This window comes from Ostrea edulis, chromosome 3, assembly GCF_947568905.1.
Source record: "Ostrea edulis chromosome 3, xbOstEdul1.1, whole genome shotgun sequence".
Lineage (NCBI taxonomy): Eukaryota > Metazoa > Mollusca > Bivalvia > Ostreida > Ostreidae > Ostrea > Ostrea edulis.
The window spans coordinates 28,556,893-28,677,866 of NC_079166.1; the positions used below are offsets into that span (position 1 = coordinate 28,556,893).

The 120,974-nt window shown below is 36.4% G+C and overlaps 3 protein-coding genes and 4 long non-coding RNA genes across 10 annotated transcripts in view; 4 read left to right on the top strand and 3 right to left on the bottom strand.

Moving 5' to 3' along the window:
• LOC125675767 (titin-like) overlaps positions 1–20,137 on the bottom strand; it is a 249,910-nt gene extending 229,773 nt beyond the window's left edge. The window contains exons 1-7 of the mRNA XM_056160392.1: positions 19,702–20,137; positions 19,103–19,402; positions 17,534–17,842; positions 15,256–15,426; positions 13,758–13,987; positions 12,396–12,543; positions 11,791–12,087 (exon numbers count right to left, since the gene is read on the bottom strand). Of these exons, the coding sequence (XP_056016367.1) occupies positions 11,791–12,087; positions 12,396–12,543; positions 13,758–13,987; positions 15,256–15,426; positions 17,534–17,842; positions 19,103–19,402; positions 19,702–20,029 (1,783 nt within the window). The 5' untranslated portion in view covers positions 20,030–20,137. The remainder of the gene's footprint in view (positions 1–11,790; positions 12,088–12,395; positions 12,544–13,757; positions 13,988–15,255; positions 15,427–17,533; positions 17,843–19,102; positions 19,403–19,701) is intronic.
• Positions 6,129–9,451, bottom strand: LOC130053326 (uncharacterized). Its single transcript, XR_008801882.1, has 2 exons — positions 8,791–9,451; positions 6,129–6,491 (listed from the first exon to the last, which is right to left on the bottom strand). It is a non-coding gene; the product is annotated as an uncharacterized LOC130053326 (long non-coding RNA).
• Positions 20,138–21,743: 1,606 nt separating the features above from the next.
• On the top strand, positions 21,744–22,922 carry LOC125677127 (complement C1q tumor necrosis factor-related protein 3-like). Its single transcript, XM_048915099.2, has 3 exons — positions 21,744–21,808; positions 22,188–22,330; positions 22,463–22,922. Exons 1-3 carry the CDS (start codon positions 21,801–21,803, stop codon positions 22,858–22,860), a joined length of 549 nt encoding a protein of 182 aa, XP_048771056.2. The 5' UTR covers positions 21,744–21,800; the 3' UTR covers positions 22,861–22,922.
• Positions 22,923–41,606: 18,684 nt separating this feature from the next.
• Positions 41,607–48,799, top strand: LOC125675311 (uncharacterized). Its single transcript, XR_008801885.1, has 3 exons — positions 41,607–42,006; positions 42,876–42,961; positions 43,069–48,799. It is a non-coding gene; the product is annotated as an uncharacterized LOC125675311 (long non-coding RNA).
• On the bottom strand, positions 48,229–69,808 carry LOC125674089 (inhibitor of apoptosis protein-like). 3 transcript variants are annotated; one of them, XM_056160394.1, is made up of 11 exons: positions 69,436–69,808; positions 69,284–69,339; positions 62,762–62,829; positions 60,226–61,490; positions 59,678–59,947; positions 59,185–59,223; positions 58,499–58,671; positions 57,433–57,604; positions 54,811–54,939; positions 52,164–52,250; positions 48,229–49,496 (listed from the first exon to the last, which is right to left on the bottom strand). In XM_056160394.1, the coding sequence occupies exons 1-11, from the start codon at positions 69,749–69,751 to the stop codon at positions 49,279–49,281; spliced, it is 2,793 nt and encodes a 930-aa protein (XP_056016369.1). In that variant the 5' UTR covers positions 69,752–69,808; the 3' UTR covers positions 48,229–49,278. The 3 variants fall into 3 exon arrangements, with proteins under 3 accessions (XP_056016369.1, XP_056016370.1, XP_056016371.1); XM_056160395.1 differs by lacking the exon at positions 48,229–49,496 and adding an exon at positions 53,357–53,405 and having other exon boundaries at positions 52,187–52,250; positions 69,436–69,751; XM_056160396.1 differs by lacking the exons at positions 48,229–49,496; positions 52,164–52,250; positions 54,811–54,939 and adding an exon at positions 55,700–56,339 and having other exon boundaries at positions 69,436–69,751.
• LOC130053329 (uncharacterized) lies at positions 69,807–118,961 on the top strand. Of its 2 annotated transcripts, none has more exons than XR_008801886.1 (2): positions 69,807–72,463; positions 118,733–118,961. It is a non-coding gene; the product is annotated as an uncharacterized LOC130053329 (long non-coding RNA). The 2 variants fall into 2 exon arrangements; XR_008801887.1 differs by lacking the exon at positions 69,807–72,463 and adding an exon at positions 97,986–98,050.
• LOC125647985 (uncharacterized) lies at positions 103,023–106,607 on the top strand. Its single transcript, XR_007360162.2, has 2 exons — positions 103,023–104,122; positions 106,211–106,607. It is a non-coding gene; the product is annotated as an uncharacterized LOC125647985 (long non-coding RNA).
• Positions 118,962–120,974: the final 2,013 nt, after the last annotated feature.

A 120,974-nucleotide genomic window follows, 5' to 3' on the forward strand; every position in this document is an offset into this window, starting at 1 on the left:
AGAATGATGTACAGAGTGTGTTTATAGGGAGAGAGAATTATGTACAATGGGTGTTTAGAGGGAGAGAAAATGATGTACAGAATGTGTTTATAATGGCAGAGAATGATATACAGAGTCTTTTCATGGTGAGAGAGAATAATGAACAGATTATTCATAAGGTACAGAGTGTGCTTATAGGGAGAGAGAATTATGTACAGTGAGTGTTTATAGGGAGAGAGAAAGATGAACAGTGTGTTTATAGTAAGAGAGAATGATGTTGAGTGCAATCATATAGAGAGAATGATGAACAGAGTTTGTTGATAGGGAGATATAATTATGAACAGTGTCTTTATAAGGAAAGGGAGTGATGTACAGAGTGTGTTTATAAGGAGAGAGCATGATGTACAGAGAGAGAATGGTGTATAGAGTATTTATAGAGAGAATTACGTACAGAGAGTGTTTATAAGGAAGAGAATCATGAAAATACAGTATTTATAAGAAGAGAGAATAATGAACAGAGTGTATTTATTGGGAGAGAGAATGATGAAGAGAGTCTTGTTGTAAGGAGAGAAAATGATGTACAGTGTGTGTTTACAGAGGAGGAGAATGATGTACAGAGTGGTTTTATGGGTGGAGAGAATATTGAACAGATTATTTATTGCAAGAGAGATTGATCACTGTTCATTATCTTAACCTTGCATTGATGTTGAGAGTGTATTTATAGGGAGAGAGAATGATATACAAAGTGTGTTTTTAGGGAAGGTGAGTGATGAACAGAGTGTGTTTATAGGGAGAGAATGATGAATAGAGTTTGTTTATAGGGAGATAGAATGATGGAGAGAGTCTATTTATAGGGAGAGCAAATGATGAACATAGTGTGTTTTGGGGTAGAAAGAATGATGTTCGATGTATTAACAGAGAGAGGATGATGTACGAAATGTTTTTATAGGGAGAGAGAATGATGAACAAATTGTGTTTATAAAGAGAGAGAATGATGTAGATAGTATGTTTATAGGGAGAGAGAATGGTGTACAGAGTGTTTTTATAGGGATATAGAATGATTTACAGAGTGTGTTTTTAGGATGAGAGAACAATGTACAGAGTGTGTTTATAGGGAGAGAGAATGATGTACAGAGTGTGTTGACAGGGAAAGAAAATGATGAACAGAATGTGTTTTATGGTAGAAAGAATGATATTCAATGCATTAACAGAGAGAAGATGATGTACGAAATGTGTTTATAGGGAGATAGAATGATGAACAAGTTGTGTTTATACGGAGAGAGAATGGTGTAGAGAGTGTTTTTAGAAGGAGAGAGATCAATATACAGAGTGTGTTTATAGGGAGGGGGAATGAAGTACAGAGTGTGTTTATAGGGAGAGAGAATGGTGTCCAGAGTGTGTTTATAGGGAGAGAGGATGATGTACGAAAAGTGTTTATAGGGAGAGAGAATGATGAACAAGTTGTGTTTATAAGGAGAGCGAACAATATACAGAGTTTATTTATAAGGAAAGAGAATGATATACAGAGTGTGTTTATAGTGAGCGAGAATGATGTACAAAGTGTGTGTATAGTGAGAGAGAACAATGTACAGAGTGTGTTTGTAGGAAGAGAGAATGATGTACAAAGTGTGTTTATAGGGAGAGACAACAATATACAGAGTGTCTTTATAGGGAAAGAAAATGATGTAAAGAGTGTGTTTATGGGGAGAGAGAATGGTGTACAGAGTTTGTTTATAGGGAGAGAGAATGGTGTACAGAGTGTGTTTATAGGGATAGAGAATGATGTACAGAGTGTGTTTATAAGAAGAGAGAATGATGAACAGAGAGTGTTTATAAGGAGTATAAGGAGAGAGGATTATGTAGAGAGTATTCATAGAGACAATTGCGTACACAGATAGTGTTTATAGGGGAGAGAGTCATGAAAATAGAGTATTTATAAGGAGAGAATGATGAACAGAGTGTATTTATAGGGAGAGAGAATGATGAACAGATTGTGTCGATATGCATAAAGAATGATGTTCAGTGCATTCATAGAGAAAGAATGATGTTCAGAGTTTCTTTATAGGGAGATAGAATCATGAGCAGAGTGTTTTTATAAGGAGAGAGAATGATGTACAGAGTGTGTTTATAAGGAAAGAAAATGGTGTAGAGAGTATTTATAGAGAGATAATTTGGAACAGAGTGTTTATAGGGGAAATAATGCTGAAAAGACAGTATTGACAGGGAGAGAGAATGATGAGCAGAGTGTTTTTATGGGGGGGGGAATAATGAACATATGATTTATTTGGAGAGAGAATGATGTTCAGAATGTATTTATAGGGATAGATAATGATGAACAGAGTGTTTATAGAGAGAAGATGATGAACAGAGTGTGTTTATAGGGAGAAAAAATGATGGAGAGAGTATATTTATAGGGAAAGAGAATGATGAACAGAGTGTGTTTATGGGTAGAAAGAATAATGTGCAGTGCATTAATAGAGAGAGTGTTATGTACGAAGTGTGTTTATATGGAGATAGAACAATGTATAGAGTGTGTTTATAGGGAGAGAGAATGATGTACAGAGTGTGTTTATAGGGAGAGAGAATGATGTACAGTGGTTGTTTATAGGGAGAGAAAATGATGTAGAGAGTGTATTTATAGGGAGTTAGCATGATATAGAGACCGTGTTTATAGACGGAGAGAATGATGTACAGAATGTGTTTATGGAGAGAGAGAATGATGAACAGAGTGTGTTTATAGGGGAGAGAGAGTGGTGTACAAAGTGTGTTTATAGGGTGAGAGAACAATGTATAGAGTGTGTTTATAGGGAGATAGAATGATGTACAGAGTGTGTTTTAGGGTGAGAGAAGAATGTACAGAGTGTGTTTATAGGGAGAAAGAATGATGTACAGAGTGTGTTTATAGGGAGAGAGAATGATGTACAGTGTTTGTTTATAGGGAGATATAATGATGTAGAGAGTGCATTTATAGGGAGTGAACATGATGTAGAGACAGTGTTTATAGGGAGAGAGAATGATGTACAGAATGTGTTTATGGTGAGAGAGAATGATGAACAGTGTTTTTAAAGGGGAGAGAAAGTGGTGTACAGAGTATGTTTATAGGAAGAGAGAATGATGTACAGAGTGTGTTTTTAGGGTGAGAGAACAATGTATAGAGTGTGTTTATAGGGAGTTAGAATGATGTACAGAGTGTGTTTATAGGGAGAGAGAATGACGAACAGCGTGTATCGATAGAGATAGAGAATGATGTTCAGTGCATTCATAAAGAATGATGTTCAGAGTTTCTTTATAGGGAGATAGAATCATGAACAGAGTGTTTTTATAAGGAGAGAGAATGATGTACAGAGTGTGTTTATAAGGAAAGAGAATGGCGTAGAGAGTATTTATAGAGAGATAATTGGGAACAGAGAGAGTGTTTATAGGGGAGAGAATGCTGAAAAGACAGTATTGACAGGGAGAGAGAAGGATGAGCAGAGTGTTTTTATGGGGGGTGGGGGAGAATAATGAACATATGATTTATTTGGAGAGAGAATGATGTTCAGAATGTATTTATAGGGAGGGTGAATGATATGCAAAGTGTGTTTATAGGGAGAGATAAGGATGAACAGAGTGTTTATAGAGAGAAGATGATGAACAGAGTATGTTTATAGGGAGAGAAAATGATGTACAGAGTGTGTTTGTAGGGAGAGAGAATGATGTACAGAGTGTGTTTATAGGGAGAGAAAATGATGTACAGAGTGTGTTCGTAGTGAGAGAGAATGATGTACAGAGTGTGTTTATAGGGAGAGAGAATGATGAACAGAGAATGTTTATAAGGAGAGAGGATTGTGTAGAGAGAATTACGTACAGAGAGAGTATTTATAGGGGAGAGAATAATGAACAGAGTGTATTTATAGGAAGAGAGAATGATGAAGAGAGTGTCATTATAAAGAGAGAAAATGATGTACGGTAATGATGAACAGAGTGTGTTTATGGGGAGAGAGAATGATGGAGAGAGTGTATTTATAGAGAGAGAGAATGATGGAGAGTTTGTTTATAGGGAAAGAGAATGATGAACAGAGTGTGTTTTTGGATAGAAAGAATTATGTTCAATGCATTAATAGAGAGAGGATGCTGTATGAAGTGTGTTCATAGGGAGAGAGAATGATGAACAGTGTATGTTTATAAGGAGAGAGAATGGTGTACAGAGTTTGTTTATAGGGAGGGAGAGTGATGTACAGAGTGTTTTTAGGGAGATAGAACAATATACAGAGTGTGTTTATAGGGAGAGAGAATGATGTACAGAGTGTGTTGATAGGGAGATAAAATGATGAACAGAGTGTGTCGATAGGGATAGAGAATGATGTTCAGTGCATTCATAGAGAAAGGATGATGTTCAGAGTTTCTTTATAGGGATATTCTAAAAATGATGAACAGAGTGTTTTGATAAGGAGAGAGAATGATGTACAGAGTGTGTTTATAAGGAAAGAGAATGGTGTAGAGAGTATTTATAGAGAGAGAATTGGGTACAGAGAGAGTGTTTATAGAGGAGAGAATGATGAAAAGACAGTATTTACAGGTAGAGAGAATGGTGAGCAGAGTGTTTTTATGGGGGGAGGAGAGAGAATAAAAAACAGATCATTTATTTGGAGAGAGAATGATGTTCAGAATGTATTTATAGGGAGGGTGAATGATATACAAAGTGTGCTTATATGGAGAGATAATGATGGATAGAGTGTTTATAGAGAGAAGATGATGAACAGAGTGTGTTTATAGGGAGAGGGAATGATGGAGAAAGTGTGTTTATAGGAAAAGAGAATGATGAACAGTGTGTATTTTGCGTAGAAAGAATGATATGCAGTGCATTACTAGAGAGAGAATGATGTATGAAGTGTGTTTATTGGAAGAGAGAATGATGTAGAGTGGATGTTTTTAGGGAGAGAGAATGATGTACAGAGTGTGTTTACAGGGGAAGAGAATGACGTACAGTTGGTGTTGATAGGGAGAGAGAGAATGATGTACACCGTGTGTTTATAGGAAGAGAGAACAATGTACAGAGTGTGTTTATAGGCAGAGAGAATGATGTACAGAGTGTGTTTATAGGGAGAGAGAATAATGTATAGAGTGTATTTATAGGGAGTGAGCATGATGTAGGGACAGTGTTTATAGGGAGAGAGAATGATGTACAGAGTGTGTTTATAGGGAGAGAGAATGATGTACAGAGTGTGTTTATAGGGTGAGAGAATGATGAACAGAGTGTGTTTGTAGGGAGAGAGAATTGATCACTGTTCGTTATCTTCACCTTACATATAGAGATTGTGTTTATAGGGAAAGAGAATAATGAACAGAGTGTGGTTATGGGTTAAAAAATGATGTTCAGTGCATTAATAGAGAGAGTATAATGTATAAAGTGTGTTTATTGGGAGAGAGAATGATTTAGAGTGGATGTTTATAGGAAGAGAGAATGATGTACAGAGTATGTTTATAGGGAGAGAGAATGGTGTACAGAGTGTGTTTATAGGGAGAGAGAATGATGTGCAGAGTGTGTTTATATGAAGAGAGAATGATGTGCAGAGTGTGTTTATAGGGAGAGAGAATGATGTACAGAGTGTGTTTATAAGGAGAGAGAATGATGTAGAAAGTGTGTTTATAGAGTGTCATTCGACAAACTTTGGCAGATCTCGGTACCCTGCATCTAACCTCGGATGTATGACGTGAATTGATATATAGCTATACCTAACATTTGTAATGGGGCCATCTATTTACCCTCCCAGAAAAATTGTCGCCTTTAGAAAGTAGTGTTTTTAAAATGTATTTATCGAGTTTGACTTAGAGAAACAAAACCCCATAATTCTCAAAGAAAAACAGTTACAAACATTGGCAGTGTTATATCATGGAAAAGACTGACGTCACTGTATATGTTGGCCGAGGTGATCCAAGTGAGATGGTATGTTTTTGGGGAGAGAACATGATATACTGAGTGTGTATATATAGAGAGAATGATGTAAGGAGAGTGATGTGAAGAATTTTAACAATGTACACACACAGACACACTCAGTGTATCACATTCACAATATACCCATACAATCAGTGCATCACTCTCAAAATTTACAGACACATTTTGTGCATCCCTCTCACAATACACACACATTGTAGCAAAGTAGCACAAATAGTTTTGATATGATTTAATTTGGTAGACATTAACATGTATAGCAATTATCATCAGTTCCAAAATTTAAGGAGTTTATTGTTTTAGTCGTTGAATTTGTTTGACTCCTGACTGACACACCGTCTTTGACGATAGCAGAAAGGTTCAACACATCTGTAGCCTCCCTGTTAGTGTGCAGAATCAGCAATGTGGTTCAGCGGCTGAACATATTTACCAAATGAATGTTCTTGGTTTCTCGAGGGATTTCCATAATCACAATTGATATCTTAGCGTTTTCGGATCTTTGGAGTGGCATTCTTCTAGTTGCTGAATCCCGTTAAAATGGAACTATTGGCACTTTTGGCAGACATAATCTTTGCTGTTGCTACAGTATGAAAGTGAATTTGAAATGAATAGTCAAATTAATGCATATTAACCACTACCCCTATAATTGAAAATTAAGTGTAAAATCATTCAAGACAAGTACAAATAATATTTAAAGTAAAGTAATTTTAACATAATCACGAGTTAATTCATATGCTCATGAATTGAAATTATATTTCCGATAAATGTATAATTAAATAAAGCACGCGTTTTCGTGGATTTTGTATGATAACCTCAGAGGTCGGGAAATGTTGCTTTGCAATAAAAAAGTCGAGGCGTTAAGTTTTTATATTCAATGAACATTTTGAGACAGAGGAAGTTATCCTTCATGTTCCCATGTAAACAAGTACATGTACTTTATTCCTATTTTACGACGACTCAGAAATATACAACTACGAATTAGATCACTTCTTCACGTCATGGCAATTTCCGAAACCGACTTGATTCTGACGAAAAAGATGAGATGGTAGAGTATACTAAATCTATTTTGAAAAAAAAAATAATTGAGTGTTTGTGATGTTGGCAGATTTTATCAACTGCTTTCCATACAAGGTCTAAGAAAAATATGCATACGTGGAGTACGTGGAAAAGGGTTAACTTGTTTGTGGGGTAGATGTTAAGTCACAGTTATTGTGAGGACTTCTATGAATACCTGTAATATATATATAGACTATGTTTATATATAACTTAAATTTATCCAATGACATTAAGTGTATAACGTTATGTAAGTTTCTGCACTCTCCATATACTGTTCCTGTATGTATTATATCTTTATATCTACTGTACTGCCTGTGTATATATATATATATCAGGCCCGTACCCAGACTTTTTCAATGGGGGGTGCATAAATTTACGGCGAGCGGTTTGGGGCCGCTTAAGGCCCCCAAGCGGGTCCAGGGCGAAGCCCGGTGGGGGATCCTGGGGGGCGAAGCCCCCCGGAAGCAGAAGCGAAATAGAGTAAAATCAGGGTAAAAATGCTCTATCCTGGATGCAATTTTTGCTTTTTATTTACTTATTTAATACTCATAAATATGAAAGGGGAAACATACTAAAATTGGTCATCGCATAGGCAATATGTATTGAATTTATTTCGTGATATTCCTTACTGTGAAAGTAAAAGCTAAGGATTTTAGAAAATATTTGACTTTAATAGTGCTTGATGATTTACACAGCCGACTTTAATAGTGCTTAATGGTTTTCACAGGGGGTGCGTTTGCACCCCCGCACCCCCCCCCCCCCCCCCCCCCCCACCCCCTCGGTACGGGCCTGTATATGTATGTGTATGTGAATTCAATGAGCTATATGGCTCACGGAAATAAAGAAACTGAAACTGCTTAATGTCAGATATACAGGTATCGAACCCTCCACAAACACAACTCTGTGCTTGAGTAGATATCTGTATACATGTAGGTATGCTGAATCACCACTTCTGGCAAAGATAAACGGATATTCGCCGCTCATATTCACAGCTCCAATAAACACAGATCGCCTTTAAAACATAAATTTCTAACCCGCATCTGTTTTGAGAAGAATTCTCCGCTCCTGTCTTGAGACCATGAACTATGTAATGATTTTATTCAAGTACATGTAAATGACAACTCTTTATTTATCTATTTATTTATTCATTTGATTTTTTTTTTCAATTCTAAGGTGGGTTTTTTTATCTATAGATTTATTTTGCAGATTGACGTAGGGTACTAAATACGTCCTCAGTTTAATTTACACATTATGGTTTTGTGTACTTTATATCCTTGAATTGAACGCATTTAAAAATCATCAAACCGTTTCAGACTTTAAGAAAATTAGAATTTCAAAATTTAGGTTTTTTATACAAAAGTCTACAAATATATCTTATCAACAGTTGAAAGAATACAACAATAAAACGATATTCGGTATAAACATGTACTGTATACACACGCACAAATATACATACAAAAATATCTAGGGCAAACCATAAATCTCGATTTCAAGAGTGCTGTTGGCGCTAGAGTCATTATTGACATGTATGAATTCGTACGATCAGTCTATGCTACTTATTGATGGAGAATATTCTTATTCGGTACTGACATCTTTTCTACATATGTATTCATAATGATCACAAGAACTCTAGGTTTTTGGATAGCGTATACATTGTGCTGTAAAATAATAACATTGATCGATATACATAAAATTTGGGTATTTTGAAACTGAATAGGATCGTTAGCGTTGTAAAAAAAAACGACTATGAAATCAACAAATGAGCAAAACAAGTAATTGATGAATTATCGTCACGATTATTTAGAACAGAATAGTCTACACACCGATTCTTGCATGTTGATTTGATATCTATATATATACTCCAAAACGAAAGTACGTCGGGGATTTCCACAGATGCGAGACAACTCTATATCTATATTTAGATCACCGTGAATATTTGAGTAAAATGCAAATCAAGATCTATAACTATTTTTTAAATTCAGAATAAAGGGTATTAGGATTCTTATTTGTTTCCCAAATATAAAACGACTGTTATTCACACAAATAATGCACTGACCTACATATTTTAGCAAATAGTCAAATAAGACTTGAAAAGTAATTTCCCTTTATAAAATATATACATTTTTGATGTCGACTTTGGCATCAAAAAGGATAAAGTCGACACTATATAAGAGGATAAAGTCGACACGACCCTCCAAATTTCTTAATTATATCTGCTATCATATTTTGTGTAAAAGATATGTCTTTATTTACGCTAATAAACATCAATCAAATCATTTCTCATACTATTTTAACTTGTATTTACTGGAAAATGCCTAAAATGTATCGTGTCGACATTAGTGTGGTGAAAATCGAGTGTCGACTTTACGTTGGATTTTCGAGTATATATATATATATATATATATATATATATATTAAATATTCTATACAATTGCATCGAGAGATCCACTCTCCTTATAAAATATCTTAAACACTGAATGACACAGCGACTGTGTGGGATTGCATCAATGTATATAGGCAGCGCTTTAGGTGCATAACAAAGCTTCCGTTTTAGGGAAGTCGTTGTGGCCGAGTGGACTTACGCACTGGTTTGACAATCTTGCTAGGCGGTGGGTGCCGTACGTCGCTGGTTCGACCCCGGGCTGGGGCGAAAATTTTCAGTACCTAGTTGTGATTATTTAGTGCTTTATATATATATATATATATATATATATACATATACATATACACACACACACATATATAAATATATATATATATATATATATATATATATATATAAAAGCACTGAAAAGGCCACGACACTGTTGGTTATTTAAAATTCAAATTTTCGACGCAACCCGCGTCTTTATCAAGAGACATATATTACATAAACAAATAACACGCAAAAACGACAAGTATCGATAAACTACATTGGTGACAAGAGTGATACACTGTTGTACTGAGTGATAAAAATGGTGGTGGTTTCGTTGTAAAGCGTGTTTACTGACGATGGTTTAGAGAGTTTGTACTATGGTCGGGTCGGGATGAAAATAGAATTATTCTTGATAATTACAGAAATCAAATAAATTTAGAGGGGAAACTTCCAAAACAATGTGATTATGAAATAAAATGGTAGGAAGATAATGATATGGAGTGATTAAGTTCAAAACAATATTTGGTAGTCCGTACCATTATGATTCGGATATGGTAAACAGCGAAAAATAAATATGATTGCCAGAAGAACACGATTAAACAACAAACAAGGTCAATCAAAAGACACAGATCTAACATTAAAACCAACAATCGAAGAGGTGAATGGGAGAGAAGTCTAAGGAAACAGATTCGGTATTATTTTTCAAGGTAATATATTTTTCAAGGTCAGACAATATTAAAGCCGCATTCTAGCTAGAGATATGCGAATCCGAAATTATGCTAATTTAGAATAATGTTTTACCATAGTTTAGAGGTCTTAAGATGATATATTAATGAAATACTAGTCTTCGAGGTCAATACATTATTTTCTTGTTATCACCCCCCCCCTTATTTTAAAATAAAAGCCGCAATGTCGAGACTAAAATATGAGAGAGAGAGAGAGAGAGAGAGAGAGAGAGAGAGAGAGAGAGAGAGAGAGCTATATAAATTCATAATTGTAATGATTTTTTATTATGTTCTAACATAATTGAGAAGTATTGAAGGTCAAACAATAATCGCAATTTTGGGAATCCTCGTTATTTTGGCTAAATAAAGGAACTCAAGATCAGAGCCTTGAAACGGAGGAAACGAATTGTATTGATATTAATCATACAAAATAAGATATCTTATCGGGTGAATTTTGGCGATTAGGCTATGGAAACTGAATTTAACTAAGGATTTATCCTGGATTCATGCGCGTGAAATCATTCCAATTACTCATTCCACCTGGACGGAATGATTTCAAACGGTGCATCCAGGATTCTTCTGTGCTCTTTCTCTCTGTATCGGTCCATATTGATCAATAACAACCACTTGCATGTCTTGCCAAATGTGACCTTCTTTGTTGAAATGTTCCCCTACGGGTTCGGTCACGCGTTTGGTTTTGATGGTTGATCGGTGGTTGTTGGTTCTAAGTCTGTGCTTTTATAATTCAGTGCTTTTATAAATTTCTTCACTGGCCTTGTATCTTCTCAGATCCGACACTTTAAGAAAGTAGGGTGTTGTTGGGATTTTGTGTTTATATATATATATATATATATATATATATATATATATATAATGTTGACACTGAAGTTATTGATTAACGACCCCGCATATTTCTGATTATTTGTTATAGCTCCATTAAGATTTTTCTTCTAAATGGAGACAGTTGTCACTCTGCACGAGAAGGAGACATCATGAATTGTCTCCCTTTACCTGACCAGTCCTCGACCAATGAAATTGACTGTATCATTCTAATGGAAAATATTTGAAATACAAATCAGAAAAAATATAATACCGTTGTTATGACGATGTAGCTAAGAAGTCGTTATTTAGACGACAGATAGTCGTTCTTATAACGAGGAGTGTCATCCGATTGTTATTGTTTGTACGTTCATATCAAAATCAGAAGAGCCGGGTTTCATGACGGAACTGCAAAGTTTCATTTGATATGGATCATGTTTACTTAGTCTCTCTCTCTCTCTCTCTCTCTCTCTCTCTCTCTCTCTCTCTCTCTCTCTCTGTGTGTCTCGATATAGGTAGGTAGGTAGGTAAGTAGGTAGGGTGGGTGGTTGATTGATTGATTGATTTATTTATTTATTGATAAATATATAGATAGTTTTAGTTTATCTCTATTGATACATTGGTTAGAAATTGCGTAGACGTACTTTCCTTAATTTTCAAAGCCAGAATGTTGCTTCTTGCTCGACCTGATTCATTTTCTACAAGCAGATGATATTCTCCAATGTCTTCGATGTTGATTCTTTGGATGACAAGTTTTGCCTCTGTTGATCCAATATTGCAATGGCTCTCACTGTACTTTTTTTCGGAAATATCAATTTCAATATTTTGCTTTTTCCAAACAATTCTTGAGATATTAGCTGGAGACTGGATGTTTCCTGTCAATTCGGCTCTTTTCAGGTATTTCACTGACTCTAGACCTTGTATTTCAACAATTGGGATATCTTCAAATCAAAAGCAAAAATGTTTGGTAACAAAGTAATCAATCCAAATTCGAATCAAAGACAAACTCTCTGATATCATCAATAGAAAAAAAAATGTTTCAAATGTTTCTGACTTAAAGACGAGATACTGTTTAAAGAAATACTTCATTGTGCAATATGTACATATTGGTTTTTCATGAAGTAAGAGAGATCTAGAAATCGTGATACGTTGACATTGGATGGAAGGTCCATACTGTTTGTTCACCACTTTCCTCACAAACTTTAACTTCCCACTTACTTTCTGTTTCCAATAATACACCAACGCTTACTTTTCCTTTCGAACTGTAAATCAAATTCCCTTTTTCTGTTTGATTCGAGCGCTTTCAAACTTTCGCCGATAGCAATTTTGTCTAACTTCAAATCTTTGATGTCCTCTATTTTGGGGTTCAGCACATTTGTGTTCAATCTTTGTATTGCCTAAGAAAATATAGGGATCACTATTGGTTCAACTGTGTGCAAATCTGTCCGCCTGTCTGTATGTCTAAAGTAAAATTGTTTATGTTTTACTCTTTTGAATCAAAAAAGGTTAATGAGAAACAAGTTGATGTTACAGGGATTTCAACAGTCTCGTTTAAAGTCAGCATTTTGCAAATTCTATGGTAGTTATAATGATCTAATTTACCAATACAACTGTCATCAGCTCAAATGTTTTCTGACGTGTTCCATACCGCTTGTTAAGACTTTCTTGGAACATTGATTTAGCCTACTGATTACTCCGTTTACCTGATCAAGATATAGGGATCACGGTGGGTGTGACCGGTCGACAGGGGATACTTATCCTCCCAGGCACCTGATCCTACCTCTGGTATATTTAGGGGTATGTGTGTGCCCAACTATTAAATTTGTATCTCTTATAGGAATTATGAGATTGATCATTGCTTGTTAATTATCTTTTCTTCTCCAGAACCACCGATCATGTCATTAACCAATCTACGAAAGGCGTAATTTAGTTTATTCACTTACGCATTCCTATCATGGGAATATCATTTTATATGAACCACCGTGTATAGGAAACAGGTCCAATAATCTTTATATTTATCTCAAGAACAACAACGTTATATGTTAATTATGCAAACATCCTCGTATTCTACTCAAACGGTACAGTCCTGATATCGGGTTGGATTGGGGTTTAAAATCAAATATACACAAATATCAACGTTTTCAAATGTAATCTTCTATGAAAAAAGGTTGTGAAAATGCATCTCCATGCGATTTAGTTTTTCAAGATCTACTTATCCACATGATTGTATGGGGGTAGGAACGGTTTCATTCTTGTTGTGAAAACAACGAACAGTGATCAATCTCATAAATTCCATAAGTAATACAATATAGATAGTTGGACAAACATATCGACAGGGTATGTTTACTTCTCCTAGGCACCGGATCCCACCTCTGGTGTGTCCAGGAGTCCGTGTTTGCTCAACTCTCTATTTTGTATTGCTTATAGAAGTTATGAGATTGACCACTGTTCATTATTTTCACCTTTCATCTATTGTATTGTGGTGCGTAATCCCTGAAATTAAGACGTCTTAAGATCTCTATTGTATTGTGGTCCGTCCTTTCTGACATGCTGACATACATGTAGCTTTTCGAGAATTTATCTTATTACGAATTTGGGGTGCGTCATTTACCTTAGAGAGTTCAGTCCATCTTTCTGTAAATGAAGTGGGCGATAATGAGGGGATATCTCCTTGTGCTATATATTCGTAATGTAATCGAATTCTTTCAATGTCATCTGCTGGTAAGATGTTGTCATCTTCGGGTGTGCTTCCCCATCCTTTAGAAGGTCTATCAAGGTTAGGCATATTTCTTAGAAGTGTATAGGTCACAGATATATCCATCTCTTTCAGGTTTTCTACACCTATCAACGACAAAGTACAATGGCTATTTACGAATTGATACGCTTGTAGGCATTCCAGTGGGCAAGAATGTGATCTTTTGTTAGCTGACCTGTTTTTATAATATTTTTATGAAGCAGGCTTTTTTTCAAAAGCTTCTACATGAGAAGAAAAAAAATCTTGTTGTGGCATTCAATTTGACATTTAGATATATCGTTGACGTTTTATATGTTAACAATGATAATTTTCATTCATATGTATATTCGATATATCCCTGTCAACTCAGATAAAAGACACCACATAGTGCTCCACATCTGCTTTGTACTTAGATATTTTATTGATTGATTGAAAATGTATTGAAAATGAATATGGTAAACTAAAAACTCAACTTTATGACAAACGGGTAATTTCAGCTTCTCTATCACCAACTTCCTGTATTTAAGTAGCAATATTCCATTATCACCTGCATGTGCTATTCATATCTCTCAAATGATTCGATACACCAGAGTTCTTAAATCGAAGCAGGCTATGGACAAACACGTGGATGTTACAGGGGTTTCAGTTGTCTCGTTTAAAGTAAGCATTTCACAAATTCTATGGTCGTTATAACGATCTAGTTTGCCATTCATACCGATTGTTAGACCGTTCTTCGCACACTAAATTTGAATACGGAATACTCTGATTACCTATTAAGACACAGTGCTCAGGGCAGCCGTGACTGGTCGACAAAGGATGCACAATCCTGGGCACCTGCACTCACCTCTCGTGAAAAGCTGAAGATAACGAACAGTGATCAATCTCATAACTCCTATAAAAGGTACAAAATTAAAAGTAGGACAAACATGGATCACTAGATATATCAAAGATGGGATCAGGTGTCTAGAAGGAATAACAATCCTCTGTCGACCGGTGACGCCCGCCATGACTCCAATATCTTGATCAGATAAACGGGGTAGTTCGTAGTCAAACTCAGTGTGCCAAGAACGACCTAGCAATTAAAATGAAACACGTCAGGCATCATTTGACCCAATGACCCAATGACGAATTGTATTGGTAAATCAGATCGTGATAATGATCATAGAATTTGCACATGTTTTGACTTGTACACAACACGTGGGCATTGGCAGTGAGAATTTGTTTTTCTATCAACGCCTACTCTGATACGAGACCTTTACTTCTAATGCCAAGCGTTCGACGAAAGACACAATCTTTTAGTCCCTAAGCAAGGAAACTAACTACTATATGCTACCTTGGCCAAATGAAAGCCTATTGGTATTAAAGAATTTAATACCTTTGAGAAGTTGGTCCATCTGTGATCTGGAACACAGAAAACTAATTTCTTCTGTGTTTTCTTCCAAATATTTCCTCAGTGACGGTTTTGCCTTCCTCTCAAGAATATATTTGAGTGCCTCTCCGCCCAAATGAATTAATCGGAAGTACCTGGTGATTCTTGTTGTATCATCTTCAAAAATATCAAAATTACATGTTTCCTTACAATAGATTAAGGTATCAGAATTTTCTTTTTACCGTCAGTAATATTCAGTTTGATTTCATCTATTGGAAAATGGCCTATTCATTTCGTACTAGCCTTTCTAATTATGTGACAAATCATTGTGACATTCAGCAACTTATATTCACAGACTGTTCTAGAATCACCCGGTGTATTTACTGTATCTAACACAAATAATAAGCAATATGTATATTTGGACGTTTCGATATAAATAGTTTAATGTGATTTAGTTCACCTTGGCGACGTGAGTATCTATATTCCGTCACTTTTGTAACATAGATAAGCACATGTATATGATTCATTTGAGGATCGAACATGGAACTTCTAGTACGACAATCCAATAAATGTTCAAAATTAACTCACTTGCCGGAGTAAGGGCATATATTTAACAACACTACGACATTGTTCCACTGCAAAGAGAGAGAGAACGAGGAAGAGAAAGGAGGAGAGAGAGAGGCGCCCCGACTGTTCCGAAGAGTCAGTGACTGTGATGCAAACCTCTGGAGGTAATTAATGTGTATGTGTGTGAGATGAAGATAACGAACAGTGATCAATCTCAAAACTCCTATAAACAATACAAAATAGATAGTTGGGCAAACACGGACCCCTGGACACACCAGTGGTGGGACCAGATTTCCCAGGAGGAGTAATCATCCCCTGTTGACCGGTCATACCCGCCGTGAGCCCTATATCCTGATCAGGTAAACAGAGTTATCCGCTGTCAAAATCAGTGTGACAAGAACGGTTTAACAATCGGTATGAAACACGTCAGACAGCATTTGATCCAATGCGAGGTTGTACTGACGAACTAGATCGTTATAACGACCATAGAATTTGCGAAATGTGTGTGTGTGTGTGTGTGTGTGTGTGTGTGTGTGTGTGTGTGTGTGTGTGTGTGTGTGTGTGTGTGTGTGTGTGTGTGTGTGTGTGTGCGTGCGTGCGTGCGTGCGTGCGTGCGTGCGTGTGTGTGTCTGTGCGTACGTGCGTGCGTGCATGTGTAAAGAACAAGCAACTCCAATATATGAAATATTCTATACTTTGCAGTGTCGTATAAATTCAACAATTACGTCATAGATTATTATTTATACAGTGTGTAATTGGACTGACGTGGGATTTATTTACCACGTATATTCAATATTATTCCAATTTCACGATTGCTTTTATTTGCATCGTAGGCCATCTAATATTAAGATATTGTTTCCAAACGGTATTTGTTCAAAATCTTTCGAGACTACTAACTTTATTTTTCATAAATTAGAAACTATTGCATTAGCAAGAAAGATAATTTAATAACAATAACAGAAAACACTATCTATGGGTGCCCAATGTTTTTCACAGGAAAGCTAGGATTACATGCATTTTCATGAATATTTCTTTTGTCCCTTGCATGATTTCATTTGCGACTTCTAACAACTGAGACGTCACACAAAAATGAAGTGAAAGACTGCGTAGCTGACGTATTTTCGTCCAATGTATTGCCCCAATTTAGTTTTAACCGTTTAATGTTTTTTCTGTGTTAGATTTCAGCTATATTGATGAACTGCCCGGAGTAGAGGTTAGGGATCTTTGTAACCGAGGTACACATGGCAAGGGAAATAACTCGTCTATTGACTCATGACTGCCACTGACGGTGTATAGAATTATGTGGTCTTCACGTGACATGCATGTAAGTACTACTTTGCAGGAGGTAAGATATAAGCTAAAGTATTTAACCTTCGGCTTCAATTTAGGAGTGCAGTGCTGAATTGTATTCTTCATAGCTGGGGAGGGGGCGCTCTCCCGAGAAATTTACATTTCTTGCCATAAAGTATGCGATTCTGAAACTTGGAATTCTTGTATGTCATTCAGTGTAAAGTGAGGGAAAGTGGAGTTTGATTAGAGGAAAACATATCTAAACACAATTTCGGTCATCATTATCCATTGTATCTCTGTTTTAATTCAAGTACTGGGAAAATTTCTAGGTTAAAACATTTAGCCTATATGGAATATGGTATGTACCACTGCCTTTGTGCAAGCTATATATTCCAGATGAAAAGACAGAAACTTATCTAATTCTAACCTTCGTTAAACTTAGCCTCGTGGTGTTTACTCTCTCCTCTTCCGACTGCGTTCTCAACGCGAAGCCAATACGAGCCTTCATCCCTGAAATTCAGTTTATTAATTCTCAACACCGGAGTACGTTTGATGTCAGTAGTACTTCCAGTGTACTTTTCCAGGCTGATGTCTATTACTCCCTTCTTCCCGTCGACAAGTTTCCAAAATGAAATTTTCTTTGCAGGTGGAGTAGAAATGACATGACCTTCCAGCTCCAAGGTACCTCCTAAAGACACGCATGTTGTTGATTCTCTTAGAAAGACGTCCGGAATTTCTAGAACATGAAAACACCCCTGTAAGCCATGCATCATAAAAAATGGTCACATGGAGATAACGAACAGTGATCAATCCCATAAATCCTATCGAAAATCAAACGAAAGAGAGGAAGTAACACGAACCCCACACCAGAGGTGGGATCAGGTGACTAGGAGGAGTAAACATCGCCTTTTGACTGGCCACACCCACCGTGTGCCCTATATCTTGATAAGGTATACGATCCAGTAATCCGTGGTAAAAATCCATATATGTGTAAAGAATAGTATAACAATTGGTATGAAACACGTTAGAAAATATTCGACCTCGTGATAACTTGCGTTAGGGAGATTTTGACTTTAGATGAGGCTTTTGGAACCCCTGTAATATTAACTTATTTGCCAGTACCCTACTTTGATTTGAAATTTGATTTTAAATAAAATCAATTGAGATACGTAATCACCATTTCGAGCGACATTGGGATACATGTATTGGAACACAAATATGAGAAATTGACGATGGAGAAGCTGAAGCCATCTTCTTTGCTATCAAGTTGTGTTGACAGTTTGCCGTTTACATATGAAAGGTGACAATAACCAACATTGATCCATCTCATTGCTCCTATAAGGAATATAAAATAGAGAGTTTGGATAAAAACGGACCCCTGGTGCCTACGAGAAGTGAGCATGTAGGTAGTATATTCAATAAAATAGCCAAAAACAAAGCAGATAATGGAAGATTGCGGTGTTGATTATTTCGAGAGTCCACTGGGATATATATATATATATATATATATATATATATATATATATATAAAGTACAGAAATAGCAATGAACTCTTAAATGAACATAACTGCCCTAAGTGAAGAAATAATTAATATAAAGCACAGAAAATTTCACTTTATATGGATACCCACTTCCGCCCCTACCCGGGGTTGAACTCACGACCTGCGGAACCAAATCTCCTAGCACCATGTATATATATATATATATATATATATATATATATATATATTTGCTATCATCACCTTCTCATCAAAATTTCGAATTGTAAATTCAATCAACACCCATTACCATCAAACCAGTTCTTTCAGTATTCCTCTATCGATGTATAGACCGTGCTTCCATCTCATTTGCTGTTCCTTTCATCGATAGAAACAATCCTAGTCTAATCACTATTTAGAATTTCTCCACGTGTTCATTATCTTCATCTTTCATATCTTTTTAAATTTACTGGAGATTTAGCATATTCTATCTTGTAAATGGTTTTAGTTAGAAATACCTCCTTTAACTTTTAGTGACAATTGATTGCTCAGTCTCTCCCCCGCTTTACTCGATACATAGTACAGCCCAGAGTCCTCAAATCGAGCTTCACTTATAACAAGTGTTGATATACGCTCCTCATTCGTGCTTTCAGAATAGTTTGTCAATCTGAGGTCCAGATTCCTTGTTGTCGACTCCGATTCTTTAACATGGCACCATTCAATATCTGAGGTTGTTAATCTTTCTGCAAGCATGGTTACTTTATCCCCATAAAAAGGATCCTTCGTTCGTGATTTAAATTCTATGATCACAGGGTAGTCTATAAAAGATTTGTTTTTTTTAAAAGCTGGTTATTTGACTGATATTATATCAAGTATATTAAGACTGCTTGACAGGTTTCGTGGAAAGAAAGTACACATTAATGAATCAGTTTTCACGTGACCTCATCTATTTATCGTTAAAAGTTCCCTGTCTTTGTCCCACGTTTATTAAAAATAATAGACCTTTAATTACTGATAAGGTATGTATAAAAATTTCAAATCCAAGAAGAACTTGCTAACAAGACTCTAAATTTTATATCGTTATTCAGCACCATACCAACTCTAGACAACAACATACCAAGTTTACTTTCTCCGTGATCTTTTGTCACCGCCTTGATTCTTTTTTCTGCTTTGTTTATTCTATCTCCAGCAGGTCCTATTTCAGTCAGAAGACTTCTGAGTTTATCGTATTTTCCAATCCCAATATGCTTTTTGTCTTCCAAATAATATAGGTCCCATAAAATTGGACACGCCCGATGATAAGGAGAGTCATTGATATTTCTGAATGCCAGCTTCCATTTTGTAAAATTTCTTTCCCTTTCTTCTTTCTTCGCTGAATCTAAGTATTCTGTAATGAGGTCACTTAGGAGTTCGTTGTGAATTTCAAACGGATCTGAATTTTCCATTTTGATGCCGTGATAGTTTCTTTCTTTATCAAGTGTACATTAATACCTCAGATATATTTGTCAGCTACGATGTCGTACACCACACTACGATGATCCTATACTCAACCCACTGAAAGAGGTACTATGACGTACACAATATGTATTTTTATTTATATACAAGAACTTTAAACTGTATCAGTAATTAACACGCTTCAGGTCGTTCATTCATAGGCAATCAAAAGGTGTTTGTAATTGGAATCCAGAACAAATCAGGGACTTTTAAAATCTCCCATAAACATTTTTTACCAATCCAACCATAAATAAGAGGTTGTGCGATTTCTCTTCACATTTAGATTGAAACTGTACAAAATCAGATGGGTATTCCAGGGTAATTTATTCTTTGTTTCGTAGTATCTGCAGACCCCAAAGTGCACTAGTACACCAGTGGAACGGTGAACGAACGCTGAACGGTTTGGAAAAGAACATATTTGACTATGGAACGAATGCTGGGTGGTTTGGAAGAGAAAGGTGTTATATAGTGGGACTTCCCCCATAGTGAGAATACACCCTGGAAGGCTGGTTATATAGAGAGACATTTTTTTAATTTCCACCAGACGTTTGGCTATGGCATTTCGTAAGTAATCCCCCTAAGAGGGATTGTTGTATACTCTAACTACTTGCAGTGAAACTTCCCCTACAATACACACACGTGGTTGGTTGCAATTTTATCAATATCTTTCATATATTAATTGAACAGGTATATGTAACTTCTTTCATCAGTCCTTCAGCTACTGAAATTGAATGAGTTTATCATTCTCTTCGATAAGAAGTATTCTCAAAGGAATTACCGAAGTGAATCAATTATATCATCTTTTTTTTTAATAAAGATTATTTCTTACCATTGATGAAATAATTATATCACATACTGAATATTGCTAGCCATATTTTAACCGGTGCCACCATTAATTAAATTCATGCACACTATACATGCAATTGATTGTATATTTTTTAAATCAATTTCTGATATCTTAATGTATAGAAGCGAATTTACTGAATGCTGTATTTTTTTTGTCACTGCCCATATCGCACACGATATTTTCAATATGTAAACGTTCTGTTTGTTCTCAGCTTTTGAATGCTAGCTTGCATTTTTAATTTCATTACTATCCAGATATTCTGTCGTCCTAAAGAGGGAACAGGTGGTCCGGAAATTTTGGCAATTTCATATTGTTCATGTCTTTGGTCATTTTTAGTGCTTTAAAAATAGCCTTATTTATTTGCTCTCTCTCTCTCTCTCTCTCTCTCTCTCTCTCTCTCTCTCTACATGTATATATAAAAGCACAAAAACCCAACAACACCCTACTTTCTTAAAGTGTCGGATCTGAGAAGATACAAGGCTAGTAAAGAAATTTATAAAAGCACTGAACCAACAGTGTCGTGGCCTTTTCAATGCTTATATATATATATATATATATATATATATATATATATATATATATACATTAGAAGAAAAGTAAAACATACTCAAAATGATAAATATGTTTGTTAAATCATATATGTTAAGTAAAATATAATATAAAGATCACATCGCCACATCCGCGTTTAAAAAAAGTATGTGCTTATATCGATTATCTTTACGTTTTGGTGTTCATCACGAAAACCACATATCATATGTCTTTTTAATGCAATACACAATGTATATATAAGAGCTAGCTTTTTCATCGTTTAGGTAGGGAATCTTAACCATTTCTATCCCTGGCTATTTGTTGAGATCATTTCAGTACGATCGAATATGTACAGGTATGTTGTAATAGCGTTATACTCAGTCATTTGTTTATACAACTTTCGATTTTCAAACCGCTAATATAATCTGAATAACTTGATTTATTCAATTTCATGAATTCCCAGAAACAATTAAACTAGAAAACATGCATCTGATGAACAATGTCGCCAGTACATTTATTTTAAAAAATACCCAGATCTATGCAAAATTCGAACGTCTATCGTATATTATTATTTTCACCATGGTCAAATGAATTAGGATTTGATACATTTTTATTACTGAATGTTGCGGTTTTAAAACCAAGCCACTTTTTAAAATCTCGCTATGTTAGGTTTTTGCATATCACGAACTGAAGTGACAATCATATGCCCTGACCACTCTATTCATTTATTACAGGTTTTTCCTATTATCACTATTTCTCGCCGTGCAGTTCATTGCTACACTATCTGACACACCACACCAAATCGTGACCAAATACAAAAACTATTACACAATATGCAGTGGACTGGGATACAAAGAAAAATCTTGTGCAAGCAGGGGTGAGTGAATCTAAATAGGTTTATTTTGTCTCGTATTTGATATCATTACGTTCTGGCATTTTAAGGACTCTGCTTTGTAAAGATACAAATGACTGATAATGGCGTATATTGTCCTCTCTGTCTCTGCTGTAGATGTTGTCGCCTTCCATGCCAAGCTTCGGGATTCTATTTCAAATCTTGGAAGTAAACAGCCAGTCAAATTTGACACAGTGATGCTAAATGAAGGATCAGGATATGACGTCAAAACGGGAAAATTTACTGCAACGGAGGATGGGGTGTACTCCTTTAGCTGGAATGTTCTGGTTTACTCGGGAAAAGAGTTTCATACAGAGATTGTGAAGAATGGGAACGCCATTGCTTATAATTACGCCAATGGTAGAATAGTGAAGAGTGGGTATTATCTGTCAAGCTCATCTACGGTCAACATCAAAATGAAGAAAGGAGAACAGGTGTGGGTCACAGCACACGGCAACCACGGGCGGTTCCTATATGGCGGAATTTGGCCTAATTTTTCTGGTTTTAAACTGTAATCATTAACTTCAATGTGGCAATAAAAGTATGCGTTTCCCTTGAAAATAAATAGCCTATTACTTGTTTGATCTATTTGTCTGGAAGACTCAAATTGAAAGATCTGATTTTGATTTCTAAACATAATGAAAGATGAAAGATTTATTTCCGTTATCTCCTTTGTAGATATCACACACGGTAGTATTGTTTCTATACGCTATTGAGGCGAAACACTCGGAATGGAAACAACATTTTTAAGAAATTCATATTTCCAAGCCTTATTGTCTCATTTAAAGTTTAAAGATTCTACAGTTGGTTTGAATAGGCGCATTGTGTGCATTCATACGAATTATTTTTCATTAATTCAGATGCATCAACATTTTTTACGAAATACCCCAAGGTATATTGTATTTTCAATTTATTCACCCATTCTTCTGTGTTTAAATATCCAGAAGTGAAAGACAAAATACGGGTGTTACTTAAAGAATATGTATCGGTTCAAACTGATAAAGCTCGTAACAACATTGTCTTCATCTATAAGGCCCGATCATTATTATAACTGCATTTTAAACGAACTTGGTTTTAGTTAGACTTTTGGTAATCCAACTAATACTCCAAATTTCATTTGAACAAACGAAATCATTTACTTTTAAACATATTTAATATACCAATGAATGGGATGAATCGCCTTACCTATACTAGATTCCAAAACGTTACAAAATACTAGCAAAGATACGTTGGAATATCCTGTAAATGTTCTACCAAGCCTCTGTCTTTACTCGTCACGAAAATATTAACCGCTGCGAAATGCATTGTACCACAAAATATGTGAGAAGTGGGGTAAATTATGTCAATTGTAAAAAAAAAAAAAATCAAGCATCAAAAAGCAAACATTGCTCTGATTCTAAGCTCAATTACCTGGAAATTGATATCATAAAGATGCTGAGGTTCCTTTTTGAAAATACATGTATCTATATACATGTAGTCTTTAGAAATAAAATATCCCAACAGTCAGTCTGAATAGCTATGGATACAAATAGTACTTCGTTATTAGCTGAACAATTTTTGTATTATCGTGAGGCAAATTCATTTAAAACCTTTTGGATAAGAAACATCTCTTCAAACAACAAGTATATGTTGGTAAACTTTTCTCGAGTAGCAAGAGCTTAATGCCGAGCGAAGCGAGGAACCAAATTCGAGTGGCGAGAGAAAAGTTTAACAACTGAAGGATGGTTTTGAAGAATCTTATATTTTAAAAGTGCAGTTTGAGTAAAAGTACGATTACCAAAAGTTGAATTAATGCCAAGTTCGTTTAAAATACAGTTGTAATAATGAGTCTTACAAATAAAGACGATGTTATTACTAGCTTTGTCAGCTGTAACCAAAACGTATTCTTCATGTAACTTATCTATGATCCTTTCATCACTTCTAGTTTACTAAACACAGAAGATAGATGGTACGTATGTTTGTTTTGATGCGGGATTTTAATTTTCCTCTTGTGCTTTTAACTCATTCTGACAATGTATCAAGTTCTTCTTTTTTATATTTATTTTTAAATCGAGGCAAGCTACTTACAAATAAGGTGATGGTACAGGGGTTTCAACAGTTTCGATTGAAGTCAGCATTTCGCAAATTCTATGGTCGTTATAACGATCTAGTTCGTCAATACAACCTATCATTGGGTCAAATGGTGCCTGACGTGTTTCGTATTGTTGAACCGTTCTTGACGCACTGATTTTGACTACGGATAACCTCGTTTACCTGATCAGGATATAGGGCTCACGGCTGGTGTGAACGGTCGACAGGGGATGTTTACTCCTCCTAGGCACCTGACCCCACCAGTGGATCCATGTTTGCCCAACTATCTATTTTGTATTGCTTATAGGAGTTATGAGATTGATCACTGTATATCACAATACACTATATATATATATATATATATATATATATATATATATATATATATATATAAACAAGATCACGCAGGTGGATTAAGTATAAGATGCTCAATATCTAGGCATTGCAAAGTTTGTTTATAATTAAAAAGTTTGGATGCAAAGGTAGAAGTATATATGTAGGAAATACTGGGTGTAGACTTGAACTTGAAATAAGTTGTAATACACGATTGAACTCTTTTATGACAAAGAATGTTGCTTATATTGACGGCATCTTTTCCTTTGTTGGTAAATCCGAGTTAAAAGAACTGGCGGCGTGATTTGGAAGGTATATCATCCATGACCCGTGGTGGCCTAGAGCTTGTGATTGGCAACATCCATAATCATAGAGTTCAGTCTATATTCAGTGTTTGAAAAATCCAAGTATAGACTAGCTTTGGCGTCTTGAAATAACGCATGTAAAACTCTTAATGGAACAGAGTAGAGTTTTGTGTGAATATGATGTGGACCTAATTGTCTGTTGACTTAAGGCAAATGTGAATCAAACGTGACATTATTTATACTTAGTCTTTTATATGAACGATGTCCATGACTGCGTTTCCGTCTTTGAATATTGGGAAAGACTCCCATCACATTCACGTTATTTCGTTGTTGACAAGTCTAATTTCCCAAATCATATACATTATCATTGCATCCATATGGAAATGCAGTACCTAGAGTCCTGATCCAGTGATCTTCTCCTTGTCTACGAAAAGGGGTACTTAATGTTGAACTGTTTGTGTGATGATAATTTTTGTCCAAAATGCTGACCTTCATGGACAAGATGAAATGGTCCAGTTTGTAAAGAAGTTGGTTACAACCATTATTGATTTGAAATCGTTGCCCCGATATTCTTTTACTAAGGGAACCCTTAGTTTCTCCTACATGAATTAAGTCACATAGGTTACACCCAATAGCGTTGACAACGTTAGAAGATGTACAAGTCAAATTATCAAAAGTTGTGGTACAGAAACTATGTCCGGTGAGATTACTACTCAATGAATTTCTAGTGATCAGTATATCACAAGTTTTACAATTTTTACGGAACATTTTGAGACCGAGCACATGAGATCTGAAAAGAAATCATCAAAAATATCTCTTAACGGAACATAACTATCTTTGATTTGGGTATATGAAAATTCATTTTTGTACCAGAGCTGATTATTATTTGACTGTACATAATGCTTTCATATCATATTAACATACAGTGTCGATGATTTTAAAAGTTTCTTACGGAAAGCGTTGGACACCACTTGCGACCCGCCCTGGTCGCCGAGGTTATATTCTAAACAAACTTAATATTCATTAAGTAAGGACGATGTCATACAAGTTTTTCTTTTCCGATTCAGTGAATATTGAGAGGATTTCAAAATGATATCACCCAATTTTCACTATTTCTTCACTATCTTTCCTTGAAACAGGGTTGGACATGGGGTATTTGAACAATTTTGCTTTCCTTTAACCCCAAGATGCTGTGTAGCAAGTATGATTGAAATTGACAAAATGGTTCTAGAGAAGGTCAAAAAGGTAACAACACAAGACATACCCGGAGACGGACAGATAAATGTTGATTTAAGAAGTTATTGCAGCCAATCTGCTGATTTCTCATAAATTCCTTGAACCATACTAATATCCTGTTTTCTGCAATTACATTAAGGTAGCGACGGATAGCAACCACGTGATCAGTAAAAATTGTGTATTTTCACGTGTTCATTTTCCGGAATTCCTTACTCCGTCATAAAATAGTCGAAAAACAAAAAGGGGTTCCGAAAGTGTTTTGTTGGGTTATGACTAGATGGTATCCCTCAAAAGCAGGTGACCCACGAGTTACTTGCCCCTGATCATAGATAGAAAGATAAGTCGTACGTCGAATAATATTTCGTATAGAAATATGTTTACGATGAAGAAGGCAAAGAAAATTGTTGGGACTTTTTACTAATTAAGATTACTAATTAAACCCTAATTAGCTGAACTATTAAAAATGTAAGAAATGAATAAAACAATGAAGGCAATATGGAGAGAAATAAGATTTGATAGAAATTGTACAGAGTATTAGCTAATTAATATAATTAATCAGATCCTAATTCTCTCAGATGTTAAAAACAGTAAGAAATTAGATATAAAAAACTGTAAGGGGCGATATCAAATGATTGATTTCGGATACAAATTTAAATTCAAATAGTTAAGAGCAGTCTTCTGTAAGTTTCTCTCATCCGACATCGATTAAACAGTCGAAAAAGGAAAAAAGACAATTGTAACATCTTTTCCCTCTTTTTCCTCACATGACGATATTACATTTTAATAAGCATTTGATAATTTCAATACACACTTTTTTTGTGAGTAAACAGTAGATATAATATACAGTGTTATCTATACTCGTTTGTTCTTACTTGTTAATCGATTAATTTTAACACTCATCATATCTATTTCAAGGGGAGGGGGTCGTAAACACTATGTGAATATAACTTTTAAGGGATACCTAGTTAATTATCAAGGCTCAACAAGCCCGTGTTCATGATGGATATATACAACTACTTTTGAAAGGTAACAGATACTCTTTGCCACCCAGCGAGCTCCATATCCGACCTGCCTTTCAGGGATACCGAGTTAATTATCAAGGCTCAACTAGACCCGAGTTCCCGGGCGCTACAGTCACCTACTTTTGAGGGATACCAGATAAGCTTTGCCACCCAGCGAGCCCTATATCAGACCTGCCTTTCAGGGATACCGAGTTAATTATCAAGGCTCAACTAGCCCAAGGTCCCGGGCGCTAAAGTCACCTACTTTTGAGGGATACCAGATAAGCTTTGCCACCCAGCGAGCCCTATATCTGACCTGCCTTTCAGGGATACCGAGTTAATTATCGACGCTCAACTAGCCCAAGTTCCCGGGCGCTACAGTCACCTACTTATGAAGGATACCAGATAAGCTTTGCCACCCAGCGAGCCCTATATCAGCCCTGTCTTTCAGGGATACCGACTTAATTATCGATGCTCAACTAGCCCAAGGTTCCGGGCGCTAAAGTCACCTACTTTTGAGGGATACCAGATAGGCTTTGCCACTGAGCGAGCCCTATATCTGACCTGCCTTTCAGGGATACCGACTTAATTATCGACGCTCAACTAGCCCAAGTTCCCGGGCGCTTAAGTCACCTACTTTTGAGGGATACCAGATAAGCTTTGCCACCCAACGAGCCCTATCTCAGACCAGCTTTTCAGGGATACCGACTTAATTATCGATGCTCAACTAGCCCAAGGTCCCAGGCGCTCAAGTCACCTACTTTTGAGGGATACCAGATAAGCTTTGTCACTCAACGAACCCTATATCTGACCTGCCTTTCAGGGATACCGACTTAATTATCGACGCTCAACTAGCCCAAGTTCCCGGGCGCTTAAGTCACCTACTTTTGAGGGATACCAGATAAGCTTTGCCACCCAGCGAGCCCTATGCTAAACCTGCGTTTCAGGGATAACAAGTTAATCAGCAACGCATAACGACGAGTGTGTTACGATTTTTAGGCTACGGTACTAATCTGCCTTTTAAGGATAGTATTTTTGATTTCCTATACAAAGATCGATTCATAAGATCTGCCTTTTAGAGATACGGAGTTAGTAATCCTTGGACAGCTAATCCAATTCCTATACTGTTCTCCATCTTTCTAACCTCTTTCCCTCTCCCTCCTCTGATTATCCTCTTTCTCTCCTGTCTATTTCCACAGCGCTCTCTCTATCTACCCTCTCTCTCCCCACTCCATGTCTCTCCCATCCTTTCTCTATCTCCTGTCTTCTTCCTCCTCTCTCTCTGTACCACCCTTCCCCTCTCTCCCTTCACTCTCTACCCTCTCCTCTTTATCTCTCTCCCCCTCATTCTCACCTCTTTATCTCTATCCACCCCTCTCTCTTTCCCTATCTTTTTCTCCCCCTCTCTCTCCGACTGTAGTGTAAAAGAAAGGTTCCCCATTTATTTTGATTTTGCAGTTTAATCAATAAGTCCATTGAGTGAAGGTAAGATAATAATAATATTTTTATCTGTATACAAATATATACTCAAGACTCATCATATTTTGGGCAAAAGCATGTACCATTGCATTGAGAGAGCTTGAGACATTGCAACTATATGTAATCAGAATTGTTACTGATATACCAACATTACCATAAAAAGAAATGATTTATTATAAATCTTGGGTGAAAAATCTAATTGAGAGTTACGCGTATAATTGATCCTTCTTTTCTGCAATATCGCATTCCTTGTAAGTATAAACAGCATTGATAGACGGGTCAAAGGTCAAGTGATGATGTAACAATATAAGCCATTAGCGCTATAACATAAAATGTCAATGACGTAGGATTAAGATGGACTCAATCGGATCACGCGCTCGCCTTTTTCCGTAACCGGTAAAAAGACTCGGACGTGGATCGGCGCAAGAATTGCATCAAATTGATGCATTTCTTCGCCGGAAGCGCGCCTGTTGATTAGGTTAAAAGGCCAAAACCGAATCCTTGTATAATGTATTATTTATATTTTGACCAGAGATTCAGTTTTGGTATCATTAACGTCTTATTCACTCCAATACATAAACATAAAAGTAAAACATAATAGTGGTAGAATACCTTAGACATGTATGATATCTTAAATGCATTTGAAAGCTCGCGTTTCATATTGTAACGTACGCCTGTGACGTCACAGTTGCATTTCTGTACACATGGTAACAGACTCTGATGGCGTCGATCCACATATGAGGTTCATTTGCGGTTGCGGAAATAGCCGAGTAGTTACGATTGGGATGAACTAGGTCGGGTATGATATGAAATGGTACCCTGTTGACCTCGCTTCTCTTGCAAATCAGCGGGCAACCAGTTTAGGGTATGATATAAAAATACAAGACACCTGTGACGTCAAGTCGGATATGACGTAACAATAGAAGTTGGGAGCGCTATGTTGTAAAAATTGAGAAAGCCAAGAGCGCTATGACGTAGCAATGACAAGGGAAAAATCGATAAAGTCGGCGTAGTGTTTAAATGTGTTCATAATAAGTGTGCCAGTGGTACCATGTATGTATAGGAGGTGATATAGGTGATTGTATGGGTGGTGGTATGTGGTGTATGTGGTGTACACCACCCATACACTATCAACTATAACCTATACACCACATACTATTACACTGCCCATACTCCACATACCACCACCCATACTACAAAATACCATTACACCTATATCACATATCACTGCAATTGTTACGTCATTGTGTTCTCTGCTATTTCAATTTTTCTAACGTTATTTTCCCGACGTAAAGCTAATAACTCCCATTGTTACGTCATGCTCGAATTAACGTCATATCGCTCTTCAAACTTCCGCCAGAGTTCGTTTGCTCACAAACCAAATTCTTCCAGTTAGGCATTATGGGATAACGATTGTATATTGTGTGACGTCACTGTAGAATGACGAAAAAAGAACCATAACGTCAAACAGAAATAGTTCAAATCAAGAACGTAAACAACAAGTTTAATATGATTACGATGTGACCGTTGGGGCGAGCGCAGCATATCTGAATACATTTTCAAAAAATTTATATTGAAAACAAGGAAAACTGATCTGGTTCACTGTCAATACGTAGGATTACTGTCTTGCTCTTCTCGCTAATGTAGGAACCAGTTTAGTGGGAAATGCAACGAGCGTGTTGTGACGTAGCCTGGTAGTTGTGACGTGACTGTTTACATTTCTTTAGACAATATTTTAAAAAGAAAAAGAAAGGGGGGAGAATATGATTGTCATCCTTTCCTTTCAAATAAAGGTTTGTAATACTTCAAAGATTTTTTTTATTATTATTTTACGAATCGAACCATCCGCCATTTTGTATGAGGGACTTCTGGGATTGGCGTCAAAAAAAATTCTTGTTAGAGGTTGAGATTTAGCTCGGATTATTTCCCGCGCTCTAGTCATTAGAGCTCGCAGTACGAGCCAGCGCTTCGCGCTGGCTCGCTGCGCTCGCTCTTACTTTACACTATAATTTGAACAGAGTCTCCCTTCTCTTTAATGATCTTTTGATCATTTTATATTTAAAATAAAATCCATACTTTTATATATATGCTCTTAATATCAATATTTTCAAGCTTTAACTACGAACTACTTCTTTAGTGTTATTTGCCCGCGTGATAATCGCGGTCTCACAATATACAAATCTGTATATTGTACTGCGTCACATAGGAGAGGTCTATACATAGGTGACGCAGTGAGGCCTCGACGGGGAGTTTGTACGCTCTTGCATTCCTACGTCATACCGCTCCCGGCTTCCATTGTTACGTCATACCCGACCTAGGGCTAGTCTCGTTCAACCAGACACTCGGCTGTCTCGGCAAATCTGCAACGAAAATCTCTGCTCGTCGGAGATTTCTGGAGACAGCCGAGCGTCTGGTTGCACGAGACTACCTTAGGTCCTAAACTGGTTCCCTACTGATTGGTGCTACACACGAGAGAAGCGAGATCAACAGGGTACCAGTTTACCTAGGTCCCAACCCAATCGGAACGCCTCGAATGTCTCATGCACTCGACATAGTGCGCCATTCTCTACCCAGTGTTCTGTGCGCTACTTTTAAAGGGAAAGGAAACGAGAATAATTGTTTATATCATGTGATTATATTATCACGTGATTCCAAACGTTGACAGAGGTATAAGCGACGCTTGCGTAACGCCTCCTCTGGTAAGAGAAGCTTGCGTAACGCCCCCTTTGTTGAGAGAATGATAGTGCGCGAGACATTCGAGGAATTCCGATTGGGTCCCAACCTAAACTGGTTCCCCGCTGATTGGTGCTACACCAATGGTTACTATACATAAGAAAAGCCCTACTCCGACATGACCCTTTTAAGAGGGTGATCCCAAACTATTGTGAGACCATTTAAGAACCTGCCCTTATAGGGGTCGTCCGAAGATCCTTCGTGGGGTCCAGGGTTAAAAACTGGGGTCCCTAGGTATTTCCGGTACCGAGATATGAGCCCTCAAAGAGAGCCCCCTTGGCCGATTTCGACCCTTTTTGCAAGTTTTGGGGCTCGAGAGTGGGTGGGGCTAGGGGACCCAAATTTGGGGAGGGGCCTTCGTGGTGAGCGCCTTGGAGCCCCATGGAACTTATTTGCCCCCGTGGGGCCAAAGTGGGTGACACCCTTTACTGGAGGACTTGTAGGTCTGGGGTCGATGGGGCTAGAGGAGCCCAATTTGGGATGGGGCCTAAAAGGGGTCCATTCATGTTCGCTTTGGGGCAAATCGGCTCTTTTGGGGTCAGGGGTCCTCAAAAGTGGGGCCAACATTTTTTGAATTCGACTGGGCCCAAGTTGATGGGGCCAGACCGGACTTTTCCCGAGTGGCAAAAGGACTGACCCCACTCTGTTGCCCCACGGGGTCCTAAGGGGCAAAAAACCTATCACGACCCTACCTTTCTAAAGTTGTCATGCCAATCCACTCTGACCCCCTCATGGGGCCTGGCCTTCGCAGAGTCATCAGAGGGCCCCATTTGGGGTCAGTTTTAGAGAAGATGGGGTCCCTAGGTACTTCCGGTACCGAATTATGGCCCATTGGAGAAATGAAGAATTTTACATTTTAAGGGCAATTTTGGTTACTTTTAAGGGCAGGTTTGGCTATCAGAATTATGGCTTTTTTCCAAGACCCGTCACTGCCAAATGGGTGGGACCAGAGGATTCAAGATTGGGGAGGGTCCTTCCGTGTTGTCTCTCTCGAGCCCCCTAGGGCCAGTTTGCCCCAACAAGGCAGGAATTTTAGAAAGGGTCACCCTTTACTGGAAAACTGGAGGACTTGTAGGTCTGGGGTAGATGGGGCTAGAGGGCCCCAATTTGGAATGGGGCATAAGAGGGGTCCGTTTTCGGCCCCTGTGGGGCAAATTGGCCCCCTTGGGGTCAGCAGTTCCCAGGGGTGGGCTAGAATTTTTTAACCAATGGTTGAGCCCCTCATGATGGGACCTAACCCTATTCATTTACAGAACTAGTGGGGCCGCATTCTGTGCCCACTTGGGTCGATTTGGGGCAAAGGGCTAAAAACCCTAGCCGGCATGACCCTTTGAAGAGGGTGACCCCAAAGTATTGTCGGCCCCTCTTGGGACCTGCCCTTCCGAGTGTCGACAGAAAACCCTTCGAGGGGTCAAGGGCCAAACAATGGGGTCCCTAGGTACTTTTAGTCCCGAGATATGAACCCTCCAACAGAGCTCCCTTTGCCGATTTCGATCCTTTTTGCAAGTTATGGGGCTCGAGAATGGTTGGGGCTAGGGGACCCAAATTTGGGCAGGGGCCTTCGAGGGGAACGACTTGGAGCCCCACGGGGCTCATTTAACCCCTTGGGGCCCAAGTGTTTAAGTATGATACTCTTTACTGGAGGACTTGTGGCTCTGGAGTCGATGGGGCTAAGGGACCCTAATTTAGGATGGAGCCTAAAAAGGGTCCGTTCTTGGCCCCTGTGTGGCAAATTTGCCCCCTAGAGGTCAGGGGTCTCCATAGGGGGATTCAGAACTTTTAGACTGCCTACTGAGCCCAACTTGATGGAGTCAGCCCCCAATTTTGGGAGGCTAATATTATGGGGCCCCACTATATGGCCCCATGGGGTCCATTTGGGGCAAAGGGCTAAAAAGCCTACCCCCAGCATGACCCTTTTAAGAGGGTAACCCTAAACTATTGTAAGCCCCTCTTTGGACCTGCCCTTCCGGGTGTCGACAGAAAGTCCTTCGAGGGGTACAGGGCCAAAAAATGGGTTCCCTAGGTACTTTTAGTCCCGAGATATGAACCTTCCACCAGAGCCCCCCTTTGCCGATTTCGACCCTTTTTGCAAGTTATGGGGCTCAAGAGTGGGTGGGGTTAGGGGACCCAAATTTGGGTTGAGGCCATCGAGGAGAGCGGCTTGGAGCCCCATGGGGCTCATTTGCCCCCTTGGGGCCCAAGTGTTTCAGGGTGACACCCTTTACTCGAGGACTTGTAGCTCTGAGGTCGATGGGGTTAGAGGACCCCAATTGGGTCTGGGGCATAATAGGGGTCCGTTCTCTGCTCCTGTGGGGCAAATTTGTCCCCTTGGGTCAGGGGTCCCCAAAGGGTGGTTAAGAATTTTTAGACTACTGACTGAGCCCCACTTGATGGGTCAGCCCCATATTTTTAAGAGCTAATATTATTGGGCCCCACTGTTTGGCCCCATGGGGTCGATTTCGGGGAAAGGGCTAAAAACCTTATCCCGGCATGACCCTTTGAAGAGGGTGACCCCAAACTATTGCCGGCCCCTTTAGGGACCTGTTCTTCCGGGGATCAACCAAGGGCCCTTCGAGGGACCCAGGGCTAAAAAATGGGGTCCCTAGGTACTTTCGATCCCGAGATATAACCAACCGAAAGTTGGGGATTTTTAACGTTTTTTTAAGGGCCAAAACGGCTACCGGAAGATCCGCAATCTGAAAAAATGGCTCACTCTCAAACTTCTGGGATTGTTTACGTTTTTGTTTAAGTGCCATCTTGGCTACCTTTTAGGACCATTTTGGCTACCTGAATAACAGCCTTTTTAAAAGAGGGGTCACTGCCAAACTTGTGGGGCCAGAAGACTCAAAGTTCGGGAGGGACCTTGAGAGGGGTCACTTTCGAGGGTTCTGGGGCCAGTTTGCTCCCTTCGGGCCGGAGTTGAAAAATGGGTGGCCCTTCACTGGTAGACGTGTAGCGCTGGGATCGATGGGGCTAGCGGACCCCAATTTGGGATGGGGCCTAAGAGGGGTCCGTTCTCGGCCTCTGTAGTGCAAATGGGTACCCTTGGGGTCGGCAGTCCCCACGGGTGGGGCTAGAATTTTTTAACCACTGGTGGAGCCCCTCATGATGGGGTCAGACCTAACCCTATTTGTTTGGAAGATTAGTGGGGCCCAACTCTGTGCCCACTTGTGGTCCATTTGGGGCTAAGGGCCATAAATATTACCTGACATGACCCTTTTAAGAGGGTGGCCCCAAACTATTGTGGGCCCCTTTAGGGACCTGCCTTTCCAGGGATCGTAAGAGAACCCCTCGAGAGGTCGGGGGAGGGCAAAAAATGTGGAAGACCTGTAGGTCCAGGGTCGATGAGGCTAGGATACCTCAATTTGGGAAAGGGTCATTGGAAGGGGGCGATCTCGATCTCTGTGGGGTCTCAGAGCCCAGTAGGTCAGGGGCCATCAGGGACGGGGCCAACATTTTTATAGTCAGGACTGAGACCTTCTGGGTGGGCCAGACCAGACCCCTTTCTGTGCGAGAAATGTTGGGGCCCCACTCTGTGGCCCCATGGGGTCGTGTTGGGGCTAGAGGGCTAAATACCCACCCTGACCACACCCTTCTAAAGGGGTAACCCCAATCCACTTTAGACCCTTGTTGGGAGTTGCCCTTCTAGGGGTCAACAGAGCTCCTCTCTGGGAGTTCCTGTGCGGAAAATGGGGTCCCTAGGTCCCGAGGTATAGTCACCGTGCTTCCTGGAAAGAGGGGTGATTTTTATAGGGCTACTTGGTTACTTTGATGGCAGAAATGGCTACTGGGTCCTGGAAAATTGTCTAAGTGTTTTTGGGTCAAAGTGGCTACCTGACAGAAGTGGGGCAAAGGGTCCCCAATTCGAAAGAGGGGCCCTCGGAAGGGGGCGATTCGAAATCCCCATGGGGTGACATGGCTTCTCCGGTCATTGGGAATCCCATGGGGAGTACTCCTTTTCTTTTAAGGTTTGGTACTCTGGAACGGATGGGGCAAGGGGCCCCCAATCGGTTCGAGGCCCCTTCCATGGGGTGCCCCTCGGACCCCATAGGGCCAATTTGCCCCATGCAAGCACTGTTCGCAGGAGTGATCTTCTTTTTTGAATAACTTTGGGGGGGGTGTTGGGGCTTCCGGGTCTAGCATGAGCTGAAGGGCCCTTCGGGGACACGACCCCAACCGGTCCGGGGTCAGTGAACCCCTTTTTTGAAAAGTCGGAATTTATCCCTTCCCGGTCATCACCTCAAAATCATTTTTTCGAGGGTCCAGAACTGATAGGGCTAGAGAGCTCAAATTACCGGAGGACCCTTAATAGGGATGGGAGTCGCCCTCATTGAGTCTGTTGGCCCCTTGGGGTCGAAGGGCCCATATAGTGACCTTCGAATTTTGGGTCATTTTGAGGGGGCGTAACTCTAAAATCAAGCGTGCGAGGAGACTGAGTGTTGGCCTCTTTTGAGCCCCATCTATGCTTTACTTAATCCTAGAAAGGCATTGTCTATCCTCAAAAGGTTTGGTGACAACAACTCCCCAATGGACCCCATGTTTTCCATTTTCGACTTTTTTTCTAAGAGTCGTTGCCCTAAGTTCGAGGGATTGGAGGGTTCCAATTTTCGCGAGGGACCTCTTAAGGGACCGCCCTCGACTCCCATGGGGGAAATTTGGCCCCTTGAAATCAGGGGTCAAGTGGGACCAGAGTCGATATTTTCCCTTTTTTCCACTTTTTTGAAGGGTCGGACGTCCTAGAAGCCTTAGTGCTAGGGAATCGACATTCACGTGACATAGGACTCTAAACCTCCCCTTTCAAATCTCAAAAGAACAGCTTTGAGTTGTACAGGGTAGCGGAGATATGGGGTCAGGACTGAAGTCCCCCAATGGCCAAAATGGCGAAAATGGGCCATTTTTGAAAGACGCTATCTCTAAGATCCTTTTAAAGATCTTATTGCCCTTTACAGCGAGAAACTATAAAGGATTGTGCAATTCGGGCCCCATAAATTAGGGGCCTGGGTCAAGGGCAAAGGGTCCGTCTGACCCCCACTCTTTTGGGGCGAGTCGGCGACTTTGATTCTTCACTGAGCCCAAGTCTTTGGAGCTGCCGAAGACCCCTTTGCACTCAAACATGACCTGACCCCACTCTATTGTCCCCATGTTGAAAATAGGGGCTAGGGGCCAAGACCACCCCCAAGGCCTCCGGGAAGTAACTGGAGTGTCACCAGTCGCCTTTGACTTCTTTTGTAATATCCTTTTAGGAGCCGACCTGAAATGTTGGGGGTCCTTTGGGGTCGAAAGAAGGGGTCTAACCCCCCTTTTCTAAAGGGGCACAACCCTGAAAAAACCCTTTTAGGGCGAGCCCTGCACTTTAAGGGATTTCAGGCGCGAAACTTGCCAGATCCGTAGGGCAGGGTGCACTCTTTATTACCCCACCCAGAAAAAATCTCTGAGCTCCCGGGGTGGGGGTTGAAAAAAAGGCTCTAACTGGCCACCGATATGAGATTTTAGGGCCAGTCTTGGCATAAAAAAATTTAAAGTCCATCCCCACCTCCCAAGTTGGGGGATCGGGCTGCAATTTTGGGAGGGTAGGTTTTCAACCATTGCCCCTTAGACCAAGGTAAAAATCCCAGTAAAAATCCAAGGATAAAGAAAAACATACTATTAACCCCCAAAAAATGAAGTACTTTTATACTTAGACATTATTATAGGGTAAGTTGGGTATACCCCTCAGACAATCCTCGTTCCTGGGTCCCTTGGAGCCATATTTCTAGGGGTGCTGGGCTATCCCTTCCCAGAGGGTTAGCCCTTAATTTTGACCCCCTATTCAACCCCTAATTCGTTTTATCTGATCCTTTATGGGAAATCAGAGTTTAAGAGCATTTTTCGCCTTCTTAGGGATTTTGCCATAACTTTGTCAAAAAAAAAACCTACCGTCTCGGGGGGTTAGGGCACGTTAAAACTTGACGATTTCCGGAGGATCTAACACCCACACCGTGCCCACACCTTAATTACTCTACCCACGGGACTTGATTCTTTAATTAGGCGGGCAATTAGGGTTAGGTTTAAGAACATCATAATTAGGGTTAGGGTTAGGGTTAGGGTTAAGGGTTAGGGTTAGGGTTAGGGTAAAGCTTATATGGTATCCCTCAAAAGTAGGTGTTTCGATTGCCCGGTTACCCGGGCTAGTTGCAGGTCTAGCATAGGGCTCGATGGGTGGTAAAGCTTATTTGGTATCTATCAAAAGTAGGTGTTTTGATCGCTCGGGAACCCGAGCTAGTTGAGCCCTATTTATGAACACGGTATCCCTGAAAGGCAGGTCCATAGCATAGGGCTTGCTGGGTGGTAAAGCTTATCTGGTATCCCTCAAAAGTAGGTGTTTAGGTCGCCCAGTTACCCGGGCTAGTTGAGCCTTGATAATTAACTTGGTATCCCTGAAAGGCAGGTCTGGTATAGGGCTCGCTAGGTGGTAAAGCTTATCTGGTATCCCTCAAAAGTAGGTGACTTTAGGGCCCGGGAACCCGGGCTACTTGAGCCTTGATAATTAACTTGGTATCCCTGAAAGGCAGGTCTAGCATAGGTCTCGATGAGTGGTAAAGCTTATCTGGTATCCCTCAAAAGTAGGTGTTTAGATCGCCCGGTTACCCGGGCTAGTTGAGCCTTGATAATTAACTCGGTATCCCTGAAAGGCAGGTCTAGCATAGGTCTCGCTGGGTGGTAAAGCTTATCTGGTATCCCTCAAAAGTAGGTGTTTAGATCGCCCGGGAACCTGGGCTAGTTGAGCCCTATTAATGAACTTGGTATCCCTGAAAGGCAGGTCTGGCATAGGGCTCGCTAGGTGGTAAAGCTTATCTGGTATCCCTCAAAAGTAGGTGATTTTAGGGCCCGGGAACCCGGGCTAGTTGAGTCTTGATAATTAACTCGGTATCCCTGAAAGGCAGTTCTATCATAGGTGTCGCTGGGTGGTAAAGCTTATCTGGTATCCCTCAAAAGTAGGTGTTTAGATCGCCCGGTTACCCGGGCTAGTTGAGCCTTGATAATTAACTCGGTATCCCTGAAAGACAGGTCTAGCATAGGACTCGCTGGGTGGTAAAGCTTATCTGGTTTCTCTCAAAAGTAGGTGAGTTTAGGGCCGAGGAACCCGGGCTAGTTGAGCCTTGATAATTAACTTGGTATCCCTGAAAGGCAGGTCTAGCATAGGGCTCAATGGGTGGTAAAGCTTATCTGGCATCCCTCAAAAGTAGATGAGTTTAGGGCCGAGGAACCCGAGCTAGTTGAGCCTTGATAATTAACTCGGTATCCCTGAAAGGCAGGTCTAGCATAGGTCTCGCTGGGTGGTAAAGCTTATCTGGTATCCCTCAAAAGTAGGTGACTTTAGGGCCCGGGAACCCGGGCTAGTTGATCCTTGATAATTAACTCGGTATCCCTGAAAGGCAGGTTCATCCTAGGTCTCGCTGGGTGGTAAAGCCTATCTGATATCCCTCAAAATCAGGTGAGTTTAGGGCCGAGGAACCCGGGCTAGTTGAGCCTTGATAATTAACTCGGTATCCCTGAAAGGCAGGTCTAGCATAGGGCTCGCTGGGTGGTAAAGCTTATCTGGTATCCCTCAAAAGTAGGTGTTTAGATCGCCCAGGAACCTGGGCTAGTTGAGCCCTATTAAGTAACTTGGTATCCCTGAAAGGCAGGTCTATAGCATAGGGCTCGCTGGGTGATAAAGCTTATCTGGTATCCCTCAAAAGTAGGTTTTTAGATCGCCCGGTTACCCGGGCTAGTTGAGCCTTGATAATTAACTTGGTATCCCTGAAAGGCAGGTCTATAGCATAGGTCTCGCTGGGTGGTAAAGCTTATCTGGTATCCCTCAAAAGTAGGTGTTTAGATCGCCCGGGAAACCGGACTAGTTGAGCCCTATCAATGAACTTGGTATCCCTGAAAGGCAGGTCTGGCATAGGGCTCAATGTGTGGTAAAGCTTTTCTGGTATCCCTCAAAAGTAGGTGACTTTAGGGCCCGGGAACCCGGGCTTGTTGAGCCTTGATAATTAACTCGGTATCCCTGAAAAGCAGGTCTAGCATAGGTCTAGCATGGTGGTAAAGCTTATCTGCTATCCCTCAAAGGTAGGTGACTTTAGGACCCAGGAACCCGGTCTAGTTGAGCCTTGATAATTAACTCGGTATCCCTGAAAGGCAGGTCTAACATAGGGTTCGCTGGATGTTAAAGCTTATCTGGTATCCTTGAAAAGTAGGTGTTTAGATCGCCCGGTTACCCGGGCTAGTTGAGCCTTGATAATCAACTCGGTATTCCTGAAAGGCAGGTCTAGCATAGGTCTCGCTGGGTGGTAAAGCTTATCTGGTATCCATCAAAAATAGGTGTTTAGGTCGCCCAGTTACTCAGGCTAGTTGAGCCTTGATAATTAACTCGGTATCCCTGAAAGGCAGGTCTAGCATAGGTCTCGCTGGGTGGTAAAGCTTATCTGGTATCCATCAAAAGTAGGTGACTTTAGGAGCCGGTTACCCGGGCTTGTTGAGCCTTGATAATTAACTCGGTATTCCTGAAAGGCAGGTCTAGCATAGGTCTCGCTGGGGGGTAAAGCTTATCTGGTATCCCTCAAAAGTAGGTGTTTAGGTCGCCCAGTTACTCGGGCTAGTTGAGCCTTGATAATTAACTCGGTATCCCTGAAAGGCAGGTCTAGCATAGGTCTCGATGGGTGGTAAAGCTTATCTGGTATCCCTCAAACGTAGGTGAGTTTAGGGCCGAGGAACCCGGGCTAGTTGAGCCTTGATAATTAACTCGGTATCCCTGAAAGGCAGGTCTATCATAGGGCTCGCTGGGTGGTAAAGTTTATCTGGTATCCCTCAAAAGTAGGTGACTTTAGGGCCCGGGAACCCGGGCTAGTTGAACCTTGATAATTAACTCGGTATCCCTGAAAGGCAGGTCTAGCATAGGTCTCGCTGGGTGGTAAAGCTTATCTGGTATCCCTCAAAAGTAGGTGTTTAGATTGCCTGGGAACCTGGGCTAGTTGAGCCCTATTAAGTAACTTGGTATCCCTGAAAGGCAGGTCTAGCATAGGCCTCGCTGGGTGGCAAAGCTTATCTGGTATCCCTCAAAAGTAGGTATTTATATCGCCCTGGATCTTGAGTTAGTTTGGTCTTAATAATTAACTCGATATCCAAAAAGAAGGTTTTGAGGAATGGTCTTTTTAGTGAGTTATAATGATGAATGAAAGTTTTGAGTTGATTTTGTGTACTGAATGAGGGGGGGGGGGGGTAATTAAAATAATTCCTATGATTAACTTTTGATCAAAAATACCCTTCTGTACTTTCAAAAATAATTTCTAAAGATATGTTACTTTGACCACCGCTAGATATCATCAGTTTTGCTTTTAATAAGACTTCTTATTAAATATTATTTTTTTCCATGTTGCATTCGCTGTTTTGTCTACTTCCTAGGGGCGAGATCGAAAGTTCAATGTCTGACAAAAAAAAACTAAATTCACATAGTTTTTACGCCCCCCCCCCCCCCCGCCCCCACAACGACCCCCTAAACTAGATATGATGAGTGTTTAAACTATAATCGATTAACAAGTAAGAACAAACGAGTACAAATAACTCTGTATACCCTATCTTCTGTTTATTCACAAATGAAAGTGTAGATTAAAACTATCAAATGTCCATTAAAATGTAATATCGTCGTGTAGTTTTAACAGTCACTTGTCTTTCTCCTTTTTCGACTTATGTGTAATCGATGTCGGATGAGAGAAACTTACAGAAGTTTTAACACCCCCCCCCCTCCTCACCCTAACTATTGAATTTAGATTTTTATCCGAAATCAATCTTTTGATCTCGCCCCTTACAGTTTTTTTTATATCAAATTTCTTACTGTTTTAACATCTGAGAGAATTAGGGTTTGATTAATTATGTTAATTAAATAATACTCTGTACACTTTCTATCAAATCGTATTTCTCTCCATATTGCGTTCATTGCTTTATCTATTTCTTACATTTTTAATAGTTCAGCTAATTAGGGTTTAATTAGTAATCTTAATTAGTTAAAAAAAATCCTAACAATTTTCTTTGCCTTCTTCATCGTAAACACATTTCTTTACGAAATATTATTTGACGTACGACTTATCTTTCCATCTATGATCAGGGACAAGTAACTCGTGGGTCACCTGCTTTTGAGGGATACCATTTAGTCATCACCGTTTTGTTGCTGTGACTGATTCGCCTACAGAAAATATGCACATACCACATAAGTATACGTCAATGTCTGTAATAATGGTAGATCAAATGTTTCATCTGTGTGAAACTTTTTGCTAATCGAAATGTTAAACCAACCACCAATCCATGTACATAGATGCGCTACGTAAACAAAGTTGTTGATTGATGCATCGTAATGTCCGAGTGCTGCATGATGAGATATTAAATACTGTTTATACAGTTATTGAGAGGCTAAACAAAGTTTCTTGCAAGAAGAGGAAGTTGGTGGATGCATTCAACTTGGACAACGAAATCATAGTTTCGTTTAGTGAGTGAAAAAAATGCCATAAATTTGTATTCAAAAGTTCAACTCACATTTCCTCTGCTATTTCACAACGCGATTTATAATAACATCTGTAAGTTTAAACACACGACGTACAGTAGATGTATTATTTTGTATGTATATATGTATTCCATATGTGCATAAAATATAACTCCCACCGGTGCATGTGATTGTAAACGAACGGATGTCATGTAAATGTATACCACATTTGTAAACATGGGCTCTCACATCTCTTTTATTAAGAAAATAATAATATCGTTATGAAAATAACCGTTACGAAAATAACATACCTTGAACTACATGTATAAAAGTAATGAAAAACAAATATCTGTATAGACCTACTATCTAGGGGTATGAGGGAACCGGATAAAAAGTGGAAGGGGGGGGGGGGGGATGTGTTGAATTATAATTCCCTAGACTATAGTATACATATACTATTACTTTGAAATTTCAGTCACCTAAGAAATATATCAAACCTGAAGTTTCGTGTTTCACACAAACATGTAGGTTGGCAAAACCTTTTTAAATAATGTAAATTAATCACAAGTCTGCATATGCCCTCTCATAGGCAAATGTATGCACTGTATGTATAAGTAAGATATGTATACTACACGTATGCCCTTCTCTTGACCCACATTTTGTAAACAGATATGATAAGTCTATGGGAGTTTATGAAAACATATATACATGTCATCTCATTGCAATTTATAATTTTGAAACATCAGTATTTAAATTTTCACTGAATGTGTGTTGAGACAGTTTTAAAATTCACATTGTCTGACGCAGTCTAATTACTCAATGGTATAATATAGACCTAACTGTGCAAATATCAATTATGATGATCTTTTTTCTAGGCATCAGCCTGAGGACCAAGGGAGGTTAGATAGGACCAGTGCAGGTTGAAGTGGATTTCGAGTCAACAAGTATAACAGCAAGAGAGGTACTATATTTTTTTTTTTTGATAAACATTTGTAAAGACAATTCTGAGTATATCAGATATTCATCTTTTTTGCTATATTTAAATATATTTATCTATATTTTGAACAGGTACTCCATTTACAGTAATGATGACATATCCCCTGGACCCCCACAACTCCACAAATTTAAAAATGTTTGATCAAGTTCCGAAGATTAAAGAACTACTGCAAAATTTGGGACTGGATGAAAAACATTAATTCACTTATATGAGCTCAGAGCAGTGGATGTTATACAACATACTTTAAACTATATTGTGAATTTAAGGGAAAACAAGTACATGTACTCGTATATTACAAGTACATGCCTTTTGAAAGACAATAATATTGCATAGATGTAAAGGAAATTTCAATGTTGATTATTCTTTCTTAGATATATTAGTAAAAAATGTGCACGTGATAGAATATCAATTTTATAACTTCAATCAATGTGTTGAATTTTCCTTGTAATTCAAAACTTAGTTGAAACATACATCATAGATACATTAATGTATATCAAATTTTTAGAAAAGTTTCATAATGGAACTAATTCACACACCCCCCCCCCCCCCCCCCCCCCCCCCTTATACATACAGTGAACATAGACCTTCACCTGGGGAAAACTTCAGTTGGTTAATGCAATATACATGTACATGCATTCTCAGTTATCCAATAGTGAGTTTTTGGTTCCATGTGAAACTACAATTAGAAATCTTAAACTTATGAAAGACACACCTATCTGTGAGGGTAAGATGACTCAGATGGACTTACATGTAGTGATCCATGGGCAGTCCATGGGTCTCTTTCCATTGATATTAATTATTTATTGAAATATGAAATGGTTATTTAAACATATTTGGTGTATTATACTGTATAGTGATATAAATTTCTATCAAAAAATATGTATAGGTAATAGATTTGGTCCAGTTATTACAAGAAATTGTATGAAAAATAACTAAATATTTAGGCAATCATTGCGAGTGCGAAAAGGTCAACTGCAATAGCACACACTATACATCATTCTTAAATGGCTCATAGAAACTTCTAGTATTGTGAGTTTGAATGCTCAATATGGTAATTTGGGAATGCTTAATCATTTAAGGTCAATAGTTTATCTCTGCTGACTGTATCTCTTAAAATTCATTTCTAGAAGGGAGGGGGTAGGGTTACAAAATCTGACATAGTTTCAGATTAAACCTCATTTGGTATATTTTTTTCTATTCAATATTTTAGATACTACTTGGCTTATTGTAAAAATGAAATAAAATCAGAAATTTTATGAGCAGAATTTTGTTGTTGTCAGAAAATGTATGCCTGATAGTATTTGAGAAACGCCATATTTAGGGTAAATTTGGCCAATTGCCAAGTCGAATCATGCCAATGTTTTCCTTAGATGCATTTTGAATTTCTAATCCATGTTGATTTTTTATCTGTTTGTGTTTAATTTACATAACTATATACATGTATGACAAACAATATTTCTGGTGTCAATAAAATTTTTATTGGCTTTTGTGTTAATTTGCTCAATTTTGGCATTTTTTGCCTTTTGGGGCTGCAAAAGAGGGGATTTCAATCTCGCTTTCCTCGAAAATTAACCTGATTACTTTTGTTGAATTTTTGATATGTTTTAGGATAAAGTGAAAATGTTATAATAAATAAAATTGAAAAAAATTCAATGAGCGGTTTTTTGGGGGCTAGCTATCAATAGCTACCTTAATGAAAATGTGTGGGGAGTAGAGGATATTTGTATAACTAATATCTAAACTGTGTAGTGAGTGACTCAGTGAGTGATCTACAGCAATTATTGATGCTATTATTAAGACTTGGACTTCTCTCTAAAAAGGGATTCGATCCCAAACTCATGTTGTCCAATGAGGAAACTGACGGCTGATTAACAATCTAAAGCCAGCGCTCTTTGATTTTTTCGGCTCGCAAACTTCAAATTTAAAGCCATTATTTTGAATGTGCATATACATGGGTCATAGCGTTCATTTTCAAATGTTATTTTATATCGGTTGTACATCTTGACTAAAACGTTAAACCACGCCAGCCGTCTTGCTAAAGAGATATCTCCAAATACCATCAATAATTGACAAATCATACCATTGTTCAAAGATTGTTTTATAGATGTGTTCATCATGCACGCTCCCTGAGTCGACATCAAATACACAATATATACACAACACAACAAGGGATGCTTACTCCTCATAGGCACCTGATCCCACCTCTGGTGTGTCCAGGGGTCCGTGTTTGCCCAACTCTCTACTTTGTATTACTGATAGGAGTTTTGAGATTGATCACTGTTCGTTATCTTCACCTTGCATATATCAGTGCAAACACATTTTATAGATTGTTAAAGCATCATGAATTACTATTTGTTTGTGTATCAAGGATTACTTTTAATCTGTATATCAAGGATTACTATTTGTATATCAAGGATTATCATTTGTTTGTATATCAAGAATTATTGTTTGTATATCAAGGATTACTATTTGTTTGTATATCAAGGATACTATTTGTTTGTATATCAAGGATTACTATTTGTTTGCATATCAAGGTTTATTATTTGTTTGTGTATCAAGAATTATTATTTGTTTGTATATAAAGGATTATTATTTGTATATCAAGGATTACCATTTGTTTGTGTATCAAGGATTAAGTATTGTTTGTATATCAAGAATTATCATTTGTTTGTATATCAAGAATTATTATTTGTATATCAAGGATTACTATTTGTGTGTCAAGGATTACTATTTGTTTGTATATCAAGGATTATCATTTTTTTGTATATCAAAAATTATTTGTTTGTGTATCAAGGATTATTATTTGTTTGTGTATCAAGAATTACTATTGGTTTGTGTATTAAGAATTACTATTGGTTTGTGTATTAAGAATTACTATTTGTTTGTATATCAAGGATTACTATTTGTGTATCAAAGATTACTATTTGTTTGTGCATCAAGGATATTTTTTTTATCAAGGATTACTATCTGTTTATCCAGGATTACTATTTTTTTTATCAAGGATTACTATTTTTTTTATCAAGGATTACTATTTGTTTCTGTATCAAGGATTACAAATTTTTTTTTATCAAGGATTACAATTTTTTTTTTTTATCAAGGATGACTATTTATCTATCAAGGATTATTATTTATTTGTGTATCAAGGATTACTATTTGTGTATCAAGGATTACCATTTATTTCTTTATCAAGGATTACTATTTGTTTGTTTATCAAGGATTATTATTTGTTTATCAAGGATTACAATTTGTTTGTGTATCAAGGATTACCATTTATTTGTGCATCAAAGATTACTATTTGTTTGTTTATCAAGGATTACTATTTGTTTCTTTATCAATGATTATTATTTGTTTATCAAGGATTACTATTTGTTTGTGTATCAAGGATTACTATTTGTTTATCAAGGATTACCATTTGTTTGTGCATCAAAGATTACTATTTGTTTGTGTATCAAGGATTACCATTTGTTTGTGTATCAAGGATTATTATTTGTTTGTGTATCAAGGATTACCATTTATTTGTGTATCAAAGATTACTATTTGTTTGTGTATGAAGGATTATTATTTGTTTGTGTATCAAGAATTATTATTTGTTTGTGTATCAAGGATTACTATTTCTTTGTTTATCAAGGATTACCATTTGTTTGTGTATCAAGGATTACTATTTCTTTGTGTATCAAGGATTACCATTTGTTAGTGTATCAAGGATTATTATTTGTTTGTGTATCAATCTTCTGTTATGACCTATTGTAACATTTGAACTCTAACCACCCCAACTTATCTTAAGAATGCCCGTGGGGATCCGGGTTAGAATAGGTTTTCGGTACCCCCTTGCTTGTCGTAAGGGGCAACTAAATGGGGCGGTCCATCGGATGAGACTGCAAAAACCAAGGTACCGTGTCACAGCAGGTGTGGGACAATAAAGATCCCTCCTTGCTCAAAGGTCATAGGCACGGTGCATAGGCCTAAATTTTGCAGTCCTTCACCGACAATAGCGACGTCTCCATGACTGAAAAGTTCTCGAGCGGATACAATAGTGTGGTAGTATTCTGGCGGTCTTGTAGTGAAATAGTTTGAATAATCTGTGTCTCAGGAAAGGCCCTCACCACTCCAATCCTCAGGACATTATCACTTTAACAATAGAACATTCACTCTAGCAATGAAACTGCACATTTGTCAGTTTTCAAACTATGAATATGATTGCCTGGAGTATTAAAAATGGGAGAAAAAAGACTGAATATTTACCCAACTAGATACATACTAAGGTACGAACCAAATTCACCTGTGGAGATCAATCAATTGGAGTGCATGATGATTCATTGAAAAGAGATGCGAATCCCGACAGGAAGGGTCCTTTAAATACATTTAATACAACCTGTCATTGTGTGAAAGGCTGTCTGACATGTTTCATTGCGAGTATTACACCGTTCTTGGTACACTAATATCGACTACGGATTACTTTGTTTACATCATCAAGCTATAGGGCTCACGGCGAGTATGACCGGTCAACAGGGGATGCTTACTCCTCCTAGACACCTGATACCACCTCTGGTATGTCTAGGGGTCTGTGTTTGCCCAACTCTTTATTTTGCATTCCTTATAAGAGTAATGAGATTGATTACTGTTCGTTATCTTCACCTTTCATCTATCAATGTTATGTAAAATTTAAAGGATCAACACCTTCTCATACATAAAGTAATCCCGGTAAAGCTTCTGGAGAGATACCCTACAATCCTCATCAGGAGGACCACACATCGCCCACTTTTTAGGATTAGACGGTTCTACCTTGCACGCAAGATGCATGGATCAATATTCACACAAAAAGAAACAACTTGAATTCAAACAAACTTACATGAAGATGCTTTCATTCTCATTTGACATACTATGCTCTACACAATGTGGCTGTTCTAGAGAAGATTTTAAAATGGTTCCTACCAGGTCGTGGCGATTCTGTGGTAGAAACTTGTGACTGGGAGATGGTAGGTTCCAGCTTCGATCATACTTTGGTCACGAAAAATTTCGGTCAATCTACTTCGGTAATCCATCCTGCCTTCCTCTTACACATTTTTATGGCAGCATATTCAGAATACTTGTACATGTATAATAAGCCTTTAAAAATCCGTAGACAATATGCTACGGTACATCCAGGTGTCATGCTATGCAAACCTGAATCTCTGAGTAGACACCATCTAAATCTCGATCCTCAATAAAAAAAAAAGACACAACCAATTTAGTTTTTTTTCATAAACTTTCTTTCACTTTTTTTTATTTGTTTTCCTTTGTAAAACCTGCCCTGCATGAAAAAGAAAACATAGCTTGGATATATAAACATGATGCTTCATTTAGCAGACATTACTTCTTGCAATTAGTCAAACTGTCCCAACGAGAGTCTTTAACTGGTAATCTTGAAAATGATACTTTTAAAACTACAAAAGTCAAGTTTACATCAAATCCAAGTATCAAACGCTCTTAGCACAGTTCAATATATCGTATTTCCTGCAGGTAATTTCCCATTCTACATGTCTGTTGATATACACTATATACCCGTGTGATGTTTAACATGAAAATTGTATCACCATGAAAAGATTGAGACCACGTACATGTACAAGCATTGTGTTATATTTAAACACTATCTGCAATCTTGTGAAAAAAGAAAACTTTTTATAAAATACACACCTACATTGTACATATTAAATCACGAAAGAAATCGCCCCACATAAGAAGCAGTCCATGCAAGAATCCGGGGAAAAAAAGTAGTCCAACATGAATTACGAAAAAGGTGATTGATATTTTACAAACCCAGCATTCATCTCACTCACGTGATCATTTCATGAGAAATCTCCTGTTACCATACATAGATTTTTCCACATCATTACCAAATTTTATGGACTTAATGTGTATGTGCTGATGAAGCTATCCATTATTTGGAACTGACAAATATCTAAACTCAAGTCATCCCTTTCATTAAATGTTTTAGTCCTTGTATAATACTGATGAGATACATACGAGTGATAATATGCATGTATTCGTTCTATCACCGATTCATAAGATGATGATTAAAATGACTTTTATGAATGTTACGATAATGAACACAGCTCCAATAAACTGAAAATATGTTACAGAAATATGTACATGTCATAGTATTCAATCGCAATACCTTTATGCTGAAAGACTGCACATTCAGAAATAAAACAATAGTGTTAAATGAGACAATATATGACATCAACACAATCCATGAATTACCAATCACCCGATTCTTGCACGAACTGCTTCTGGGGCACACACTATTTGGAGGCGCTTTTCTCCACCAGGTTGGTCCTCACAGTACCCTTGATGCCCTTTCTACAGATTGGACATTTCGTGAGGGCGGGGGCGCACTGCGGACAGGAGACCAGGTGACCGCAGGGTAAGAAGACGATGGAGACTTTCTCATCCAGACAAATCTTGCAGACAGTCAGGTCTTTTAACTCTTTATTCTGTTGCTTCAGCACATCGGGATCAGCTGAGAAACACAAAACACATTTCTTAGTACACGAACGGAAAAATTTCTCCCCCGTAACTTCGTTTTCTATTCTTTAATATTTTGTGCTTCTGTCTGCTTCCAACGCATGTCTGACAGCAAAACATTCCAGATTGACATAAGATGTACAGCTGTACATGCCTCTTGGCAAGGTCAAATTTAACTTGGACTCAAATAATGACCTTGACTTTTACAGAGCTTTCATATTGATCTTAGTGATGGGCAATCGGACCAAAAACCACAATCGATTATCGGCAATAATCGGACACACGTAATCGATTAATAATCAATTATAATCGGAATTGGCATTTAAGTGTTTCCCCCTCAAATTAGATGTAACAGAATAATTAAATTTATGAAAACAACATTTGAATTTTTCTTTGTTTCATTTATTCACTGGCAAATAAATCAGAATTCCAATATATCAAGTAATGGAATTTATCTATAATCTCAATGTATCGCAGATATCAGAGATAGGCTCCTTTATTTGACTGTTGAATGTCATTGTTGTTACTGTCCTTCATATCTCCTGCCATTTTGTTTGCTTATTTTTGATCGGGTTTGACATACAGAAAATAAAATTTGAACAAAGTTGAAGTGATGTCCGGATTTTGTTTGGTCAACGATGTCGGCGACTTTTATTTTGTAATCGATTAGTAGCATCGTAGGTCTTTGAACGACTGACAATCGATCATCGGTGACAATCGTTTCATCACTAATTGATCCGAGACTGAATGAAGTCTCTTATCTTGCAAAGTTTAAAAGTCATGACCGTGAAAGTTCAAAAGTCATCACTGTGGAAGTTAAAGTCATGACCAAGTTATAGAAAGAAAAAAAGATAGCAAGACAGACTGACTGAACAAAAATCGAAATATGCATCTCCAGACCTTTCCACTTCGGGAGCACAATGTATTGTCTTCCTGCCTTTGGATGGAATCTGGACTCGCGTTATACAGCGTAGTGTATTTACCCACTGTAAACAAGGTGTCTACAAGGTTTAAAGTGACTACTACCTTGTGTTGGATTACAAATTTCAGTACCAGGTAAAAGTAACTAACAAAGATCTAACGAGCAATCCTCATGCTGTTTGTCCAAAAAATTCAGTAATGTACTAGTAATCAAAGAAAGGATTAACAATAAATCCAGTAATGCAGCAGTAATCAAAGAAAGAATTAACGCCCAAATTTACCATTCACTGGGTAAAAAATGGCTCTGACAGAGTTCTCTAGGCACATTCTCTAATATCCAGGAGTACGAATCAAATGTCAGTTCTAAGATGACTTTGTTGAACATAAAATTGAAGAAAAATTTCACTCTAATAATAACTGGAGAAACAATACAATTGCTTTTCCAGATATACTTGGTATCTACGCCACTTACTCCAAGTGAGACCTTGACCTTGACAACAGGCTGCTTTCTCCTATCACTGGGATCACAAGTTCCAAGTTTGATAATCATAGTTGTCACATATTTACATTTTCTTTTGTTGTTCAGGAATTGTATCTGGTTATCATCAACAGGGTTTTTTATCGCATCTGTGATAAAACGAGCCCCTCCCACATCATTATCGCATGGGCGGTACTAACATCAGAATTACACAATAGAAACAAGACGGGGATAAATCAGTTTTCATGAAGCTACTTTTGTTGTTTCACGGGTAAAGCGTGCGCCGATCGATGTCTGGGGCGTTGAAACAGACGAGAAGTGTTATGTAACAAATACATGTATACACATACATGTACCTGTGACCGTTTTTGCAGTCAGTAATGTTAAATAGTTCTCTCTCTCTCTCATTTTTTAAAGAGTTTGCTAATGAAGTCTTTAATCCTTTTCCCACTTTAATATTTGTGTTATACAGCCACCAATATCCAATATGTGATAGATACTGCCAGGGATAATCAGTTTTCGTTAAGTTAGTTTTGCTGTTTTACGGGTAAAGCGTGCGCCGATTGATGATGGGCGTTGAAGCAGACAGGAATTGTTATGTAACAGATATACACATACCTGTGACCAGTTTTTTTCCAGTCAGTAATGTTAAATAGTTTCTCTCTCTCTCTCTCTCTCTCTCATTTTATAAAGAGTTTGCTAATGCAAGTCTTTAATCCTTTTCCTACTTTAATATTTGTGTTATCCATGTTTTCTTAAAACATTTGTACAAATACATGTATAGAATTAAATTCCTGAAAAATTATTTATGAAGCCACCAATATGTGATTGATAGACAAGGATAATAAATTTTCATTAAGTTAGTTTTGCTGTTTTACGGGTAAAGCGTATTAAATTTTATATGTACACATGCATCGTCCGACGATGGTATATGGCAATCTACCATTGTATAGAATGTATGGTTCAATGAATGTAAAATGAGAAACTTTTGATATATGTGACAAGTTGGTTATCTTCTAGCATCCTCGTAAAATTCACATTATCAAAGAGATGGGCGGTCCTTCTCTCACTCGGGCGCTCCGCACACTCGTGACAGAAGGACCGCCCATCTATTTGATAATGTGAATATTACTCGGATGCTAGAAGATAACCATTACTCGTATAAGTATCGCTTTTACCTGACCCACAAGGTGCTGACAGACACACTGCCCGATACCACATACAGTCTATGATAGGCAAGGATTGAGATTTTATTAAAATTACCATTAGAAGCTGAGGGTGCTGAGTTTCCCTTCTCTTCATTGATTTTCAGGTACTTTCTGATGTTCTCTTTAGTAAACGCTCCCCATCCTGATAAAAAAAAAAGCATTTGTATGTTAATTGTCAAGTTAAGATGATAGTGCAGGGATTGGAATCTCCAATGGCATGCACAAGATGAGTTTATATTAGTGATAAATGGGAAATATTAGACACACGCGGGTTTGGTTAGAGAATTCGGGAAGATTTCACACAAGCAGAATCATCACGGAAAAAAGGAATTCTGCGAAGATTCCTGTGAATTTCTAAATTCTACAAGGGTGCAAGAAGTTCATTCTTATTCAGTGACAAATCTGCAATACATCAATTGGTGATGAAGAAAAGTATTTTGCATGTATCATGAAAGTCATGTGCCCAAAGTTTGACTTCCTTCTCCCAAATGAGACCTGTTTGTATGAATAAAAATGAACTTGGTAAAAGAGAAGTGAAGATTGTGAGGAAAATTGATCGTATAAGTGAGAAACTGAAGTTTTGTTTTTATTGTGATTTTTCCATGGTAATCTAGTCGGTTGTTTCAACAAAGTCAGTCGACAAATAATGCTTATCTAGAGAGCTATCATTCTCGCCATGAGTGACCTGACATTTAAGATGTAAGAAGCCACTAAAGAGTGCTTATAATGCTTCAATGTATCGATTGACTTCACCGCCAGAACTGGGCAATGGGGCATGTCAAGAAAATCAATAGAAATAGCACAAACACACACAGATTTCAAAACAAAGACATAAAGTCAAATCCTGCACAATAATGCACAGCAAAACACACTTATAATGAACACACTTATAAAGAATTCACACTCTTTGCAAAATTATATTGATTCCCCTAAGAAAAGAGAATTTTGAAAATGTTTTTGGATATAACGAAGTTTACTTGTGATGAATTTTTCCCCCTAGCTATCCTGTTTTACTGTATCAGGTTTTTATGAAAGATCAAAAGTTTCAAAATAATTTTAAATCAACTCTCTTGGAATTCACTTTCATCTGACATTGCATTGCTAAAAATAGAAATGCCCGCATTAACAAAAGCATTCAAAGCTACATGTAAAGCAGTTCAATCCTAGATAAGCATCATTCAGCTGTACTTTCCGAAAAAATAAGATTTTTAAAAAATTGCACGTTTCTCCGTGTACGATCACTCTTACGTGACGCGAGGAAATATACTCGGTGTTGAAGCCGATCGCCTTAGGTGTTCTGCAGTACAATGTATAAGAATCAAACAGTTCCAAAAAAAAGAGTGGTAAACGCATTGACTTCAAACGAAACTTGGACACAATCATACGTACATAAACCATTCATTGTGTAGTGTCAATCTAATTGAAAACAGATCTTTGATCCGCTGCTGTACTTAACCCGATTTCATTCATATTGTGCGTAATGTGTATTTCATTCCGATTTTGTGAATTTGTGTAAAGACGAAAACATCAAAGGTCAGTAACAGTCATTCTCACTTAAGGCAACTGCGTACTCGCATCATTTTCTGATAAAAGTATAGACAGTGTATTCATTTCCATTCAATAGAGTTCAAACTAATAATTTATCAAATGAAATATATAGATTATCACATTTTTTCAAGATGTGAGAAATACATAAACAGAATCATAAATCACTGGTCAGAAAATGGCAGTTTTTAAACTGCATTACCAAATTTCACAAAAACTGGTTATAACATTATAATAGTATTTCTAACAATTTCATGAGACCGTTTCCTTACAAAAAATATACAAAATGTCTGAAAATTATGGGAAATATTACATGTTAAAAACTTGATTAAAAAATATATGAAAACATAGTTATTACCCTTGTATTCAATAAATATCATTCAAACATAACTATAGAATTTTGAAATACTTTATGTTAAACAAGATTTTTTAACAATAACGATCAGAAATGACTCCAATAAAAATTATGTTCCTATCATGCAAAATCTCAGGACATCACACGAGGATAGAATTACTTTAAAGTAATCCTACCCACAAGTGATGTCAGAACAAGATTTTGCACTTTCTATACTTTTATCTGATAATAATGCAAGTATGGAGAAACTGAAATCTTTAAAATAAAATGAATATTTTCCATTTTGTAGTTAGCACTCTAATGCATTATAAAACGCATTCAAATAGTAAACTTCAGTAAGAATAACTAGCAAAAGCAAGATTTAATTATAACAGAATTACAGAAGATTAAATAATTACAAAAGTACCATTATATAATTATCATCTATAATTAAGGAGTCCATCCATCTGCTCAACATCTTCAGAAAAAGTTGTAACACCAAAACAAAACAAAAATTTCTCCTCATATCCCATCTTTAGTAAAAATTGCCTTGAATTTTCAAATCTCAGAATAAATTGTTTTACCCCATTTTTAATAATGAAAAAGATTTGAGCAAAGTACATGTCGCAGGATGGTCTAACTTAATTATGATAATTTCTAACATACAGGATCAGGTATTATTGATAAACTAAAACACTATATTGTTACTCATCTATGCAATGTAACAAACACCACGCTTTAAATCATGAGGACCACTCAAATAACCAAGCTCTGTGGTAAAGCTACGAAGGCGCTACTGTTTACATCACATGACACAACTTACCTTCCGCCTTCACCAAGTCCTCTATGGCTGCTGTGACATATTTTGGTTTGATTTTTTCCTCATGGATTAGACTCTGTGCAGCAGCAGTCCGTAGGGGTGCTTTGATTGGCTGAGCCTGAACTGTACTCCCTACAAATACATACACCAAAGTTAAAGCTGACATTCTATCTAACGCTGGGAATAACAGACAGACAGGGGGACTGAGAATGGACAAAATGATCTTGACATAACACATCCTGCAACACCGTTATGACAAAATTTCAGCCGGAGATTTTTTTCCCCTTAAAACTTTTCTTCTATCGTAATTTTGAAATCTCTCAAACCATAAGACAACCTCACATCATGATCAGACTCGCACATCTCAGATGATAGTAAACAACATACTGAAATTTTCAGTCACTCCAAAGGAAGGAAACAAAGTAGAACTTTCAAATTTCAGTGTCCTCTCACAACGAACTTAGTAAAATGACAGCAAATTTTGATTGTGATGTGTGCAACAACAACCGAAATCTCAATCAATTATGAAAATTTTGGTACCATCCGTCCATGTAATCATTCCCAAATTTGGAGCCTTGTAAAGGTCAAAGGGTACATTCGATGTTCCATTTAAAGTAACAAATGGGTCAATGATAAGATATTTCAGTACTTCAATCTAGTTTATATATTTGAAATTGCATAAAAAACATAAATATAAACAATGAAATGTGTTTCTTTGTTGTTTCATCGGGTGATGAAGGTAGCAATCACTGCAGAAAAAATTTGCATAAACTGCTAACACGGGTTAAGAATTCTTTCTGCAATGCTTGCTACCTTCATTACCCAATAAAACAACAAAGAAAGCATATTATTGTTTAAATAATGATACATGTGCATATGAAATCTACTTTAATTTTTAGGTGGTTTTACCTTGCTTAGATTTGTAGAGACTTGAAGTCATGACGAGTCTCCATACCATTAACTACCACAATCATGACAGAGCCAATAGTATATCGGCTCTCTGTCCCCATTCTTTTGAGCCAATAGTATATTGGCTCTCTGTCCCCATTCTTTTTTCTCTATCCCATGTGAAATGCTTATTCAAATTTTATACAAACTAGAAAGACTTGTATATGATAGCATACAATATGCAGAGTGGAAAACTATTCCAAAAATAAACATACAAGCATTTTTTATGATTTTGCCATACGAACACACACAAAAAGATACTAAATTTTAAATTGTAAACAATTAAGTTTTCATTTCAATTTATCAGTGATTCAAGAATTTGATAGGTTTCTTTTCTAAATCTAAAATTTTAATTACATTAATCATATGACATGTGCCAATGGGATAAAGAAAATAAATGAACTGGGACATATGATTGTGGGAGCAGCTCAACCACTAATAGCGAGCGCAGTAAGTCATGTGATAACATGACACGCTCAGCTCTGATTGTACAGTTGTATACAACACACAACGTACAATAATTGGGAGCATGCTCAGATTGTGTTTCTTTTCTGGCACGCCCCATTCTGGATAATATTGTCTCTCTGCAAAGTATGGATATATGATGCATAATTACTAAACTCAGTGAAATAAAATGTCTGAACTAGAAATCTTCTATTTTGATTTATGAAATGATTTATTCACAAAATCTAATACATCTCATCCTAGATCTGATAGATTTCAAAGCATGTAATCTTTTTTATTTTACTGTAGTCATACTTATTTCCAGGGGGTCAAAATAAAAAATCATCAATACGTGGAATTTGTACCCGGATGCAAAAATTTTGTGGATTTGTATGCAGGTTTGCGAAGAGACACTTCGATTTTAGGAAGGAGAAATCCAGCATTCCCGGACTCCTCAATCCAGCGATACATTGTCCAGATATCGTAAGAAGTGATTTTAAATGTTTTGAACTAGTGTTATGAGGGTTTTTTTTTACCACCATTTAACTGATGTGCAAAATCAGTAGTTTTTACTGCATTCCTTTACATTTACAGACTATAAAATCTGTAGTCTCATGATGGTGGAATTTACAGATGTTTCTATCCTGGCAATTGATGCACTAAGCAAATTATTTTTCTTGTGAAATGTATAATTTCTTATGTCCAGTGCCAAATTAAAGAAATAATGACTATACAAGTGTGGGACTGATTGCTTTATGACATGTCTCATTTAATGGTCTGACAAATGAAAAAAGAAGAAATGAGTGGTATAATTTATGTGAGTATGCATATCTGTCTAATCCAACATGCACTGCAAGACAATTTTCTCTCTCAAAATACAGTGTCAAAATAGGCAGTGTAAAAAAACAATAAAAATACGATATTAAGAATGAAAATAAGGGCCAGAATGCCTAGTCAGATAGATTGCACAGGTGTCAGATTAGACATATATCGGATTATACAGTTCTTGGATTAGGCATGCATTGGATTACACAGTTACCAGAATAGGTAGTTTTCACTGTGCTACTAAGTGAAATGAATTTGTACCACGCTGGAAAAAAGTATATCTACAGTACTTTGATAATTATTTCACTGTTCAGTGTTCCTGCGAAGCTGAAATGCATTTATATTTTTCACTGAAACAACTTTCACCTAACACTTATACATGAGGTGGAAGGTTTCCTTGGTCCTTACCTGAGCCAAAACCGCTGTCCCCAGAGGACACACCTTTGCTGACAGTGGCCTCCGAGGTCTTGGCCACATTATTTTCTATTTCATCACAAGCTTGTGAATTTCCTGTCAACTCTCCTGATGAAGAGTTACTTGCCCCTGTCTTCTCATTGCTGGCATCTTTGTTACTGCCAACCTAACAGAGATATAAACAAACTGGTAAAACACTGAATTCTTCACATGAAGCCTGCTTTTAAGGTTTATTATCAAACATCTAGGTGCTTTACACTAACATAACTAAAGTGGTTTAACTGTCAAAAATGTTTAGGCACCTTATACTTACACAGTTAAAGTGGTCCAACCAATCAATCCCAAATGTTATTGCTATTAACTCATATTCTGTGTACATCTACATACAAAATCATCCCGTGGGGATCCGGGTTAGAATAGGTCCCAGGAACCCTTGCTTGTCGTAAGAGGCGACTAAGTGGGGCAGTCCTTCGAGGCCACAAAAACCGAGGTCCTGTGTCACAGCAGGTGTGGCACGATAAAGATCCCTCCTGCTCAAAGGGCATATGCGCCGAGTATAGGCCTAAATTTTGCAGCCCTTCACCGGCTGTGGTGACATCTCAATTTGAGTGAAATATTCTCGAGAGGGACGTTAAACAACATTCAATCAACATACAAATTCTACACTTCTAGCAACTTGCAATCAACTCTATGTAACTTAGTAAAGGAGTCACTAAGCATACAGGTTCTTCATACTAAAGTATTACTTTGAAACAATATGTTCACATAAAATAAATATATAAAATGGAATTTATCAAAGTTATCTGATCTATAGCACTTTAAATATCAAGTTCACATAAAAGATTAAATTCACACGTAAAGATGTTTCAATTATTTCTTGCCCATGCGTAAGAGCTGGTTCACAGAACTTCACATAAAAGATTAAGGTCACATGTAAAGACGGTTAAATTATTTCTTGGCTGCGCGCAAGACCTGGTTCACAGTGACTAAATTCACACATTAAGATGTTTCAATTATTTCTTGCCCATGCGTAAGAGCTGGTTCACAGTACTTCACTTACACTGTCCCCCTCTCCTTCACTGTCATCATCCTCGGCCATTTCTGCGGCTCGGGCTGCCTCCTGCACGAGGTCAATAAAGGCCTGGCCCTTTACTTTCAGAATATATGGGCATTCTGACGACCAGCGTGCGTGTTCTATCCACGGGTTGTCTTCTGGATCCCAGTTCCTGAGACCTGGTGAGTTACGGTCATCATTAACACAATTTCATTTGCATGTTCAAGCTTTGTTTGTGGCAAATACTGAACACTAATACAATATATACACATCAAATTATCATCATTCAGTTTGCAAGTGGTAGATTCAGATCTTCACATTTGGTTTTAACAGCCACTCCACATCATCACTGAAAATACCACTGGGCTTTCAATTCAAATTTTAAACAAGTAGAATAGAAATGATGTGGTATGCACTCCTGCATAAAAAATGAACAGATCAATGTTTTGTGAACTACTGCAGGTAATATATTAAGCATATAGAATATGATTATGCATGTAACATAGAGTTCACATAACAAAACAAAAAAACAACATATTTGCTTGCTATTCTCAATGAAAAGTACGAAATTTTTTTCAGTGAAATAAAGAAACATACATGTACTTCAAAACATACGAATGAAGCACATTACTGTTCTCTTATAAATTTTGATTTCAAACTTGAACCATATCGTCATGAACCTGTAAGCTTACCTATTCCACAGTGGTAACACCTACAGCAGTCCCCAAAACCTGAAACAGATGGAAACATATTACACTTATCTCTTTCCCCTATCTCTCTCTTTCTTCCTTCTCTCCTTCCTGCCAAACTTCCTCTTTCCATACTCTCTATCCAGAATCCTTTCCTCTATCCATACTCTCTATCCTGAATCCTTTCCTCTTTCCATACTCTCTATCCTGAATCCTTTCATCTTTCCATACTCTCTATCCTGAATCCTTTCCTCTTTCCATACTCTCTATCCTGAATCCTTTCCTCTTTCCATACTCTCTATCCAGAATTCTTTCTTCTTTCCATACTCTCTATCCTGAATCCTTTCATCTTTCCATACTCTCTATCCAGAATCCTTTCCTCTTTCCATACTCTCCTGAATCCTTTCTAAACTTGTCAGACATCCGTACAGTACTAAACAACAAAGAATTGCGTTCTTTTTTAAATTTACACTCCATCCAAGCTAAAATGACCCACCTGCATAATAAAACCCAGCATCAGTCATGTCGGCCGGGTGCTGTTTCATGTGTCGTGGAAAATTAGCGTAGGAAGCCAGACGGGTTGAGCGGTTTGCATACTCGGGATGTTTTACAACCATCGGTCGCCTCGGGGGGAGAGACTGTTCCTGTCCATCTCCATAATTAGCACTGGCCAGGTGAGCTGTGTTGTTTGGCGTCTCCCCTGCGGTAGCTGAGCGGGGACCATCAGCCTGCACTTCTCCTACAAATGGAGAACTCTGAGGGGGGTCTGGAAAGAAAAGAAGGGGGACTTCACATCACACACATGTATACTTACACAATAGATGAGCACGACATGAGCAGCTGTCGAGTACAAAACTCATCTCTTTCATTTCTAAAATCAGTAATCTGTAAAGTTGATGCAATATCTCACTCTAAAAACGATTCTGATCTACTTACATACTCCACTTATGGAAATTAGCTCCCATCTCGGAAGAATTTGATCATATAAACCATGTTCTGATAAATTTTACGGATACACTGAGTCTTAAGAGTTTCTAAATTTACCTTGTGTAGACTCCTCTCTTGGTATCGGGACATTTCCATCCCCACTCTGTGATAAGAATTTACAGTTAGGTGACATCCTCTGATGGATTTCTCGGGGAGAATCATGATAATTCCAGCTTCCTTTCCGAAAGTTACAAGAGAAGCAGACAAGTTCAATTCCATTGCCCTCGTAATAGAAACCAGCCTGGGCCAGCCGCAGTAGACTCGGTCCATTTGTGCTGGGGTAGTCGTGCATAGTACACAGGCGCAAAAATTCCACGGCCATTGTGTCGTGTTTAGATGGCGTACTCTCAGGCATGGAGAATTTGTTAAGAAGGGGTTCCAGAACGAGTTGCTGTGTTGCTGGATAAACTAGTACCTCAACTGGATTTCGTACCTCCACATGAGCGAACATTTCATAAAACTCTTCATCTAACAGCTTTTCAAATGATTCATCTTTCTCACCCTGTTTATTCTTTTTCAATCCGATATTTTCAATTTCTTGTGAGCTGTCTTTTACGTTTTCATATTTCAAACACGTTGAATCTCCTTGCTGCAGAAAGAATTCTTTCAAAAGGTGTCTTGTAGTGTCTTTTCTTACAGTGTTTTCTAGTGATGATAAAGAGGTTTTTCCACTTTTGATTTCATTCACATCATCCCTCGGTCCTTTAGATGGAAGTGGTACAGGTTTAGCATGGTTAATCATTGTGAACAATAATGAATTACCCATAAGTGTGTGAAAAGTTTGACAAAATGATAACATCAAAGATTCTTTAGACAAGTAACAAACAATGTCTTTGGTAATTTGAAGAAAACAAGAAAGATTTATCGACAATCTATACAGTTTCCTTTTAATTTCCACATTCAAACAGTCCTTCTGTCCAAAAAAATCCAATATGGACAACTTAAGCGGCTCCAATTTGGAGAATTTGCAGATTTGCTCGAGAGGATTCACAACTGTGTCATTAAACCTCACAAGACAACTGGGTACCTGAGGCACCCACTGCAAGAAGAATGGGCGGTCAAAACCTCCCATCCCTCGTGCACAAACCTGTAAAATATCCAAATCGCAATACTGAGAAAGAATATCTCGAAGTTCTGCAGACTCTGACATATGGTCAAGAACCATCAGGTACCAAATGAGCAAGTTCATCTCTTGCGAAGACAAATCCGTAAACCTCAGGCGACTATTCATGCATATCCTGCAGTTACATTGGTGGTTTTTATTGTCAGTATGCGGATCATGATGGCCATTTTTTCCACAACAAGAATCTCTACTTCCTTTTCTAAGACAAAAACAAAAAATTTGATTATGATAAATAAATACATTACTTCAGGTAGACAACAGACAAACTTGAGGTCGAAATCTTGAGCAAATTTACAGAAACCAATACACCTCCAGAACAATTCACCTTAGGTGCATTCATTTTATGATTCCACAATCATTTAATAACTTTTAAAGTGATGACTTAACAACGATGTCGATTGAAAAAAAAATTCGTTTGATATCTGTGTCCAAAACAATTTGTCCGGAATTCATCTGCACTAAGCACACGGGACTACTTTTCTCTGGAATGCGTCTTCCCGTTAAAAGCGCTATTTATAGAACGGGAATTTCCACATGTATTGTAAACGAAATGTATTCGTTTGATGCTACCAAAAATAAACACAACCAAAGATGTGAATAAAATACAAATTAATTTAAAGAAACAAACACACATAAGCCTAGTGATGATGTGGCAGAGCAGTAAACTTGATGATGTAGGGCACTAAATGGTAGAAGTACACGGATTGCGGTATGTATCGTCTGCTTTACGAGTTCGATAACATGAGAGAGCAAGCAGCGACTTTTGATCTGGTAAATATTAATGAAATTGAACTGCCTTATATGGGGTCAGTCAACGAGGGCAATTTAGATGAAGAGGTGTTGAGCTTTTTAATTGATATTGAAATGGAGCCGAATTGCATTCCACCATTCCTACAATACAACCATGTGCAACGTCTCGAATGCAATGCAGCATACATACATGTAAATGTACATCCAGTCACAACTTGTTCTCTTCCTTTATATCTATTTCAGCTTTTAACAATTGCACATCTAATTTGGCATATAATCCATTTAATTCTGCACAGAAACTACCTAACCCGATCCGAACGCACAGCCAGTTTTGTTGTTGTTTCATTGTTACGTGTAGGTAATCCTATACGCGCCATTTCAGAAACGTTAATTCAATCTTTTTGATGAGAGAACTATTTGTTTTTTTGTCTTAGAAAGATAATTAAATGATAAGAAATAAAACTTATAATTCTTTATCTGATGCATGTATCAAACGAAAAAATTTGACGGAAAACTTTTTCATCAATGCACTATGCACATTAATGAAGTTTTCTGTCCAATTTTTCGTTTGATACATGCATCAAATAAAGAAGCATAAGTTTCATTTCTTAATTACATAATACATTTTTTATAGGGAATTAAAAGCAGCCATTTGGTAAACATTTATCTTACCATATTACATATCTATAAATGTTTACAACAATGAAAACTGTTACATACCTGCCATCACACTCATGATTAGGCATACTATCAGATGTCTGTGTCTGATGATGATCTTGCAAGTAACTCTGAAAATATGGATTTTCATGGTATTAGTCATGTTATCTGGATGAGATGATTCACCCTTCAGATTTAAAATCAAAGGCCTGAAGGGCCACAATGGCGTCGTGCTAAGAAAGAAAAGATTATAATGAAACTATATACTGTCCAGTTTATCAATGCTTCATCCCTTATTGTATGTACACAGAGTAGATATAGCTTTATATAAATCTCAATGGAGAGTCTTCTACCTGTGAATATTTTGATGCCATTGACTACAGTCACACCTTGTTATTGCAAATTCAACAGGACTGAAATTAAATTTGAGATATCCAAGGATTTGCGATAACAAGGATAACACACACACAAAAAAGAAGTGGTTTGGACTGGCAACTCTATTTACATATTCCCGATAACGAAGATTAGCTGTACATGTATTAAAAACACACATACAGCTTTGAATTCAAGCAATACCAAGAATATTTATCCTTCATACAGGAATAATGCTTCTAATACATCTGTACAGTAGCTCTTTTCACACAAAAATTCAATTACAGATATATTTTTTTTACAATTCCATTCATTTCTTCAGAATATTTTTCAAAGGATTATTTACAATATCTAATGTTATTAAATAATGAAGATTTTTGTGATCAACCATTGCTCTCAATTATTCTCACATCTTTGCTAGCCAAGGGAGTACTCTACAATCCTTGGCACAGATGTAATTCACAAAGAACTGAAAATTTGTGCATTAAGATATTTAGTGAAAAAGTCAACTGTTGTGAGAACTCTCCTTTTAATAGTTGTAAAGGGCAGCATTGCATGTACTTGTTGATAACATAATAAAAACAAGAAATAAGTTTTAAACCAAAATTTTAATAAGAAATATGTGCAACAATGTAAACAACTATGGACCATTTGTAGTATATATCACTGCTAGCATCTCAAGAGATGAAAATCTAGTCAGATTAAAAAAAAATTTTGTTAATTCAGTAACTTTTACCTCCACAAAAACCTTTACTTGAAAGCCTTATAATAATGAATGCTTCCGTGCTTGGTTTGTTTACAATAACATTAACACGTGCCAGTGTTTATATACCGAGTTGACCAATGATTTGCAAACCTACAGATGCGTTAATACCCTACTGAGAATGCTATGTAGTCAAATAAACATTACCTACCCTAAAATATAATGACCATAAATAATCCGCGATACACTATTTCTCAGTTTAAATTTCGCCAACAGCACGCAATGTTTACAAACAAAACCCACGCTATCTTTCGTCTAGACACGCTATCGTTTCAGACATCACGTGACTTTGCAAATGTAGTTCGCATTGAAATTGGAATTTTTATTTGATTTGTTTTTATTTTTTGTGAAAGTTTTTATATGTTAAAGTAAATCAATGTGATAATTTTCATTTGTTTCTCATTAACAACTTTAAAATGTCGTAAATCATTAAACAGTACAGATATTCATACGCCATTACAAACAGCGCGGGATTTTTCCGCGGAAGCATCGATAGTCTGACACTTTCGGTTGCGTAAACTTTTCAGCTGATTCAGTCGTACACGCTGACTAGATGCCGTTCGAGCAAAGCTCGACGCCATAAAAAAACAACCTTAATTCCCGTAAGCTATGAATCTCTGTACTAAATTTGGTTAAATTGGTCATGGGGTTCTAGAGAAGTCAACAAGAGACTCCAGGGCCTTGACTGTTATCTGAATATATTACACAATGATAAGAGATCTCTCATCATTATCACAATATACATGTACTTACATGTAGTAACTAGTTTTCAAGAAATAATTGCACTTTCACTCTTGAAGTTATCCTTAACACTACAGACACCAGAATCTCTCACTCACAGGTCATTAATTTCACAATTAGTGTCATGATTATGTAATGAGTTTCATGTCCAGAAGTCCAGACAATTTTTTTTTTTTTTTTTTTTTTTGTTGTTGGTCTTATGAAGATATTTTCACTAGAAGCTGTGTCCAGCATCATTGTCCCTTAAAATCCCCTATTGGGCCATAAATCTTCCAATTCTGGTAGAGCAACACTCCTAATTATTTCTATTCATAGATATATATCCGTTTGTTAGGTCAAAAAGACTTTGAAGATAAATTTTAATAATGCATTTTCATACCAGAGTAAGAGTTTCACCCTAGCATCAGAACCACTAACATTTTGTTTGTTTGATGTCCAAGAGTTAAGAAGTTTTTTTTTTTGTTCACAAAAAAGATAAAAAAGGAAATAAAAAATGCATATTCACTATATGAACCAACAGAACCTCTGAGCCTGGGTCCATGATTTGTGAGTTTAAATTATATTTAAAGAAAAAATGCACTTTCACTACTGCACGTTATGAGCCATAGGACCCCACCCTGGTACCACAGCCCCTAATCCCCAGGGTCACAAATATCGCAACTACGCCTCCTTGCTCCTCATTACTAGGCAGAGTTTGTCTTTTGTCTGCTAGATTTCCTGAAGATTTCTGAGGACTGCATCATTTGAGGGTGGAGAGGGGCAGTAGTCATGCCCTCAGTCTCTGAGGGAACAATTTTTGTTCCTTGAAACTAATGGTAAAAACTCAAGATTGGCTCATTAGTTAATAATATGAGAAGTTGGAAGTTGACGACAATGGACATCATGAATAAACCAAATCAGACAAACTGGGCAAAATTTGATTACTAATTAAGAATACGTCGATTAATTTACCATTAGCAGCGACCATTATTTACATATATATACCTCCTTTTAATGGTGCGATCCCTAAAAGAAATCCAGCATGAATTTCACTAACATTGAAATATTTGAGCACGATGATAGACAAATTGTCTTCATGATTTCATTGTAAGAAAGAAATACCCATGATGTTCGAGCCATCTGCAAATGAGTGGTATCTACTTGCATAGTATATATTTATAGCTGCTCTGGACAAAAACCTGACAATATTAGTGCTTACCCATAAGTTCTATACTTAGAACACGGCTTTAGGACATGCAATAACAAGTGAAAATTGGGATACAAATGGTCTGACCGTGAGTTTCACAAGCAGCTTATCTAACTGAATAAGAAAGTGAAACCTTGTTGATATTACCAGGAATATTTCATTGAGAGCTTTAATCCATTCACATAAACAAAGTTTTATTTAGCAAAGAATTAGGATGGGATTCTCCTTACTTGCCAGTGACTCTGTGAGTTTGTGAAAATAAAAATAAACCACATGTTCCAAATTTTCATACATATAAATATACTGCTGATTATAATTCATTAATTAGTTACTACCACCTCAACAGTCCTTATTAACGCCTAATGTTTCTATTGCTTTAGTGAAAATCACTTTTGAGGTCAATAAGTTGATCTGCTATGAACATACCAACCCAACCTTGAACAATGTTTATTTGCTACGTACATCCTCATCAGTTAGAAAGTATCACATCAATTTAATGCACAATCAATATAGGCCTCACTTTATTAACAGTTAAGAATTCAGGAGTTGTCTTTCTTTACATATATCATAACATCATGTACCATCACATTTGAGAAGAAAAAATCCTCATTTCTTTTCTAGTGGGGGGGGGGCATTTTTATTTTTTTACTTTGAAAGGAAGTTACATATATTTAAGGGTTTCAGAACTCTCTCTCAGTTTTTTCTTCTTGAGTTTCAAATCTTAACTTGAGAATTCGGCTATACATAGAAAATTCCTGTCCTGGCTGACTTATCCCTATACCTGCATGAATCCAAGCTGTTCCCATTCTTTTTCTGCAGTTCTTCTCCATTTTCCTTCAGTCTTCATCTAGGGTTGTTCTGGCCTAGCTATTAGTTCTCCATCATTTTCAGTGTATCCCCTATCCATTTCCATTTCATGGTATAGTCCTTTCGCTTACAGGCCGTAATATTCTCCTTATCTTTTAAAATACACTTGTAGAAAAAGGCATCAAGTAGTTCTCATCTCCTTTAGTCATCTTCCAGGTCTAAGTGCCATACACCAAAACAGATATAATATTTGATTTAAAGATCTTCAGTTTTTCTGTGTGTTTTGTTTTAGAGGTTGCCTATTTGACCATACCTTAGTCAGTTGAAGGCTTCTCTGGCATGACCCAGTCTTGTCTGTCTCTGGTTCTTTGCTCACAGTTGCACTATAGGTGTCAACTTCCTAAATCGTTCTTCCATTAATTATGTGCAGTTGTTGCTGATGTTCAGTCTCATAGTATTTGCAGTGTTAACAATTAATCCCATTGATTTAGATACGGATTTCAGTGTATCAGATTAGAATTGCATGTGGTTTTTATTGCTTGACAGGAGGGCAATATCTGATGTTCTATCTTCACACTTGTTGTTGATGTACATTACTTTGATCATTGTTATTAGTTTTTCTAGGATATTCGGTACTGGTTCACAGGTTCAGAATTTTCCCTGCTTTAATGATGGACACTGTCAAATTAACGGATAGTATGCATAGATTTGATCTCCACTCTACTGCTTGTTCTATGATGTTTCTGGGTATGTATATCTGCTCCATTATACACCATCCCTTTCTTCTATTTTCTTGTGATGGTTTGTCTAATTTTTCTGATGTGATGATAATTTTTCCCGTTATCTTTGCTGTTGTTACCATTCATATTACCTGTACTCCTCCCCAGTAAATACACTATGCTACATCTCCATTTATTTGAAACTTTACAATCCACCCTTTGTTCCTATCTTGAGGTGTGCACTTTCTTCTCTCCATTCTTTGAAAATTATGTTGTATCTTATCAACTAGCTGCTGTGTCAGAATTTGCTTTTAGAAGTTCTGCAGTGATGATATCAACTCCTGGTGATTTTTCATGCCTCTGATGGGTTTTTTTTCTGATTTCATCTCTTGTTGGTGGTTCTGTGGTACATTAGCATTGATCAGCTTCCTACAAAGTTAGCTTATCTACTATGGGGATCTAGAGACTTCAGCAACAGTGCCCACAAGAGGATATATGTTAATACACCATATACACACACACATATATATATATATATATATATATATATATATATATACACTGACGGAAACTTTTCTTTTATATTTCTTTCCAAATTGACATGCTTTCATCCTCACTATGAATACATGCTTGTTGCAAACTAGTTTGATTCAGCATAATCATTACATCAAGGTCAAAGGGTGTGATGACTGTTCCATTTAATATAACGAATACTTAAATGATTATGATATTCTAGTACTTAAATTTAGTTTATACTTTTAAAAAATACATAAAATTATGAAAATGAACAAAAAATGCTTTCTCTGTTGTTTTATCTGGTGATGAAGGAAGCAAACATTGCAGAAAAAATTTGCATAGCCCGAATTTTTTCTGTAATGCTTGCTACCTTCATCAACAAATAAAAAAACAAAGAAAGCATTCTATTGTTTAAATACATACATGTATACACACGTACACACAACTGAGCAAAACTTCTTGAAGTCTGTCACTGTCTAAGATATTGAAGTCTGCCACAACACTTTGAAGAGGTCAACCTTGTCAAGGTTTGTCTTAAAGGGACTGATTCACGATTTTCCCTAAAATTTTCTTTTTCACTTTTAATGATTAAAATCTTCTGTCTAATGTGTTTAAAAGAGTTCACATTAAAATTAAGGTTATACATTATCACAGCTAGAAGTTTATTATTTGTTGTGTAAACAAAGATTGCAGTATGCTATTGTTAATGAAATTTTTAACAGAAATGGCTATCGATCCAAGTTTATCATATCTTTCACATTTCAAGCATTTTTGGCGCAAAATGTGTCATCTAGAAGTTCAAATTTGAGATTATGCAAAATTAAGATGTTTTATATTACAAAATCAATATTTCACTTGTTTGTTTGTATACATAAAAAGACTTGAGTCTTTGTTAACATAACACAGATTTAAGGCTAAAATATTGCTATTACTCTTGCATTCAGAAGGTCAAAATTTTGGCTGTCAGCATTAAATTATTTATATTTTTAATTTTCACCATAAAAAAGGAAAAATATTTTTATCAAAAATCGTGAACCAGTCCCTTTAAATTGTAACCGACAACCTGCAGGATGTAAGCACATCACATCAAGTAGAATACTGTCTCAGTGTCTCAAAAAGCCCCACACAAACTCTGCTGGTGTCACGAGTTGGCCACCCTTAGACTCATTAATTATGACCTTCCATGTGATAGATATGAGAGATGTTACTTGCCTAAACAAGGCTGAAAATAATGCCTGTCCAATTTCCTTTATTATTGGTTTACTTTATAAACATTATAAGGCAGATTGATGCCAGGCATGATTTCCCACAATTAGTTATTTGCAGACCAATAATCCATATTGTTTTAGAGAATTATTTTGATGTCAAATGTACAGGTATTTAGAATCAATTTCACAGACCCTTGGCTGTAGCACATGAAACTTTTAAGACTTAATTATATATGTTTCCTTGTTATAGATCTATTCTATTAGTATAATTACCTTAATACATTTGAGAATCCGAAGCAGAAATAAACCATCCATTGCAGGAAGTAAAACTGAAACAAGAGTACAATTAAGAGTCCATCCTGTCAAAGAAGTTACTTGATGTACATTTCTTCAATATCAATTTACATGCAACTGGTTTAACTTACTGTTCATTCTTCTTTCGCCATTATGTTTCATTTCCCGACCTTTTTCTTTTGACTCAATGCATTCTGTCACAGGATGTTGATATAAAAAATCACAATAGTTTATAGATTTATACAAAAATATCGTAATTTCCGATTCCATGACTTTTGACTCCAATTTTGTGTACTCAATCAATTTCCTTCCCCAACCAAGCAAATGATGAATGTCATCATGGTCATCAGCAGTACATTCAATCCCTGCACTGCCATTATCTGCATGCTTACAATATACACAAGCAAGAATTAGTGTACAATTCTCCACAAGTGATATATCCGACATTTTCTCTTCAGTACGTTACATGTACCATTTCAAAGGTAGAAAGGACACCAGTTATATCTGAAGTGAAACAAAAGACGAGGTTTAAAATTCATGGTATTGGGTAATATCATATTTACCCCCTCCCCCATCATGTATATGTATTCATGTCATATATATATATGCACACAAGAAGGGGGTAGGGGTGAAAGGAGAACCAGAATGTTACAAATGCTTGTAAAACATATAAGCCCCGGCCCTCAGATGTGTTATCTGTACTCGTGGAAATGCTTATATACATGACATTGTGTACTATCACAATCAAAGCAAGAAAGCGTTCAGTGCATTAAGGGCATGAGTTAGCTGTCAATGTGTTGCTTCTTTATAAATCATATTTCATCCAACCCAACATGTAATATCATGTTCAATCCATGTATGGAATATCATCAACAATTAAACCAAGAGTTAGTTCTCAATAGGGCTGGGACGATTCAGGGTTTAGCTTGATTCGGTATCAACTCAGAACAGCTCAATTCGATTTTTTCTATTTGGTTCATCATGTTCATGTTAGTCCAATTTATCTAATGTCAGCACAAAAATTAAAACTTTTAACAAACAGCATTTTTAATTTAATTTTTTTTTCAATTTTTGTATAACTTTTTATCATGCCTCAGACAAAATTGTTGAAATCTAAAGATTTTTCCTATATATTTGCATGTAAAACTTTGACCCTATTGTGACCCCAACCTACTCCTGGGGGCCATGATTTTTTCAAAATTGAATCTGGACTAGGTCAGGAAGTTTTCTTGTGAATGTATACTCCCCCGACGTGATAATTAAATTTGTTACACAGTTAGTTAGTGACCTCCTCGCCCGATATGGCTTTCCTTTTCACACTATGTATTTTTCCATTTATCAATGCTGTTTTTACTACCGGTAAAGGGTACCTTTCCCCTCTTAAAAAAAACTGAAATTTCCCCTCTTGAAGATGGAAAATTCCCCTATTAACACAACATTTAAAAATATTTATTTTTGATATGTCGTGGTTTTTCTGTTTTAATCCGATTGTGGTTTTATTAAATATCCTGATTTACCTTCTTCGTCATTAAAACGCTTTTTGTTATATCGTCAACTTTAAAGTTTAAGCTTCAAAGTAATATTGATCGGTAATAATGTTGCATAATGCGAATTCATATCTGAAAAGATTTACAAGGAAAGATGCTGTTGGGATGTCAACAATTGAGAAGCTTTTTAAGAGTCAAAAGTTCAAAACAAAAGAAGGTGAGTTGGACACGGAAGAGGGAAATGTATCGTAACAACGTTTGTATTGAGGGTAAGGAAGGAGAAAAGAATTTGTCAAATGATTGATTGATTGATGTTTTCCGCCACACTCAACAATTTTTCAGTTATCTGGTGGCGCCCAGTTTTTATTGGTGGAAGAGAGAACCCAGATACAATGTACCTGGGAAAGAGACCACCAACCTTCCGAAAGTAAACTGGGAAACTTTCTCACTTACCAGCACGAGTGGGATTCGAACCCGCGCCGACAGAGGTGAGAGGCCGTGTTATTTTGAGCGCGATGCTCTAACCACTCGGCCAATGATTCAGAAGATTTACATCAACTTGTTAAATTGTTCAAAAACAAGAAAAACAGAAAAATTGACTTGTAAACTTGAAAAAGAAAATTAAACAACAGTACTGATCTCACATGGTTTTTGCTTACTTTTGTTATTATTTCATGTAACGGACTGTAGAACACTGTGTGCGTTCAAGAAGTCACTGAAAACACATTTTTACCATCAAGTTTTCCAGGACTAGTTTCTATCATTTCAGTCATTCGTGTTTGCTGTTTCAGTGCATTAAGATTATCTTATCTGTTTTGACTGTGTGTCTTAGTTTTCGAGTACCATTTTGTGATTTTTATTAAAAAAAAAAATCCATGTTTTAATGTATTATAACAGACATTATATGCTGTGTGTGCGTGTGTGTACTTCATTATTATCATTTTAATACACCCTGAAACTGATGTTTATTCTTATCTAGCATATTTATGGTATCTTGTGTTTTCATGTTTTATATGTACAATCAGGATAGGTACAGCTACAGACTGTTTACATGTGATAACGCGTTTTATATCATTGCTTTTTAATGTTTTATTTATTTTCTATGTATCATGTGTATAACATTCTGTTGTAAGGTATATATGCATTGTAAAGCACCTTTGAGCATACATAGTGTATGAAAAGGGTGCTATATAAATATGGTATTATTATTATTTCATATTTTGTCTATATAATCATGGGGTTTTTTTTGGCCTTAATAAACACCAGAAGGCCTCAGAATGCAGGATTTTTCTCCATTTATCTCAAAATTTTCCTCATAACCTCTGTAACCCTGCATTTAACCTTGTAACCCTGTTTTGTAGTGTAACCTGGTTACAAAATTGTCACCCGGGAGAAACTGCTCCGATTTCTTGCCATATATATGACTCAGCTATGCGATGACTTTTATAAATGAATAGACAAATATTGCTAATATTCATATTTTCATCCATGTTTTAAAAGGAAGTCAGCCATTTTGACAATATAGAGAACATCCTTACAATGGTCACCGAAACAGGTGAAGTCAACGTTTTAGGAGCAGTGACATGCGTTTTGTTACGAAAATCTATTCAATTAACGTACTAATGGAGTTGGAATTTCTGGATGAAATTAAAGGAATTTAATTACTTTAAAGGTAGGTGTATTATTTATTTATTTAATCCAAGTGAGAAAATCGCGGTGATAATATCAATAAGGTCACCGAAACTGGTCAGCTGGACAAAAATGTTGAAATATTTTTTTTATATGCATTAAAACTGCTAAAATAAAATTGTCCAAAATGTTTGGGCCTAAAATATAATAGGCCTTTTGTGGCACTGACCTCCGTATTAATGGTGTCATGTCGAACTATTAATAGCCATATTCTAAAAATAAAACTTCAAAAAATCCGCGTATAAATATAGACTTAGGCCTAGTACCTAAATTTAGAACACTGTCATACTACTAAAAAAGAACAAATCCTATTTTCTATCTTAAGTTCTGCTCGAATCCTCCTAACCCAGTAAATCGATATTTTTTTTGTTAGACATGTTAAAACTCGACCATTACAAAAATGCTGTATCGTACGAACAGCGCCGTTGCGTCTTGAAACTGAAAGCGCTAAACTACACAATTTGTGTCACTTTGTGTAAGATGATACCCACATGATGACAACATTTACCTGTCTTTTGCTTATTTATCCATCAACAACAGGAACAGAAATCCCGTCCAGAACGATTTACGTTATCACGTGAACTTGAAGTTGATCTAAACTAAGTGCGCAGGTTTCGCAGTCGTGATACCGGATATTTCACGACTGCGCTTGCCTGACTAAACAGTGAATAAACAGAACGAAGCGACATTAGCTTTGAAAGCGATGGCAACCATTTTGCCCCTCTAAATATATAAATGGTATAGGAATATAGTATATCTCAAGGTATATCAATATTGATTAATCATTCTAATAAAAACATCAATTTTGTACAAATACAAGAGAAACCTAAGAAAACTACATTAGATGACCGCTTTTAGTGTAAAGAAATATATATATGTGGAAGAATTATTGGCTTGCAAAAACATTAATTATTTAAAAATTGCATGCATGTATCCATGTGCCTGCTGAGATTAAAAAATCTTATTCAAAAGAAGGCCTACGTATTTGCATAAGTTTACTGCAGCCCACTGTCTGTCGGTCATTGTACATATATAGGCCTAATTACTATTATTTATGGCCAAATGATCAGTCCTGAATCACTTATGAAAAGGTTAGGGAATATTTGGTTTCAAGAATTTAATAATGATTACTATATCAAAGTACTGAAAGACGGGGTCAAATTATTAAATGCATAACTTTCAGAAGTGGTGCAGTTATGCTAATATGACAATTCATATGAAACTCTCCATATAGGCCTAAATACTTTAATCCGACATAGGTCTTGAATTGCAGATTTACATACAACTTCCTATCCGTGTTTTTGATATAAGAAAAGAAGTGTTCAAAATCGAAATTTTCTTGAAGTATGTTCCTTTTTTATGGTTTTGAGACCAAAACGAATATCTAAAGGAATGCTTGTATTGTGACCTCCTAGTCTTGTGGCCAGTTTTGATGGGTACCTGTAAAGTGCGAAACGAAATCGACCGAAACGAAACGAAATCTACCGAAACGAAACGAAACCCACCGAAACGAAACGAAACCCACCGAAACGAAACCTACTGAAACGAAACGAAACAGATTGTATAACCGAACTCTTTTAATTATAAAAATAAAAAATGGTATCTTAGGCCCCTGTGAAAGTTACGACATATAAATAAAATTCGCCTCCCCTTTGATGTAAGATTTCTGCTTGACTGATACAAAGTTTTAAAAGTTGGAAAAAGGAGGGGTGAGTCAGCACAAAGTACATATTGGAAGTTGATTAAATACCATGTGCAATTAGTTTCGGATCCAAAAATTTATGAACGGAGGGTTACAATTTCAGAGGTCTGGGGAAACACACTAAACGAGGGGTGGGGTCGCCGGCGTTGGATTCGCCTTTGGGTATAGATACATTATTTGAAGAAGCTGGTGTCTGAGAAAGTTGAAAGCAGGAAGAACTCTTAACCCCTTATTTTATGATGCCTGATCAGGGTTAAATAAATTGCAATGCTGGGTTTTCATCGCTATTTGCAGTATCACAGAAAAGGTTATAATGAGATGGACATGTAAACACACCAAACTTGTATAAAACAAGATGTGTTTGTGAAACACAAAATGCCCCCCCCCCCCCCATAATATATTGTCACAAAAAATGTTCAAGTGCAATATGAAAGCTCTAATATTTACCAGCAAGAAGTTATGACCAATGTCAATCTTTTTAAAAGTAGGTCAAATGTCAAGGTCAAAAAGTTTAGTACAAACGGAAAGGTCTTGTCACAAGGAATACTCATGTGAAACATCAAAGCTCTATCACTTACTGTTCAAAAGTTATTAGCAAGGTTAAATTTTTCAAAAAGTAGGTCAAACTCCAAGGTCAAAGTCACTGGGTAAAATAATGTTGGGACCCACAAAAAGGTCTTGTCACAAGAAATACTCATATGAAATATCAAAGCTCTAGCTCTTACTGTTCAAAAGTTATTAGCAAGGTTAAATTTTTCAAAAAGTAGGTCAAACTCCAAGGTCAAAGTCACTGGGTAAAATAATGTTGGGACCCACAAAAAGGTCTTGTCACAAGAAATACTCATATGAAATATCAAAGCTCTAGCTCTTACTGTTCAAAAGTTATTGGCAAGGTTAGAGTTTTTAAAAAGTAGGTAAAACTCCAAGGTCGAGGTCACAGGGTCAAAAATGTTGATACCCATGGAAAGGTCTTGTCATAAGGAATACTCATGTGAAATACCAAAGCTCTATCACTTACTGTTCAAAAGTCATTAGCAAGGTTAAAGTTTCAGACAGAATTACAGAATGACAGACAGGACAAAAACAACATGCCCCCTAATCTTCGATCTTGGGGGCACAAAAATAGTTTCTAAACTACTAGAACTGTAAATATGTACATGTAAATTGTAAACATTTTAACAAATTATTTACATAATTTCTAATTTCATATGAACCGCTGCGGTGGCCGAGAGGTTAGAGCGTTCGCCCCGCATGCGGAAGGCCGGGGTTCGAATCCCGGCCGCGACATACCTAAGTAGGTAGTGACAGGTAGTGACAGTTCCATCGCCAAACGCTCGGCATAAGGTGTGAATGTCACGTGTTCTCGGAGATGACCTTAAAAACGGATGACTCGTGTCACAGTAGGTGTGGCACGCTAAAGAAACCCCACTGCTTAATGGCCGTAAGCGCCGAGCATAGGCCTAAATTTGAAGCCCTTCATCGGTCTTGGTGACATCTCCATATGAGTGAAAAATTCTCGAGCGAGCCGTTAAGCAAGATACAATCAATCAATCTAATTTTTTGACACACATTAGGAAATGAAAGATATATACATGTGATAGTCAATCATAAATTAGCTGCAGAACTGTAGTTTTGACGGAACAGAGAGCTACAGATCCACCCCTAACAAAACCCTTCGATTTACGGCGCACAAAAAGCTGCGCACGGTTGAGACCTAATATCGTTGTATTCTTGTGTTGCTGTCTCATAAATGTAAAACTTAATACGGTACCAATTTTGATGCACCAGATGCGCATTTCGACAAATAATGTCTCTTCAGTGCTGCCCAACCGAAATGTTTGAAATCCGAAATAACAATGAAGTTTTAGAGCTATTATAGGGAAAACAGTGTACCAAAAAAGCGGAGTCAAATTCGTCTAAGGATAAGAGCTATGCGTGAGGGAGATAATTCTTGATTTTGAAATGAATTTCTAAATTTTATAACAGCAATTAAATATACATCCGTATTTTCAAGCTAGTAACGAAGTACTTAGGTACAGGGCTGTAGAGACCCTCGGGGACTAACAGTCCACCAGCAGAAATAAATTTAATATAAAAAAAAATTAAACATACACTGTATTTTCCTATTATAGTTGTGTCCAAATATGCCTTCAAATATTCATTAAAGCCCCATAATCACAAAAATGCAAGAATAGGGTGGGGTCATTTAAAAATCTTATCAAGAACCACTGGGCCAGAAGAGCTGAAATTGACATGAAAGCTTTCTGACATAGTGTAGATTCAAGCAAAAATCATGGCCCCCCAGGTGTAGGTCGGGGCCATAATAGGGATTAAGGTTTTACATGCAAATATATATGGAAAGTCTTCAGATATGGGCCAAGGTGATTCAGGTGAGCGATATGGCCCATGGGCCTCTTGTTTAAAACAGAATGATGAAATGCGATTGAAAGGACACATAGAGATGGAGTTAAAGGATACATTTAAAGCGTGTTTTAGAGTATCTACCAACTCTTCTATCCAGTGGTTACAGTATAGAATTTTACACAGAATAGTGCCTGTTAAATTTTATCTGAAGAAAATCAAAATTATAGATAATGATATCTACACTCTCTGTAATAGCTAATGTGAACTATTCTGCATGCGTTCTTCATGTGAAAAAAATGTACTAAATATTTGGAATGATCTTAGTCTACATATTTATAATACTATATCAAAACGTACAGGTTGAGGTACTTTTAGTCATAAATATTTTGTTATAAACTTCATAATGCTGTATTCCAACAATATATTTTGTGGGAAAATGCAAAATTTACTTGAATTGATAAACTTTTTAAAAATCAATTATAACGTTGAAAAATATATTTCTTTTAAGAATTTAGCTGTTTCTCTCTGGGAAAAGTGGAAAGCTCTGCCGGAAGTATAATTACATTGTATGTATGTAATATAGTATCCATGTCCAAAGTCAGGACTGCATTTTATGGTGCTTTTTTTTTTCTTTCTTCTTTTCCATAGCGTGTAAAATTATCACAACTTTTTAAATTTATGTATGTGTGAGCCAAGTGTGCAAGTTGGTATGTGAGAACATTTTTTGTGCACAATATATGCAATGTTCACATTTGTAATATTCAACACATATAACGTAGACATAAAGTATAATGACTTTTTTTTTGGTTGTCATTTGTATTTGTTATAAGAGATTGTAAGTAAGTATATTTTTTCCCGATTTTGGGTCGAGAGGACAGGGACGTGATCTTTTAAGACTGTAGGCTGAGGATTTCACCGAAGCGTAAGTGTGGGAGGGGTACTCCATTTCCCCATGCAGGATATTTCGTGGGGAACCCCCGAGAATTTTTTTTAAAAATAGCATGACTCATTTGCGCTACTCTGAGTATCAAAATAATTGCAATAGACATAAAATATTGCACAACTTTTCAAAGATTTTTAAACTGTTTATCGATCGTGATTGCCATTTAAGTTTATATGAAAGTGTAGTGAACTATAACGTGCGAAGTTCGGATGGGCCGAAGTCACATACACATACATCACATGCTTTAGCATCCCATCAAGCCTCATCGGTCTCCATTAGCACACCGTCACTTGATTCTAACGACCCGGCGTACTCGGGTTAACCGGCGATGACCGGCGACACACTTGATTTTGAACTCGAGAGAAAAGAGGACACCACCGAATCCTCCACATACTATGGTGGCTGATTTGTGCCACTTTACAATTTGTCGTCTTAAATTTTCGTTATTTCGAGGCGAAAAGACGACAAAATGAAGAGACGACAAAACGATAATTAGCGACTTTTCGCCTCGAAATAACGAAAAGACGACAAAACGAAAAGACGACAAAATATAGGCGAGAAGACGACAAATAAAACCCGCAAATTAACGACATAATTTGTCGTCTGATCGACAAAACGAAAAGACGACAGATTCAGGCGAAAAGACAGTGCACTGTGCACCCTCTGTAATCAGTGGAAATTAACTCACATAACATTGTGAAACATGTAGGCCATTGTGGGTGATCTAAACATCGATTTCGTAAATCCACGCTCGTACGTCATCAATGAATTTCTATTGGACCATCACATATGATAAATACAATACAACAACGACAAGAGTCACTCAAAAAACGAGCACGCGTATTGACCCAGTTCTGATCAACGACGATTTCACTTTGTTTGACACTATTGAAGTTGAAAACAGTGTAATATAACTGATCATAAATGTGCATTTATTTTTATCAAAACCAATATTGATTTAAATCGATTGAATTGATTGAATATTGTTTAACGTCCCTCTCGAGAATATCTCGCCCACATGGAGACGTCACCATTGCCGGTGAAGGGCTGCAAAATTTAGGCCTATGCTCGGCGTTTACGGACTTTGAGCAGGGAGAGATCTTTATCGTACCACACCTGCTGTGACACGGGGCCACGGGTTTTGCGGTCTCATCCGAAGGACCGCCTCATTTAGTCGCCTCTTACGACAAGTTAGGGGGTACTGAGGACCTATTCTAACTCGGATCCCCACGGGATTTAAATCGAGCATATCATCGTAAAATATGGATACATAAAAAAGCTGATTTTGAAAGCTAAATACATTTATTAAAAATATATATTTTCCGGAAATTTCGTCTCCTTTCGGAACCGAACCCGCAATTACCCAAATCCTACAAAAATGGTGACTTCCGACAAATAATTTCAAATAATTTGAATTAAACCGTTGAATTATACGGAAAAAGAAGAACGCGTGATCCGATTGCGCCATGGTCTTAGTCACCCACACGTTGAGTGGGGAGTGAAACGGCTTGCGTGATTGTACCTCATAGTTGTATATAATGCAGAAATGCATCTGCTTCATACGATAGAAAATGGCCGTGAAACAGTTTCACAAACGTTTCACAGGCCATGTGTTAGACAAACCATTTGGAAAACAATATGGTATGGATTTTTATAATGCAATACTTAGCAAGAAACTGCTTGAATGGTACCTGTTATGAGTTGATGTATCAGTATGATACACAGTTAGATACATGTACATATACTTGAACATGTCCAATATTGATCAATAAATTTATATTGATGTCATAAGTTGGTAACACAGGATCCACATAATAATAATAAAAGATTAAAGTTACATTTTTATTGCAATTAATTTATAGGCTTCAGGTTTATTAACACATAACATAGTTTGGTCAAATTGATATGCAAATAATTCTTAATTTGGTTATTTATTGCATGCTTTCTTACCTGAAACCTTTGATAGGCCCTTTTTTGACAATTTTTTTTTTAAATGTTGACACTTATGTATTAATGTTGCATATCTATATTTTGTTTTGATTAAAATGTAAACTACTGTATACAGTACCTGTGGATGTTTAAATGTGTGTTTTAAATTAGGTGAATTAGTAGGAAAAACACATATAGTATAAAATTATAACTATTCCTTCAACACTGTTCAAGACAATGTTGTTTTAAAAGCTAAATCACTTCATGTTGGAATGTTTACATGAAAACTTCTCTTGTTTGATGTATTGAATGTATTGTATATTAAACTTAATGTTGTGTATATTTTACTTGATAATCTTCCAAACCATAGACTTCTGATGATAAAATTATGAACACAATGTTCACGCTTTTATTTATGAGGGCTGAAACCTTCTTGGTGCTTTGCCTTTAAACTTCATTTTATAAGACTTGCTTTATTTTTTTTTTTTTAAATATGCTTTTTTTCTAAGAAAAGTTATAACCATGTATTATAAATTATTTTGCACCAGGAAGGTCTCAGGAATAAATCTGTTCTCTTACCTGACTGATGAGGCCCAAAGAGAACATTTAAATATCAGCATTTTCAAAAGTATATTTCTTATTTCAAAACAAGCATTAAGAAGCCAAAGAGGCACATCAGATTTGATGTATAGATGCACCTTTTAAAAAAACTTCTCTCTACTATAATACTCAGTATCAGTGAGTGAATGGAAGCATTAACTGAGAAGAAGATTCATTAAAATATTCAATATGATGTGGGTGTTGCAGTTGGGGTGGGAAAAGTTATAATGTAGCTGGAGGGGGGAAGCCCAACTCAATCATTTGAATTAAATATTGGTTATTAATCATCACAATGTTTGTTAAAATTGTGATTTTTTTTTTATTTGAATCATTCAAATAACAAAGAGAAAAGAAAAAGTGTTAATAAACCTTGTACATCTACTTCCAATTTCTTTTCCACCTATATTTTAGAGCTTTTCATTCTCACATGGGTCCAACACAAAACTAATTTTATTCACTTCATTAAAATACATATGTGGTCACTATTGTGTTTATACATGTATGTCTTAATTTATCAAAATATCACAGGCACTTAACATATTTTTCTTATCTAAATTTCGGTGTACTCTGCAACGTAAAGCTGGCGGGGGGGGGGGGGGGGGGGGTGTGTGTTAAATACCACTGTGCTTAATTTGTCAAGGTATCTTAAACCACTTATACATTGGGTTAAAATTCCAAGCAAGTTAATACCTTTGTTACCTTGAGTAACACATTAAATATCATAACATTAAACTAACACGCAAAAGAGACGACTGATACGGGATTTGACCGTTTTCTTACTTGATTCTAGGCCTACTTTCACTTTGTGTGTGACGTCACAATTATGGTCACATGGTGTGCAGGGAGCTGCCTTTAGACTCGTTCGATTTCATTGATAAACCGTCTTTAGGATACAATAATAAGCCTGGCATTTTCTTAATATTTTATTATGACGTCATGAATATACGCTAAAGATGAGCTGTTTAGCGGAATCTGTTGATTTGAAATAGATTATGAATAAACTTTAGCAAAAACAAATACTTTTGCATGCAACAACCAGATTTATATTTAGCATGTTTAATTATCCATTAATATTCTTCTTTTATTATCAATATGGTGTCGGTTGTTGGCTGCAAACAATATGAATTTTAAAAAAGAATGAATGCGAAATCGCCTGTTTTCGATACGCAAAGTCAATATTTTGCATGTTATAGAACTGGGGAAAAAAATACTTTTGCATGCAACAACCAGATTTATATTTTGCATATTTAATTATCCATTGATATTCTTCTTTCATTATCAATATGGTGTCGGTTGGATGCAAACAATATGAATTTTAAAAAAGAATGAATCAGCCGTTTTCGTTACGCAATGTCAATATTTTGCATGTTATAGAACTGAAGCAAACTGTTCCACCATTTAACTCCATAAACTTTTACTTACTTTGCGATTTAATAAGTACATGTATGTCCAGTAAAACAATTAATGCGTTACCTAGTTTGCCATAAAAATCTGCACCTAATAAATACAGATGATGTCTGCCTTTCGAGTCACGGAGGCGGATCAAAAATCCACCGCACGATGAATGGAAATTATTCTACTTTCGTTTTTAAAGGTCACGGGAATATGTTTGGACGTCCTGTCTTTTCAAAATAAGATTATTTAAGAATAAATTGCATTTTTAAAAAATCAAAGACACACATAGACCTTCAATAACTCGAAAAATTCGTTCATTTTCGGCAAAAATGGGTACTGATACGTTATATCTCAAGAGCTAGATAGTTGGGATGTCTGTTACTTTTTTCGCTAAATTTTATACAAATATATCAAATATAATGCGGGTTGGGTTTTTTTAAAGCAGTTTTCTTACATCATTTTTTACGTACATGCATGTATGTATATATGATGCATGTTGAAATTAAATATTACTACATTAGTATAATTAGATATTGATTCCATAGGTTCTTAAAACGGTTTAAATTAAAAATAAAATAACAGCAAATCATTATTTATATCTTCCAGCGAGATGTGGTTTCTTTAAAACGTCGAAAACCTGTGACCGATTTGAAACTTCGACCATCGTGGTGGCAGATTTTTTCTATATCGCATATGATTGATTGATTGAATATTGTTTAACGCCCCTCTTGAGAATATTTCACTCATGGAGACCTCACCACTGCCGGTGAAGGGCTGCACAATTTAGGCCTATGCTCGGCGCTTATGACCATTGAGCAGGGAGGGATCTTTATCGTGCCACACCTGCTGTGACACGGGACCTCAGTTTTTGCGGTCTCATCCGAAGACCGCCGCATTTAATCGCCTCTTACGACAAGCAAGGAGTACTGAGGACTTACTCAAGCCCGGATCCCCACGGGTTCTTATATATATGTAATAGATGCACATTTACAGGTACACATATATAACAAAGGTAATTGGGCAGGATGTACTAGCTACAATAATGTAGCCCTCTCTGATTTTTTTGGGAGGGGGGGGGACTCCTTAGGATCTCCGTAATGGTGCAAATGCGGGAGTGATTCACTCCCGCAACATTTGCGCTCATTCTAAACATTTCCTGACTTTCTTTACGTAAATAAAATGATATTCTATGTTTCTTAGTCAATATATAAATTTACAACCTGCAACTTAAGATTTGTGAGGCTCTATTCTACCGTTTTCGACAATTTCGATAAATTCCAATTTCTCGATTCATATTTGTGCGTCATGTTTGGTGTACTGAAGTATAAACTTCCGATTGTCAAGTCATTTGCATATGCCATATAAGGTAGTATTTACATCAATGGAAAAGTATGGAGGTGAAAGCTATTTCGTCGGTATTGAAAAGGTTTGAAATTAATATCAAGTTAAAAACCGAACAGCAGAGTGTAAATTTTTTCTGCAACAATATGATTTTCCTTTCTTTGTTGAAGTGGCTCGAGTAACTACATTTTCGCGCTGATTGTCAATGCTTAGGTTTTCATTAGATCCACCTACGAGACCTCGCGATAACAAGCATGGCGGAGCAGACGAAGAATTTTGCATGCTGTACATTGTATTTAATGAAAAACACCTTTATTAGACATGGCCGAGCACAAAGTTGGTACTCCTTTTGGTGTAAACAACATTTGGGACTAATACACAGAGTTTATTATCGGTTATTCATAAAATTAGTTTGCACCATTACGGAGATCCTATGGAATTGTAGCCCTATCCCGAAAACGTCAGAATTAAAAAAAAAAAAATGGATAGGGCTACATTATTGCAGCTAGGATGTACATGTGTATATATACATGTATAGATAAAAATATTCAGACACCGTAGTATCGAGGAGGGGTTGCCCCTCCACTTTGAGGGGGGGGGGGGGGTGATGTTGACCATTCCCTTGCTATGGGAACAACTTGACCAGTCTAATGACACTTCAACTTTTATCAATCTTAAAAAATATATAATATATATATATGTGTGTGTTGCGATGATTGTTACTAAAAGTTTATATTAGTATTGGCATACGCCCCCTCCATGATTAGGAATACTGGAGTATAACCGTAAGGTGATGTAGACACTTCTCACTTCTCTCTCTCTCTCTCTCTCTCTCTCTCTCTCTCTCTCTCTCTCTCTCTCATGTCAAGGTGTTCTGGATAGGTCTGGCCCGCACATTGGAAAACGAAAATACATGCATGATATTTATTAAATTCATTTTTTAAAAAGGTCCGTTGTAGTTACATACACTGTCTCTTGGAAACAGACACGTAGCATCATTTATCGGAGGGGGGGGGGGTTCGAAGGATAAGTTGGTAGTTAATTAGCAAATGAAAAAAAAAATCTTCGAATTCTTAAATCGTCTGGAGGTGGGGGGTATCCTTCGCTACATGGGTTCAATTCATAATTTTAAGCCTATTTTTTCTCATTCAATACTACTATCAAGAATATGGGGTGGGTGGGGGTGTTTCGCTCAATATATCCTTATTCGCATATGAAAATAAGTGCCTGGGAAAAGCAGTTACATATACCACATTGTCTATACATGTACTCAAACAACTTCCCAGATTCCGTTCTAGATTTAGACTGAATGTCGGTGCCTACAATGACATGCCCACTGAATGATGTAATTTTCATTTATCAAAGATGAACACTATATGGAGAGAGAGAGAGAGAGAGAGAGAGAGAGAGAGAGAGAGAGAGAGAGAGAGAGAGAGAGAGAGTTGGAACTACTTTGTTGACCACTTAGGGGAATGTAAAGATATAAACACGGACGCATTTTTGTGAGGTTTTTAAATACATTTGCTATATGAAATATACCATCTGAAGTAACATGCATATTACTTGACGTGTTTTGCTGTACCCAAGAAAATGATCCCATTCATGCAACATAAATTTGTATCGTTTAGTATATGTACATTTACCACACCTTATCCAATATATTTTGTAAATACCCACAGCATATTTTATTCGTATGTACTGTAACATGTATATTGCATACACATGTAAGCAGACCTGTTATATAGTCCTTGGTGTACATGGCATAACAAGTGATTTTATCCGACTCATTCGACGTTTTTAATCAAAGTGTTTATATTTATGACCAAAAAAAAAAAAAAAAAAAAAAACCAGGAAAAATTAAATTCAAAAGCCATTTTATTTTCCATATTTTATTTGAATAGGAGGACATCCAACAGCACCTTCGAAAATATGATTGCGTTCTACTCAACAATTTTTGACAAATGCACGCATCATTTTCCTCACTCTAATTAACACAAGATTCTTCCGCAAAATGTATATGACCACGATAAAGTTACATGTAAATGAATAATGTATTTTCCATAGCATGCCAGTTTTCAATTGTCTTTGATCTCAATGAGTATTTTTATATAAAAAGTTAAAATTGTAACTTTTAGAAAAATATTCTAGAAGAATCAGGGGACTGTAAATCCTATAAGGTCGATGACGTTGTTCCGAAAAAGCAACCCTCGGAAGACAGCGTCAGAGTTAACAATGCAATATTGTAACGTTATTTTCTCAATATCAGCAACAAGTAAATGGTACATGTTATATATGAATGAAACGAGAAAATTATCACCTTTCTACCTGCAAAATATGATCGGTTTTTGAAGCGCGGCCAATTTTGGCCAATAACGTCCCTTGTCCTTTGTCATTAATTCATATATACCAGACTCTTGCTTGTGCAAATTTTCTCGAGAGCAATAAACTGGGGAAAGCGAGACTATGGTAGCCTAGGTCACGGAGGACCTACTTGCGTGAAACACTTAGTATTCGCCGATGCATAACAAAATGTCGGATCTTGACTTTGATAGTGAATACGAAGTTACAGTTTCTACAGGTGAGAACGTCATTCACAAATGGTCCGCGTCTAAGAAATTATCACGGAAAACAACGGACACTGTCATATCCCTGGGTTATCATATCCCGAAGATATCGGTGACGATTTTCCCGTAGACCAGAAACGACTGTTAATCCACCATGTGGGAAAAACAGTCCTCCTTGGACCGGCTGCCACTATAGCACAACAATCCCAGAGGCCCGGCAGATGTCGTCACACACGATAGTATACAGGGCGGGAAAATCTAACAAGCAAGAAGTGAGTTTAACTCCGTATATCCTGCTACAGCTGAAGCAAACGAAAACGCTTTTATTCATAATTCTTGGTCATCTAATCTGCAGCGACTCCTACAGGTACGTTTTCATGGCAAGACCCCTAAATTTACCATAATGTTTTTAAATCGGAGGGTCAGCTCTAGTTCCCCTCGAACAGAGAGGGTTTTGTCAAATAACGATGATGGACAGCTGATTTTTAAGTCAGGTCCTAGCAAACCAAAATTAGAGACCATTACAATTGTTCAATGATCTGATGCAAATTTGGCCATTTTGGCTCTCTAAACCAGTAACAAATTTATTCCATGACGTTAGGGCAGCGTCGGTCTATGATAGGGAGTATCGGAAATTACAACGCCTCCACCGATTTAGATGAGGTACGGATATACTGCATATCCAAATAGTCTTTCTCAAATCACATCAAAATACACCAAATCCTATACAAAACCACAGATTCCGCACCCAATTACCATCCAAATCCTCACCATCCCATGCATTTTATACTGCTCAGGGTATAGAGATTTGCAAGCGGTTTAACACAATGAAGGGCTGCATTGTTAGGCATTTCACATGGGTTTTTTTCAGTACCAGGTTGTGCAGATATGCTGTATTTGATCACTTGACTAACAAAAACTGTTAGACCTATTGCATCATCACCTCAGCGTGAGAGGAAAAACTAGCTTCAGATGATGATGATAAGGATTTTTTATACGGAAATAAAAATGGTTTCCACATTATATACCCTCATCCGAACCCACTACGAATTGAACTAGACAACCATCTCTCTTCATCAACCAATTAAAATATATGAAAAGAAGGCTAGGTGATTTGAGGCCTTAGTAACTCTCTTGCGGTTACTGCAGAAGCTAAGCTTTTACATGAACTGATCCAAAGTAGTAGACCCAACACAATAGATTACCTTCATAGGAATAGAGATACAGCATGAAAGGTGAAGATAACGAACATTGATGCAGATGTAACTTAGATTGTCCCCCGGACAAGCTGGCCGAGCTTCGTACGTGCGGAGCTTAGTGATTAAATATGGCGCGTTAACGTGCCTCAAAGTGAAAATTACTATTATCATGGGATGAAGACTGGTTTTCTCCAGCTGGGAATATTACCTCCCATCAGCATCCCATTGTCATAGCAACGAGGAAGAAATTTTAGTAGTTGTTATTGCAACACATCGATGGGCCCCAGAATAGGCCAATCATACAGTCATCTTCTGGAACCACCTTAGATAGATGTTCATCCCATAATAGTACTCTTATGAGTTGTCTGAGAAGTCTATGTTGGCTATCTGCAGTTTACTATTGCCGCTTTGTGGCACATTATGTGCCAGGTATAGAAAATGTAGAAGCAGATTTTATTTCATGTCTGCATGAGCAGGAGAAGTTCCGAAGTGTAATTCCGATGACCCAAATGGTTGTCTCTGGACCAGTATCCTAATTGGTGGCCCCACGTATATCTCCCATCTTTTTGTTGTTTACTACGAAGACTGCTGCACGACCACCTTGGATTCCAGAAGGAACCTTATTTGCAGCACTATCCCCGACACCTCTCGCTCAGATTGTCTTTTAACTCCAACCTAAACTACTTTTCAGTTATTCGCCTTCTTCATTTAGAGGCTGCCAAGAATCAAAAACCCTACATTCAACTTATCTTAGCGACTTGCGTGAAAGTACAAACGGTTTTTTTGGCACACAAGCTACTCAGAAACTGCCAACAACCGTACAGATGCTCCATAATCCGAGAGGATATGGGTTAGAATAGATCCTCAATATTCCTTGCTTGTCGTAAGATGGGACTAAATGGGGCGGTCCTCTCGCCCTTTACCGGCTTTGGTGACATCTCCATATGAATGAAAAATTCTCGAGAGGGATGTTAAACAATATACACTCCATCAATCTTAATTTTGTTTTCCTTAACGAGGTTATGATGTTGATCACTTTCATGTGTGAGAGGTTATCCAGATTATTGTCTTTGATCTTTTGTTATATCTTCACAACATAATAAATCATATTATTCTCCAAACTGGCTTTTCTCATTGCCTATCTGAAGTTTTAGCATATGTTCCAGATGTCAAGATTTTCACATCAACTTTCACTTTGCGAGGACCAATTTAAGATCCTCAAATATTATAATCATAGCAGAATGCTTTCTTGGTAAGACGATGCCCAGGTCTATTATCTTTATCAATCGGTTCGATATCCTGAACATATTTAGCCAACGCCGTTGAGTAGATGGGAGCCATCCGACTTCACCATGTAAAGCAAGAATAGGGGTAAATCTGTGCAATCATAAGAAATAACGTAATGAACGATTTTGGTTGTTATCAGTACATAGAAATTTTTCATATCCCATACTCCAGAATAATAATCCAGTTCAGGTACCACACAAGAGTTAAATAACGATTCGAAACTTTCAAAACATACATCTTTGAATAGGGGTATTTTATAAATGGTCGCACCGAGTGCTCGCCCACCGGCCTTCCATAGTATATCCGCTGCTACCTGGAATTTCAAAATTTTATGAAATATTATCCCTAGATAGCGATATTGTTCCACAGTTGTATGATTTAGTCTCCAATTTTCAAGCTGAAAGTCGACCGTGGGGAGTTTACCTTTCCGGAAATGTACAACACTTGATTTGGTGAAGTTCACATGTAGCCTCCACCGTATATACCTTTTGTTAACAATGTTCAAGAGTTGTTACATATCATAGTCATTTTCGACAAGAAGCCAAATATCATCAGCATATAACCATATCCAATTTCTCGTTATCCATTTGTTTAGCTCCTTGATTTCTAAAACTATGTCATATATGAAGATTGGAAAGAGAAAATGTGAAAGAATGTCACCTTGTCGAACTCCTTGTGTACATTTGAAGCAATTTGTATAGAAACCATTAACGAACTCCAACGATTTAGTATTGGAGTCAGGACTTTTCTTAAATCTACAAAAGTGACTAGTGTTGATGCTCGATTTTTTTGTATTAAGGCGTTTAAAATGAATAAATGGTCCAATCATGACCTGTCTTTCTGGAAACCGTTTTATTCGTCTAAACAATATTGTTTTCCTCAAGGACAAATTGTATACGATTGTTTAAAAACTGCTGTGAGATTTCGAAACCGCAGATACTAACTTTGGGTCTAAGTTTGTGCCCGTTGGAAAAGTGTGGATTAAAGCTTTTCTCCGAAGTTGTGGCACATTTTCTGTTTTAAAACACAACTGGAATAATTCATGTAATACTTTAATAGTTTCACTGTTCTTTAGCATTTCATTATAAATATTGTCATTTCCAGGAGCCTTGCCATCTTTGACACGTAGTATAACATATGTGATTTCATCACAAGTAATTTCATTGTCCAGTATTCTATTTGGGATGTATACAGGGTTCATCATCTCACCTTGTTTATACTTTAAAACTCCACTATAAAATCCGGTATCGAAAGCATTATCACGGTTAGAATAAAGTTTAGAGAATTCGACTTCCTAGGCTTTAAGTACATCTGAAGTGGTTGATGTTAAACTTCCATCTGATGTGTAGCACTTCACAGGAATACCGGTATTTATCTTTATAATTGGACCCAACTTCTTCAGTTCCTCTCAGAATTACTGAGGGTCACTGGCAGAGACATTTGCAATGTTAGTTGCAAGATCATTCCTGTATTTTCTATCGAAATGTCACAGACGACGGTCAAATATGTCTAGAGCAGTAATAATTTCTCTTCTTGCATTTCGCTGAATATTTATGTTTTTAGCCTTTAGAAAATACTTTTCTTTATCTACCATGTTTTCCATTGGATAGACAATTTATTACAAACCAGTGAAATGTTAATTTTGTAATATAAAGCATCTTAATTTTATATAGTCACAAATTTAACTTTTTTTTAAATGACACACTTTATCTAAAGTACATGTATACTGGAAATGTGATATTTAAGATAAACTTGGATCATATCCATTTATTTTGAAAACATCGTAAACAACACGCCGTAATCTTTGTTTTCAAAACAAAATTAAGCTCTTTGTATAATGAGCTTCTCTCATGATGAATAACCTTAATTTTTGAGCAAGCTTTTAAACATATTAGACTGTAGATTTTGATCATATAAAGTGAAAAGGAAAAAAAAAATGTGGAAAAATCGTGAATCAGTGCCTTTAATAAAAAAAAAAATTCGAATGTAAGCGATATAATTGTATATAAAACTGTCCCTGCCTCTTTTAAATTTATTTCAAATTACAAGTTAGATTTCTGGATGTGTCGCTTTGTGAAGCCAATGACAATGCCTTTATTCTCATAAACTAATTTCCATCAGTGTAGAGAACAAATAAGATACATATATGCAATACAAATCAGCACATACGCAATTAGTAAACCTCTTAATCAACCTGGAGGTTGAACTCTATCCTTGATATAACTTATTTCAGGTAAACAGAATTTTTTCATAGATGCAATATCAACATTACTACATTTTAAAAGATAGTGATATTCATCTCCAATTTTGTTCAAGTCGCAAAGTGTACATTTTCTTTCACCTCGAGATACATTATGCCATCTACCAGTTTCAATTGTTAGTTTGACATTACAACATCTATATTTACATAATATTTTTGTTTGGGAGGTGTATGAGATAACTTTCTTAATTCGGTATTGTTTTGAAAAGTCTATAATAGTTGATCGCCTTAGGCAAATTAGAAATATCGCGCTGCCATTTTTGTACAAATTGATTAAACAATATTCTATAAACAGTATTCCGTAACTATTTTACACTAGGGAATCTATGAGACAACCAAATATAGGAAAATCCACATTCGTCAAGGATATTTTTATACATTTCATTCAAGCCCGAAAACATGAAAATAAAGATCTTAATTCGAGTACTGGTTTATATCACCCGATCTATAAGCATAATTGTATCTGATCTCCTGTTTCTCTTCGTTTAGTTGTAAACTATATTTTTTTTCATTTTGTTGATATTTTCATGTATAATATACATTCGGTCATTACTGACTTGTGACTCATAGAGAGGACTTATATAGGCATTGCGGCCGCTGCCTAATCCTATAATCATTATGTGTATGTATTTTCTATATATATACATGAATAACATATTATTCAAATTCAAATTCTGTTCGTTGCCCAGGCCTCCCAGACATTTACAGATGTTTGTTTCTGGTTTTTATGCATTTTGATGAAATGGTTTATGAACAAAACCAAAGTTGCACCGAATCAAATTATGCAACACTCGTTTTAGGAGTTTTAGAAGAAAAATTGTAATCTGATGTTAAAGAAATATTCAGAAAAAAAAAACAACTTTGAAACATTTATCATAACATCACAGAAATGCTATTCTGACGACTGCTCTATCATATAGGATAAAGGTGAAATCAACTAATATGTTTCTTTCAATATCCTTAACAGTCTGAGTCCTACGATGAAATTTACAATGGAATTGGATAGAAATAGGATAGTATATTTTGACGTTATGGAAATGAAAAAAAGAACGTTTACAACATTATATAATCGATGTTTTCTACAAAATAACGGATACCAAACAATACATCTTAATACCGATACTTGCATTTGATTCGTGTCATCCAAAACATGCCAGAAATAATATTCCACAAAATTTAGTTTGACGTCTCTGCACGATGATATCAGACACAGAGATCCTGGACATCCGTCTCGCGGAATTAACAAAAAACTCTTACAAAACGTCATCCTAAGAAATGTTTTAATGAAAACGGAATTACCAAAGCAAAATCACCATGAAAGAAAATACCTTCCTCAGGTGAGAAATAAATCGTTTCTACTCATAACCTAGAAATCCGGGAATTTTCCAAATATCGAACAAATAACCTTCCTATCTTAGACGTAAAGAAATGTATTGGAAAAATCCCAAATCATTAAAAGTATACCAAGATTCCCTTCACTTAAACCCATTCTTACCAGAGTCTGTTTTACCAGTAATATAATGAACTTTCCATCACCACTAAATGAATTAAACCAAGATCCGCATATCACAAGGGTCTTTTTCAAAACGGAAATAAATTGACAGTAAACACGCAATCTGTAAATACCCGCAGTAAGAATTATACATCGGCCAGACAGGATCCGATATCTTAAATTTAGGTAGCAGTGTATCCTTGGAAGCGCTTGCTCCATCTAAGTTTTATCGTTTTTCGGTTACGGTAATGGATAAGTGTGATCCGATTGTGTGTACGAGTGCAACTAAGCAATATTCATAATACCCCAAACAAGACGAGTATACTAAATCATCGTTGGAAACCACGCCTATCGTCTCCTGTTCAGAGTTACATCATAAAGTAGTAAATCTGGGAGTATTCCAGACGCGTAGATGGCGATGATGATAATCAATCGACCTTTTGATATTTTTGTCATACTTCTACTTTAAGTGCTGTCTGACTCACGAGTGAATGCAAGGTCAGATATCAAAATTATTATAAAGCACTGAAATGACCATCGAAATGAACCATTGTATTGTAAAATTTTTGGGATAACCTAGCTGTCTTTTCCTCAGGACAAACGGAAAACGAAGTCAAGATTACAAAGGTAAAATATGTACAAAAATGGATATTATTAAATCTACAAAATCCATCCATAAGTTGTTTATGGAGCGAATTAGGACAAATCACGGGCTGATCCAAAAAGCCAATCTCTCACAAGAGGGCGTATTGTCGCCATGACGGAAACGATAACTGTGGGTAGAGATTGACAAAAAGCACGAAAAGACCGGTGATGTATTTATTTCAAAAGAAGGACGAGTTAATTAGTGATGGTCATCAATGCAAAAGTACACCACCATTTTTGTGGGGACGTTAAAATTTGCAAACCTTTAAAAAAATAAATTAATGCATGTACATATTATGAAAATTTGTCGATGAAAATATTTTGAAATACATGCAGTCTTATATTTTCAAAAGTTATCCAGACTCTTGAGGCTTCATTTGCTATGCAAAGCATACAACAGAAATTTAACTAAGATGAATAGAGAGAAGCATACAGTTTATAAATAAAGTTCGGGAATTCTAGAATATGTCTGACGAAAATAAATTGTTTACGAAAGCACATTGAGTTCATTTTTGTAGCGGAAATTTTATCCATATGGTTATTCATTTAGTCCTAATTAAAGGACACATGACACAAAAAATTATTTGTCTGCAATCATTGTCTTGATAATCCTTAAGTCAGATTCTCACACTGAATCTGTTAAACACGCATCTGTTTCACAGCTAAAGCTGTAACACTGTACTGATAAGCAGCCTGACCTCAATATGCATATTCTAAACCCCAGAGATCGGAAACAGTCGGGGTGACGTCAGAGATCAGCTACAGCACAGAGATGCTAAATGCTTCTACAGAAGAGATACTATAAATCTTTCTTATCACTGATCAAAGACAAACAGTTTCCCTAATTACCAGTAATGGGTTAAATGCTAAGTCATAAACAAAGAACATGCACACTCATATTTCTTCTCTGAAATTTCTTTCTTTATAACCTGTCTGCGGAACCGTGTGCCCCATATTGGAATAACCTTATCTAAACATCTGTATATATCATATGGGATCAATACACTAACGTGAATTTTTCCACAAATTTATTACTTTCAAAGTTTATAAATAGAGTTCGGGAATTTCCAATACTATCCCATAGTCTGATAAATATAAATACACGTCAGTGGGAAGGATGGCTAAATATAGCTCATACAGTTCTGCATCGAATAAAAACTTTACATTCAGAATGTGGGTCTGCACTGTTTATCGAAATTAACTGAAATGACATAAGTGCGGCGCGTAAATGCAGAGGAATCTGAATTTCAATCAGTACCTTAAATAGATATAGATAGAAAAAAAAGAATAAACTATATATAATGTACATGTATCCATATTTATAAATACACTGCATATCAACATCTACTCGATGAAGGCTACATGGTGTTATTTTCCCCTTTAAAATCACGTGTTCATTGATTAGGCCTAAATTACAGATACACACGGTACATGTGCACGGATACAATTGTGGTATATGTAAATCATAGATTTCGTATCTGTAGACACTTGGATCTAAATACATTATATATTTGTATTCTTGAATTCACACCAGTTGGGGACAGTAATAGCACGAGTAGTAGCAACTAAATTATTTGCAAACTAAAGTCATTCAAAAAGATATTTCCATTCTAACCACCTTTTCATAAAGAATTTTAGTGTGAAAAAGGATTTTTCCCCATATGAATAATATGATAACATGTGCTATGATAGCTTGGAAGGTGAGCGTTTTCTAGAGAAAGAATACATCTTTTTATCAACATGATAATAACATTAATATATATATATATATATATATATATATATATATATATATATATATATATATTCATATTCAGTGAACTGAATTGCACTCTTTTGTCCGTCTTCTGAATTTCCATTGGTCAACCAATCGGTAGAGATTTCAATATTATAAGTATTATGAATGTAACATCCCAATCAATACTGCGGGAAATTCAATGTACACAACGAACTTATAATCTGGCCGTTGTTGCAAAATTATAAGGTAATTCTTGTTTAAAAACTTCGAAGGCAAAGCAATAAGTTTAAAAATTAGAGGTTTGAAGCGAACATTTTCAAAGTTTATTCTTCAGTTTAAATAATGCTCAAATAAATTAACCTGCATGTCAATTGTTCAGTTACATTTTGTACATGTGTTTTATATCGAGCAAAGTTCGGACGGGCCTTCGGCTTATTAATGAAATCTTACCAAACCGTTTTTTGAAACTGTTCTACGGCCATTTTCTATCGTAGGAAGCAGATGCATCTCTGCATTATATACAACTACATGTATGAGGTACAATGTATGTAGGCACCTTATTTCAACTCTGGTATATCCAGGGATCCGTGTTTACCCAACTCTCTGCTTTGTATTGCTTGTAGGAATTCTGAGATTATTAACTGTTCGTTATCTACATTACACTTATTCGTAGACTTTGTTGTTTCTCCCATTCAATTGATTTCATTTCGTTCAACTTATGTAGAGCTCCATGCAAATCACCTACGAAAATCCTAGCTGCAGATATGTAGCTACGTTAATAAATGAAATCATTTTTGAAGCATTTTTGCAAAAGCTAATATGTATACGGTGTGACCGTTGGACCGAGCGAAGCATGTATTGTAATGTCCATTGGAGTGTCCCAAGTGGTAATCATAATTCCGTTAAGTATGGTAGGTTATGATTCATTTAAAAATATATATTTTTAATGAAATTTTCCTTGCGCTAAAAACCCAGTAACATCTCAATATTAAAGGGGTTTATATGGGGACAACAGTTTTACAGGATCCGCCTATTCATTGAACGCGGGAAATAAAACACAAGGCGACGTAAACTGTGTATTGTGACGTCACATTTAGCCTCAACCTATTTCTCTTTTTCAAATCAAACAATTATAAACAACAATAAAACATTCCGTATGCAATGAAAAAGGCCGTTATAAAACTAAACAAAATTAACCAATAAATTCAAAATGGTAAAAATGTAACCGTAATTTTATCGTATATTCTTATTTAAAGAAACTCATGAACTCGTTCATCTATTTAGTCGTATTACGGTTTTATATGTAATTATTTGCTAAAACCTGTTACAATGATAATTATACTATTCACTTTGAACAAACGGGGTGTTTAAATTACGAATTGCACGTCAGAGTCTTCTATTATTGGCATTCAAAATAAAACACGAATAACTGTTGAAGCAGGTAATGAAAAAATATATGGCGGCGCCCATGCATATGGATCACGAAAATTTCAGTGAACGTATAGATCTATAGAGATTGTCTCTTTTTCTTTTGTTGAATTTCACTTTTTTCTTTTACATGTATACGTGTTACCTTTAGAGCCTTGCTTCGCGGACGGGCCTTTGGCCCGTCCGAGCTTCGCTCGGTATTAAGATGGCTCTCAAAATCAGTCACAAATTTATTCCATGACGTTAGGGCAGCGTCGGTCTATGATAGGGAGTATCGGAAATGACAACACATCCACCGATTTAGATGAGGTACGGTTGTACTGCATATCCAAACAGTCGTTCTCAAACCACATCAAAATACACCAAATCCTACAGAAAACCATAGATTCCACACCCAATTACCATCCAAATCCTTCTATGTTTTACCGTTTTTCGGTTACGGAAAAGAACAAGTGTGATCCGATTGTGTGTACAAGTGTAACTAAGCAATATTCATAATACTCAAACGAAACAAATATACCCAATCATCGTCGGAAACCACGTTTATCGTCTCCGTTCACAGTTACATCATGAAGTAGTAAACCTGTGCTCCCAGACACGTATAGCTAAGCGGTGATGATAATCAATCGACTTTGTGGTATTTTTATTATACTACTATACTTGTGCTGTCTGTCTCACGAGTGGATGCAAGGTCAGATAAAGCACTGAAATGATCACCAACAGGAACCATTGTATTGTAAAATTTTCGGGACATGCAATCCTCAGGACAAACGGAAAACGAAGTCTTACTTAATTAAGTAAAATACGTACAAAAATGGATATTACTAATTCTACAAATGTATACTTGCACTGCAAATTATATGTCTATTGTTTTTGGTTTGATACTTCGTAAGTTGTTTATGGGGAGAATTGAGACAAAGCATATTCATTCAATATGGGCTGATCCAAACAGCCAATATCTCATAAGAGAGCATACTACGCTACGCGACACTCTGCAAAGAGATTGCCAAAAAAAGCGTAAAAAGATAATGGACTGGTGGTGTATTTATTCCCAAACAAGGGCGAGTTAATTAGGGATGGTTATTAATGCAAAAATCGACCCTATCAGGCATTTTCGTGGGGACGTTAAAAATTTGCTGACCTTTAAAAAAAATAATAATATATACATTTTACGAAAATTTGTTTATGAAAATATTTCGAAATACAGTCTTATAATTTCGAAAGTGAGGCCTGATTTGCTATGCGAAGGGACGTTGAAAGCATACAACAGAAATTTAAGATACAATTTATAAATAAAGTTCTGGAATTCTGGAATATGTCTAGATCTGACGAACATAAATTCACATCAGTGGAATGTGTAACGAAATCCCATTGAGTTCATTTTTTAGCGGAAATTTTATTTATATTTTTCTCATTTAGTCCTAATATTAACGCGAATTTTTCACTATTAAACACATAACTTTCGCGTTTTAAAAGCGTGATTTCCGTGTTGAGGTATTATACAAACTTTCAAATAGATATAGACGAAAAAGTTCATAAAAAGGGTTCGGGAATTTCCAATACTATTAACTAGTTTAGTCTGATGAAAATAGATACACGTCAGTGGGAAGGCTGGCTAATTAATCATATGTAGCTTATAGATAATGTTGTTTGCGATTAATGTTGCAATCGTCTCTGAAATTTCTTTCTTTATAACCTGTCTGCGGAACCGTATGCCCCATATTGGAATAAACTTATCTAAACATATGTATATATCATATGGGATCAATACACTAACGTGAATTATTCCACAAATTTATTACTTTCAAAGTTTATAAATAGAGTTCAGAAATTTCCAATACTATCCCATAGTCTGATAAATATAAATACACGTCAGTGGGAAGGATGGCTAAATATAGCTCATACAGTTCTGCATCGAATAAAAACTTTACATTCAGAATGTGGGTCTGCACTGTTTATCAAAATTAACTGAAATGACATAATTGCGGCGCGTAAATGCAAAGGAATCTGAATTTCAATCAGTACCTTAAATAGATATAGATAGAAAAAAAAGAATAAACTATATATAATGTACATGTATCCATATTTATAAATACACTGTATATCAACATCTACTCGATGAAGGTTTTCCCCTTTAAAATCACGTGTTCATTGATTAGGCCTAAATTACAGATACACACGGTACATGTGCACGGATACAATTGTGGTATATGTAAATCATAGATTTCGTATCTGTAGACACTTGGATCTAAATACGTTGCAGAATTGTATTCTTGAATTCACACCAATTGGGGACAATAATATCACGAGCAGTAGCAACTAAATTATTTGCAAACTAAAGTCATTCCAAAAGATAAAAAATTTCCATTCTAACCACCTTTTCATAAAGAATTTTAGTGTAAAAAAGGTCTTCTCCCAGATGAATAATATGATAACATGTGCTATGATATCATGGAAGGTGATATATATATATATATATATATATATATATATATATATATATATATCATATTCAGTTAACTGAATTGCACTCTTTTGTCCGTCTTCTGAATTTCCATTGGTCAACCAATCGGTAGAGATTTCAATATTATAAGTATTATGGATGTAACATCCCAATCAATACTGCGGGAAATCCAATGTACACAACGAACTTATAATCTGGCCGTTGTTGCAAAATTATAAGGTAATTCTTGTTTAAAAACTTCGAAGGCAAAGCAATAAGTCTAAAAATTAGAGGTTTGAAGCGAACATTTTCAAAGTTTATTTTTCAGTTTAAATAATGCTCAAATAAATTAACCTACATGTCAATTGTTCAGTTACATTTTGTACATGTGTTTTATATCGAGCAAAGCTCGGACGGGCCTTCGGCTGATTAATGAAATCTTACCAAACCGTTTTTTGAAACTGTTCTACGGCCATTTTCTATCGTAGGAAGCAGATGCATCTCTGCATTATATACAACTACATGTATGAGGTACAATGTATGTAGGCACCTTATTTCAACTCTAGTATATCCAGGGATCCGTGTTTACCCAACTCTCTGCTTTGTATTGCTTGTAGGAATTCTGAGATTATTAACTGTTCGTTATCTACATTACACTTATTCGTAGACTTTGTTGTTTCTCCCATTCAATTGATTTCATTTCGTTCAACTTATGTAGAGCTCCATGCAAATCACCTACGAAAATCCTAGCTGCAGATATGTAGCTACGTTAATAAATGAAATCATTTTTGAAGCATTTTTGCAAAAGCTATTAAGATGGCTCTCAAAATCAGTCACAAATTTATTCCATGACGTTAGGTCAGCGTAGGTCTATGATAGGGAGTATCGGAAATTACAACGCCTCCACCGATTTAGATGAGGTACGGATATACTGCATATCCAAATAGTCTTTCTCAAATCACATCAAAATACACCAAATCCTATACAAAACCACGGATTCCACACCCAATTACCATCCAAATCCTTCTAAGTTTTACCGTTTTTTGGTTACGGAAAAGGACAAGTGTGAGCCGATTGTGTGTACAAGTGTAACTAAGCAATATTCATAATACTCAAACGAAACGAATGTACTCAATCATCGTCGGAAACCACGCCTATCGTCTCCGTTCACAGTTACATCATAAAGTAGTAAACCTGTGCTCCCAGACACGTATAGCTAAGTGGTGATGATAATCAATCGACTTTGTGGTATTTTTATTATACTACTATACTTGTGCTGTCTGTCTCACGAGTGGATGCAAGGTCAGATAAAGCACTGAAATGATCACCAACAGGAACCATTGTATTGTAAAATTTTCGGGACATGCAATCCTCAGGACAAACGGAAAACGAAGTCTTACTTAATTAAGTAAAATACGTACAAAAATGGATATTACTAAATCTACAAATGTATACTTGCACTGCAAATTATATGTCTATTGTTTTTGGTTTGATACTTCGTAAGTTAATTGAGACAAAGCATATTCATTCAATATGGGCTGATCCAAACAGCCAATATCTCATAAGAGGGCATACTACGCTACGCGACAATCTGGGTAGAGATTGTCAAAAAGCGTAAAAAGATAATGGACTGGTGGTGTATTTATTCCCAAACAAGGGCGAGTTAATTAGGGATGGTCATCAATGCAAAAATCGACCCTATCAGGCATTTTCGTGGGGGACGTTAAAAATTTGCTGACCTTTAAAAAAAAAATAATATATACATTTTACGAAAATTTGTTTATGAAAATATTTCGAAATGCAGTCTTATATTTTCGAAATTGAGGCCTGATTTGCTATGCGAATTTAAGATACAATCTATGAATAAAGTTCGGGAATTCTGGAATATGTCTAGATTTGACGAAAATAAATTCACATCAGTGGAATGTGTAACGAAATCCCATTGAGTTCATTTTTGTAGCGGAAATTTTATTTATATTTTTCTCATTTAGTCCTAATATTAACGCGAATTTTTTATAAATAAACACATAACTTTCGCGTTTAAAAACCGTGATTTTCGTGTTAAACCCGAACCAATTGAAGTATTATACAAACTTTCAAATAGATGTAGACGAAAAGGTTCATAAATAGAGTTCGGGATTTTCCAAACTAGTTTAGTCTGATAAAAATAAACACACGTCAGTGGGAAGGCGCTGTAGATTATAGTTAATTTTAATTTAAACAGTATTTCATTATGAAAATTTTAATAGGATTGGACAGTAGGCACTGCCTATATAAGTCCTCTCCGTTGAAGGTACAAGGTCATACAAACTTTAGAATTTATACAGTATTACACAAAGGCCATATATAATGATTTGAACATTGCACTAGCATAGCTAATTTATGACATGGCAGATTGTAATCAATTAGTCTATTATTATATGGAATCAATAAATAGTTTCTACTTTAATCTGAAGGTTGTTTGCAGTTCTTATCTTTTCTGAAATTGCTGTCTTTATATAGCTTGTCTTAATTTGTGGTTATGCCCTAACTGTGGGCCAAAAATTTGGAAAAACTTATCTATAAACATCTAGATCTCTATATAGATCATATGGGATCAATTCATTTTTCAAATAATCTTATCACGAATTTTTCTACAAATAAACGCGTAACTTTTCTTAAACCCGAAGCAAGTTATCATACTTGTACTTTCAAAGTTTATAAATAGAGTTCGGGAATTTCCAATACTAACCCATAGTCTGATAAAAATAAATACACGTCAGTGGGAAGGATGGCTAATTATAGCTCATACCCTTAGAAGTATTATTTATATATACAGTGTATTTATATATAGTTTTTTTTTAAACCAAATTATATCTATCTATTGATTAAAATTCAGATACCTGTGGTAGATGATTTAATGAAAAGATGTCCTCCGGGCGATTAACATTTTAAACAAATTAATGCATCTATCTAGATATAGATGTATAGAACAACTCGATGAAGGCTACATGGTGTAATTTTCCCCTATTAAAATCAAGTGTACATTGATTAGGCCTAAACTAGAGATATACACGGTACATGTGCACGGATACAATTGTGGTATATGTAAATCATAGATTTCGTATCTGTAGACACTTGGATCTAAATACGTTGCAGAATTGTATTCTTGAATTCACACCAGTTGGGGAAAATAATAGCACGAGTAGTAGCAACTAAATTATTTGCAAACTAAAGTCATTAAAAAGATATTTCCATTCTAACCACCTTTTCATAAAGAATTTTAGTGTGAAAAGGGTTTTTTCTCCCATATGAATGATATGATAACATGTGCTATGATATCATGAAAGGTGAGCTTTTTCTAAAGAAAGAATACATCTTCGATCAACATAATAAGATTTATATATATATATATATATATATATATATATATATATATATATATATCATATTTAGTGAATTAAAAATTGCACTCCGTATTCTGAATTTCCATTGGTCAACCAATCCGCAGAGATTTCAATATTACACTTATAAGTACAACATTCCAATCAATATTGCGGGAAATTCAATGTACACTACGAACTATCTGGCCGTTGTCGCAAAATTATAAGGTAATTTTTGTTTAAAAACTTTGAAGACAAAGCAATAAGTTTAAAAATTAGAGATTTGAATCGAACATTTTAAAAGTTTAATTTTAAGTTTAAATAATACTCAAATAAATTAACCTGAATGTCAATTGTTCAGTTACATTTGGTACATGTGTGTTATATCGAGCAAAGCTCCGATGGGCCGTCCGCGAAGCAAGGCTCTAAAGGTAACACGTATGTAAAAAAAAAAAAAAATGGAGAAAATCAGCAAATGAATAGAGATAATTTCTACATACGTTCGCTTGAAATTTTGTGATCCATATGGGCGCCGCCATATTATTTTGTTTTTTGGTTGCTTCTACGGTTATTCGTGATTTAATTTGAAAACTATACGATATACATGTATTTTCGCTTACGTTTTTAGCACATTGAATTTGTTGGTTAGATTTGTTTAGTTTTTTAAAACTGTCTTTTAAATTGCAAACGGGATGTATTGTTGGTTTTAATTGTTTGATTTGAAAGAAGAGAGAGAGAGAGAGAGAGAGAGAGAGAGAGAGAGAGAGAGAGAGAGAGAAAAGCGCACGCTTTACGTCGCCTGGTTGTATATATCTATCCCCATATCCACCCCCCCCCCCCTCATATTTAGATGTTACTGGGCGTTTAGCGCAAGGGAAATTTGATACTGTAGAATCATTTAAATTCGTGGGGGCCAATTTTCGTGAATTGCTGAATTTTTACGGGTTCGTGGGGACGTAATTTCGTGGATTTATATATTTGTAAGAAAGATAACTCTGGAATGTAATTATGATTCTTTATTCCTTGAGGATGTAAATTCGTGGGTGAGGGGTACCCATGATTTTTCTTTCTCACATTATCACCAGTGTGAGATCGACTTTACCCATGTGAGACAGTCATGTGAGATTTTTCTCTCTCACGTTATCACCAATGTGAGATCGCCTTTACCCATGTGAGATTAATAGAATCCTTCATTAATACGAGTGTGGGATAGGGAAATTCCACCGAGGGGACACGATTCGCAGTCTAGGACGAGGTTTTGCCGAGTTCTAGACAGCGAATCTTGTTCCAGAGGTGGAATTTCGCTACCCCACACGAGTAAATAATGAAGGATTATTTTCTCACATTTTACCTACAGTATAGTGCATAAATTTAGGAGCTTTCAGAAAATTCTAAATTATCAAAATCCTCATTTGAACTTCGATGCAAAAACTAATTTGAATTAGATAGGCAAAAAGAGCATACCCGAAAATGGCATGGCTTACACTGTAAGTGTAAATTAAAAAAACACCAAGGTTGTCCAACAGAAAGCTATATACATTAAAATTTAAATATAACAATGCAAAATATTTTTAATTCACCGTGTAACGTAAATCTTCACCGTGTAACGTAAATCATAGAAAAAATATGACATCACAATCAAATGACGTCGCAGCAGTGTGAGACATATAGAATATCACACTCTAATGTTGATCTCGGACCTGGGATTGGCCCCGAGAGTTGATCTCGGCCCGAGATCACTCGAGGGGCAATCCCAGGTCCGAGATCAACATTAGAGTGTGATATTGTTTATATCATATACCTCAAACACAACAAGTTGATAAACATTTTTTTTTTAATTGGGGGGGGGGGGGGGGGGGATTGACCCAAGCATAAATACATGATATACTGTACAACGATATTTGACTATTTCATTCCTTCAGTGAGTTTACTTTAATGGTTACGTTTCCAGTACTATTGGTATTGTGAAACATACTAAAGTCTGGGTTTTGTAGCTTTATTCCATTGCTGGTCACGATAATTGGATGATTAATTATGGGTCCACATCCCCTCATGTGGTCTAGAATTAACTGAACTGCTTGGCTGAGAAACTCGTCATATCTATCGTTGTGTTGTTCATGTACATGTATATTCTATTAAGCAGCTCCTAAGGGCTTGCTAATTGATACTAAAATTGGAAATAAGTGAATTATTTATATTTATTTTTTCGGATTTACCAAACTCGCCCGTTTTCAATATTTCATATAATTTGTAAGAGTTGTAGAACTTTGTTTACGTGGCGTCATCGTATGAACAGGAATGTTTACAGATCTGATGCTGCTATTTCTTTGCTTAAGGAATGCTACCTTATACTGAAGTAAGTTTTTTTTTACCGTTTCCCATCTGTTTAGCATCTATAAGTCGTTGAAATACGTCGGAAGATAATGGTTCTACTTTTCTCGTTTTATTGCCAAGTCATTTTAGATTTCAGAAATCGTTTTAAAACAGTTTTCTACATCAAAATTGCTGTAAATTAACATTTTATCTCCATTAGGACCGGGAATTTCTGAAAATGCTTCAGTATTACCCTCCATAATAGCCGTGTTTCGAGTTACTCCGGAACACAGTGTTTATTCTGTGTTTAGTCACGCCGCGTCAAAAATGTTCCACAGGGTTACTTCCGGTTTATCGTTGTTTACCAACAGTCGACACTTCGTGTATTAGGCCTAGGCTTAATTTTGTCGATCATCATGAAATTGAAATACAAATTTAATAGTTTGGGGTGTATGCGGTACATATTTGTTTATGAGCGTTTGATAAGCTACTATTGATCTACGAAATACAACGAAAGACTTCGTCAAGAACAGAAGAAGACGATGCATGTCGTGTAACTCACACAAGGCCCAGCTGTCTAGTAACCGGAGGGGTAAAGGAAAAGAACGTATTAGACTCACTGAAACCTGTCAAACAGGTAAAATGAAAATTATGACGACATTTTATATATATACAAAACACAATGTGCACTGCTTCATAAAGCAGGCATTAGGTCCACTCGGGTCCAGTACAGTCTAGGGCCTATGTGAAATAGAATTTACGTTACCAAATCAGGGCCAAAATGGGCATAAACATGTAACATATATAACCAGGTCCATTCCAAAGACTATTTCTACCTACGTAGCTATTAATAGCTACCTAGGTATTTAAAGCTACTTAAAGTAGCTACTTTTACATGTTTTTAAAGATATAAATAAATAATAATTAAGGCACATCTTTTAAACAGGTCAGTCGTTTTATGTATCATGTTGTGCATGTGCATGACAAAATTCGGAGTGTAAATTTATATACTTTACGAGGGTGGAAAATGTAGAGGAAATTGCGTGAAAAATCGACTCAAAAACTTTTAATGTAAGAGTGCATGAATGTTAACTTTAAAATTAATAAAGATTTGTAAAACATTCTAGACTTCTTATCATGTATCTTTGATCCTAAGTTCCTAGAGAATGGAAGTGGGTGCAGTTATTGATGCAAATTTGAAAGTAATCATTTTTTGTCCAATATTTTTGTGGTATTCAATGTCAGTATAAGTGAATCAAGAAATTTGGTACACACCATGTTGCGCCGTTCCTGCGTTTGGCCACGAAATGCAAGTAAAGGAAAACGTAGGTAAAAATAGCTACCTGGAGTAGGTTTAAATACCTAGGTAGCTATAAGTAGCTACATAGGTAGAAATAGTCTTTGGACTGGACCTGATAATTATTGATATAAAATTTAGATAATGACAATACACAGTGAAAAGTAATAGATTAGCTATAATATTATAGGTATTTGAAATGGCTTTATTATTTAAAGCTAGTTTAGATTGAATTAGACTGGGTTTCTAAGTGCAATGATATAGCCATATGTGGGCGAGGATAAAATTATCTACTTGGGTATAGTCAATATGCTGTCTAATTTGAAAATAATTATTTATCAACTAATACTTGTGTTACAGATTAAGTCTTTGGAGTTCGACTTTTAATGATATACTCATGTAATTGGAAGAATTTTTAGCATGACTATTTATTGTTGTAGTCATTTTATTGACTTTTCACAATCCAGTAGGTATTTGTGATTACTGCTCATATTTATATCACTGAACAAAATATATATCTGATCATGATTAAGGTAATATTATTCCTTTCAGCAACATAATTTCAATTATGTGCTCATAGACTGGTCCAGCACAATCTCTAGTATACTTAGCTATATAAATATGCTAATCAAGCTATATAGCTTTGTAAAGCTAATTGAAATTGCTTGATATAACTATTTCAAATCTTCTATCAAATATATTTTTAAAGCATAAAAATTGAATTTCTAAGTGAAAATATTTCATCCTTGTACTTGAAACAACACACTGTAAACAAAAAAAGCTTCTTAAACTATGTACCTTAGGAAGAATTTTGATTCAAAATTGTCAAATGTTTAGGATTATTAAGTTGTTACAGATTCCACATTGTAAAGTCATCATATACTTATCAAAGCTTCGACACACACAAGGTAGTGGACAGTTATCAATACAAAAGAAATTCTCTTTTCATGAAAATTCTTAAAATGACATATGATCTATACCTAAAATAGTGTTGTGGTTAGTTCAAAGTACATGTATATTGTTATGTGTCATTGCACTTAAGAAATTTAATCGAAACTAGCTTAATGAAGCTGTTTGAAATAGCTTTATAAAACTATATAGCTAAATATAGAGATTGTGCTGGGCCTGATAGATATAGCAATGCAGAGGAAATCCGTCATATGCATCAAAAGTTTGAAAAAGGTGAATTGACTTAAATATAAATAAAATCATGAAAACTCGTACATTCACAGTTTTAATATGAATTACTTCATGTATTTAAAAATAAGTTAAAAAAAATATACATGTATGTACAGTGAACAGTATTTTTAACAAATACATGAATTATAATTTCAGCATTATTATTTTTTTTTTTTTTTTTTTACATCTTTGCTTCTCAAATTGACAAAAGTCTATTATCAATATTGTGGCATCCCTCCTCTTTTTCAGGTATATGGGAACAGGATCATTTTCCATGCCTTTCACTTGAGGTCTTCAGTTTCATCATTAATCATCTGAATGTCGGTATGCCAAACTCTCATGATGTCATGCCATTACTGGATATTCCTTAACACTGGTTTATTTAAGCCACACTACCTATAACATTGCCAAAATATTAGACTGAAAATTTTCAAATACACAAGATTTGAAGCAGCAAAAGAAAAGAATTACATATGTATAACACACAAAAAAGAAGAAATTAATTCTCACCTGGCTGATATGAACTTTTTACTCCTTTTTAGCTCCCTTTCACTGCATACCAGCCAATAACTAGCAGTCATTATATGCAGATCAGCCATTGTTATCAACCTGTGTATATATATGTTGAATGAAATATGAATGAAAATTGTTGTTCTTTGTTATTCTTTTTAAAATATATATATACTCAATAGTATATTTCCTTACACAGTACTGAATCAAAGGGGTAGGAGAGCAAATACATAATATATAACCTGGCTCATGTTCAGCTGGTTCCATTCTTGTATATAAGTGGTTTGAGTGGAAATGTACATATCTGATGTACATGTACATGCAAAGTACCTTGATTGCACAGGCAATATGCATCACTTGTGTTCGAATTTACTATTAAAGAGTACCCCAAGCGATGCATATTGCCTGTGCTTGATTGGTATTAAAAGTTGGAGAAAAGATCAATGTTCTTTGATATAATTCAAAATTTTGCAATTTATGAACACCGTTGTAAAATACATACACTGCTCAGATGTGGATGAGGGTACAAGTATACCTATTCTTAAGATTGACAAGATTTTGCACAGTCTATATTACATTTTTAAGAGTCAGTACAAACCTCTTGGTTTTCCTAAAAGTTAATATAAGGAAACTTGCTAGAATAATGATGTTCCTTTGTTGGTTCAGCTTTCACGGAATGTAATAATCGCACTCAATTTTGGCTGCTCGTGGTTTTCTACACAAATGACGCCATCGTTTCCTCTGCGTGAACGCTTTTCCCGGGTTTGGGAAAAGGTAAACTTTGACATCTTCCCAAGTAAATATATATCCCTTGCTATCCTTTATCTGATTTGCGACAGTTTGTGCCGCAAAATCTATATTTTGTCAAAAACAATTTTGTTACCAGTGTAAACAAAATTAACCGGAAGTACCCCTGTGGAACATTTTGCTCATATCACGTGACCGGCGTGGCTAAATACGAAAAATCCCGGGTGTTCCGGAGGAACTCGAAACACGGCTATCCTCCTACTGTTTTCTGTCGCCTAGAACGTTGATTGTTTTGAAATGAAGTTAAACGTGTTATTGTTCTAAATAAACAATTGTTACTTGGGTTACCCCCCTTTGCTTAGATACTCGCTACAATTTAGCGCTGTTTTTGAAAACGTTTTTATTTGATTTTTCTGCTTAAATTAAATTTTGTCGTGGAAGAAAGTATTATATTTGAAAAAAATTGTGTCTAACATCATTTTTTCATGTAGTTATGTTAGATTTCAAAAGATTAAAGAAGAAATAGCCATTTCAAATTTGAGGGCGAGACAGCCCCTTGACAACGGGCCGAGACAGAGATATCTCGGCCCTTAGGGCGAGACAGCCCTACCTACTTGCAGCTGTCTCACCCTAGCCAAGATAGGTGTATCAGGGCTGATACACTACTAGGTATATGATATAGAAAAATCTCACATGGCTGTCTCACATGGGTAAAGTCGATCTCACACTGGTAATAATGTGATAATTTTGTCTCACACTGCTGCGACGTCATTTGATTGTGACGTCATATATTTTCTATGATTTACGTTTACGTTACACGGTGAAGTAAAAATATTTTGCATTGCTATCTTTAAAAGTCTAATGTATATAGCTTTCTGGTGGACAACCTTGGGAGTTTTAGTTTACACTTAAAGTGTAAAACCATTTTTAAAGCGCTTAACGTAGCTACGCTTAGCGCTTTATTGTTGCCAGTTGGATTTTGCTTTCGTCATCACGTTTCCGGTTTATCGCCACCTGTAGGCAAATTTATGCATCGCTGTAGTAAACAAGTCGTGTTTAAAGTAGTCGTAATTTTGCGACCGATCTAGTTCGGGGATAACATTCATATCCGCAGGGACGTTTTCCCCCGGAAATACAGTTCGTTGAACAGTGGATAAAATATGTATTAAAAAGGTGACATTTTTGTACTCATTCTGAGGGAAAGTGAAACACAGATGCAGGTCATTCTTCAGTTAAAATTCCTGTTTGAATCTGCGTCTGCAATAATTAAAGTGATTATTAAGTAATTCAAAATCTAAAAATGAAAAAGAATCTGTACATGAAACCGTTTTGGCTAGGGTGCCTTTTGCATGGTGGAATCTATAATTAGAAGCCACGTCATTAAGCTATACACGAGTCATGAGGGTATTCCACTTGTGTTTTGACTGCTGTTCGGATTCAGTAAAAATTTTGTCCGACACAGCAAAAATGTGTGCAACACAGTAAAAAACTTAACTGATCCGCGTCGATCGTGAACGAGAAAGAACTTGTGCACGATTATGTTTTCACAGCGAAGGACAGAGATCGGTGTCTCAGAGGGACGATATTGCGTAACTGATTATACCTCCCCCGATCATATATGTAAGTAGGTCATGCAGGAATTTAGAGGATGCAACGGTGTAACTTAGGCTTACCTTACTATTTCTAAACGACTAAGATATTTTTCAGAATCATCGTCAACACAATCGTTATTTAGTTTCAAAAATGAGACTGAAAATATTGATTTTGGGGGAGGGAAAAGACAAAAGGTACAAAATTATAAGTCTGCGTTTACGGTAGACAATGCCTCGGTTTCAAGTCTTCAAAACACCGCCTGGAATTTTACGAGGGTTGTTTACTGAAATACATATGGTTAGAACAAGTTTAGATAAACATTGCCGTTGTGTCAAGCAAGAATGTAAAATGGTTTGCGGTCCACGGCACGCTGCACTTAATGAAAAATAATCGTGTTTTCAATTTGTTTGTATGTCAATCAAACAATTGACAATGACAGGCATATGCTACATGTATTTCCGAACGTACAAAGGATGAAGGAGGGGAAGGGGGCATGGGTTTACTGTCGTTGTTCCCTGTCCCCACATTTTGTTTTCGCTGAATGATATTTTCGTATAAAAAATGCATTTAGTTTTTCGGCGAGATGCCTCTTCATGAACATTACCGTTTGAAAATTACTTTTGTAACTTTCAAGTGCCTAGCTTGGGATTCTCATTGAGCTTATACATTTGCATGATGTAAATATTATATATTTATTGCGAGTCACTTCTGTTACGTTTTTTTCCATATCAGAACTCCTACAAAGAATAATGCATGAACTTTTTTTTACTGTTGTTCATGCTCATTAACATTACATACAGAATCCATGAAGTCAGCTTAGCGCTTTTCGGTACTTTCAATACTTTGATTGAGTATGCTTTTTCTGCCTATCTAATTAGTTTTTTGCATCGAAGTTCAATTGAGGCAAAGCCTTGTCCTAGACTGCGAATCGTGTCCCCTCGGTGGGATTTCCCTATCCCACACGAGTATACTAATGAAGGATTCTATTAATCTCACATGGGCTGTCGTCTGTCTGTCCGTTCGTCTGTCTGTAAACTTGTCACATTTTCATCTTCCTCTCCAGAACCACCTGGCCAATTTCAATCAAACGGTACAATTCATCCTTGGGAGAAGGGGGTTCGGGTTTGTTCAAATGAAGGGCCATATCACCTTCAAAGGGGAGATAATCACGAAGGAAAAATGGGGTAAGATCATTTAACAAGAGGCCCATGGGCCTAGAATCGCTCTTCTGATACATTGTAGAACAGGCAAAAATTCTCACTAACCAAGATTCATCAAATAACAAAGTTTGATGATGTTAAGTCAAATAGTACCTGGAAATTTAAATGTAACTGTCCAAAAGTAGCTCACGGTGACCTACTTTTGGTCGACACACTGAAGACTCAAGATGCATCAACTGACAAGTCAAATAGTATTCAAATATAGCCGTCAAATTCCAAAAGAAGGCCACAGTGACCTACTTTTTGGTCAACACACTCCAAAGACTCAAGATGCATCAACTGACAAAGTTTGATAATTAGAGTCAAATAGTATCTGAAATATTCAGATATAAATGTCAAATTCCAAAGTAGGTCACGGTGATCTACTTTTTGGTCGACACACTCTGAAGACTCAAGACCCATCAACTGACAAAGTTTGATGATTGTAAGTCAAATAGTATCTGAAATATTAAAATATAGCCGTCAAATTCCAAAAGTAGGTCACGGTGACCTACTTTTAGGTCAACAAACTATGAAGACTCAAGATGCATCAACTGACAAAGTTTGATGATCCTAGCTTTCATAGTGTCCAAAATATGCATCTAAAATTGAAAATGTGAAATTTGAATGTCTGCAAAATTCAAAAAGTAGGTCACTGTGGCCTACTTTTTTTATAAATATGTTTCGAAGCCTCTAGACACATCAACTTACAAGGTTTGATGATTCTAAACCTCTCGGTATCTGAAATAACAACCTAAAATGTATTCATAAATGATTAGCCATAGAATTCAGAAAGTAGTTATGGTGACATACTATTCACATGACCCAGTTGAAGGTCCCATGATCCATCAACTGACAACTTTTGATGATCATAGCCTCAAAAGTGTCCAAGATATGCATCAAAATCCATTTAATAATAATTACCTGCGAAATTCAAAAAGTAGGTCACCATGACCTACTTTTGAAACTACATGATATTAGGTCCTAAGATGCATCAACTGACAAAATTTGATGATCCTAGTCCTTATACTAAGCAAAATATCAAAGTTTTAACAAAACAAAATTTAAGGTCAACTTTGAAGTGACCTTGAGACCACACCCTTTGCCCCAGGATGATGCCTTGAACAATTTTTTATCTACAACCTATCCTCGTCCTTATGCATAAGTTTGGTGATAATTTGCCCAGTGGTTCTTGAGAAGAAGAATTTTTAGCAACCACTACTTTTGTTTGCATTTTCCTAATAATCCCCCTTGTTAAAGAGTCACAGCCCTAGTTTTAGTACAAATGAAAGCCCTTGGGTCAAGGATACCCTGTGACACATTTGACAAAAATTGACAAAGGGGTTCTTGAGATATAGCCCTTTTTCAAAAAAGTTGACGCACACCGCACGCCAGACATGGCCATATGATTAGCTCTTTGAGCCTTCGGCTCAGAAGAGCTAAAAATCTCACAAGACCCACTGGTCCAGAAAAGTTAAAATTTACATGAAAGTTTTCTGATATAGTGCAGATTCAAGTTTGTTCAAACCATGGCTCCTGGAGTAAGATCAATCTCCTTGTGTAGCGATATACGTGAGCGGATCAAAGGATCTAATTCTAATTAGATTGGGGTAGGATGGAACCACAATACGGTATCAAAGTTTTAAATGCGAATATATAGGAAAATCTTTTAAAGAACCACTGCATGACCTGAGAAAATGGAACTTAAGACGATAGCTTCCTGACATAGAATAGATTATGGTCCACGGGGGTAGGGTGGGGCCACAAAGTGACAATAGAGGACCAAACTTTTACATGCTGGTATATATAAAAATCAATGTATGCACCCAGGGGTGCATGAACCGAGTTGCATGGGATACATTGTAAAGTCAAGAATGATGTGGCATATTTGTAATTGTGAAGAACTAATTTCAGTTTTAAACTTTTCGAGTTACTGTCCAGAAACCATATTTGTCTGAAGTTTTCAATCTATTTTTTGGTCACTGTGACCTTGACTTTTGACCTTTTTTTCTCCAAAATCAATAGGGGCCTTGCTTTGCTGGTATCCAACAATATATCCAAGTTTAATTTGATTCAAATTAAAAAAAATTGAGTTATCCTCCGGAAACCAAAATGTTTTGGAATTTTAAATCTATTTTCGGTTACTGTGACCTTGGCCTTTGACCTTTTTTCTCCAAAATCAATAGGGGTCTTCCTTACTTGGTACATAACAATATCGTTAAGTATCATTTGATTCGGATTTCAACTTTCGGAGTTATCATCCGGAAACCAAATATTTCTGAAATTTTCATTCTATATTCTATATTCGGTCACTGTGACCTTGACCTTTGACCTTTTTTCTCCAAAATCAACAGGGGGCTTCCTTACCTGGTACCCAACAACATATCGAAGTTTCATTTGATTCGGATTTAAAATTCCTGAGTTATCATCCAGAAACTAAATTTTTCTGAAATTGTCATTCTATTTTCTGTCATTGTGACCTTGACCTTTGACCATTTTTCTCCAAAATCAATAGGGGTCTTCCTTACCTAGTACCCAACAATATATCAAAGTTTCATTTGATTAGATTGTAAACGTTTTGAGTTATCATCCGGAAACCAATTGTTGACGCCCAACCGCCCGCCCGCCCGCATCACTAAACCAATAGCCGCGTTCATCTTCGTTGCAACTCGGCTAAAAATATTTCAAGATCTCCAGAACCACTGGGCCAGAAAATTTGAAATTTACATGTTAGGTTCACGGGTTGTACAAATCATGATTTCCGGGAATAAGGTGGGGCCAAAATAGGGGATCAAAGTTTTATATGCTCAATGCTTATCTATAGGATTTTTTTTTAAACTTTATGATTCAGTAGTTTGTGGTATTTTGACCTTAAACTGGATGCTGACCTACTTTTGATAAAAATCTGAACTATTTGATATGCCCTGAACTATTTAAGGTAGATCTTTCATATATGGGAAATATATATCTTATATCAAGACCTTTCATTTCATATCATGACCTTGAATTCGGAGTTTGATCTACTTTTAGGAAAACATTGCATATTAATTATATCTATCAGTAATTATTCTAGTAGGGCTTTCATATATATATATATATATATATATATATATATATATATATATATATAAGAGAGAGAGATTCATTGCAAGACCCCATTATTCCATGAAATGAAGTTTGACCGGGTGACCTTGACCTTAGAGTTGGACCTACTTTTTAAAAATCGGACCTATTCAATATCTCCTGAACTATTTAAGGTAGGTTTTCAGATTTTGGATATATATGTCTTATTGAAGGACCTTTCTTTTCATACCATGCCATTTGAATATGATCTACTTTTAAGAAAACGCAAGTTGAACTGTTTCATTATATCTTCTGAACTATTCAAGGTAGGGCTTTCATATTTTGTGTAAAGAATCTTTATGGGAAGACCTTGTGAATCCTTGCTGTTTGACCTTGTGACCTTGACCTGGAAATTTGACGTTTTTGAATAAAAAATCGACCTATTCAATATCCTCTGAACTATCTAAGTTAGAACTTTCATACTTTGTATATGGATATATTTTATTGTATACCATGATTTTTGACCTTGTGACTTTGGTCTTATCCAGAACAGCAAGATCATGTTAGTCATATTAGTATTGATGTATTTCTGTGTTATGTGAATTCATTTTCAGTTATAATATAATCCTTTGGAGCTAAATTGGGGCCACAATATGCGGTCAACATTTTTCATGGGAAAAAAGATTGATATTTTTTTTTAAATCACAACAACTGAACAATGACAAGGCCAGTGTGACTCAGGTGAGCAATGTGGCCCATAGGTCCCGTGTTTATAAAGACACTATCGCCTAGAATTATAATATCTGCATCGTTGGATACCCATGAATGATTATGCTTCGAACGAAGCGTAATCGACCATTGGTATCCGATAATGTAGTATCTGTAACGCGCATGTTTAGTTCATTGTTGGAAATACCCAAATGAATATAATGCATTGTGAACAAGGAAATTGAAAACTTTTGGATCAAATCGTGGCTACACCCGCTTGAATTATCTTTGGTAAATGTATTGTTTATGCTATGGAATATCCATTTTGTGGATAACTCGAAAACATTCCGTATTTTTTATATGAAATAAAACACATGTACATTGAAATTTAAAGGGACTGATTCACGCCACCCCCCCCCCCCCCCCCTCCATTTTGTTTTTACTCTTGATTATCAAAATCTACTGTATAATGTATTTAAAAGGTTTCACAAAACATTATGGTTAACATTATGGTTATACATTTTCAAAGAATTTAAAGAGTTTATCAGTTGTTGTGTAAACAGAAATTGCAGTATGTTATTGTTCACGAAGTTTTAAAAAGAAATGGATATTGATCTAAGTTTATTAAATCTATCACACTTCAAGCATTCTTTAGGTCAAATGTGTCATCTAAAAGTTAAATTTGTGATTGTGCAAAATTCAGGTGCTTAAAATTACAAAATTAACATTTCACTGGTTTGTTTGTAAACATGAAATATTACTCTTATCCTTGCATTTAGAAGGTTAAAATTTTGGCTGTCAACATTGAATGTTTAACATAAAAAATGAAGGGAAAAAAACCCGTGAACCAGTCCCTTTTCAACACTTCCTCCTTTCTATTTCTTCAATGTAAAATCGTAGTGTATAGAAAACCTCAATAAAAAAAAAAAAAAGAAAAGGGAAAACCCAGAACAAAAACTAACGTGTACTGCACTTGCGTCTATAAACAGCAACAGGGACATCTTACTATACATTATATCAAAATAACAAAGCCCATTTTATAGCACATAAAATTTGAAATATTGATTTTACACCTTAATCATATCCCCAAGTCAAACCAAGACATGATGGCAAAGCATATGAGTTAAACTCGCGTGACTGTTCGCACAGAGCTTTCCCTGATGTGTTCCTTTAATTAGACACTTCCCGAAATTGGGTGCTCTGTTTATTCTAATATGTAACGTATAATTTTTTCACGATAGATAGATAGATAGATAGATATGAGAGAGAGAGAGAGAGAGAGAGAGAGAGAGAGAGAGAGAGAGAGAGAGAGTCATAACAGCAATGATATCAATATCTTTCAGTATTTAATCACGTGGTATTACATCAATGATTACGATTCGAACGAAACGTAATGAACTAATAGACAATTAGCAATCAGAGTTTATTTGACTGATGGAAATACTCTAGGCGTAAACAATCAATGTAATTAAAATTATATGATAGATCCGCACGCGTACTCGCATATAAATGCGAGTACGCGAGCGGATCGAACATCTAATCTTACTTAGATTTAAGAAATGAAGCTTAAAATTCTTTATTTGATGCATGTATCAAACGAAAAATTGGAATGAAAACTTCATCAATACGCGTAGCGTAAACAATGGAATGAAAATTAAAAAATATATATATAACCTTTCAATGACGTAAAAACAAAGTATATTTGAAATACTTTGAAAAATTCTTCAGGTTAGCACTAAACACATGAAATAACATCCTTGCTTCTATTCCCAATAAACGAAGTAGGACTTCATATATGATTTTATAGCAACATTTTAAGATTAAGGAGGAATATCACATCGTCATAATGACCGACTTCCATTTGAAACTTGAATGAAAATATAAATATCAGCAACACTTGTATTATATCCCGTTCAAATCTAATTACTTAGCTAGGTAGCTCAGTAGGCTTACGTCTCGACTTTGAAATATAGATCGTGGGTTCCAACTTTGCAGATTTTTTTTAAAAAAATTATTATATTTTTTTTTTAGATTACTTAATACTAAATCTGCAATTTTTGTTTTACTAAGTAAGGTAAATATGAAAGTTTTCAATTTCAAATTATTATTTTTCACATCCTCCACTTTCTATCCATGTCAGATTTCTCACTTGTGTTATTCATCCTTAAACTGATTTGTTAATGAAATGTACACTTACAAGAACGTTTCTAATAGTCCGTGTTTTGTCCCTGTACAGGTTGTATTTACTTCACCTTACACTTTAATTGACAGATGTGTATATATATATATATATATGTGAATATTATAGTAGTGTAAACAAAATCCCAAAATAAATGTCATCCTATGGAAGAAGAGGGGAAAAACCCTGAGTGTGCTGCGTCTATAAACTGCAACAGGAACATACACACGTATACTACTACACATGACAAATGACAAAGTCCATTTTACAGCACACGTGTATATACAAGTTGAAATATACATTAATCATATCGCAAGCCAACCCAAGACATGATATTTTAAAAAAGACAAAGAAAATGAAACTAGCATGGCTGTTTCTGCCGTGTTTCTATAATTAGACAAACTTTTGTGGATGTCATACTTCTATTTTTAAACAAGTATATTTAAGGATGGGACTGAACAATGAAAGAGGGAAACATAGTGATATATTGAGAGAGAGAGAGAGAGAGAGAGAGAGAGAGAGAGAGAGAGAGAGAGAGAGTATTTGTATGCATTGCCTTACCATTGTTTATTTTTCAAGTATAAATACAGTTTAAATTATTTAACTTCTGTGCAAGGATATTGAGGATTTAAAATCATTAAAACTTATTCCACACTTCCCCATCGTCGGAGACCCACATTCTGTCTCGTGTCCGTCTTGCCTCCGCTTGCAGAAACGGCGTATATTTATGTCTTTTATGAACTTACTCCAAAGAGTTTCCACAAGACTAAACTAACGCCTGGTCTGTATGAAACGGGCTCCTTGATGTTTAAATATAGGCGGGATTCATTAGGGTGGAATGCAAGTTCATTTGAGAATAAATACCCTGTCAAGAACCCCAAAACATGTAACTAATGATGTTATACCGGTGGGACACAGGCACTCAACGTTTTAAATATCTATATTAATAAAAAAAAAATTGTCTTCCTGTAAAAATTATGCCAGTACGGTGGGATACAAAATCATTCAACCATATCGCACCGTGAAATAAACATGACATTATATTGATTGCTCTGCAATAGGACATTTATTTGTTATACTACTCAAAATTTGATAAGGATCATAGATATTTTTCTGTTTAAAAAATTAATAACTGCATAACTGGCAATATTGTGTCCAAGTGAAATCAAAAACGTCTTCAACAAACTTGCACGTGCATTTCATGCCATGGGAAATGCGTTTCTCATCATAGTTTATGCTTTTGCTACCACTGCACGATTTTCACTTAGGCATCAGTGTCTGATTCTTTCTAAAATTTCAAACTCACTTGAGTGTTTACACTACGTTTATCAACACAATGCCCCCTCAACGTGTAAGGCGTCGTCTGACGACAGAACAACTGGGCAGATGTATTGGAATGCTTGACGCTGGCTATTCACAACGTGACGTTGCAAATGCACTAAATGTCAACCAGGGCGTTGTAAACAGGGCCCGGAACCGACAGCAAACTTTGGTACAGCAGCACACCGACATGGGGGTGGTCGTCAGAGGTCGACAACCCAACGCCAAGACCGTTTTGTGGTTCTTCAGGCACGACGTCATCCCTTCTGGACAGCAACCAGCCTACGTAACGACCTCCTGAACGCCTCGGGGGTGAATGTGCCCACTCAGACGATACGGAATCGGCTTCACAATGCAGGTCTCAACTCGAGAAGGGCATGTGTTCGAGTCCCCCTGACTGTTCGACACCGGCGGGAGAGATTGGACTGGGCTGAAGATCATGTCACTTGGACACAGAACGATTAGGTTCAAGTTCTCTTCACCGATGAGTCCAGGTATTGTTTGGACTTTACAGACAGGAGACACCGAGTGTGGCGACGACAACGTGAACGTTTCCATGATGCCAACATCAGTGAATATGACCGTTATGGCGGTGGTTCCATCATGGTCTGGGGTGGAATCAGCAGGGATGGAAGAACAGATCTTCATGTCCTGGAGAGAGGAACAATAACGGGGGTGCGGTACCGGGATGAGATCCTCAATGTTTACGCTGGTGCTGTTGACCCTGAGTTCATCCTGATGGATGATAATGCCCGTCCTCATCGCGCCAGGGTGGTGGAACAGTACCTTCAGCAGGAAACAAATGTCAGTATGGACTGGCCATCGCGCTCGCCGGACTTGAACCCGATTGAGCATGTATGGAACATGCTGCAGGTTGCCCTTACCCACGACTTTGGCAGAACTCGGAAAGGCCCTCGTGGAAGAGTGGAACAATCTTCCCATTGGAAACATTCGGGTGCTTATTGACAGCATGGCTCGACGTTGTCAAGCCGTCATTGATGCAAGGGGAAGCCATACCCGGTATTAACACTTCATCGAAGTGTAATGATGGACTATCCCCAAAAACTGTGTAATTCTTTCTCTGGTTTGCTGTTAACTTTTTGTAATGAAATGCCTTTTGGTGTTGTTATCAGATTTCAAGCATTCCGTATTGATAAAAGTTCATGCCGTTCATGAATTTTCATTCATAACCTGAGTAAACACGTTTTTGAGTCAAATTTATGTCTTTTGTTATGTTAGTGGTAAATTACACACATATAACCTAGTGATCCTTATCAAATTTTGAGTAGTATATATGGATTCTTGGCAGGTTATTTCACATTCCCTGTCAATTTTTTCCCCTCCCAAGCGTAGGACATACCACCTTTTTCATAATTGAATCATTTCGTGCTGATTTAAGAAACTCCTCCAAGGTGCAGTGAGATCATTAAACTTAATTGTTCTAATTTCTAGATGCCGTCTTTGGGAGGTCTTAATTTTCTTGGGCGTGACCCTGAGACAGTGCCGACAGAAGAGGTCTCCCAGCTTTCGCCCACTGCAAACGATTCATATTCCGACGTTCTCCATGACGATACTTCAGTACCCTCCGCCAACGGCTCCCTCGCTCTACCCATTGTTTTAACATGTGTGGGGTTATTAATTGTACTGGGTCTAGTTCTGGGTTTCATTTTGTGGAGAAAAAGAAGGACAAGAGATAATCGACAGGCTTCACCCGAAAAGCTTCTAAAGCTGTAAGAACCCAGCTCTGAATAGCGTCAATATATCAGGAATTCAGGCAAGTTTGTGCGCAAAACCTTTTAATTTCATTTTAACATATCATGACATATTTATATAACATATTGTGACATATCCATATAACGTATCCTGACATATCCATATAACTTATTGTGGCATATCCATATAGTGTATTGTGACATATTCATATAGTGTATTGTGACATATCTATATAGTGTATTGTGACATATTCATATAGTGTATTGTGACATATCTATATAAGATATTGTGTCATATCTATATAATGTATTGTGACATATCTATATAATGTATTGTGACATATCTATATAATGTATTGTGATATATCTATATAATGTATTGTGACATATCTATATAATGTATTGTGACATATCTATGTAATGTATTGTGACATATCAATAGAATGTATTGCGATATATCTATATAGTGTATTGTGACATATCTATATAAGATATTGTGACATATCTATATAATGTATTGTGACATATCTATATAATGTATTGTGAAATATCTATATAATGTATTGTGACATATCTATATAATGTATTGTGACATATTTATATAACGTATCGGGAGATCTATATATAATGTATTGTGACATATCTATATAATGTATTGTGACATATCCATATAACACATTGTGACATATCCATATAACATATTGTGACATATCTATATAATGTATTGTGACATATCTATATAATGTATTGTGACACATCTATATAATGTATTGTGACATATCTATATAATGTATTGTGACATATCTATATAATGTATTGTGACATATCTATATAATGTATTTTGACATATCTATATAATGTATTGTGACATATCTATATAATGTATTGTGACATATCTATATAACACATTGTGACATATCCATATAACATATTGTGACATATCTATATAATGTATTTTGACATATCTGTATAACAGCTTACTTGAGATGAAAGCTCAAATGAGCTTTTCTGATCGCCTGTTGTCCGTCGTCCATCTGTAAACTTTTTTTTTTTAATTTTCCACTTCTTTAGAACCACTGGGACAATTTCAACCAAACGTAGCCAAAATCATCCGTGGGTGAAGGGCTTTTAATTTTTTTTTTTAAAACGAAAGATCATGCCCTCTTCAAAGGGGAGATAATCACAAAAAAATGCAAAAATATGGTGGGTCATTTAAAAAAAATCTTCTCAAGAACCACTGAGCCAGAAAAGAAAGCTGAAATTTACATGAAAGCTTCCTGACATAGTGCAGATTCAACTTTGTTAAAATTATGACCCCCGAGGGTACATATGTAGGAAGGGGCCACAATAGGGGATCAAATTTTTACATACAAATAAATAAGGAAAATCTTCAAGTACCATTGGGCTAGGAAAGTAGAAATTTACATGAAAGCTTCCTGACATAGTGTAGATTCAAGTTTGTTTAATCATGACCCCCGGGGTAGAATGGGGCCACAATAAGGGAACATTTTTTTTTACATAACAAATGCATCCCTTAAGTAAAATGTTTGACAACCTTCTCAAGAACGACTGGACTAGGAAAGTAGAAATTTACATGAAAGCTTCCTGACATAGTACAGATTCACGTTTGTTAAAATCATAGCTCCTAGGGGGCAGGGTGGGGCCATAATAGGGGATCAAAGTTTTTACAAGCAAATATATAGAAACATCTTCAAAGATCTTCTTCTCAAGAACCACTGGGCCAGAAATGTAGAAATTTACATGAAAGCTTTCCACATAATTCAAAATCAAGTTGGTTAAAATCATGGCCCCCGGAGGTAGTATAGGGCCACAATAGTTCATCAAAGTTTTACACACAACTATACAGGGAAAATCTTTAAAAATCTTCTCAAGAACCACTGGGCTAAGAAGGTACAAATTTACATGAAAGCTTTCTCACAAAGTGCAGATTCACGTTTGTTAAAATTATGACCCTCGGGGGT

Excerpts from the sequence above, each read along its gene's own strand:
- LOC125674089 (XM_056160394.1), bottom strand. The coding sequence starts at position 69,751 with ATGTCGGATATATCACTTGTGGAGAATTGTACACTAATTCTTGCTTGT. Across the intron at positions 58,672-59,184 it reads GTGTTACCACTGTGGAATAG|GTCTCAGGAACTGGGATCCA; the intron begins GTAAGCTTACAG and ends GTAACTCACCAG. Across the intron at positions 52,251-54,810 it reads GGACTTGGTGAAGGCGGAAG|GATGGGGAGCGTTTACTAAA; the intron begins GTAAGTTGTGTC and ends TTTTTTTATCAG.
- LOC125677127 (XM_048915099.2), top strand. Across the intron at positions 22,331-22,462 it reads AAAATCTTGTGCAAGCAGGG|ATGTTGTCGCCTTCCATGCC; the intron begins GTGAGTGAATCT and ends TCTCTGCTGTAG.